General features: G+C 40.7%; 3 protein-coding genes across 3 annotated transcripts; 2 read left to right on the forward strand and 1 right to left on the reverse strand.

The window, feature by feature from the left end:
* Positions 1-7924: 7924 nt before the first annotated feature.
* sar1b (secretion associated, Ras related GTPase 1B) lies at positions 7925-37030 on the reverse strand. Its single transcript, XM_048543972.2, has 7 exons — positions 36854-37030; positions 26481-26568; positions 18472-18591; positions 16943-17008; positions 16739-16842; positions 14190-14321; positions 7925-8500 (listed from the first exon to the last, which is right to left on the reverse strand). The coding sequence occupies exons 2-7, from the start codon at positions 26548-26550 to the stop codon at positions 8384-8386; spliced, it is 609 nt and encodes a 202-aa protein (XP_048399929.1). The 5' UTR covers positions 26551-26568; positions 36854-37030; the 3' UTR covers positions 7925-8383.
* Positions 37031-42717: 5687 nt separating this feature from the next.
* On the forward strand, positions 42718-102030 carry sec24a (SEC24 homolog A, COPII coat complex component). The gene is made up of 23 exons (XM_048543213.1): positions 42718-42825; positions 48115-48657; positions 56303-56476; positions 65508-65582; positions 66057-66202; positions 67771-67952; positions 68727-68829; positions 69176-69302; positions 71008-71117; positions 76311-76423; positions 78929-79047; positions 80345-80400; positions 81890-82096; positions 83273-83396; positions 84147-84305; positions 84476-84649; positions 88683-88793; positions 89643-89827; positions 92353-92490; positions 92580-92684; positions 96438-96530; positions 97170-97273; positions 100516-102030. Exons 1-23 carry the CDS (start codon positions 42759-42761, stop codon positions 100628-100630), a joined length of 3330 nt encoding a protein of 1109 aa, XP_048399170.1. The 5' UTR covers positions 42718-42758; the 3' UTR covers positions 100631-102030.
* Positions 102031-126535: 24505 nt separating this feature from the next.
* Positions 126536-139823, forward strand: camlg (calcium modulating ligand). Its single transcript, XM_048543906.2, has 4 exons — positions 126536-126741; positions 132519-132991; positions 137531-137596; positions 138674-139823. Exons 1-4 carry the CDS (start codon positions 126570-126572, stop codon positions 138863-138865), a joined length of 903 nt encoding a protein of 300 aa, XP_048399863.2. The 5' UTR covers positions 126536-126569; the 3' UTR covers positions 138866-139823.
* Positions 139824-144179: the final 4356 nt, after the last annotated feature.

Here is a 144179-nt window from a genome sequence, read left to right on the forward strand (position 1 = left end):
CTTGTTTCTACAAACTGAAACTAAACAGGAACATTATCAGCTGCTGAGTGAACTGTTGCATGAATGGGTTTGAAAGCAAATCCTAAGAAAGTGCAGATAATGTAACATGAAGTGACTTAATGGGAATGACTTCACTGGGGAAAAGAAAAATTGACAAATGAAGGGTAGAGGTGTTCTGCATACTCAAAGGATGTCAAAGTCCTCCCTGGGTTTGGTGGGGTATTGCCGGGTCAACATTGATGGATTTGCTATAAAGGCATCTCTGTTGATGGAGTTATTGAAAAAGAATGTGGCCTGGGAGTAGAAATTGGAACACAGGCTTGCCACTGCAGCTCTGAAGCAAACACTAGCTACCGTGCCTGCTCTGAAAATCCCAAATCCAAATGAACCATTTTCATTAGAGGTAGCCACCACAGACACCACCCTCTTGGCAGTTTTGTTACAGGAGACGCAAAGGAAATTAAGACCAGACCAGTAGCATACGCCTCATGCAGGCTCTTACTGGTACAGCCAGGGTACACGGTATGTGAAAAACATCTGCCAGATGTCTTCTGGGCAGTGCAGTATTTTACCCACATAGTGGGGCTGAACCCACTTAACAATGCTAACAGAACACACCCCTGTACATCTACTTTTAAAGATAATAAAATGTGAGGCTGGATGAACACAGCAGGCCAAGCAGCATCTCAGGAGCTTTTGTGCTCCTGAGATGCTGCTTGGCCTGCTGTGTTCATCCAGCCTCACATTTTATTATCTTGGAATCTCCAGCATCTGCAGTTCCCATTATCTCTGATACTTTTAAAGATAGTTCAGTTAGCCAAAATCAAATTGCTAGATGGGCATTGTTGTTACAGGGAAGGGATATCACTGTAAAAGGGGTAAAAGCCACCACCATGTTAGAAGACAAGTGTATCTAGGGGAGAGACATGAATGTCAATTGATGATAGCAAATGGTCCTAAGGGCCCAGTTGTATCAAAACAAATAGGATGGGGGGCCTGAAAGCAAGGAGGCAAAATTTCAAAATTCTCGTAGATGGTTTTTCATCAGTACAGGAAGGAGGAAGGAAAACTGGGCATGGGATATACATGGAGGATAAGAATAGACAGGGAAGATATAGCGTGGCTCTGAAGTTACCCAGAACCATGAGTGCACAGGCAGCAGAGTTGGCAGCTATTGTATATGTGGGTGGCCACCCAGAACTCTTTCTGCCTGGATCAGTTATATACTTGGACAGCATGTATATCTGTAATAGCCTCATCAAATCTTTGCCCAAATGGAAGGCGAGAAGATTTGTCTCAATGGACGGAAAGCCCCTTCTATCAGCTCCACTGTTGCGGTACATCTTTGAAAAAGCACAAGGGGAAGGATATTGGGTCACAAAGATAAAAGGTCACTTAAAACTATCTCCTGTGGCGAACTGGAAGATTGATGGCAAGATGCTTTAAAAGGGCAGGAATGACAGCCACCAATTGAAGACGTCAGAGGCCAGAAGGAGAAACAAGTCGAGGTAATGGATTTAGAACAGGAGTAAAAGAAAGACAGGGAATTGAAAGAATTAATAGGAGGAGCAGAATCAGATGCATATAAAGACACAAAGGGGTTCTATGCCCAGGACAGTGGATTTTACATGAAGGAAAATTTGTGGTGTCAAGGGAGGTGGGAGGGACGATATCAAATAATTCACTGGCACTATGATGAATGAGGTCATAAAGGGGCAGAGAATACATTGGATAAGATTAAGGAATTGTGCTTGTGGCCCCGAATGAAAGGCGATGTGGAACACTATGTTGTGAATTTTTTGATCTGCACACAGCATTACCCTGATAAGACCATTAAGAAAGAGGTCCCCTGACGTACTAGACCAGGAGAAGGGCCATGGACTAATTTACAAATAGACAATATAGGACCCCTACCTCTCAATCCAGGAGGATACAAAGACATTCTGGTATAAGAGAACACCTTTACTAAATGATTGGTAGCTTTACCGACCACGACAAACACAGCCAGGGATACTGCAAAAATTCTGTTGGAATGGGTATTCACTTGTTGGGGTAAACCCTGAAGCACAGAATCAGACCAGGCAACACATTTTACAGGGCAAGTAATGCAAAATGTAATGACCCGTCTGGGGATCAGACAGAGATTCCATACCCTATGTGCCACAGTCTAGTGGAATTGTGGAAAGGATGAATTGGACATTGAAAAACATGACAGCTAAAATGGTGCAGCAGCATCAGACAGCCTGGTAGTTTGGTCTGCCCTATGTGTTACTGATATAGAGGAACACTGTAGCACTTCATCAACAGGCTGTTCTCCTTATAAGCTCGTGATAGGAAGGGACATGAGAGGATTGGAGGGGTTGGTAGGTTTGGACTTGTCTGAACCCAAGGTAGACAGAAAAATAGGCACAACAGTCGGTAGAAATAGTAAAAGAAGTAAATTACACAGCAGCTCACCAACAAGGGAAGAAGCAGCAGCAAAGGCCTATTTCAGCACAAAAATCAGCCTAATTGAATTCAGTCCCCAGACAAAGAATACATCAGCCCACCTCCTTCTTGAGTCCAAAGTTTGCCAGTCCTTACGAGATAGTAAATAGGGCTAGCCTATTCTTATTCAAGGTATTAATGGCACCAGGCAAGAGTGGCTGGTCAGTTAAAGATAGTAGAAGACAAACAAGCTAGCCATGTTTGGCATGTGATGCTCGATGGTAGCAACGTTCCGAGCTCCCAAGATCAGAGAGACCGAGAATGGGACCAATTACAGATATCCCAAGAGATAACTGGAATGTGGCCCGATATTGGCCATCCATGTATAACGGATAGCCAAGGAAAATGATGATAGAGAAAGGGTAAAGAAAGTAATCGGGTCAGAAAAAATGAATGGTTAGAATCCAAACAGATTGGGAACAGGGGACAGACGATCTGGCTTAGAGTATGGAGAACTTGGGCTTATAATAGTGATAAGAAAGAAACTGTAAATAAGAGCAGAAATTACACTTGTATGTTACAGGTCTAACCTAGGATGAGGGGAGTAATACATATTGTCACTATTGGGCTGATCATGCTAGAAAACTACAGTTGAGCTGGCATCAGAGCCATCACAATAAATAAATGCACCTCAAGCAGCATCCATGCTGAAATAATATCCCAAGATCAAGAGTGACTCTGCTCCACAGTGCAAGATAATACAAACTAATAAAGGAAGCAGGGGGGAACTTAAATCTGTATTATAGGGGAGCAGGTGGGTTGGCATGCATGGGAAAGACATTTGGGTATACCAGAAGGAACAGGGGTACAATTCTCATGCAACAGAGTTCTGGAGACGACACTGGTGGTAATCCCAGAAGGACAAATTACTGGTCAATTTAGAGCTCCATTTATTGAGCAACCACTGGGGAATGACGGTCGAGATAAAAATTATGGTTCACTGGGATCACACCTATGTGAATGAAGACAGGCGTAGTGATGCATACAAAAGATATATTGTCTGGGGCGGCTACTCAATGCAATTGAAGAAAATGGGTTGGATCATCATCAATTGTACAGAGGATGATATGATACAGGAGGGGGATAGAGAATAAAAGGGCATTGAGAGATTCTTAAAATCCCTACAGTGTGGAAACAGGCCCTTCAGCCCAACAAGTCCACACTGACCCTCAGAACATCTATACTCATTCCCCTATAACCCACCTAATCTACACATCCCTGAACACTATGGGCATTTTTGCATGGCCAATCCAACTAGCCTGCACATCTTTGGGCTGCAGGTAGGGGTTTTTGTCTGGGGCCGGGGTCTTTCAGTTTTCAGAACCTGTAAGAAGCTTATCATTTAATGTGTTTCATCCATTGATGAATTATTTCTTTTGCTCATCCTTTTTACATCCCCCATCATTAAAACCACACCAGAACCTAGATGTAGTGAATCTCCGTAGAGGACGAAAGGTGTGGGGTTTGGGGCTAGAGGAGGCAGGAGAATCTGTCACTATCGTACCAGGGTCTTGGCATGTCCAGGTAGTCTTTAATTCAACTTAAATGACCGCTCCAGAGTGGTTCCTGTCTGCCACAAAACAATTAGTTGTCCACCTGCTCAACGAATAATTGAGCAGGACTGAGCTTAAATCCAACAACAATAGAAAGAAAAGAGGACTACTGGAGTTGGCGGGGCAGAAGATGCATCAGGAGTAGCAATCATCAACACCTTGGACATAGCAGAATTAGAAAGTCAGATACAATCCTTCCAACAGAAAATGCAGGTCGTTACTCAAAGGTTACGTAGACCAGATACTAGCCAACCAGATGGGCTGGAATGTGTCACAAGTGACCCTAGACCCTGTTAAATTTCTAAAACCTTTACAGGATACAATAAATTTAACCATTGATCACATGGCCAACACTTCCAGGAGGCCCACAAGGCTGAGGTGCATGCCCTATACACTGGCTGGGTGTTGACTATGATCAGGACTAATTTGTTACAGCTGCATGCTCACCAAGTTCCAGTCTGCATGTCGGGTGAACAATTAATAAAGTGGGTTGGAGAAAAGGAACCCCTATGTCAACTCAGAAGTTTGACTTTAACTAATAGGGTGTTGAGTACTTGTGACAATGATAAAGGGAAATAATATGTTGGGGCAGCGTTTCATACTCCCCAACAATAATCTGACCTCAAAAGGAGCTTGTAATGTGGGAAAATATCATGAAGGAACTTGGATATCTTTAAGTAACCCACCATCTCATGCTATGATAATGGATAGTGCTGAGAAAGAGGTAGATTTGTCAAAATGTCTTCAAGGAGGGGATCACTGGGCCTCAGACAAAGAGACTTACAGACTGCAGTTTCAGTACCTATGAAAACTGTTTATTATCCATTCTGCCTGTTAATAACCAGTCTTTTCTATAATATGCCCTGTGTGGGAAATGTATTACATAGCCACAGCAGCCATGAACTACACGCCCAAGGGATATAAACAATGGCCTTTGAAAGGACACAATGTAGCTTTAAATAATGTGACCTCTGATTTGGTGAACACTACACCTACCAATCACCAGGGTGGTGATAAAAAAAATCCTCACAATCCTAATGTACAGACACAGACCACAACGTAAGGTTTGTTCCCATCGAACTACTACCCATCCTGCACCTGACAGCAGATTGGATGCACATAGTCGGAGAAGCAAAGGAAATAATTCATCAATGGATGAAACACGTTAAAATAATTAGAATTCATGCTGAAAAAAGCAAAGGAGCTATTGCGGGGCCAAACTGCAATGTTCAAATACATCCATGGGTCAGAATCCTGTTGCATGCTGATTTGAATTAACTAAGCCCTGCAAAAAGTGAGGAAGACAAGATAATGCAAAGCCTCATGTGGCAAAGAAATAATGAGGTAATACTATTCAAGTCTCTGAACCTGGGCCAATAAAGTAAAGGCACGCAACAAGTGAATTAGCCTGAGCCAACAGGAAGATGACAGCACAACTTGAGAGAGATAACAGAAAAAATAAAATGATGATACTCGGGGCATACAGCCAATGAAAACTCCGGAGGCCAACCATTGCAGAAACAGACCCTACGTCAAGAACATAGTGACGACATCCACTGCAGCGCCTGGCCAGTGTCAGCAGCAGTAGTTGCTTCTGTGGTTGGGTACTAAATTTTATATTCTATGACCATTTGGGGAATGCCAGAGGACTCTAGTGGGTGTGTTGGTAGGTCCTAGTTCAGTTTGTGGAAAATATAAGGTCTGGTTTTGTGATTGAAAACACTTAAGCAACATGTGTCTTGTTTAATACACTCAATTTGTGAGATTATGAGAATTGACTCTTCTCTCGTATAAGCCGATAACGGGAGCCAGTGTTCTGGACTCCCAATAACATTACAACAACCTATTTGCAACCAAAGTATCGTCAGAGAAGTTGCATGATAAAGTACAAAAGGCCAAGCTATTAAGAAACTAAAAATCTCAGCTGTAGTGGTAATAACAAGTCTGCAAATGTCCCAATTTCCTGGATTAGACAGGTGAATGAGAGTCCAGTCTTGGTTGTTATTCAATCACCACTACCAATAAAGTACACGACTATAGATGGCAGGCAAGGATAGAATCAACTTTGGCTGTGGCAGCTTTCAGAACATGTTTGTAGCAGTTAACAGTCCAAGCTTGAACATTATAAATGGCCACTTGAGAGACATGAATGAACCCATTATTAGGGTTGTGTCTCTGTGTGTTGTCACCGCACTGTTTAAATTCAAAGTAATACCATGGCACTTTCTTCATTACTATGCATTTGATTAAGGCTGCACAGAAATCACCAATTAGCAACAGATTAGTTTCTTCAATGTTGTTTGAGTTTGCCTTGAATACTCCTCAGAACAGGGCTGGAGTTAAAATCTGTAACTTGCGTGCTAGTTATAGATGTTGGTGTGTTTGCAGAGCTGGGAAGTTTGACAGCAGCCATTTTGTCCCCTAACTCGGTGACATCCTCAGTGCTGTTGTCTTGTGCTAGTTCAAATTTATATGGTCTGGGTTTTGCTGCTTCCGGTATGTGCCAGTTTTGGTTGTGTTGTAATGGTCGATATGTCCGGTTTAATTCAATGTGCTTGTTGATGGAGTCCGCGGATGAATGCCAAGCCTCCAAGAATTCCCTGGCTGTCCTGTTTGGCTTGTCCTATGATTGTGGTGTTGTCCCAGTTGAAAGTGTGTTTTTTTCTCGTCTGTGTTGAAACCAAGGACATCTGTTCAAACATCAACTACCAAGTAAATGACTCAATCAGATGTCCTTTGTTTCAATACGACAGATGAGAAACCCCACGCTTTCAACTGGGACAATGCTACTATCATAGGACAAGCCAAACAGACCAAGCCAGGGAATTCTTGGAGGCTTTGCATTCATCCACAGACTGTCGACAAACACACTGAATGAGACCTGATATGCCGACCATGACATCTCACAACTGGAACCGGCACCTCATTGAGCTCTGCCTTTCTACTGCGTGCCACCTTCTAGTTGAAGCTCCCTTAGAAAAAGATTGCAATCTATCATTTGATATTGTTGAAGTACATGAATCCACCTGCATGCTGTGTGTCTGTATTTTACTTCCACAAATCCACCATCTCACGTCCTTCTTTTGCAGGTGATCACCAAATAAAACATGTATAGTGATCATTATTCAAATGCATTTTGGTAAGTGTTGTCAGGCTACTGAAACAAAAAGGGACTTTAGAAAGTCAATTTTAAACAAGATTTAATTACACCAGGCAGAGACAAATGTTATTTATTTCTCTGTGTCACTATCAAGCTGTTTTGTATCAGCTGGCTGAGGGCTAGTTGGTGTTGTCATGCTCAATGACTCCTATTGCAAAAATAGAATTACACTGCCTTTATAGGTTATTCCCCCAACTATTAATTAGGCAAGAGGTGTTGATTATATTTCACATTTCTAGTACTGTCTTGGCAAGTGAATGTAGGCACAGCAGCAGATTTAAGAATTTTTTTTAAGCAAATTTCTTTTTAAAAGTCACAATCTTACTCCACAGGAAAAAAAAACACAGGAAATAACCACAGCTAGAAATCAACTCCTTATTTAGACAAATTCTGGTAAGCTTAAGGAAAAATGCTTATAGGATTACTTCATGCATGTATAATTTATTGGTGTTCTCCATATTATTTTGCGACGAGGCACAATTTAAATGTCTGAATAAAAACTAGACGTGCGTACATTTCGCATAATACTCTTTAGAAGAGCAACACAGAAATGGATAAGGAATGAATATTTGTTTCTTCTATTTTCAAGCAAGGAACTAATTGGTTACAGTCTAATTTAAAGGGTGCTCTGGGATACTCCTGAAAATGTTAAGAGTGTCATGCAGCAAGTACCAACAAATTGAGATCTCAAAAATATTTGTAATCTTCAGATACTAGAAGAATAGATGGTTACATGTTCTAAATTTATTGAACCGAACAATTTAAAAATAGTACATAAAAATTTTTACATGATCATTAAATACCACTCACATGTACGTTGCTTTCCTGTTAAAAAGTGCATTCAGATGCTAAGTTCGTCTAAGTACACTCTGTCCAAAACTGTACAGATTGATGGTTTGGTTAATGTTGTAAATCAAAGTAAGGAAACAAATATCCACCGAAATTAGAGTGTGTTACCATATTGTAACTTTAAACATACAAATTTTTAAAGATATCTTTTGAGGCCTCATACATACAGATGATTTTTTTCTTTTTAGCGCAGCCAATGCTATTGTTATTCTTCTAGAAAAACATCAAACTTTTATAACCAAACATATACCCAGAAAATGTCTATTAGGTTCAAGTTGTTTTATGTTGGTAGCTGATTTTCAGCCTTTGACAGATAACCTTCCCAAAGTCAGCTTCAGTCTATGTACTGAGCTAGCCAGCGGAAACCTTCTCCATAACCTTGTCTCTTCAGCACACTGCACATGAAGACTTCTAGTGGTCGTGCGTTAAGCTCCTTCATGGAAATATTTCCCTGTTTTGAGTGGTATAGAAAGAGAAGAAAAAATGGCAAGGTTAATTAATTGTGACATCGTTTCACAGATTGCCATTATTGCAGATCAAAATACTGTGATAACAAGTCATGAGATACAAACATTTGCATACAAAAAACTTCCAAAGTAAGTTACTTTGCTTCTAAACTACCCAAAAGTTCATAGACATCCGAACATGAAATGACCTGACAAATAACTGCATTTAAAATCCACGTTCAATCATAATATCCCATTACAGTCCTGTGAAGTGCAATCAGACAAAAATTTTACCTTGACCTACAGTTGGCCAGCTGACTGAAAACATGGTCAATAAATAAGTTTTGAGGCAACTTAAGGGAGGGAGGAGCCATTTGTGGAATACAGCACTAAGGGTCTAGACAACTGAAGGCATGGTCAAAAATGAGATTAACAAAGTCAGCTGCACAAGAGGCTGGAATTAAACAAACAAGGTTGTCAAAGGACTGTAGAACTGGAAGAGGTTATAGAGTGTGGAAAGGGCGCGTTCATATAAGGATCTGAATATCAACGAAAATTTCAAATTTATGGTATTGCTGAAATGGGAATCAACAGAAGTCAGCCAGTCAGCAGCACAGTAATAATGGAAGTGATTGCTGATCTTAATTCAGAGGATGAATCACTTTTCAGAGTGTTTTTAAACTGGATGTGAGCACTGAAGAACATAAAGACAATACACGAAACGCCAGAAAGTAGGAGGGGAACTCAGTTGACATTAAATGCTCAAAATACAAAAAACACTTACAGCGATCTAACAAATGGCCAACTGAAATGGACAAAAGCAAACATACACCAGATCACTAAAAAATGTAGATCATCAAGATATTGTGCTGTAGAAGATTTTCCTCTTCCTCTGATACCAGAGTTGACGGACAGAATAGAAATGGTTATGTTGTTTGAATCTGTTCAGCCTTGGCAGAATGCATAGAAGTCAAACCATGACAGAGATGGTAAATTAGATGGTAAATATTTTGAAATAAAGCAAAAGTTCCTCCTATCCTATTTGCTTTACAGGTGCTAATATAATGGCAAAGTACAAGAAAGACTCTTTCTTTTCCTTGGAGTTCTTAAAAACAATGCATTACAGATACTGGAGTACCTGTGACATAAGTGCTTTCAGTAATTGTTAGATTTGTCATTTCAGCTTGATTGAAGGCAAACTCATATCCTGGTCATAAAAACTGGAAAAAAAAACTGGATGCTGAAAATCAGGAACAAAAACAGAAGTTGCAGGAAAAGCGCGGCAGGTGTGGCAGCATCTTTAGAAAAAAAAGTCAGAGTTAACGTTTTGGGTCTGATGGCCCTTCATCAGGAACCCTCAAGATCCCTCTTGATGAAGGGTCACCCAACCCGAAACGCTAACTCTGACTTTTCCTCCACAGATGGTGTCAGACCTGCTGAGATTTTCCAGCAACTTCTGTATTTGTTCATACCTTGGTCATGTTTGACTTGAAGGACCAGCATTTTCATCAGCTGTGGTATTTGGTAGAATTCTGATAAGAATTTTGTTACTGTTAAGCCCTATCTGTAGTTGCAAATAGGACAGGATAAGACAGATGATTGGTTTTGGACAAGCTGTCAGCTCAGGATTTCTACTGCTCGCACTTACACTGCGCTTTTGTTTAGCTCTCGCTTACACTAGGCACACACTGTTTCCTTTAGATTTGTTTGAACATTCAGCAACAATTCTTAGCAAATCTTTCCCAGGAATCTTGTTAGTAACTTCAGTCTTTAGTGAAATTTTCAGTGCCCCCGTGGCTCACGTACACTGGCAATGAAAGTTTGGAATGTGACTGTCTTTGAAGTGAGCTGATCTACAATATTTTTTATTCTTGGTGACCACTGTGCTCTTTCTCTCGCTCTCTCTCTCTCTCTCTCTCCCCCCCCAACCTTTCCTTCACGAAGGTTTTGGTTAGGTTACCACCTCCTAAATGAATGTCCTTCTCTCCCACAACTTGTTTAAATTCCTCAAGACAGGTCTTACGCTTCCCAAAGCACCAAACAGACTTATGAAATGACACAACTTTGGCCAAAATTCTAAATGTGGTGTGTCATCCCTTTGCTTACTTTTTGGAAATACAGAAAACAAATCACTGAAAACTTGTACCACAGAAAGATGCCATTCAGCCCATCATGTCTGTGCAGCTGTTTATTTACAAACAGCATCATGCTAACTCCAAAGTCGCTCACCCTCAAGTATCAATTGAAGTTCTTTATAAAATAATTTATGAAATCAGCTTCTACCACCTTTTCACACAGAATGATCCAAATCCTAAAGTTTGAGTGGAACTTTTGTCATCTCACCAGTCTTTTCTTCAATAATATTGAATCTATGATCGAAATGTTGTGCTGAGGCTGTGGCCCAGTTGAAAAACAATGGGTTAGTCACTCCATACACGTACAAACTAACACAGACACAAATCATGGTAATAAAATGTGAGGCTGGATGAACACAGCAGGCCAAGCAGCATCTCAGGAGCACAAAAGCTGACGTTTCGGGCCTAGACCCTTCATCAGAGAGGGGGATGGGGAGAGGGAACTGGAATAAATAGGGAGAGAGGGGGAGGCGGACCGAAGATGGAGAGTAAAGAAGATAGGTGGAGAGAGTATAGGTGGGGAGGTAGGGAGGGGTAAGGTCAGTCCAGGGAAGACGGACAAGTCAAGGAGGTGGGATGAGGTTAGTAGGTAGATGGGGGTGCGGCTTGGGGTGGGAGGAAGGGATGGGTGAGAGGAAGAACCGGTTAGGGAGGCAGAGACAGGTTGGACTGGTTTTGGGATGCAGTGGGTGAGGGGAAGAGCTGGGCTGGTTGTGTGGTGCAGTGGGGGGAGGGGACGAACTGGGCTGGTTTAGGGATGAAGTAGGGGAAGGGGAGATTTTGAAACTGGTGAAGTCCACATTGATACCATATGGCTGCGGGGTTCCCAGGCGGAATATGAGTTGCTGTTCCTGCAACCTTCGGGTGGCATCATTGCGGCAGTGCAGGAGGCCCATGATGGACATGTCATCTAGAGAATGGGAGGGGGAGTGGAAATGGTTTGCGACTGGGAGGTGCAGTTGTTTGTTGCGAACTGAGCGGAGGTGTTCTGCAAAGCGGTCCCCAAGCCTCCGCTTGGTTTCCCCAATGTAGAGGAAGCCGCACTGGGTACAGTGGATGCAGTATACCACATTAAGCAGAGGTTCACCTGCACATCTGCCAATGTGGAATGTCATCTTGGGGCCTGGGATAGGGGTGAGGGAAGAGGTGTGGGGACAAGTGTAGCATTTCCTGCGGTTGCAGGGGAAGGTGCCGGGTGTGGTGGGGTTGGAGGGCAGTGTGGAGCGAACAAGGGAGTCACGGAGAGAGTGGTCTCTCCGGAAAGCAGACATGGGTGGGGATAGAAAAATGTCTTGGGTGGTGGGGTCGGATTGTAAATGGCGGAAGTGTCGGAGGATGATGCGTTGTATCCGGAGGTTGGTAGGGTGGTGTGTGAGAACGAGGGGGATCCTCTTAGGGCGGTTGTGGCGGGGGCGGGGTGTGAGGGATGTGTTGCGGGAAATACGGGAGACGCGGTCAAGGGCGTTCTCGATCACCTCTCAGTCTCCTTCTCAGACAACCAGCTTGTAACTGATGTCCATTTCAAGCCCACCGACTCCCACAGCTACCTAGAATACACCTCCTCCCACCCACCCTCCTGCAAAAATTCCATCCCCTATTCCCAATTCCTCCGCCTCCGCCGCATCTGCTCCCACGATAAGACATTCCACTCCCGCACATCCCAGATGTCCAAGTTCTTTAAGACTCCTCCCTCACAGACACAAATCATGGTTCATTACACAAATCCTTCTAATGAACATTATTTTCCAGATTGGCAAGACTGCATTCATAGGGTTTCATTCTTGCATAATCGGATTGCAACGCCTGCCCACCTCTGCCTACCTAGTCACCTCGATGATCCCTAAGTATTATTGTTCACTTCCACTTCTTTCTCATCTACATAATGCATCTCCTTGATAATACCTGAAAATTAAGATTAAGGTTATTTGAAAAGCACTGAATTATCTTACAACTAACAGGCTGTAAAATGCTCCGTCTTCCATGAAGGATTGTTTCTCCAGTTAAGCATAATGACTTACTTCCTTATCCTCATCATTGAATCCACCCATGCCACAGGGCTATTTTATGGTAAATCAATGCTTGCAATCTTTAGCCATATTCAAGCCTAAAGGAAGCTTGTAACACCATATCCCCTTCAACACAATAACTACCTTTGCCTATTTCAGCTAATGAGACTAAAAGCCTTTCTTATAAACTTCAACTAAACCAATATGGTCCTAAATGGTCTTCTCTCCTCCACACTTTGATTAACTGCAATTTATTGAAAACACTGCCAACACTGTTGCACCCAACCAGCAACTTTGTACTTCTTGCTGAACTACACTGGATTCTGGTCCAGAAGGATATCAATTTTAAAATTCTCACCCTAATACTCAGCTTGCTTTGCTGTACGTACATCATGAGGATTCAGCTGGTTTAAAAGGTACGCTACAAATTTCCAAGGCCTCTGGAAGTTGGGCCCAGAAATATGGGTGAGCGGCACAGGATTAAAACAGTAGTTAAGAGCAACATTCCGACATGATTACTACTTTGAGGAGTTTCAGGCCTTCCCTCCGAACTCTCCATTCTTGTCAATCTAGTTTCTCATGCATTACCTCTCATTTCAGCCCACGTAAACATTTGTCCAACCATCAAGACTACATGCCTAGCTAAGTGCCTCCTGTTCCTTCTTGGAATCTGCAACCAATTTTGCATTATTTAGCTTGATATCCAATTTCATCTTTGCCTCTGTGATGTTTTTCTTATTTAAAAGTTCAATGTAAATGCAAGGTGTTAGCAAAATAAAAACAGAAAATGCTGCAAATACTTACAACGAACAAACAAACGAATGATTTAAATGATTTTATTGTCACATTTATTTTACAGGCAGCATCTGCAGACAGGTTTTCCCAATCTTGATGAACAGTCACAGACCTGAAAGTCAACATTTGCTTCTCTGTTTCCCTTTCTGCAGATGCTACCTGGCCTGAGCGTTTCCAGCATTTTTGAGTTTTAACTTCAGATTACCTATGGTAGTCAGAGATAATGGGAACTGGAGATGCTGGAGAATCCAAGATAACAAAGTGTGAAGCTGGATGAACACAGCAGGCCACACAGCATCTCAAGAGCACAAAAGCTGACGTTTCGGCCCTAGACCCTTCATCGGAGAGGGGGATAGGGAGAGGGTTCTGAAATAAATAGGGAGAGAGGGGGAGGCGGACCGAAGATGGAGAGAAAAGAAGATAGGTGGAGAGGAGAGTATAGATGGGGAGGTAGGGAGGGGGATAGGTCAGTCTGGGGAGGACCCTTTCCCCATCCCCCTCTCTGATGAAGGGTCTAGGCCTGAAACGTCAGCTTTTGTGGTCCCAAGATGCTGCTTGGCTTGCTGTGTTCATCCAGCTTCACACTAGATTACCTATGGTATTTTGTTTTCAAATTGTTGTTACTGAATTTGCCCTGAAGTACAAATAGATAGGGAACTATTTCCAGATTAATAAATAATTGCTTGAATAGACTTCAATCAGAAATTAGATGATTGTCACTCAGGGTTGAATAAAGCAGTTATAGAATTGAGCCTTACCTTTCCTGTTGTTTGTCCATATAACCCAAACAGCTCTCGAAACTTCTCTTCGCTGATTGCCTCAGGTCGGTCAATTTTGTTACCAAGGATAAGAATAGGCACATTTCCAACGGTTTCATCAGTCATTAGTGCCTACAGGAAATAGTTAACCAAGTCAATGGTTACATTCATCTATGTGCAGTATGTATATACACATGCAACATTTTTCTTGAGGCTTACCCTACTCTTTTTAATTATTCTAATTAAGGAGTAAAATCTGGTTTCAAGGTAATCAAACGTAAGTCATTAGTCTGACACATCGAAGTGCCAGCTCTAAGAATTTTATCTTGCATCTTCAAGACAGATTCTAAATCATTAGTGTTTGGTGTGCAGATTCAATTGTACATATTCTGTCAGAGTTATACATTGGTGTTTACATTATAAGAGAAAGATTTTCAAGGAGCTTATTTAAACATGAGATTTATAACAATTTCCTGATGAATAGTTTTGAACTTCAAACATTTCAGGATCCGTGATACACCGAAATCAATGCCACAGTGACGTTATAGCCATAAATCAAATATAGAGTGCAGTACTATTCCTATTCACAAATTTTGCTAATCACTTGCATGCCTTGATTTTAAGACTTTTATTCTCATTTCTAAATCCCTCACTTGCCTTACCCATCTCCATCTCTTACCTCAAAGAACTTCACAACTGTCCAAGAAATGCATACTCTTATGCATTCCCAATCATTAACTGGTCTCCACTGATGGCAGGCCTTTAGTTTCCAAGGCCCCTAGTTCTGGAATTCCCTTGCAACACCTCTGCCCCGCTACCACTATTTTGCCTTTTAACAGTTCATAAAACTAACTTCTTCGATCAAGCCACTGGTCACCTGACCTCATCTTTCTTGTGGCATTGTCTCAAGTCATACTTTAGACCATACGACATAGAAGCAGCGATAAGCCCACAGACTGCTCCACTAACCGCTGAAGTCACGGCTGATCTGATAAATCTTCAACTGTACTTTCCTGTCTTTGCTCCATAATCTTAGATTTTAAATCAGGAAGGGAATCCATTTCTGCCCTGAACTTACTTACTGATAGTCTCTACAGCCTTCTGTGATCAAGAATTCCACAGATTCATCACCATAAGAAATGAAATTTCTCATCTCTTTCTTAAATGTATGCTAATTTCCTCTGAGACTGCAGTCCCTGGTCCTAGACGCTCGCACAAATGGAAACATGCTGCCAAGTCCCCTCAAGAACCTTGCACGCTTAGGTGAACATTTATAATTGTATGCACATATGAACATTTTACACGTTACGTGCCGATATGAACAGAAAGAGTTTCTCATTCAATCACTCTTTACAGAACTCAAATTCCATTTCAATTTACTTGGAATTCCTCTTTGTCCTCAAAGTCTTTGGATGTGTCGGTTAGATCCTGGTGTTTTGTCTTTCTTTAGCTTAGCCAGTTATTCAAAGTCTTCATTTTTATTCAGTTCTCTCTAATCCTTAAAACAGTTCAGACATCTATCCCCTTCGCTAGCAATATAAAGTACTTGCAATATTTCCCTGTCAAGTTCCATTTATTCAAAAAATAACTACCCCACCTCCCAATTCCCACTTTGGCTAAAGAAATCTTAAATACAATGTATTTACGGAATCCTTCTAAAGAATAACACAAAATCTCACTCTGCTTTCCTCAACTCTCAGTATCCATGCTTATTATTTTCAGCATTATATACACAAAGTGAATAATCGGATTGAATTTTAGTTTCTTCTTCATGCTTTACCTACAGCATTTTTACTAGTCTCATTTTAAAATGGGATTTCTTTTACGGGTGGCACTTTTTAAAAACAAAACCTTCTTGATCATTGGACGATAGTCAGAAATAAGACAAATCATACTTTGGCTGGCATACTAATTTCAACCTAAAAATGCTCCATTCCAAACCTGAACTTTATTTTGGAAATAATTTCTTCCGTTTGGACTTACAATTGTTGCTCTAAAGATCATCACCTACATTTAACTCACATAAATGAATGATTCAGGAGTAGACATTTGTCAATTGTCTGTTCGTGGAACTGTCCAAACTATAAGGAAACTTGTTCCTGAATAAATATTTCACCAACTTAATATACTTTACTGGATTTTATTTGAACAATTCTGTTCCACATTCTCATCCTACTCAATATTCGCACTTGAGCAAAATTCCCATTTTGGAATTACTGCCTTGACTGTTACCAGTTCATGTGGTTGTATGGAGTCTTATTGTTTCTTGGTTTGGATTAAGGTATTCACAACAAGAGAGAGGCAAGGAAAACCAAAATCTGATTGCAACATTCATAATCCAAATGGAAATTACCCCAAGTTTCCCCCTGTTACTTCTGCTGAAAAAGGTACAAGATGTGGATGAGGACGAGTTCAGGCTTGCTTATATCTCAGTAGTCAAAATTCCCCACTGAAACTCATTGCTCAATATCACTAGAAATTACGTGCAGACAGCTAAAATGCACGAGTTCTAGGTGACATGGAAATATTCGCATGAAATGTTTACTTACATCAAGCTCTGCTTTAGATTCTGCCAGACGCTCACAGTCTGCGCAGTCAACCAGGAAGACAATAGCATTGATAGCCGGGAGGTAGTTTTTCCAGACTCTGCGGGCTTTAAGAAAAAGGGACAGAAAATAATTGAAGTTGACCAAAAAAAAAAAGGCATATTTTTACAAAATCTTCTAAAGATCCCATCAACAATGGAGCTATACCTTGTGTATGGCCACCTAGATCAAAAGTAGTAAAAGTCATCCCGGCGATTGTCAGCTCTTCTGAGGCTTTAGTAGAAAAAGAAAACTGGTTATTTATATGGAAAATTTCTAGCACTCATTGACATATGAATATTTAATCACCTTTAAAATCATTGCACAATACTTTTAAAATTTCACTAATTATCCTTCTGCAGTGGCAGGTTCAGCATTTATTTTCTATAATAAGCCAGCAATTTAAGAGCAGTCTACTTACTATGTTGATTTGAATTTATAATTACCAATACAGAAACAGGTTAACTACAGAAACATACAAAATAGGACTAGTAGGCGATGTGGCTCTCTGAGCCTGCTTTACCATTCAATAGGATCATGGCTGATCATCTAACTCAGTACCCTGTTCCTGCTTTCTCTGCTTTTGATTCTTTAGCCTCAAGAACCACATCCACCTCCTCAGATATTCAATGTTTGGGCCTCAGCTGCTTTCTGTGGCAGAGAACTTCACACACTCACCAGACTCTGCATGAAGAGTGCGTTTATCTCAGTCCTAAATGTCCTACCCTGGAACTTTAAACTGAGATCCCCTGTTCTAAACTCCCCCTATTGTTGGGAACATCCTGACCGTATTTAGCCTGTCTCGTCCTGCTGGAGTTTTTTAGGCTATGAGAACTGCCCTCATTCTTCTAAACTCCACTGAATATAGTCCTAATCGACCAAGTCTCTTCACATGGCAGTCCTACCTTCCCAGGAATTAATCTACTAAACTTTTGTCGCACACCCTCCATAGCCAGAATGTCTCCCCTCAAATAAGGAGGCCAAAACTCCACACAACACTCCAGGTTTGATTTCACCAAGGGCACGTACGATTGCTCCAGTACTAGAGGCCTCTTGCTATGAAGGTCAACATACCATCTGCTTTCTTAATAGCTTGCACTTGTACGCTTACTTATTAGAATTAGTATTTAACTTTTAATATCCCACATGGTGTGATTGGTTCTATCAAGCCATTCTTTCACTCCACAATCCACACAGATGCCAGACTAGAACGAAGGATTCTTCTTTCAAAGTCCATATGAGTACTAAGGGAAACAAGGCTAAGTATACGAAGAAATAAGGATCAATAGCTGAAAACCCTCCAATCGATTACAATTTTGTTTGCACTTCCACAATCAATTGACATGAGAACAGAAAAACAAGATTATTTCACTTGATAGCCATTTGAAGGCAAGAAGAAAAGTTGTTGGAACAAAGCAAAGGGAATTTTAATCGGCACCTAACAATTATATACGCTTGGGAGCACACAATGTTGACCTGGGTTACCCATTTCCATAACACACGCATAAAAAATTTAAGAAACAAATGTTCCATACATGAAGTCCTATCGGGCTCAAAATGTTACAAGTTCTGCTTTTCATAGATGCTGTCAGATTTGCTGAGATTTTCCAGCACTTCCTATTTTTATTATATATGCGCATTGATGTTTCCTTGACATCATAATCCAAAGGATGAATCCTTGATGACACACAACTTACTTGGATGTAGCGTTGGCACATGTTGTGCCAGTCTATCGTCTTTGAGCATGTGCAACAGAGTAGTCTTTCCAGCATTGTCCAGTCCTAGAAATACTAATTTTCCTGATTTCTTGTACAATCCTAGAATAAATAAATATTTCAACTGTTAAAGAAAATATGTTGCAATTAAGTAAAAACTAGAAGGTAACACATTTCCAATTCATCAATTCCAAAAATTTTTTGAAAATAAATATTGTACTTTATATTTTCCAAAACACATGTTCAAGATGACACAAGGCATGGGCTAAGTGGGGAGGGGGGGGCGCGGTGGAGTGGATTGGAGTGAGAACTTGAGGGGGACATGGTGGGGCGGGGGGGGGGGGGGGGGGGGGGGGGGGGCACAATAGACCCTCTCTCCCAAACTGCACTTCTCCCACACACAACAAACGGGTTGTGCCCCGGGGAAGGGCGAGAGGGGCATGGTGGATGGGGTGGAGTCCTCTCTTCCTGGTCTTCATCAAACCCTCCTGAAAAACCACATAAATGCACACAAACCATTTAAAGCACACGTAGTTCGCATGCACTGACATCAGCAAAACGTTTTTGTGTTAAATATACAGGAGTTCTGAATCAAGAGTGCTGCAACCTTTTCTAATGTTACAAGTTTCCTTTACACTTCACTTACACATGGATACTCCTCGAATGATGTAAATTTTCTATAGAGCAGAATGTTTAATTCTCATTGGATGGTGCGTGGCAAGGTAAATTTGGCTTTCGTCATATGCAGCTACAACTTTAATCCTACCATATTTATAAACCGTTTACTAGATAACAGTAGCATGAGATTAAAGGACCAAAAAAGCCTTTGCTCAAACTGCTTCAGTATCACATACAAATAATGACCACATCTACTGCTCAAACAGAACAATTCATACGGTTTAACACAAAGTGAATTTCAAACCAGACGTTTTGTTATATACCTTAGGCAGATCAGCATTCTTAATAAATTCTGAACTGAGTTTGAAATGTGCAACAGAACAGTCTATATATGCAATGGCTTTTCCGTAGACCCTGCCAGCGAGCTATAGCATAGAACAACAGGTCAAAAGCAAATGTTGTGCAGTGCAATTATGGAAAATAATTAAGCCCTAGAAATGCACTTGTAATTTTCTCACATAATAATCACATATCAAGGAAAACAAACAAATCATTTTCTGTTCAGCTGACAAAGTGTGGAGCTGGATGAACACAGCAGGCCAAGCAGCATCTCAGGAGCACAAAAGCTGACGTTTCGGGCCTAGACCCTTCATCAGAGAGGGGGATGGGGAGAGGGAACTGGAATAAACAGGGAGAGAGGGGGAGGTGGACCGAAGATGGAGAGAAAAGAAGATAGGTGGAGAGGAGAGTATAGGTGAGGTGGTAGGGAGGGGATAGGTCAGTCCAGGGAAGATGGACAGGTCAAGGAGGCGGGGTGAGGTGGTAGGTAGGAAATGGAGGTGCGGCTTGAGGTGGGAGGACGGGATGGGTGAGAGGAAGAACAGGTTAGGGAAGCAGAGACAGGCTGGGCTGGTTTTGGGATGCAGTGGGGGGAGGGGACGAACTGGGCTGGTTTTGGGATGCAGTGGGGGAAGGGGAGATTTTGAAGCTGGTGAAGTCCACATTGATACCATTGGGCTGCAGGGTTCCCAAGCGGAATATGAGTTGCTGTTCCTGCAACCTTCGGGTGGCATCATTGTGGCACTGCAGGAGGCCCATGATGGACATGTCGTCTGAGGAATGGGAGGGGGAGTTGAAATGGTTAGCGACTGAGAGGTGCAGTTGTTTGTTGCAAACCGAGCTGAGGTGTTCTGCAAAGCAGTCCCCAAGCCTCCGCTTGGTTTCCCCAATGTCGAGGACGCCTACCTACCACCTCTCCCACCTCCTTGACCTGTCCATCTTCCCTGGACTGACCTATCCTCCCTACCTCCTCACCTATACTCTCCTCTCTACCTATCTTGTTTTCTCTCCATCTTCGGTCCACCTCCCCCTCTCTCCCTATTTATTCCAGTTCCCTCTCCGATGAAGGGTCTAGGCCCAAAACGTCACCTTTTGTGCTCCTAAGATGCTGCTTGGCCTACTGTGTTCATCCAGCTCCACACTTTGTTATCTTGGATTCTCCAGCCTCTGCAGTTCCCATTATCACATTTTCTGTTCAGCTATCTGCTTTCAGGATCATAAGTATTTGGCAGTAATCACCAATATATTGAGTTTCTATCTGACACACCCAATCCTTGTATATAAAGTCATTTGAGTTTGGATATGACATGCTAAGAAAACACGTCTACTTGCCCTCATACTCCAATGACGTACGTAATGAATCAGGTTTCAGTGTACTTAACATATTAGAAATAGTTAGGATCAAATTTCAAGCAAAAAGCCAGAAAACAGCAAACATGGCCACTGTATCAAAGAAATCAGAGAACATCAATTTGTTTGGTCAAAAAAAAATTCAGTTACAGTTCTACTAGGGCAGCAAACACATGCAAGTACAAATCACATTTTATTTTATGCACTGTATAGTTACAGAGTATAACATAATCTCCTTTGCTAATCTCTCAGGGTTGACACCTTAGCAGTGTGTATGGTGGTGGGGGTGGGGCTCTGTAGTGGATGGATAATTCAATCCTGGAGTCTCAGGCTCTACCACAGAAAGGGCAGGTGGTGTTTGAAGAGGTGAGTAGGTGACACTTTTATTATAATTTTGCATAACATTCTAAAAGAATTTGATGTTACTCTAGTCTGTGCCAGCTGTGGCTCAGTGTTCTTAATTGTAAGATTCCAAGTTCAAAGCGTAGTTCAAAGCGTACCTTACGGCTGAAACACAACATTCCGGGCTGACACTCCAATAAGTGCTGAGACAGTAAGGTTGCAACTCTGGTAGGTGGCATATAGATACTTAGCTTTAAACTACCGCACCACTATTCTTTCGAATTGCTCACCCGACACATTCAACCTATCTCAACAGCTCTCCCACCTCAAAAAGTGAACCAACTCTTCAATATTCAATAAGATCATTAATAATTGTTGGGCAGTACAGATCTTGTGAAGGATTGTTTCAATGAGTATCCTGGGCCATACAGCATGTGAAACCTTTCTGCCTCATACAAAATACAGCTGTATTTTTATCAAAAACAGAAATGGCTAGAAAACTTCTCAATTTTGAAGGAGGGTTAATGGACTTGAAACAAACTCTGCTTTCTTTGCACAGATGCCGTCAGACCTGCTGAGTTTCTCCAGAAATTTCTGTTTTTGTTTCAGATATCCAGCATCCACAGTTCTTTAGTATTCAATTTTAATATTGCACTCCATCTAAAATAAATTATCACACCTCTTCCCTTCCTTCAATGCAACAGTATAAATTTATAGCATCTCCGAAGTCCCAATACTGGCACTATATGCTCACAATTCTCTACTTTGGGCAAACCAGTGCAGATTAGTTGGTTGTTTTGCTCAGAACCTTAATTTAGTTCAGATGTGTGATTCTGACCTTCCACACACTTGCCATGTTTTTATCCCAGGGACACTCTTTACCTTCCATACTATATTAATAAAGTTCACTACAAGTTCAAGGAACAGTTTTTTAGCTTTGGAAGAGATATTTCACAGGCTTTCAATTTCTGTATTCAACTACTTTAGGTAACAGCCACCACTCAATTTCAAGAGAGCTTCTAGAACTATTTTGTTATAATCATCTAGACCCTTTTTTTCCTTCGCTTACACAAATATTTTACCTTTTCCCCTCAATGAAGTATTGCAACTAATTTCTTTAAAAAAAACTTCCAATGGACAGATTCGTTTAAAATGGTCTCTAACTGTTTCTCTCATGATCTGTCAAATTCCAGTCTTTCCCATTTCATATTTTCAGCGTCTAATTTGCTTTTGTTTCAGTTGATTATGCACTGCTTTGATCATATTTCACTTGAATATACCTTGTAAACTCTGGTTTGATTTGACACAATTAAGGATAGATACTGGGTAACTGCTTATGGGAAGCTCTAACAATGTTTAAAAACAGAAGATAGGCACCGCAGGTATAAATAGAAAATACAGATGCTAGAAATCTGAAACAAGCACAGAGAATGCTGGGGAAATCAGTAGGACTGGCAGCATCTGTGAAGAGGGAAACAGAATTAAATTTTTGAGTCCAGTATTCTCCTTCTTCAGAACAGGATCGCGATTTCGGTCTTCAGATGCTGCCGAACCTGACAGATTTCTTCAGCATTCTGTGTTTGTTATAAACAACACAAGTACCTTACTTTTGGAGGAATCAAACTTCTCATCTATAATTCAGAAACATTTTTCCTATTACTACGTCTTTTCTGGACCCCATGTGTGTTTACGTGCAGAAGTCATTAAAAGTGGCATGATAGGCAGAGATAGTTGTTAATAAAACATTCAACAAACGGCACGGTGGCTCGGCGGTTAGCACTGCAGCCTCACAGCGCCAGGGACCCGGATTTGATTCCGGACTCGGGTAACTGTCTGTGTGGAGTTTGCACATTCTCCCCGTGTCTGCGTGGGTTTCTTCCGGGTGCTCCGGTTTCCTCCCACAGTCCAAAGATATGCAGGCTAGGTGGATTGGCCATGCTAAATTGCCCGTAGTGTTCAGGGGTATGAGTTATTGGGGGATGGGTCTGGATGGGATGCTCCAAGAGGCGGTGTGGACTTGTTGGGCTGAAGGGCCTGTTTCCACACTGTAGGAAATCTAATCTAAAAGAGTGATTTCATTAAGAGTGGCAAACCGTATAAGAGGCAGGAAGTTACACTGGACTATGTGTACAACACTGGGTAAACCTGACTTAGAGTGTCACATGTAGCTCTTGATGCCACACTTTGAGAAGGACATGGATACATTGGAGAGAATACAGAAGGGCTTTATAAAAATAAGATATGAAACTTCAGTTATGAAGATATGTCAAAGAAGCGGGGTCTTTTTCCCTTGGAAAAAAGATCAGTGAGGATTTGACAAATATTTTCAAATCCATGAGAGGTCTGAATAGAGTACATTAGAAAAACTGTTCTTGTGCATAAAAGGATTGAGAATCAGAGGTACACTGTTTTACAGCATGTTGCAAAAGAAGTGAGGAAGAAAAAATATTCACACTGCATATGGTCTGGATTTAGAATGCCCTGCTTGGAAGTGAGGGGGAGGCAGTTTCAATTAAGGCATCCAAGTGGGCATCGGAAGATTATTTCTCTCTGAACAGTGTGTAGAGTTTTGAAGAAAACACATACATTTGACACTAATTCAAAATATTCAAGCAGTCAGTGCACACAATGGGCCTGATGAAGAGTCACTGGCCTTGAAACAATAACTCTGCTCTCTTCCAACAGATGCTGCTAGACCGGAGTTTCTCCAGCAATTTCTCTTTTTTTGTTTCAAATCTCCAGTATTCATAATTCTTGGTTCTATTTTAGTGTTTAAAACAAAATAGGCCAAATGGCCTCCTTCTGTACTATGACTATTCTGCAATCTTTTGTTGTTTTACTCACCCCATCATCACAACCTGTCATTGATTCACTTCTGCACTTCACTCCACCATAACAATTGAACAGTTGACTAGAATCCATGGAATATGGAAAGAGCACATTGTACGTCAACTTTTAAATACATATCCTATAATAAAAGGGATCAATAGTTCCCAGTCACAACATGAATTGGATGATTTGTTACGGTGCTCTTTAGCACAACCATTCAGATGTTTGAATATTGTGCTGTTAAAGGAAACATTAAAAAAAAATCAGATGGCACAAGAAGTGTACAAGAAAACACAAGGTAATCCAGATATTCACCCTAGAATTTACTCTGAAACGTGGCATGAAGTGCAGGTCAACGATACTCAGTTGACAGAAGAAATAAAAATAAACTCAAGAAGTGTTAGCAATAGCAAGGAAGGATTCTGCGCTCAGGTTACTTTCAATCACAGTACAGCCAACTATTTCTACTGAGAATCCATGAAGGTACTGTGTGTCTGCAACCTCTCAGCAAAAAGGGATGATGTGTCAAACGTTAAAAAGTTAGATATGTACAAAAAGCACTGAAAAAGGCAAATGGAATGCCTGCCTTAACCTGAGCTGCTTATTGTTAGAAGTGCATGTAAATCACTTTCTTTGGAAATATTTCTCTGCAAGGATTAGGAAAGAGGAAGGAGGAAAATAAATTTGTGTGGGGATGCCTGGTACAAAAATTACATCTTTACTTGTAATTATACATAGTATTATGTTTTAGTGAACCATCTGAAGTTTAGGCTTTGAGGGAAATTAGGGAAGAAATGGCAGAGTTAGCAGAAATATTTATAAGACCTATTACTACAGATGATACGCCGGAGAACTGGAGTGTTACTGATGTTGTATCTTTATTTAAGAAAGGCTGCAAGGAGAAGCCTAGGAACTATAGATCTGTGAGCCTGGCATCGATGGTGGGTAAGTTGTTGGTAATGATTCTGAAAGTTAGCATTTACATGCATTTGAAAAGGCAAGGACAAATTATGGATTGTCAGCATGGCTTTGTGTGTGGGAAAGTCGTGTCTCACAAACTTGATTGAGTTTTTTGAGGAAGTAACTGAAAAGATTGATGAGGGCAGAGCAATAGACATTGTTAACAGACTTTGGTGAAGTCTTTGGCAAAGTTCTACATAGTAAAATAAGTGGCAAAGTTAGACCACGTGGGATAAAGGGTGAGCTTGCCAACTGGATACAAAATTGGCTTGATCGTAGGAGATGAAAGGCGATAGCGGAGGGCTGTCAGTCGGACTGGAGGCCTGACACCAATGGTGTTCCACAGGGATCGTACTAGGTTCACTTTTGTTTGTCATTTTTATAAACAATTTGTACGAAACTAACGTGGTTAGTAAGTTCAGAGAATTTGGGAACTGCAGATGCTGGAGAATTCCAAGATAATAAAATGTGAGGCTGGATGAACACAGCAGGTCAAGCAGCATCTCAGGAGCACAAAAGCTGACGTTTCGGGCCTAGACCCTTGATCAGAGAAGGCTCTAGGCCCGAAACGTCAGCTTTTGTGCTCCTGAGATGCTGCTTGACCTGCTGTGTTCATCCAGCCTCACATTTTATTATCATGGTTAGTAAGTTTGTGGATGACACCAAAATTAGTGGTACATTGGACACTGAAGAGTTTTATCGAAGACTACAAAAAGAGATCATGTTCAATTGGCTTTGTTTGGATAAATGCAGGCTATTGTATTTTCGCAAAACAAACAATGTCAGGGCTTGAACAATTAATGTAATGGTCCTGAACATGTTACAGAACTAAGAGGCCTAGCGGTTTAGGTGCATAATTCTTTGAAACCTGTATTACAGGTAGACAGGGTGGTTAAGATGGCATTTGAGTACAGGAACTGGGAAATGAAGTTGAGATTGTACAGGACATTGGTGAGGCCTCTTCTGGAATACTATGTCCTGTTCTGATCACCTTACTGTAGGAAGGATATTATTAAACTGGAATGGATTCAGAAAAGATTTACCAGGACGTTGCCAGGAATAGAGGGGTCTGAGCTAAAAAAAAAAATAGGTTGGTTAGACTGTGACTTTTTAAACTCAAGTTTAGGAGGTTGAAAGGTGACCTTGAGGTTTATAAAATCATGAGGGGCTTAGATAGGGTGAATAGCAAGGGTCTCTTCCCTATGGTGGGAGAGTTCAAACTAGGCTGCAAAGTTTTTACGGGGGGAAAAAGTTTTAAAAAGGATATGAGGGGCAACTTTTTTTTCTCCAAAAAAACAGGATGGTTCATACGTGGAGTGAACTGACAGGGGAAGTGGCGGATACAGGTACAGTTACAAAGTTTAAAGACATTTTGATAAGTACATGAAAAGGAAAGCTTTGGAGGGATGTGGGCCAAAGACAGATAAATGGGATGGGATGGGATTAATTTAGTTTGGGAACATTTGGGAACATGGTGGGCATGGACTAGTTGGACTGAAGGGTCTGCTTCTGAGCTGTGTGGCACTATAACTCTAAGATAAACAAATACTTACCTAGAAATTGAAGTGCACTACAGAAGCTATTAGTGAAACCATTATAAATCCATTCAAAAAAGGAGGTCATATCCGAGTCTTACGGAATCTGAAAAAGCAGAAATTGACATGTATTTTACACAAGAGAATATGTACAGCACATCAATATTTCAATAACAAACTGCCTCAGTTACAGCTGGGCAATACTCAAATTTCTAAACAACATTGTGAAAAAAATGGAGAATTTATAATGTTTCTGAACCAGTTTCCGAAGTCAAAGGTAAAACTTTTCCCGAACAATAGACTGAGAAGCAAACCATCATTTTCAAAATTTCAGCATATACCCCCAAACCCTCCTTATTCCTGCTGCTAGAAACTTACAGCATAAACATTGTCAATACACAACAGATGCAAGCAACACTGTGAAGTGGGGCTCAGTTTTGAATATTTACATCACTTTTCTAGATCACTATTTTTTAAAAACATAACTTCAACTCTTTCCCAATGACACAGACATTAGCTTCCAAACAGAAACACATATGCTGTTGCTAGCAAAATGTCAAGCCCAGTGCCATAATGAATGCTGTAGTATGAAGCAGTAATATTTACTTCATTAAAAACAACTAGGGGAGATATTTGGCCCAACTCTCTTCTTCCAACAGAGCCATGTATTCTTAACTTCACTAAATCTCTTGAAGAATGTACTTACTTACTGACACACACAGAAACACACACACGCGCGATCAGGGACCAGGCACCGGCTGGGAGTTCAGAAGCTTGACTGGAATGGTTTAAGTCCACGAAAATTGTCACAATGGTTATATCATCTGAAGCAAAATATGAATGTGTCCTTAAGCGGGCCAACTCAAACTCAGGACACCAGCAAATACTTCACAGCAATAGTTAGCCACTGTAGCAGCTTTATAAAATGAAAGTCTCTCATGCTGAGACAAAAGACCAAGATCACTCAATCTACCAAGTGACCTCAACGGCAAAATTACCACTCAGCAGCAAGCAGACAGTGGCAAAGTATGAATATCTACTATGTCATATCATGAACTTGAATGAAACTATTCTTAAAAGTGTTCCGAGTTTGTTTAATGTATGCCTGTAAAATCAAATCATACCATAAAATGTGTTACATTGAGCTAACTTAAATCACTGTGACATCACATGTTGTTCTAGGCCATCTACAGCAACATTGGTGATAGACCTCTTATAGCGTGTGTGTGTCCAACCACTTTTTGGGAGGAAATGGAGGCTTCAAAGATCAACATACACGTCACGATGTCTGGTAATATGTGCTTCAATAATAGCGCAACAGTACATTACAAAGTTGCAGGCGAAATAATTTACAACTCTGCAACAAAAATAGTGATGTTGACTGCAAATATTTTTGACAATTTTCAGAGACATTGAGGTAGAATTACCAACAATACAGGGCTGTGTCAATCTCAAATAATATACAAATTGACAAAAAGAAAATAAAAACTCAATGCTGTAATTTTCCAGCATAAACATTGTCAATACACAACAGATGCAAGCAACATCATTTTCCAGACTTATTTGAGACACGCTCAAGTGTTTAAAGACGCTTGATACAATTATGCAAACCAGGAGCCAAGAACATATTAAGGGTTTTTTAAAAATATATTAATCAAACTAAGATAAGGTATTTGATGATTGAAGATTCAGGATTCTGACAAAAAGTGGGACTTCATAAAAAGTCTACTCAGCTATTTAAAAAAAAAAATTATCACCAGCATGGATTTAATATGGGGGAAACTGATCTGAGTATGTCCCTCTGACTGAATTTGGTCAATGATTGCACTTCTAATCACAATTCTATAATGCCAATGGGGAGTATACATATGGAGATATTACAGCAGATTGGATTCAGTTCTGGTAACTACCATTTCCTTAGCCAAAGAGGTGGTGTACAGCCAGTCTATACCTGCAGCAAGTCCCCCAGTTTGCTAGAGGGAAAAGTGAAGTATGTTACTTGTCCTGCTGAATCATCACCACTTTGGAGGGGCCCTTGGTGGAAATATTACTGTACAAAAGAATGATGATGCTAGGTTCACCGATTGCAAGGGTCACAACTATAAAAAAAAGTCAAGAACTCCCTCAGCCACATTAAGCTACTTAATAAGAAGCACACTGGGTTGGAATTGGCATATTAGCGTGGATAGAGGATTGGCTAACTAATAGAAGAGAGAGAGCTGGGACACATTATTTTTATTACATTTTAATGATTGGTATGGAGGATGGTCTGTGCTGACAAAAACAGTTGGGAAGGTAAGTGATGAGGATGACCCAAAGAGTCTATAGAGGCATAGAGACAAGTTAAGTGAGTGGACAAAAACTTGGCAAATGGAACATAATGTGGGGGAAATGTGACGTTATACATTTTGGCACTAACCTGGTGTCACGTGACTTCTGGTATTTTGGCAGGAAGAGTACAAACCAATTATTGCTTAAATGGAGAAAGACTGCACAAAGTGACAGAACAAATGGCTTTGGGAGCTCTCATCCACAATTCACAAAGTTAGCACAGAAGTTCAGCAGACAACAGGAAAGGCAAATGGATTATGGACCTTTGCTTAAAAGTGAATGGAGTGTTGAAGTAGGGAAGTTTCACTAAAACTATACAAGATATACAGTTTACAGGGCTGATACCAGGTGTGGAGGGGCTGTCTCATGAGGAGCGTTGAGTAGGTTGAGTCTTGGAATATAAAGTGATGAGAAGCAACCTTACTGAAACATACAGTAGTCTTAAGGGACTTGTTAGGATGGATGTGGAAAGGTTGTTTTCCCACATGGGAGAGAATAATGGATCATGTATTTAACACACAGATGAGGAGGAGTTTCTTGTCTCAAAGGGTGGTGAAACTATGAAATTCTTTACCACAGAAAGCTGTCAACGTTGGGTTGTTAAGTATTTTGGAGGCTGAGATACACAGATTTTTAATTAGTAAGGGAATCAAGGTCTATAGGGAAAAGACGGAAAAGTGGAGTTGAGGATTATCAGATCAGCCATGATCTCATTGAATGGCAGTGCAGACAAGATGGCTGAATGGCCTACTTCTCAGCATAGTTGTTATGGTTGAGCCCGCACAAAGTTAAATCCTGACATATGCATTAGCGGGTCAACTAACTTTCTATTTAGATCTGTATTCTTATTTTAATTAATCAGATAGTGCTGTGTAGAGACCCTCAGAGCTGAACGTTAACAATGACGCCCAACCTGCTATGAAACATTAGCAATTAAAACACCCTCCCCAATAAATGTGTCAATAGTGTAATTGCACATGCGACAAATTAGGAACACTTTAATCCTTGGCCTGAACTGGATGTATCTCAGCTAGATAGATGGGGAACGGCTGGAGCTTTTCCTCCCAGTTGTTAGAAGACAATTCCAGATGAAGAAGTGATAATGGGAACTGCAAATGCTGGAAAATCCAAGACAACAAAGTGTGGAGCTGGATGAACACAGCAGGCCAAGCAGCATTTCAGGAGCACAAAAGATGATGTTTCGGGTCTAGGCCCGAAACATCAGCTTTTGTGCTCCTGAGATGCTGCTTGGCCTGCTGTGTTCATCCAGCTCCACACTTTGTTGTCCAGATGAAGAAGAGCAAGTTTGTGGATGCCACAAGGTTAAGATTAGTCTCAATCATAATAACCCATGCTCTAAGAGAATGTGCATGCTCCCCTTGTTGAGTCACATGGAGTCATATTACAGCAGTCACTGCTGAACAGAGAAAGTGGCAAGTAGAAAATAATCTACTTGTTTGTAAGTAGCATGGTTTTACAAATCAAGTTGTAGATACTAGAAGTAAATTTTCACTTTAACATTGTAGGCTTGGAGAACCTGGGCAGCAGATTTGATTTTCAATTTAAGCAATTCTTGTAACCAAAGGTGTCAAACCTTTTAGTGCCCCAAATGGTCCAAGCACCACAACATTTCCTAGTACAGAATGAGCACGTGCCTGGAGCTTTTATTTGCACATACCTTCACCTAATCATAGGCCAGACTGAGAGTTTGACTAGGTGGAAGAACATCACATTAAAAATGCCTTCTACTACTTTTGTAGTCCTACACCATGCATAGTACTTCATGCGCGATTGATAGCTCTGGTATTCAATTCTGAACAAATTGGTTGCTTCATATGATCCCTGATAAGAGATGCATATCTTTGAATCAGAAGCAAGGACAGGTTTGGGCTTCCAGGGCTTCTACCAATAAATTGCCTGCCATCATGCCAGACTCTTGTGAAAAACTGCTTTGGGAACATTTTATGAGGCTGTTGGCAACTATGAAAGTTTGGCATTAGTTCATGGCTTCACAAAATGAAACAAAAACTTGGAAGTAAACGAAAAGAATATGAATTCCCATTCAAATGATCAAACAGAACATTATACAACAGATTAACATCTCAATAAGCAGCTAAATACTCTTCCAGTGTGAAGGAAGGGAAAATGCCAATAAGCACAGGAACATGCTATTAATCTAGGCAATGTTCTTGCAGAGCTACAAAGTGCATGGCTACACAGCACTAGCTACACCAGCTATTAGGCATCATGGAGTGTGCACTCAGGGAAATAACATTTATGCAAAAAAAACCTTAAAGGTACCGTATAATTGGAAAAATTAGAAGCACAATGCCAAACATTACAGACAACACTGCACCTAAAAACATGAATTTTTGAATACATCAAGATTCAAATGTTACGTTTGCATAGGTCAGTGTTAAATTTAGTAGCAGTCATTCCATTTGGATAGGCAGAGGAAGCCCTTGTCTGAACAACAGCAAATGCTCAATGCACAAAGTGCTTGAAGTTCAGAAGCTGAAACCCATTTCCTTAACCTGGGGATGCTAAGACCAATTACACCATTGCCACCATTGCCCTGGTTGAGGTAATCTAATCTTAATCAGAGCAACATTTTATTTCTCACCAATTTTCTCATTTGCAGGTAGTGAATAAATGTAGAGTTACCATAGCTTCAGAGGGCCACAGGGCTACCTTCTCATTAGAGAGAGATGACTGTGATGGTTTAACACAACAGTCACCCCCAACTCAGGTGAGGCTGAAAATGTGGGACCTTCATGGCAACCTCAGTGTGGAAATTTAACCCATGATGTGAGCATCATTCTGCACTGCAAACCAGCCATCCAGACAACTTCCTAGGCATAGGCATCTGACCACGTTGTCATACCACATTGTGTGGGCCTTGACTGGGAATGCAAGGGAGTCACTATTGAGTCCAATATTTCGCTATGCCTCTGAATCCTTCCCACTGGGATTGCTGGTTAGTGATCAGAACGTGGTTTATACTTTCTGCACTCCAAGCTAGAATTACACAGAGTAACTGTAACTCAAGGATGACTGGTTAAATTCTATCAGCCGCCAATGGGACTAATCCAAAAACAGCACAGCAAACAAGGTGATCATTTCGGTAACTGAATGTTTTTGACATTAATGCCTCATATTTTTAAAGACTTCTGGATAAAGAAATATCACAAATAAAGTGTGTGAGAAATGAGCAACAAAATCAAAAGCACAACCAGTCCACCCAGAGAAATGCATTAGCATTTTAGAAATGAGAAAAATGGCTACAAATCATAGAATTCCTACAGTGTGGAAGCAGGCCATTCAGCCCACTGATTCCACACCAACCCTGCAAACAGCATTCCACCTAGACCCACCCCCTACCCTGACCCTGTAACTCTGCATTTCCCATGGTGAATCCAAATAGCCTGCACACGTCTTGGACATTATAGGCAATTTAGTATGGCCGATGCACCTAAACTGCACACCTCTGAACTGTGGGAGGAGACCGGAACACCATGAGGAAACCCATGCAGACACAGGGAGAACTTGCAAACTCCACGCAGACAGTTGCCCAAGGGTGGAACTGAATCCGGCGCCGTGAGGCAACGGTAATAACCAGTGAACCACCGTGTCGCCAACATCAAGCTGCAAGTGTTCACCTAAAGTCAAATGCTCTAGGTTAAGAAACATACAAAATGTAACTTAGATGCGCAAATTTAGATTCGCAAATCCAGTTAACTAAAATCCTGATTTAATACCGTGATGTGGATACAAATTGGGATTTTTGTGTCAACAGTCCATGCTTTGGAAAGTCATATGAAAAGATGACGGGTGAAATATTGAGCGTTAAGGTTATGTTCAAACCTGATAAGTAGCTTTCAACATTCACCACCAGGAAACAAATTCCAAGATTTGAGTTCACTCAATTAAAGTCTGGAACAATCAGCAATACCTCACAACAATTTTACAGTAATACACACATTGTTTCCTGTTTAGGGTCGAAAAGGTACTTATTCTGTTCAAACATAACGTATCTATGTCACATACATTCACATATAGAAACATTAGCATGTTGCAAAGACAGGAAGCGCTATGATTTCAAGCAATGAGACATTAACTCCTCTCAGAAATGTACCTGAAATATTTCTGTACTATTGCATGTGACAGATCCTTGATCAGTAGGGGAATTAAGAGTTAGAAAGAATGTAAAGGAAAAGACAGCTAAGTGGGCACAGGGAACGTCAGATCAGCAATGATGCTACTGAATGGCAGAACCAGCTTGAGTGGCCAAATGGCCTGCCCCTGCTCCTATTTCTATTGCTTTTGGTCTCATCTGGATCCTGTATTCTAAAAATTTCTAACCTAAAATCCTTTATAATCCAAAACCCTGTCCTTAAAACCCATTTTTTATTCACTGCTGGCAACATCCCTCCTCATATCATCTCTTTTAATTCAATTTTGATGATGGTTTTATCAAACACCTACAGCATCTTTTAAAAAAAATGTTAAATGCACATTAATTGAAAGCATTTCCTACTTTATTTGTTTTTTCTCTGGGGTAATTTGTTTCACTGATTAAATTGAAATTTTCCTACTGAAACAAGCTTTTTTGGCCTTTGTGAACTAGCAAAGATATATCTAGGCTTGTAATATTTAGACTCAAACTCGGGGGTAAATAAATGTTGTCATTCAGAAGGTCTATACCTACCAGCTGCTTTGAAATGACCTTCAAAATAATCATCCAGCACTGAAAGCGTTAATTGGAAAGTTTGGATAACGGACTGCTTTTTATTACACAACAGAACACTAACAGCTGCCTATTGCATGCAGGCAACCAAAGGTCAACAACACGTACACATGGCAGATTTCACCACATGCCAGCTGGGTCACTGGCACTATTGGTATACTAGGAAAAAAAATCCTTGGATTGTCCACGTCAAACCCTGTATATCTGATACACTTCAACAGCCAAAAAGGAAAATCACTGCCCCACAGTAGTGTGCGCTGTTTACACTTTTATATAAGAGCTGAGTCCTTGTGACGAATCTGATATCCTGAACTGCAAAACATTCACCTTTCACAGCAACACAAGAACTGGTTCCTGGCATTAGCATGGAACAAGTAACAAAACAAGATGCCTGATCAACACAAATTAGCATCACAATTATTTCTGCTGATGTCCCCACCACAGGCTATGGTTTAACAAGAGACATTAAACATGCAAAAAGTACAAGATGGGTCATTTTGACTAAATGAGGAAGAAAGATGATCTCAAGGTCCAGGCATTAAAAAATCACCCAAATTTACTGTTCAAACTACTAGCCAGCAAATGGCTGTTTCAACAAGTACTGAGGAACTGCTGCAGCAAAACTTTAAAACGGAAATCACAAATTCCAAACAACAAAATATTCTCTCCCTATTTATTTCAGAGCCCTCTCCCCGTCCCCCTTTTCTGATGAAGGGTCTAGGCCCGAAACATCAGCTTTTCTGCCCCTAAGATGCTGCTTGGCCTGCTGTGTTCATCCAGCTCCACACTTTGTTATCTCGGATTCGCCAGCATCTGCAGTTCCCATTATCTCTGAACAAAATAAGTAGTTTACTTTATGGATTTTAAGAAGGAGAGTTGGCAGGTGAAGTGGCTTAAGGGGGGAATTTCACAGTGCAGGTGCCAGATGTGAAATGACACACAAATACTTCAAATGGTTTTCCAGAAGAAAACTGACTGACTGAGACATAAATAGTCCCTCTGGAATACAACGCGGTCTGTTTTGGACGGAAGATCACTCATCCCTTGCAAATCTCCCATGACGTATCCAAGAACTGAAAGCCTTGAATTCTCGTAGGTTATGGAAATTTATTTAATGTTAAAAAAGAGATCAATAGATTGGCTGCAAGAGTTTGTATTGTTGTTGATATGACAATCAGGCTTTAGCAAAGCATACAGCAATATAGTGACAAAGTCAGTACGATGGCTGCCACTGTCAATAGTTGCCACTTATAAAAGTGACATCACACATTAAGCTAAGTACTGCTCACATAAAGAATGATCAGTCACAAGCTGCTTCTTTCCCCAGTGATACTGATAAAAGGTGTGTACATTAAAAAGATAATGGCAGAGGCTAGAAATGTAATAATAGAAGCATAAAAATACAAGTGGACATTCTGCAGACTTAAATACATTCAACGTCAAAAGGCATCAACTCAACAACAGAGGTTTAACAATGGCACCCTCCTAAAACAAGCAGAGTCACACAGGCACATAAATCAAATACAACACTGTTTTGGGGCTTATTTGTTTCTTTTGTGAAGAGAGAGATAATCACCATTTTCCTTAATAATGTGGTACCAGATTGCGGGTATTCATTAATTGCCCATGAACTAAAAAAAGTTTAAAAAATAAACTTGTTTTATGAAAATACTATTTTCATTCTTTCTTTTATATAACTCAGTGTTACACAAATAGTTGCTTTAATCTGCTAAACCATCGAGAAAAGATTCACAGTTAAATTGGGTTTCAAAAATGCGGTCAAAATGAAGAAGCATTAACTAAGTACGGAGCTGAGGAACACAGCAGGCCAGGCAGATCAGAGGAACAGGAAAGCTGGCATTTTGGGTTGGGACCCTTCTTCTGTCTGGCCTGCCGTGTTCCTCCAGCATCTGCAATTCTTGCTATCTCAGTCAAAACTAAATGACTTGTTTCCATTTCTCCTTGGTGCCGTTCTCTTTCAACTCTCAATTCACAACTGTCTAATCATCCAATTAGAAGCACTTGTGCATTGAAGACGAATATGAACTTCACTTATTGTATTTAAGACCAGTTGTTGTATCTCTCCTTAGCTACAGGAAGGTTAGAAGTTGTTCCAAGATAGAATAGTGGTTTGGGCAATGCCTATTTCATCACTGCCATTCCGAAGTTGTAGCTACTGCTACCATGCATTAGTCATTGCATATTCTGATATCCTCACCCCAAAGTCAAAAAGTAAGAAACCTGTCATATATGGAACCTAGTTTAAATAATCAAAATCTAGAGGCCTCAGTCCTCAATTGGTTCCAATTATCTGTTTGAAATCTAAATATGGCCTTCCCAAGAATTTTACTGCGTTAGCATCATTACCATCAGGATTGACAGTGCATTAGTTAACAGGCAATTATCATTTTTTGAATAGCTATTTTAAACTTTGGATTATCATCTACACTAAAAAAAATTAGTAAACCAGGTAGCAAACAGCGAAGTGGCACAAGACTTACTCAAAACAAATAAACTATCTCTTTACCCTTGAGGTGTTAAGCTCAACAGGGGAAAGAAACGAGAATGGGCACTACTCTCTGATGAAGGGTCTAGGCCGAAACGTCAGCTTTTGCGCTCCTGAGATGCTGCTTGGCCTGCTGTGTTCATCCAGCTCCACACTTTGTTATCTACTACCCTTTGACAACTGGTTTTTAAGAGAAAAAGAACTGAAAGGAGGGCGATGCGACTTCACCTGTAGAAAGAGATAATTGGAGCTGCAGATGCTAGAGAATCCAAGATAATAAAATGTGAGGCTGTGTTCATCCAGCCTCACATTTTATTCACCTGTAGAAAGATGCGTCAGTGATAACCTGGGACTCAGTTAAAGTGTACTGTAACGTCGGGAAGTGTACTGTAACGTCGGGGTTACGTTTCAACACTGAAATCCAAATGGGAGTGGGCCACAGCCAGGCAAAGCGGCGGCTCACTGGCATCGAATCGGAGTCCCAGCACCCGCAGCTGCAGCAGCACAGCCGTGTGTCCCCAGCTCCTGGGAGGGCGGCAAGAGAGGGGCAAAGGGAGATGGCCGACCCGCAGGGTGGTGGTAAGCGGGGGGGTGGGGGAAGCGAGAAGAGGGAAGGAGTCTCGGCTTCCAAAAAAAAGGGGGAGGTGGGTGATGCGGTTTGCTGGTGAGATCGTCAGGGAACCGCCAGAGAGAAACGGGTCATGGGCGCCCGCTGGGGGCGGGGAGGTAGCGAGTCGCCGGGAGATAGACGAACAGAGCAATCCTTGGCTACCCGCCCTCTCCCCTCGGTATCGATGTGTAACTCACCGGGAAGTGTAAGCGGGACGAGAGCGGGGCTCAACGCCGGGACTTTATCTGCAGATCGGACCGAGTCGGTTATCTCCTTTTTTTGCTGCTTACAATCACCTCAGCGCCGTCAAAGCCACGACACAACAATGGCGACCGCTTCACTTCCGCTCGTTGCAACCTGCTCACTCTTCCCCCCCCGTCCCCAACCCGTCCGCTGTTTGCCACGAAACCAGTCCCTAGCTCCTCCTCCCCGCGGCACCGGCTCGGAGATTAGACCGCCGACCAACCCACCCAAAGAGAGTTCGTCCGGAAAAGGCAAAGGGCAGCCAACTGCAAGATTTAGTACTTTAATATTTTACCTGGAAGAACAAACAACTCAAAATAAGTATTTAATTAGGATCCTGTGACTTGACAGACAGCTGTTAATTTCACTGAAATTCATTTGATGTAAACATAAATCTCTGTTAATGACAATAACTTTGGGCGTTCAATATACGTTTTGCAATAAAACAAGTGTCTCACGTTTCCACTGCAATGATCTTGACAATTGTGCAGTTTGCAATGTTATATTTCATGTTTCTGGTAGTAATATATTTTGTCGGTTGCATGTGTCTGTTGAAATCATGACCCGAACATTATTTTTTTTCAAAAACTCGTAGGCGTTTCAGAAATCAGACAATTAACAAGCAACACCACTTCTTGAAAGCACTCGCAATTTATTCAGCATTTTTCACGAACACCAGTAACCTTAAAACACGTAACCAGCACCTTTTTTTGAAGTGCACTGGTCACTTAAAATGAAACTCCAGCAAACAGCAACATAATACAAGACGGAAAATGTATTTTTGTCTTCATTCAGGGATAAATATTAGAAACAGCATTGAGGAAAACTCCCTCTTTTCGTAAATTCCTGGGATATCTACATCGCCGGCTGCGTTGCTAATTTTTGCCCAACCCTACATGCCCTAAAGGATGTGACGCTTCTTAATCGCTCTCGTGCATTGTGCTTACGTACACCCACTTGTACGTCAGGGAAAGAGTTCCAAGATTTTGATCTAATGACACTGGAAAAATGGCAATATATTTTCCAAGTCAGGATGGTGCACACCTTGGAAGGGAACCTGCAGGGGGTGGTGTTCCCATGTATCCGCTGACCTTGTCTGTCTAGATGGTTGTGGTCATGGGTTTGGAAGATGCTATCTAAGGAGCTTGAAAAGCTTCTGCAGTGCATCTTGTCAATAGTACACACTGCTGTTACTGAATATCAGTAGTGGAGGGAGTGAATGTGGTGCCAATCAGGTGAAAGGGTCACTCAACCTGAAATGTTAACTCTTATTTCTCTTCACAAATGTTGCCCGACCTGCTGAGCTTTACCAGCAATTTCTATTTTTGTTTTTCATTTACAGCATCAGTGTTATTTTGGCTTTTAATAATAAGTGGATTGCTTTGTTGTGGATGGTGTCAAGCTTCTCTAGTGTTGGTGCAGCCTTGTCCCTTTTAGATGCCCGACAGCCACAGGGGAATTATGTAGTCAGTTACTCGCTGCAAGATTCCTAGCCTCTTGATCTGCTCTCATAGTCGCGACACCTATTTGGCTAGTGCAGTTTCTTGTCAATGGTAACCGTCAGGATGTTGATATTGAAGATTCCGTGATGGTAATTCCATTGATTGTCAATGGGTTAGATTCTCTCTTGCTGGAGATAGTCATTGCGTGCCACTTACATATACAGAACAGTACAATGTGACATAAATGTTACACGCCACTTGCCAGCCAAAACCTGGATATTTTATGATACTCTTTTTTAAACCACTACCATAAGATCTTGTGCATCCACACCCACCAGATCTTGATTTAATATTTCAGTAAAAAGACAGCACCTATGATACTGTGGTATTGCCTCAGTACTGCTCTGATTTTTTTGTGTTTCAGTCCTGGAGTGGGAGTTGAACCTGGAAGAGGAAGTGCCTACCAACTGAGCTACAGCTGAAGCACACACAGCTGCTATAGCTGATAATAAGAACAACTGCCCATCTCACTGTTCATAAATGTTGTCAAATTTAGTTTGATAGTCCTGTAAAGAACCTTTAATACAAGATGCAATTTTGCTGAAATAACATTGTGCTAAATCAATTTCAGGTAGTTTTCATTCACCTCCTGGTAGATAATAGCCCACAGCACAAACAACCCTTAAATATTTAGTTCTAAGTTTGTCTGTTTTCCTGTTTGAGTTGACCCAAAAGATCATCTATAACCATTTTGAATGTGTAGCATGTTTGAAAGGTTATGGTCTTCTCGTGTTCTTCTTAGATTATAATAACAATTTTTATGGGAAGCTTAACAGAATTACAAAATATGTTTCATCATAATGAATAAGGCATTGCTCGAGTAACATGATGGGAATTTTATTGCATTGTAGTTGATGTAGAAATCCTTCAATCTGGGTTTCAGTGTCTGAAATAAAGGTAGTATGTATTCCAATACTCCCCAGTGTTAAATTATCTTGTAATGAAAATATAATACTTCAGATACTGGAGATCTGAAAATAAAAACAGAAAGGACTGGATAAACCTCACAAGCCCAGCAGCATCTATGCAGAAAGAAATTAAGCTAATGGTCCATGTCCAATATGATTTTCCTTTGGAACTTCTCTCTTGTCTTCATTAATATATTGACATCAACAAAATGCCAATCTTGGACTTGTGGTTGATCCCTTGATGTAGAGTTGCAGTTCTAAGTTCAAGCTTCACTCCAGACTTTTTTTAAGCACATAACTGAGGTTGATAGATGACTGCAGTGTCACAGTCATGCTGCAGGGTCCAAAGTGCCATCTATTCCCTGTCATCATAGGTGGATATGAGATATCCAATAGCTCTATTCAAACTACAGCAGAACCATCCTTTTGATCACCATTTATTCTTCTATCAATAGCAATACAAAACAAGTTGATGATTTAAAAGAAATCTATACTTTGAATCACAAGCTATGCTATCACGGTGATACTGTGCCACATTAACTCCTGTGCAAAGTCAGAGTTCATGGAATAAAAGGCAAAATCCTGAGTGATGGGAAGCAGAGAATAATGGTTATAATGTATATTTTTTGGGGTGGGGGCATGAGTTCTCTCAGGACGAGTGTCAGCTCCTTTGCTTTTCCTGATATATGCATCATGAGAAATGCCCAACCTCACTGGGGGTTGTGATCAAATTACAGTAAGACAAGACTTGGCAAAACTGAATTTACACAGTAACAATTCCAAAATGATAAACTGATAGTTTAAATGGGGAATTAACAGAAAAAGCATCAAATCAAGCAACAGAGCTAACTATAAAACCTTTACTTGCTGTATTGGTTAAGAATCAGAGCTCAGGAGAGATTAGTCCCATAATTCTGATCATGAGAGAAAAGGAATGGGGCTTGGGCCTGATCCAGGTTGGGTTTAAAAAGCACTGAACGTGTGTTCACCTCTGCTAGTGCACACTCTGACGTGGTCTTGGTTTAATTCATAAGTATGGTTTCCTTTAAACTTGGGTTTTCTCCTCTTGTCCCCAGTCTGCCTTGTGGATGGGGTTTTGGAGAGTAGGTGGAAGGAAAGGTGTGCATTTGTGTGTGTGTGTGTGTGTGTGCGCGTGTGTGTGTCTGGCTCAAGCAGTCTCAGGGGTCACACCAAACTGTGTCTCGCTGTGCCTCCGATACAGACTCACCTCTTCCTTTTCATCCACCTCTACTCTGTCGTACACACACACTCTTTTGTCTCCTCTTTTTCACATACATACACACACTTTCTTCTCTTCCCCTCACACACTTTCACCCTTTCTTCACACTTTTACCTCCCCCGATCCATCCCAACCTTCCATCACTCGCTCCCTCGCTCATTCTCACATTATATGTCTGACCTACTCCACCATCTTGACAGGTGTCCTTCAGGATGCTGTGTTCTAGGCTGAAATACAGTGTTTCCTGACACATTTGGAGATTCATCTTTTGATGTGGCCAGAGGTGGAGCATATCTCCCCATTCTTCTTGACCTGTCGATGTGTGTCTTGATTGACCACACCATTCTCCTCCAAAGCCTCTCAATTATTATCCAGCAAAATGAGACTATTCTCAACCTCCCCTCCCCTTACCGCATCCTAATACCAGCCCAGCTTGTCTCCACCTCCCTATCCTGTCCTTTCTCCCACCTCAGCCCCACCCCATCTCCTACCTACTAGCCTCATCCCGCCCCCTTGACCTGTCCATCCTCCCTGGACTGACCTACGCACTCCCTAACTCCTCACCTACACTCACCTTTACTGGCTCCATCCCCGCCTCTTTGACCTGTCTGTCTCTTCTCCACGTATCTTCTCCTCTAACCATCTTCTTATCCCCCTTTCTCCCTATTTATTTCAGAACCCCCTTCCCCTCCCCCAATTCTGAAGAAGGGTCCAGGCCCGAAATGTCAGCCTTCCTGCTCCTCTGATGCTGCTTGGCCTGCTGCGTTCATCCAGCTCTGCACCTTGTTATCTCTGTTCTCACCTAATCCCTTCCTTAGCTATCTAATCACAGCCAAGGAATCGCTTGTAAAGGTTTTGCATCCTGTCCCACAACGTTGGCTATGGTGTCTCTGCTTCCTATGCTAAATTATTAAACTGCCTCTACTGAATGAACAGTAATTTTCCACTTTAAATATTGGAAAGACTGAAGCCAGTGTTTTTGGTCCCTACTCTGAGCTCTGTTCCTTAGTTACCAATTCATTCCTCTCCCTGACATAAAGCCTGCCTAGTGTCAATCTCATATAACACTTGCTCCTAAAAATGGTTCCAAACTCATTTTTACACAAAGGAAGAGCTATTTACACCTCCAAGACATCACTTAATTTAGCCCGTTTCAGTTCAAAATTCGTTGAAACATTCATTCAGGTCCTAGTAACATTCAGATGCAATTATTCCAATACAGTTGTGGAATTCAGCTCTCTTAAACGTGAAGGTTTCTAAAACTCTGTAACTCATATCTTAACTTTTAGTGAGTTCTTGTTGTCTGTTACCGCTTTGTTCACTGACCTACAGTGGCTGCAAGGCAAATATATCAAATTGATAATAAATTGACAATAAAATCAATTGATATTAAAGTTCTCATCCCTGCTTTGAACTCTCTGCATAGCCTTGCCTCTCCCTAATTCTATTCTCTGTAAATGCCATAATTCTGAGATATTTGCACTCATCTACTTATGGTACATTAGCATTCCTAGTCATAACCAGGCTGAGACGACTGGCTTTAGGCTTCATCCCTCTGATGAAGGGTCTAGGCCCGAAACGTCAGCTTTTGTGCTCCTGAGATGCTGCTTGGCCTGCTGTGTTCATCCAGCCTCACATTTTATTATCTTGGAATCTCCAGCATCTGCAGTTCCCATTATCTCTGGCTTTAGGCTTGCCGTCTTCGGTACTCGACAGTTCTCAGCTAGATATTTTCTGATCAACCCATTCCGAGTGCTTTTACACAAATAAGATTTGAACATGGGCCTCCTGGCTCAGAGGTTGGGGCACTACCGTTGGGCCACAAGAACCCTTAGCTCATAGCTCTCACAATACAGCGCCCTCACCCGTTAGGAAGCCAGGTGAGACCGAGTTACGTTTTAACCAGTCTTTGGAGCCTGAGAATGACCCTCTTATTAAGGAGCAGATTTTAAATCAATGCAGCTCAAACAGGCAGTTGCCTTCAATCGGTTTCCTTCCCTTCACTTTAGGGTGTCACACCGGAAGTGCCACGTGTACCGAGTGCGCATGTGCATGCGCCTGGTTTCCGCTAGTGACTTCTCCTCAGGCCGGCAGTCGGCGGCGCGTGCGTGCGGAGGAGGTGGCGTCACAGTCGGAGGCGGGGGCTGGGAGGTTGTTTGGTGGTTGGGGGGAGGGGTGTCACAGAGCCGGTCCCGCTCCGGTGGCGGCCATGTCAGGGGGCAGCGGCGGTTGGCCCCCTAACGCCGGGCCTGGCGCCCCACCGGCCTGCCTCAACGGTATGTAAAGAAAGGCTGGAGTGTTGGGCGGGCGGGGGAGTGGTGAAGAAATGGAACGGGTGCGTCGGCGCGCGACCCTCCTGGCTTTGCCGGGAGACGCCGTGTGTCTGGCCTGGATTGTTCGGACCGTTAGGTGGGGTTGGTGGGTAGCGCGTCGTCGTCCTCTTTCCCCCGGGTCGAAGTGGTGTGCTGGCGGTGGCTCGATTTCACCCCGCACCCCCATGGCCTCCCCGGTTCTTGTAAACGTGTCAGTGAGAGTCGGTGACGCCCCGGGCGGCTCTCCCTCCACCCCCCACCCCTCCAAACTACCAACCACCATCAGCTGTCGCTCTTTCGAAACCATGGAGCTCAAGTCACCCGATTCACCCTCCCCCCATGCTACAACTCAGTTCGGTTAAGGAGTTGAGTTCATTTCTTGTCGCTCACTTGTCGTCTTCGGTGTGCCAAGCTCGTGCCTCCTGGTGTCCCGTTTTCCGCCTTTTTGGTTTAAATGTATTTATTTTCTTTTGCAAATCAGGGTCCATTTAGTTTTTCTGCGCCCCCGCCCCCACTTTCTTTTTGTTTGCCTTTGAATAGCTGTACCTTCTTGCTTGTGACTGTCACGGTTTTCTCCACTGAATGTAACGCCTCGGTGGACTGGCCCGAGGTGTTTACCTCCCGATCTGGACCTGCGGCCTCAATGGTGTAGTTGTGATATTGTGGCCTGGGGGGGGGGGGCGGGGGCTGAGAGAGAGAGAGGGCAAATGCAGCGTGAAGCTTCTCTCAACGCTGCCACAGGGGAGATTTTAAAGGCAGATGTGTCTGTATCTGTTGGACGTCAGTTTCAGTTGTCGTGCCACGTCTCCTGACGACTAGTCACAGAGCACCGATTGAAGGTGACTCGCAGAAGGATCCCCATCTCGGTGCGAATGTGGGGGTATAAGGATCAAGCAGTGAGCAGTTACGACCTGGAACAGACCGCGTCGTTGTTTGGCGGAGATAAATTAGTTGTGGCTTTGAGAGAAAATGAGCACCTTTCTGCAGAAGAAAGATTTCTAGGGGCCCATGGGGAAAGGCAGGGGAGTGTCCCGAGATGATTTTCTTACTCGAGCTGAGAGCTGTGATGGACGGGCTGGGCTGATTGGCTGCCCCCTCCTCTTGTAACGATTCTATCATTCTGTTTGTGAGGCAGAAAGTGCAGGGGACGCTTTTGATTTGTGTCTCATCAAAGGCTGCACGGTTTGAGTTGCTCCAGTTTGGAGGTTCATCTGTAGGAGCCTGTTTGATCGGGCCCATCTCTGCTGATCAAAGGATCGCATCTTCCCGCCCCCCCCCCCCACTCCCATAAAGCCGAACGTCTAACTTTTATAAAATTGGTTTTCTTTACAATATCCATATACAACAGCAACGATCAAACTCCTCCCTGATTCACCTTGCCCTGTTTTTCAGATCAAGAACAGTGGTGAATCAACTTTTTGTCTTTTATTACAATTTACGGTTGTAATTGCTTACTGAGTTGCAAAACAGTATGGATGCTTTGTTTTGAGAAAAGGCCAACGAGACAAAATTGCTGCAGAACTAAAACTGAACTATATTCATTAGATGCAATATCAGGTGTAAGGATGATTTCAATTTTGTATAAGTAATGGCAGTGATGTTAGAACTTTTCATTGATTTGGAGCATTTGTTTGCTATCCTTTTTACCATAAACCCATTAATGACCAGAATTTTTGATTTCTCAATTTGCTATGGGCTTGGAGTCTAGATCTCTGATTTTCTAATCCAGCAATAGAACCAATAAGACCCAAAACCCAATTGTCAAATGAAGGCATGGGTGAATAAGCAGACAGGAGCTAAAACTGCTACAGTTTAATTTGTAACAGTTAACCAAATACTCTGCATGAAAGTAAGTCTGCTGTCAATGGTTAAGTAAAATTTTCTCAACAATTTTTCCAATTTTCTCATCTCACTTTGAGGGTGATGACCGCTGACAAGAAAATGTAACTTTGTAAGGGTTTCAAAGATGATGGTCATGTTCAGAACACTAATTGGAAGCATTAAGGATCAAAGCTTGAAATAGGGTCGAGGGGGGATAAGAGTTATAATGATAATATAAATCATCAGTGCTGTCTTGACAGCTTATTACAGGGCAAGATGCAATGTTATTTGTTTCCATTTTCAATTGATGCAATAGGAATGATTAAGATGCCCCACCACCTTTGAATCCTGTAGGATGTGATCTGGGAATGTTGGCTTCCATGTAGTTCGTGCTTACATTTGTAAAGTCTAAACTTAAAGTTTTCAAAATAAAACTTAGCAAATGTGAAGAAATCGAAGAACAACATGTTCACACTAGCACAAAGTTGCAGTCATGTGCTGACTACATAAAATTTTTTGGGGGGGTTGTGATGGCCCAGTGGTATTTTTTTGCTGGACTGTTAATCTGCAGATCTAGGGAATGCTTTGGGGACTTAGGTTTGAATCCTGCTATGGCAGATGGTCGAATTTTAATTCAGTAAACATTTGGAATAGAGTCTGATGATGACCAGAATCCATTGTCAATTTTTGGGAAAACCTATCTGGCTCACTGAGGTCCTTCAATGAAGAAAACTGCCATCTTTGCCTTTTTGGTCTACTTGTGACTCCAGTCCCACGGCAATAAGGCTGACTCTTAACTGCCCTCTGAAATGGGCAATTAATGCTAGCCTACTATAAAACTAAAATAGTCTTCTGGAACAAACATCATCCATATTCCTGGACACTTCATTTCTTTTAAATGCCTGACAGAAAAATTTCCAACCTAGAGGCATTCATAGACGAGAAACGTTAAACCTTTTTTGTTTAGACTGCAGCATTTTGTTTGGGTGGTGGCAGAGAAACTCTGGTTAAAACAGCCATGGCAGCAAGAGTGAGGCTAAATCACAGGCAGTTACCCTGCAAGTTTCATGTATGGAAATAGCTGCTTACTGCATTTACTAATCAGATTTGCATTATTTTCATATTGATGTAGATTTTGCTTGCTGTGTAGAGAATAAGAAATTGAAAATTTTAAATCTACTTTTGGACTCAGTTGGTCTACACTAATCAGTTGCTAAGCCCATCTGACCAGGAGTGTAGCAGGTTTGATTCTTAATGAGAGTTTGTAACTGCTTTCAGTCATGACATAGTTGAAGAGAAAGCTGGCCAAAGTTCAGCATTAATCTTTGTAAAGCAGGGAGTTCATGCTGGGCTTCCTCTAAGCTGCTAGTTTGAGTTAACACTGGCTCAGTACTCCATCACCCAGTGCCATTCAAGGAATTGTGGCAAATCGAGAGAAGATAAGAAAGAAGAAGAAGATGGGGGGGGGGGGGAGGCGATGAGGAAAAAGAAAAGAATGGAGTCAACAAGCTCTGTCGTAAGAGCCTACTGTGCCACCATCTTGGAATTCAGGGGACAGGAAATATTTAAAAGAGATGAGAAATTACTTCACCCAAAGGGTTATGATCCTGCAGAATTCATTATCTATGTGGTGGATGCAGGGACAATAAGCAAGTTTGAGGTGATAGACAGATTTTTAATTATTAATGGTTTGAAAGGTTGTGAAGAATGGGCAGGAAAGTGGAGTGGAATCAGAGATGAGATGAACCATGATGGTATTAAATGGGGAGCCAGGCTCAAGTGGCTCTCAGATCTTGCGTTCTAAATACATAAGACCATAAGACTTGAAGAAACGGAGGCCATTCAGCCTATTGGAGTTGCTCAGCTATTCAGTCATATCTGAGAATGTTCGACTTGATTTTAGTACTTGGCCTCCACAATCCTTGATTCACTTGTTGGTCATAAACCTCTGTAAACATCGAACCTTGACAACTGTTTGCAGTGAAGAATTTAAGATTCTTTACCCTAAGAAAATGCGAATATTATCTTTCAGTGATTTCTAAATGAGGACTTACAAGTCCCTGTGCTATAACTTGTAGTAGTTTTCACTATTTAAATAATATTCATCTTGTCTGTTCTTCCTGTCAAATTGAGCATAATGAGAATGTAAGGTATTGCACTTTGACAAGTTTTTGCCATCCACTGAAGCTGTCTGTAGCTCTCTGCATTTTGTGCCATCTTGCTTCCTGCCTATATTTATCATCTGCAAACTTAGCTACAATACATTTGCTTCTCTTAACCATATTCCCTGAATATGTCTCCCTTGTTTTACTTTCCACTTTCATAGATTGAATCCACACCAATCAAGTTTTGTGCCATTGTCTTGTAAAAGTTACCTATATTATTTATCAGTTGTGATCAGTGTTCTGCAGGGCTGTTAACAGATTTTAAAACCTATCTGAAACACCTTTCTTCTCAATTTCATTAAAAATCAAAAATTAACATTTTATAATTTCCGCAAAGATTTTGTTTTGCATCTTGGCAGTTATGTGACAATGGTATACAGGTATCACAGTGTGGAGCTGGAGGAACACAGCAGGCCAGGCAGCAGCACAGGAGCAGGAAAGCTGATGTTTCGGGTTGGGACACTTCATTTTCTGAAGAAGGATCCTGACCCGAAACGTCAGTTTTCCTCCTCCTCTGATGCTGCCTGGCGTGCTGTGTTCCTCTACCTCTATACTTTGTTACCTCAGACTCCAGCATCGGCAGTTCTTACTATCTATGGTATACAGGTAGTTCTCCTACAACGTGACAGTTACGTTCTTGCACGAACTCGTGCTGTAGAAAATCGCTCTATTGAAAATAGTGTTATAGGGAAATTGCTATGCCTGTACAGCAGAAAGTTTGCGTTATCCAAGCAGCATCCATTATTTATCAATCCGTTACAGCAAATTCGCGTTAACGAAACTTGCATTGTTGTAGAACTAGCTGTAGTGGTAATGTCGCTGGACTGTAATCCAGAGCCAAAACAAATGGAGACGTGGGCACAAATCCTACTACAACAGCTGAATACTTTCTGAAACAGAAAGCTAATAATGGTGATTGTGACCATGACAATAACGTCAAATATCACTTAAAAACCCATCGGGTTCCCTGAAGTCGTCTTGCAGAAAATCTACCACTCTTGCTTGATCTGGCCTACATGTGACTGATCAACAGAAGAGATTGACTGCTTCCTTAAATGGCCCAGCAAACTGCTTGCATTCAAGGACACTTGGTGATGGGAAGCTAATGCTGGCCTTGCCATCGATGTCTTCGTCCCATGAAAGAATTTTTTCAAAACTATAGTTTTAATAAAAGCATTAGATACCACAAAGAAATTTGCTTATTTTCTATAAATTTGATACGTTATGGCAGTAATGTTTTGACACTTTGCATAATATGTCTTCCTAGGCCCTTTGATGAATCAACACCCTTCAGTCCCCAGTGAACAAGGATATAGAGTGATTCCACCAGCACCATATTCACAGCAACAGCCAGCAAAGAACTTTCCACATCTTGGCACTGAACAGCATCTTAGTAATTTCCAGACCTTTGGGCAGACTGCCAGCAGACCTCTACTAAATGCTACCCATTTACAGAAGGGTTCTTCTGATGGACAAAACGTACCTATAGCTGCATATCCAGGTTCTTACTCAAGAATGCCCATACCTTCTCAAGGTTCATTTACACCAGTGTCGAGCAGTGTTCTCCCTGGAGCCTCAGTCCTTCCACGGCCTAGTTGGCAATATAGCCCTCAGCGACAGCCCCATCCTATCAGTCAGCTTCCAGGAGTGCAAGCAAACCATGTAATTCCAGCTGCAGGGACTGGTCAGAGGCAATCAACTTCTGAGCCCTTGACCAACACCTATGGAAGTGTTGGTCCAAAGCCAGCAATGGGTAATCAATATGAAAATACACTTGGAGGATCTTTTGGACAGAACTACACAAACCAAGGTAAGTCAGAATTTATGCTTCTGTTCCCCAATACTGAAATTCTGATATGATTGCTTATAAATAAATGCTTGTACCGAACCCATTTCAGATATTCCTGTAGAGGCCAGTATCATTGAATAAAATATGCATCTGAATTCCTTAAACTATTGCATAATTTTGTCTTGGAATTTGTGCCTGTATGTCCTGATCCTGTCAAGACCATGTTACTGTCTTCCAAACTTGAGAAGAATGAGATGTTTGGAGGGTAAAACACAATAGCAACAGATCATACAATCAGTGTGTCTGGATAACATATAATATGTAAAATATAAAATACTTTTTTAAAAAAAAGTAGTGCTGAATAACACTCAAGCCGTTATTGATTGCTGCCAAAAATGGATCTGTCTGAGAAATTTGTATGTGACGGGCTTCTGCAAGGTGCATAAATAAAGCTCATTTGATGAGAATGTAACATTTTTGCTCTTCTTGCAACAAAGTAGATTTTTAAAGCAATTGCTGAACTGACTAAAACAGATTTCGTCTTCTGCATTTCTTAATATAATCTTGTCCAGTGTTGTATTGAGCTTTAGATTGCACAAACTTGCTTGACCATTGAAATGCGAGAGATTGGAGCAGGATTAGGCTTGGGCCTGTTCTGCCAGTCAACTGGAACTTCCTGCTCTTTGTATATCCCTTGTTGCCATTGGTATCTGGAAGTCTCTGTTTCTGTCTAGAAAATGCTCAATGATTGATTTTCCACTTTTTGGATTGGAGTGTTTCAGATATTGAGTAAAGAACTAGTTTGTGTCTCAGTGCTAGATGGCTTATCCTGTGTTTTCAAACTGTCCTTTGATTCTGCATTCCCTCCGGATGCAGCTGGAGCAGGGATAAGACACATCCACCAACATCAATCCTGTAAGAATTTTGTCCGCTTGAGATTATTGGTTCGTCTTCTAAAGTTCGGAGAATGCAGGCCCAATCTTAGAACAGTCCCATCAGTCTCGTGAACCTTTTATGCACTCCCTCTACGCCAAGTATACCATTCCATGGGTAAGGAGATGAAAACTAAAAGAAGTACTAATTGCATGTAGCCTCACCAAAGCTCTCGACATTTGGAGGTGAATTATTGTATTTGGTTCTTTGATCAGGAGTGCTGATGTTGGAACTGTACATTGACCTTTGTTCTGCTGAACATTAGATAGCTCTCTCAGACTGGATTGGTCACTATACTGAGTCTTTTCACAAACAATAAAAAAAATTGAATTGCAAGTGCTCTTTGGCTTAATGATTCAGGTAATTTGAATTGTTGATGACTGGAAGAAATGTACTGAAGTGGACACCTGTGAGTTCACGTGCTTATCCATGTTTGAAATATAGCCAACACCTTTCTTTGAGACAAAACACCATTTTTGACTTGAATTCAGTTACCATTGCCTATTTGTTTTTGTATCCTCCATCCAATCTTTGTGGAAAGTAGTGCCACTTCATTGTGTGATAATGTTGGACAAATGTGATCTTGAGTATGAAGTGGTATAGTGAGAAGGTTAATTGATTATTTTGATTTTTAGATCTATCTTTTGGACCTTTGCTAAATATTAAAACATTAGAGAAATGAGCATTGGAGGCTTTTTGTCTTCTCTAACTTCCCCATCGTGCAGTAAAATCATGGCTGATCATATTGTACTCTTATTACCTGTTCCCCATAAGCCCATAACTGTTTTATATGTTCAATGGGAAGTGATTGAGTGCCACAGGTGAAAACTCGGGAGAAGGGAAATATTGCAATTTGAGATAAAAAGTGCGGAGCTGGATGAACATACCAGACAAAGCATCTTACGAGCACAAAGGCTGACGTTTCAGGCTTAGACGCTTATGATGAAGGGTCTAGGCTCGAAACATCAGCTTTTGTGCTCCTGAGATGCTGCTTGGCCTACTGTGTTCATCCAGCTCCGTACTTTGTTATCTCGCATTCTCCAGCATCTACAGGTTCCCATTTACCTCTCTCAAATATTGCAGTTTACTGTGTTTTTGGCAGCTGACAACGCAAACCTGAATAAAATTAGTAAGTGTAGCTCTAAATCTGAGGTACAATTTTCTGGACATCTGATTTAATTTAGAGTCCAGAAGCTAATGGAATGCCTTGTAGGGTCAGGGCTAAAACTAGTTCCCTTTCCTTTACAAAAAAGGGCATGTTTACTTTGGATCATGGCAGGGCAACATGTTTGTACCAAACCCAGTTTTGAAATGATGAGATTCTTTAGTGTGAGATTAAAGCACAGTTCCTTGTGCATTACATTGGCTACATAGAAACATTTATTCATGAATACTCATGCCACTTGTATCAGAACAGAATACAATAGAGTCTATATGTTCTGTGACTTCTTTCATAAAATTGAAACTTGTTTGCATGCAGCAAAAGAGATTTTAAAAATGTTCGCCTCTTCCATGTTGTTGAACTCTCTCTGATTTAATCTTGGCTTGGTGTGGTATTTGACACTTCCTGCTTTCAGAACAGGTGAATAGTGCTTAAATGTTTACATTGACTGACTGCATTCACACACAGGAAGCAATTGTCTCTTCTATTATACTCGGTAACTTAAAGTTTAGTGTTGCTTTTCCTGTCCAGAAAATGTTCAGAAAAATTTGGTGCAAATCCTCTGATCAGTGTTGGACCAGTGTATCCAATTCTGACCAGTAAGAAAACTGCATGTTTACCTGCTGACTTTTAAGAGTCTAATTTTTATGCTGTACCGTGAACAATGCCCTCAGCCTAGAAATACACAGAGACCTGCAAAAGAATTCCATACCATAAGATGTAGGAACAGAATTAGGCCACTCAGCCCATCACATCTGCTCTGCTGTTTGATTGTGGCTGCTGTGTATCTAAACTCCATTCTCCTGCCTTCTCCCTTTAACCTTTGATTCCCTTATTAATCAACAACCTACCTGTCTACATCTTAAATATATGCAATAACTACACCAACCGCAGTAAGAACTGGTTGAATGATTCATGAGTGAGTCTGTCTGATGTAAACTGAGGGGCAATTGGGTCCAACTTTTGTGTTTCAAAATTATTTTGTATTTTGATCATTTTGGATTCTAGTTGGGTTAGGTGGGGTAGTAAATCTTCACAGGAACCAACTTAACAGTTTTCATGAGATAATGGGAATTGCAGATACTGGAGAATCCGAGGTAACAAAGTGTGTAGCTGGATGAACACAGCAGGCCAAGCAGCCTTTGTGCTCCTAAAATGCTGCTTGGCCTGCTGTGTTCATCCAGCTACACACTTTGTTAACTGTTTTCGTGCTTTTTTTCCATTACTACGTCTTTAAATCATCTCCCTGTCCGCTCCATGCCTTCACCATTAGGAACAAGGGAGTCACCGATTTCTTTGTCACCAAGTTTCAGACTAGCTGCCTCTTCCACATCACTCTGTTCCAGAAGACTGCCTAGCCAAACTTCCTATAATCCTCTTCCTACTGTCCTGGCATTGAATTCCTTTTTTACTGTTTTGTCCTGTCTCTTCCATGTCCTCATCTTATCCAGAAGACCTATCACCACCTGTCTTAGCTCTGTACTCATTGAGCGTCTGATCTCCCAGCTTTGTGTCCTTAATTAATTACTTAATTTACAATAATTAAGTATTTTAAAAAGAGGTGGATTTTTAAACTGAGCTTGCATGAAACAGAAGTTGAAACCTACCGCAGATCAGCCATGATCTTATAAAATGGCAAGGCAAGCTTGAGACATCAAATAGTTTACTACTTCTCCTGTTTCTTTATGTTCTTAACCTATCCATAGCTCTTTGGCCTCTTTACATCATCTTCTCAACTTCATTTTCTATTTTGTGCCATCAGCAAACTTAGTAACCATACCTTTCATCTTCTAAGTCATTTATATAAATTGTCAGAAGTTGAGACCCCAGCTCTGATCCTTATGGCATGCTGCTCGTTCCATTTTACCTCTTAACAATCTAGTAATGAGCCATTTATTTGTGCCGCCTCCAGTTGGTCAGCCAGTCATCTGTTCATGATGAAATCGTACCCTGTACGCTGCAAACTTTTACTTTCTACAGTAACCGTTGTAGCACCTTATCAAATACTTTCTGAAAATGGAAGCACAGTACTTCCAGTTGTTGCCCTTGATTCATCGTGCATGTTGCTACTTTAATTTACTACAGTAAACTAATTATACATGATTTACCTTTAACAAAACCATGTTGATGCAACCTGATTGCAATGAGCATGCCTAGGTGCCCTACTATAATGTCTTTCCTAATGGCTTCTTAATATCCCCTGTTTGACATGTACTAACTAGCCTGTTGTTTTCAGCTTTATCCATTTTTTTAAATAAGTGTTTAACTTGCTATGTCCAATTCTAGGGGAACTTGCCGAAATTTTGGAAAATTAAAACCAATTCATTCGTGCTCCAACTAGCCATTTTAAGACTGGGATTAAGTCAGTTAGGGCCTGAGAACTTGTTAGCCTGCAGCTCCAACAATGTGGCCACTTCTGTCGTGATTTGTAATTTTCTTTAGTCCATCCTGGTTCGGGGATATGCAGGCTAGGTTGTTTAGCCATGGTAAATTCAGGGTTTGTGTGCAGGTTGTCTCTTGGTGGGATGCTGTTTGGAGGGCCTGTGCAGACTTGATGGACTGACTGGCCTCTTTCCACTCTAGTCATTCTGATTCTTTCCATCCCATCTATTTTTGGGATTTTATTTGTGTCCTCTAGTGAAAACAAATTCAGAATACATTTTGAGTTCAGCTGCCATCTCCTTACTTTGCATAATTCCCCAAACTCACTTTATATAGGATGATTGCTCACTATGTGAAATCTTTAATTTTTCATCAGTACAAACTCTTAGTACGGTCCTACCTGTTTGACCCTGCCTTCACCATAAAATAAAGTCCTCCTTTAGTTTTCTATTTGTCTATTCTGTTATACCTTTATCTTGATGTCGTCATAAAAGGTTGCCCTGAGCTGAAAGTTGACAATTGGTTCTGTTACCCTTATGTCATCACTGAATCCTCATAACGCTGGAGCCATGCTTGTCAGACTATTTCCAATGTAGTCACATCCTGAATGAGATATGGAACCCAGATGACACTCCAGATGAGACCTAACTAGTGTCATACACAGTCTTAGCCTTACCCTAACTGTGAACTTTGTCCTTTATATTAGAGTAGAGAATACTGCATGCTTAATTAACTGCTCTCTCCACTTGTCCTGTCACCTTCTGTGAATCATGGACATATTCACTGTGTTCCTGCACATCTGTTAGCATAGTACCCTTCAGTTTATGCACTGTCCATGTTCTTTCTACCAATATGTAACACCTCCCTCTTCTTTGCATTGAACTTCATCTGCCAGCTATTTGCCCACTTCACAAGCTTGTCGAAGTTCCTTTGATTTTTCTATACTACATCTATATGTCTTATTAAGATGCTTTTAAGTTTTTTGCATCACCAGCAAGTTTTGACATTGTCCCTGCACACCAAGATCTAGATTATTAATACGTCAGGAAAAACATGAGTCACAAAACCGATCCTTGGGGAGCTCCATGACCAGCCTTGCTCCAGCTCCCCATCCCCTGGCACCAATTCCTGAAACTAATTAAGATAGTTAAAACTACAGCCAGTGCCCCTGCAGTCTCCATATTAAATTCCTTTAATATCCTTGGATGCATCTCATCTGCTTCCGATGCTTTGTCAACTTTTCCAGTGCCACCATTGTATCAATTTTGAGCCATTTTAGTGACAGAAATTCCTTTACTGTTATCGTGGTCTGGGTAGATTCTGGTTCATAGGCAAAGGCATATGCAAGTTTTTCATTTTAATACCTTGGCAATGCCCCTTGCTTCCATGAATAAAGTCCCCTTTTGGTCCCTAATAGGCCCTACTCTACTACCCTTCTGAGTGTATAGAAGATTGGGATTTCCTTTTGTTCACTACTGGTCTTGTTTCATATTCTTTCTTTCATTCTCTTATCTGCATTTTTACCTTCCCTCAACTTTCCTATTTGGCTTGATGCTCAGTTGTACTTCTCTTAAAACCTGACACATGTCATGAGTTACACTCTTCTTGTTTGTAATTTCCGTTTTCATCCAGGGAGCTCTGGTTTGTTTGCTTTACCTTTTCCTTTTGAGAGGGCTACATCTTGACTGTGCTCAAGCTATTTATCACCTTACCCTGACTTATTGCACTGTTGCAATTTAGTAAGAGAATCAGTTTTTGCCAATTAAATTCTAACTTTCAAACTAATTCTAATTGTTAGCTATTCACACAGTATGCCTAGCCGCTATCACCTCATGTCATTGTCTCTTTCAAAATGCCTGTCTCAAATTTTTCTATGTCCTGCTGGCTGGCTGGCTGCCCGCCCTTTTGCTCACCTGCATTTCTCCATTAACCATTCTTGCTGTACAGATGTTATCCCTTTCTCTTTTACACCTATCATCATCAGCTCCACGAAAAAAAACTAACCCTTGAACCCTTCATCTTTGCAAACTGCCTCCCTTTACCACTCAAGTCTTTGAATGTGTTTACCCTGCCCAGTTTTTACTTTTTCATGGGATAAGGGTGACGGCAGGTAAGCCAACATTTGTTATCCATTCCTAAATGCTCTTGAGGATGGTGGTTAGCCACCTACTTGAAGGGCTGCAGTCCATCTGTTCGAGGTAAACCAGCAAAGGTTGCATTCCCCTCCCCTTCTTTGTGTGTCAGGGGTCAGGTAAGTTCAAACCTGAATGTTGTCTGTATCTTACTGCACATGGGCCTGAATTGATTCAGTATCATGAATGGTTGAAAATGGTACTGAAATTCGTGTAATCATCAGTGACTCTCCTGTTTCTGATCTTCTGATGAAAGAAAAGTCATTGTTGAAGAGACTGAAGTTGAGCTTGAACTAAACTGAAGCTGAATCTAGAACATTGCCCTGAGGACTTCCTGCTGTGATATTAAGAGATTGGAACAATTGATCTCCGATAACCATGGCTTTTTTTTTGCAGTTGATGAGTCTAGCTGGTCTACCTTGGATGATCTGTTATTGGTACATGGACTTTTTAACAGGCATCAACAGGCAGTATTTTCAGTCAAACATCAACTCAAATGCATAATGCCAGCTCATGAAAATATTGATATCAGTATCACATGTCTTGCTATTCGGAGTTATCCTGGTAATAGAGCTAAGAGGAATGAAATATATCACCTCAAAATAAGCTGATTATCCTGTAGATATTCCTTTTGTAACTGGGGTCTAACCTTTAATTCTTTTGGAAAGCCCAGTGGCCTGAAGAAGCAACTAATTTTGATGCCTGACCATTATGTATTTCATTATCACGTTACATTTTTCAAAATAATTTTCAGTGTACAATACAACCTCTGTTATCAAAACTTATTGAATTGGGCAATGTATTTCACGTAATGGTGCAGTTTTGCATAACCTGTCCTGTAATGTTAGTGATGTGGTTCTATTTACTATATTTAAATGTTTCATAGAAATGTTTTCCGTTTTTAAGAGTATTGCATTTGAAGCTTGTTTAAAGGTATTCTTTTGAGAATTTTTCTTGTTCTTTAACATCTGACTGTTAATTGCATTTCAAGTTGTGCAGAATAGATTATAACTTTGTATGGGCAGTCAAAATTCTAAGTGCTTTCATTTAATTTCAGTTGCTTCAAGTCATCCACCAGTCAACCAGACAATAAATCAGATGTACCAGCCTAGCAGGACACCTTTGGGTCCCCCACTATCAACTGCAGGTCCTCCTTTGAGACCAGCTCAACCTCTAGTTACTACTAATCATGATGTACCACTAGCTCAAAATCTTTTGAGAGACCCCACAGGTAATGAATGCTTATATTGGCCAAAATCTTTAATTTCCATTTTGAAATGTCGTATGCTGATACATTGGAGCATTAAGAGCCTGCTCCACAATACCAACCTACATTGCTGTTAAAGGCACACCAAGTATAAATAGATGGCAGTGCTATTCACATTACTGTGTATCTCAGGCCAGTGTCAAAACATTGTGTTATATTTGTATCATGTTGGAAAGTATGACATATTTCTGGCTTGAAAAGAATGTAGTGGATAAACATATCTGGATTTTAAGTGGTAGGAGAAAATTCTGTCAAAAAGTAATACACTGTTCTATTTTAGCCAGTGTTGTGAATTGGAAGATATTTAAACATTTTGGTCCTAGACCACCAACTTCATCCCTATCCTTCGCAACAGTTCTGTGATTAAACCAGTCTGCTGATCCCACAATGAGCTTTTAGCCTTCTATTCATCACATCACTAAGACCACCTATGTTCATCAGTGACGTTGCTTGATTTTTGCTGCTGTCTTGGCTCATCTGTTGAAATGCTGCATGATGCAGACTGCTCTTTGACACCACACCTGTTGCATTTTCAGGATATGTAAAACTCTGCCTGTACTATACCTTTAGGAAAGTCTCATTCCCCATCATACCCTGTGCATTCTGAACCAGAATGACTCCATATTAAAGCACCAAGGTGCTTTTAAAACACTTATTTTTGATTTCACATCCATCCATGGCCTTGCATTTCTCTCCAGTGTAGTGGCACCCTAAGATATCTGTGCTCCTGTAATTCTGGCCTCTTCTGCACCCTTTATTCATTTGGCTGATTGTTTTTGTTTGTTTGCTTATAGGATTTGTTACTACACTTCTGTTAACGAAGGGATCCCAGTATTTTGATCCAGGAATTCAGACAAAGTGTTTGATTTCTGCCTTTTGTAGATGGTAAACAGGTGGTGTGTTGCTAGTTGCTGCATCTAATCTGATTTTATAGCTACAGTATTTACGTGGCTTTCTTAGTTTCTGGCTAATGTTAATCCCCAGGATATTGACAGTGGGAGATTCAATGATGGTATTGTCAAGTGGTGTTGTTAAATCTTGGTTCTTGGAGATTATCAATTCACAACATTTTGTATGACATAAATGCTACTTAAATATTTATCAGCCCAAGCCCTCATGTTGTTGAGGTTGTAAATGGGCATGGATGATATCAGTTTGAGGGCTCACAAGTGATTTGTAATATTATGCAACTATCAGTGAATGTCTCCACTCCTGACCTTACAATGGAGGGAAGGTCATTGATGAAGCCGCTGAAGATTTTTGGGCCTAGGACATGATCTGGAGGAACTCCTGTAGGGATGTCCTTGGGCTGTGGTGATTGATATCCAACAATCACCATGATCTTTCTTTGGGTATGGCTGCAACTAGTGGAGAGCTTTCTCCAGGTTTTCTATTGATTCCAGTTTTGCTAGGTGTCCTTGATCCCATGTTTGACCGAATATTGCTTTGATGTGAAGGGCAGTTGCTCCAACTTGTCTCTGGAGTTCACTTTTATTTGTTTGAGCCAAGGTTGGAATGAAGTCAGGAGTTGAATGGTCCCAGCAGAACTTAAAGTTCAGTAAGCAGGTTATTCCTTTGTCAGTGCTGTTTGATTAGCATTATCAATGAGCCTTGCATCACTTTGATTAAGCATAGGCTGGTCAGGTGATAATTGACAATAGTTGAATCTGCCCTGCTTTTGCAATCAGAACCTACCTGGACAATTTTCCACATTGCCAAGGGTGTGCCTGTGTTGTAGCTGTTCCAGAATTTTGTCTAGGGACGTGGCTTGTTCTCGAACACGGGTCTTCAGTGGTGTTGCCAGAATATAGAGTACACATAGTCATTGCACTATCCAGATTGGCATATTTGATGCTGAGGACCTCCAAAAGTAGATTGGATTGTCCACTTAGCATTTCTGGCTGATGATTGCAGTCATTTCAGTCTTGTCTTTGGAGACCATTGTTTCAGTTGTCTGGGCTGTAAGGTTTGGAATTTCCTCCCCGTACCTACTTTCCAATCTCTCTACTTCTGTCTTTCACGAAGCTTCTTAAAACCAAATTCTAAACCCAATATTTTGATTGTTTGACCAACACCTCCCTGTAATGTTGACTGTCATGCTAATTTTCTAATGCTTCTGTGAAATGTTTTAGCACAATTATTACATAAATCATTCTGTATAAATATAGGTTGCTTAAACTGTAAGGAATAATCTACAATGTAAGGCAAATTGTCAATTCATAGGTTACTGCAGAGTAGGGATAGAAGACAATTTCAATGAAGCAGGTGATAAAATCTCAAAATGGCTGAACAGACTGGAGCTGGTTATTGATGCAGTATAAGGAATGGTTTGGTTCCGGGAACTGAAGATGGGAAGGTATTGCCAATGTGATTTTGTGTAGCAAAATCAAAAATCTGTTGTTTCATGTGGCTTCACTAAGGCAAGGAAAATTTAATTAGAGCAGTCTATCCTGTTGTGTGCAGTTCCAATATCTAGTCATCGACAATCCAACCGTGTTACTTGGGTACTTTGGTAAACAGTGCACCATTACATCTTGAGGCAGGAATGAGGTAACTGAAAAGTTTTTCTGTGGTATAAATGTTAACATAACACGCCAATTGATTATGTAATATCACTATGTAATGTTGCCTTGAAATAAATATAAATTTTAGGGTCTAGTCTAACTCCTTAAAACTCTTCTTTTTGGCGGGGAGAGAGAGAAGGTTGTGGAGGAGGTGGTGATGGTGTCTGGCCTGACCTGATTCATAACATGAAGAATTGCAGAGCTTTGAGATGCCAATGGATCTGGGTGTCCTAATGCATTAATTGGAAAAGGTTAGTATGTAGGTGTGGCTAGCGACTAGGAAAGTTCATGGAGCGTTACTGTTTATTGGAAGAAATATTAAATACAAAAGCAGAGGTAATGTAACACTTTAATGACCTGTGGATTTATAGTGGGGTAGAACTGAACAAGTTGAAATAAACTAATATAAAGTTAAAGACAGGAAGATATGAGGTGGATGGAATTTGCAATCTTGACTGACTAAAATAGTCACTGTTTAAGCAGTGTTGTTAGTCAGAGTTGTGATCTTTTCATTAGAATCTGTTAAATGGCAACATTTCTGTTCAGAGGATAACTAGTCTTGGTGATATAATTTCATACGGAAATAACTGATGACCTAAAATCAAAAGTGAAATCTCTTGAGATAACAAGGTGTAGAGCTGGGTGAACACAGCAGGCCAAGCAGCATCAGAAGAGCAGGAAAGCTGATGTTTCGGGTCTAGACCCTTCAGAAATTCTGAAGAAGGGTCTAGACCCTGCTCCTCTGCTGCTGCGTGGCCTCTTGTGTTCATCTAGCTCTGCACCTTGTTATCTCAGATTCTCCAGCATCAGCAGTTCCGACTATCTCGCTGAAATCCCTTGACTGCTTGTGATTTTGGAATGAGTCCTTGTCATTTGTTATTCATTATTTGTCCACTGTAATGCCAAAGTAGTTGTAAAGCATGCTGCTGTGAATTAAAAGTTACAACTACAAACATTTATTCAACAGGTAGATAATTTTACCTGAAAGATTTGTAATACACCACCAAGAGTGACTTGATGGTAGTAGTGCTACTGATAGTGCTTATGGAGTCTTAAAGGACATAGCTGCAAGACTGGGTCTACAGCGGGTGATGAGGGACAAAACAAGAGGGGGAAATATACTTGACCTCATCCTTACCAATCTGTCAGTTGCAGATGCATCTATCCATTATGATATCTATAAGAGCAACCACTGCACAGTCCTAGTGGAGACTAAAGTCCTGCTTTCATGTTGAGAATAACCTCCATTGTGTTGTGTGACACTATCAGCTGTCAAATAGGACAGACTTGGAACAGATCTAGCAACTCAAGACTGGGCACGAATAAGGAGCTGTGGGCCATCAACAGCGGCATAATTGTACTCCAGCACAGCCTGTAACCTTGTGGCCCAGCATATTGCTCACTTAACCATTACCATCAAGCCAGGGGGTCGAGCAGGAACATTTGATGTTTCGGGTCGAGACCCTTCTTCACAAATAGGGGAAGGGAAGAAGATTCTGAAATAAATAGGGAGACGGGGGAGGCGGATAAAGGTTGGATAACGGAGAAGATGGGGTGAGAGGAGACAGATGGGCCAAGAGGCAGGGTGAGAGCCAGTGAAGATGATTGTAGGTGGGGAGTTAGGGAGGATGGGCAGGTCAAGGAGGCGGGATGAGGTTATTGGGTAGGAGATGGGGGTGGGACTTGAGGTGGGAGGAATGGTTAAGGAGGCGGGGACTAGCTGGGCTGGTTTTGGGATGTGGTCGGGGGAGGAGAGATTTTGAAGCTTGTGAAGTCCAATTGATACTCTTGGGCTGCAGCGTGGGGGGCATGTTGAAACCTGCCTATTTGCAGGATACATGGAACAATCCCTCTTCCAAAGCTACACTGGCCCTTTCCCCTATCTCTTCCTCTGTTACATTGGCATTGTTTCATCGCCACCTCGTGCTCCCACGATGAGCTTCAACAGTTCATCCACTTCGCTAATACCTTTTGCCCAACCTTAAGTCTACCTGGACCATCTGATGCCTCTCTCTCCTTCCTGGACCCCTCTGTCTCCATCTTTGGCATCCACCTGGAAATGGATATCTATTTTAAGCCTACCGAGTCCCAAAACTACCTAGAATATTCCTCCTGTAACCCACCTTCCTGTAAAAAGGCCATCCCCTATTCGCAATCCCTTGACCTCTGCTGCATCTGCTCCTGAGATGAGGCATTCTACTCCCGAACATCCCAGATCTCCTCTTTTTTTCAAGAACCATAACTTACCCTCCACAGTGATCGAAAATGCCCTCGACTGTGTCACCCGCATTTCCCACAACTCATCCCTCACACCCTCTATTGGCAATAATAACCAAAACAGAATCCCCCTCGTCCTCACGTACCACACGACCAACCTCCAAATCCAACGCATCATCTCCGACATTTCCGCCATCTGCAATCTGACCCGCTACCAAAGACATTTTTCCCTCCCCACCTTTGTGCTTTCTGGACAGACCACTCTCTCACCCTGACTCCCTTGTCCGCTCCCCACACTCCTCCAGCCGCACCACCCCTGGCACTTTTCCCTGCAACTGAAGCAAGTGTTACACCTGCCCCTATGCCTCCCCTGACACCCCCATCCCAGGTCCTAATAAGACTTTCCACGTCAAACAGATGTTCGCCTGCACATCTGTTAATGTGATATACTGTGTCCGCCGTTCCTGTTGTGGCCTCCTCCGCATCAGGGAATCCAAGCGGAGACTTGGGGACCGCTTTGCGGAACACCTGCACTGAGTTCGCAACAAACAATGACTCCTCGCAGTCACAAACCATTTCAACTCCTCTCCCCACTCCCCGGACGACATGTCCATCCTGGGCTTCCTGCATTGCCACAGTGATGACACCCGAAGGTTGCACAGGATCAGCATCTCATATTTCGCTTTGATACCCTTGGGCTGCAGGGTACCCATGTGGACTTCACAAGCTTCAAAATCTCTCCTCCCCTGACCACATGCCAGAACCAGCCCAGCTATTCTCTGCCTCCCTAACCATTCCTCCCACCTCAAGTCCCAGCCCCATCTCCTACCCACTAACCTCATCCCGCCTCCTTGACTTGTCCGTCCTCCCTGGACCGACCTATCCCCTTCCTGATGCCCCATCTACATTCACCTTCACTGGCTCTAACCCCACCCCTTTGACCTGTCTGTCTTCTCCTTTATCCATCTTCTGTCTGCCTTCGCCTGTCTCCCTATTTATTTGAGAATCCCCTCCTCCCCCCCCCCCCCCCCATTTCTGAAGAAGGGTCTTGACCTGAAATATCAAATTTTCATGCTCCTCTGATGCAGCTCAACCTGCTGTGTTCATCCAGCTTCACGACGTGTTCTGTCAGATTCTCCAGCATCAGTTCGTAGTATCTCTCTCCAGCCAGGGGATCAGCCCTGGTTCAATGAGGAGTGCAAGAGCACATGTCAAGAATAACCTCAGCCATACCTGAAGATGAGGTGTAAACCTGGTGAAGCCACCAAACAGGACTGCTAGCAAGTCAACCAGCATAAGCAGCAAGTGGTTAGATGGACTTAAGTGATCCCACAACCAATGGATCAGATCTGAGCTCTGCAGTCGTGAATGCTGGTCAGCTCACTGGAGGACATAGCACCACAAATGTCCCCATCCTCAATGATGGAAGAGCCCAGCACATCATTGCAAAAGATGAGGCAGAAGCTTTTGCAGCAATCTGCAACCAGATCTGGCAAGTGGATGATCCATGGTGGCCTCCTCCAGTAGCTCCTAGCATTACAGATTCCAGCCTCCCACCAGTTCGTTTCACTCCATGTGATATCAAGAAACATTTGCAAATGCCTTAGTACTACAAAGTCAGTCGTGCCTGACAACGTCCTGGCAATAGTACTGAAGACTTGTGCTCCAGATCTTTTCTGCACCATAAACCAAACTGCTCCAGTGTAACTGGAATACTAACATCTTGGCAGCAATGTGGAAAATTGCCCAAGTATGTCCTGTACATAAAAAGCAAGGCAAATCCAACCTGGCCAGTTACTACCCCATTAGTCCACTCTCATCAGAAAAGTAATGGAAACTGTCGACACTACCATCAAGCAGCATCTGCTCAGTGACACCCAGTCTGGTCTCTGACTAGGCCATTCAGCTCCTGACCTTGTTACAGCTTTGGTTCAAACGGGACAAAAGACCTAAATTCCAGACGTGAGGTGGGAGTGACAGCCCTTGACATCAAGGCTGCATTTGACTGAGTGTGGCATCAAGGAGCCCTAGCAAAACTGAAATCAGTACGTATCAGGGGACAAACTCTCTCCAGTGGTTGGAGTCAAACCTGACATATAGGAAGATGGTCATGATTGTTGGAAGTTAGCCGTCTCAGCTCCAGGACATCTCCACAGGAGCTCCTCAGGGTAGTGTACCAGTCCCAGAACCTTCAGCTGCTTCATCAATGTCCTTCCCTCCATCATAAGGTCAGAAGTGGAGATGTTTGCGAAAGATTTTTCAATGTTAGTCACCATTCATGATGCCTCAGATACTGAAGCAGTCTGTGCCCAAATGCAGCAAGATCTGGACCATATTGAGACTTGAGTTGACAAGTGGCAAGTATCGTTTGTACTACACAAATACCACACTCTGATCATCACCAGTAACAGGCAATCTAACCACAGCCCCTTGACATTCAGTGGTGTTCCCATTACTGAATCCCCCACTGTCAACATCCTGGGGTTTATCATTGATCAGAACTCAAATGGACTCACCACATAAACACAGTGGCTGTAAGCACAGATCAGAGATCAGGAATACTCATCTCACTTCCCAAAGCCTGTTCACCATATACAAGGTACAAGTCAGGAGTGTTATGGAATACTCTCCACTTGCCTGGATGAATGCAGCTTCAACAACACTCAGCACTCAACAATACTCAAGAAGCTTGACACAATCCAGGACAAAGCAGCCTGCTTGATTGGCAGTACAACCACAGGCATCCACTCCCTCCCCCACCAAGGTTCAGTAGCAACAGTGTGCACCATCTGTAGGACGTAGTGCAAAAATTCACCAAAGTTCCTCGGAGCCTTCCAAACCCACACAGGAACAACACCTGGAAGTTTCCCTCTAAGCCATTCACCATACTGACCAAAACATACTGCCATTCCTTCACTGTTGCTGGGTCGAAATCCTGGAATTCCTCCCCTGATGGCATTGTGGGTCAGATGAACGTCAGCATTTCAAAAAGACAGCCCACCATCACCTACTCAAGTGCAGCAAGGCACATGCAGTAAATGCTGGCCAGCAGTGATGCCCATATCCCACAAATGAATGAATTTTAAAAAACTGTTTGCTGATATGTTTCAGTGGATTTTATTTGCCTTTTTGAAATTCATTTGTCTTTTGAAGTACTTGCAGTCATGCAGTAATTTAACATGCCAAACTATCCTGAGTTATTTCATAGGAGCATAGGCAAGCCAATTTTGAGTCATGAGGTAGTGATAGGGCAGAATCGGTGCAGTTTAGGAAGGTTTTAAAGAAGGAAAGAAACACCTTGGAAAGGGAACCCCAGAACTTAAAGACTCTAACTGCAGGTTTGAAATTGCAGATACATTGTGCACATTTTCAACAAAATATAATGTGGCATTTTATAATTTCTTACTTTGGAAATAAAACCAGTCTGACTCCAAGTTGAAACACAGCCAGATCCTAAACAAGGTCCCACACCCAAAATGCATTGTCTGATCTGGGATGGCACCTCAGGTATACTGAGGGAACTTTAGTTATTTCAGGGCAGTGATTTGAATTTAAGAAATTTGTAGTAATATTTTATAACTGATTAAAGATTTAACTGTCATCTTAAGTTTGTTCAAACTGCATCAGTTCTATGATACTTTGATTTTTTTTGCTTATAAATTCTGTCTGATACAGCCTGTCTTGCTGATGCCTGAAGAAGGAGTGAGACTCCAAAAGCTAGTGTCTTCAAATAAACCTGTTTGACTATAGCCTGATGTATATGAGTTTTGACCTCAATAACTGAAAGCACAGTTGCAACACCAATGCATTTTAAAATTAGGGTCAATAAATGTGGAGCTGGCAAAGCACAGCTCATCAGACAACATCCAAGGAGCGGGAAAGTTAATGTTTTGGGCTGAAATCCCCAACTTTCCTGCTCCTCGGATGCTGTCTGACTGGTTGTGCTTTTCCAGTTCCACATTTATTGACTCTAACTTCCAGCATGTGCAGTCTTTGCTCCCTCCAATTTAAAATTAGGCTTGTGCAAGAGGCCAAAACTGGAGCAATATCGATATTTTAGATGACTGGACAAAGATGGAGTAATTGAAGGAATGGTAAATTACAGAGATATGTTTTGTTTTTAAAGTGACACTGCTATAGTTTTAAATGTCGAACAATTGCAATTTGTTTCCGACTAAATAAACTTGTACCAATTTTTAAAAAAATCTTTTAAGGAGTAAGCACTGGGTCATCTGGTGATCAATCGACAATTGACCATTATGATTGTTTGGAAGGAGGCGGTGAAATTAGTAAGTACTATACTTATTAAATTGTTAATTTTTGTTGCTAGATGTTGGGTGAAAATAAATTATATTGCAACTGGGTTACGAGTTAGGAATGCCAAATTTTGGGGTCAGCTTAACTATTTTATCGTGACATTTGGGAGGGGAAATGATCATTTTTAGTAAAGCTCCTTGTATTATTTAAATGCAAGGCTATAATCTGAATTGCTACTTGCAAGTCTATAGAAATAGGTCTGTAATTATGCACAAGGCCGTGGTGTGATGCCAATAGGGCTATCTTCTTTTTTAAAACAAAACTGATATTGGCCTGCGATTAAGAATTTTTCTTTATGCTATTGGGCATCCACACTCGTGCTTGTAGCTTTCCCTGAAATGTGCTTGTGATGCTGAATGGAATGTTACTGTGTTCTAACCAACAATTAAGTAACCTTTCACTACATCACCACCCCCCCCCCCCCCCCCTTGCCATTTGCATTACAGTGCAGCCAATTCAACAAGGTCTCAAAGCTAGAAGGACACTTGGCTACTCTTATCCCACCTTACCACCTGGCTACCAAAGCATGGCCAGCTCTGGAATCCCAGGGGGTCAGCTGGTAAATACAGAAGGACCACAGCAACACACTCAGGTATGAGGTGCTAATGTTTTCTGTGCTGATACTAGGAAACTTAGAATTTTATCTCTAAAGGTGATGCAAACCCCTAGCAATCATGGATTTGTATGACCCGAGCTGCTCCTGGTGATGCCTTAAAGCCAATAGAAACTCAAATTAAGACAAAGCAGCCACTCAAAGAGGAGCATCATAAGTTATTTCAATTTTGCTCCATTTATTTTGCTGTGGATTGTGGCGTCATGTTGCTGAAGATCTAGGTGCAAGTTGCTTGTGATCTTGTGGAGCGAAACCAGAGAAGAAAATGTCTTCCCTTTATCCTAAAGAAAGTCAGTTTTAAAAATGCACATTCTCATCAGTAAAAATGGTGATTTTTCTACCATATGCAAACCATAAAATGTATAAAATATGTTGGAAAGTCTTTTACTTATGATCCCGCTTTTATTGAATAACGCATCAACCTGTTTATTAGTCAGGCCCTCTGAGTTGTTTTTGCTGAAGTCTGGTACTCCGCTTGTGTAGCACACTTCCATGAAACATATGGTGAAGACTGCCTGTTTTTATTTGCTACACTGTATTTTTTTGTGTTCTTCATAAGGCCAAACCTTCCAAACATTGGTATTAGCCTGTCCTTGTATTACTTCAGAAATCTTGCAGCACCTGTTTCCAGTGATTTAAAAACAACATCCTATCACTACCCCATGAAAAGTCACTCCTTATTCAGTGAGGGATTATCTGTCGATGTTAAATTGAAACCCATTTCATTGCATGATGCAAAGGTAATACCAAAATTTTCCTTCTGCGTCTTTTGTAACAGTATGATAAGCTGTAGAACTAGTAACAATTCCATAGTGCTACTGCTGCTTTGAGACTGAGCTTTCATAATCCCATTACTGTGGCACTCTTGAGATTTATTTTCACAACCGGTTTGAGAACAGATGATACACACCTGAGAATTTTAAAAGAATTGAGTCAATATGTTTGACATTTCTTTTCAGTGACCATCATAGATAAACTCCATTAGATGACCATTTGTCTGTTTTCAGCAAAAAGGTTTGATATGGTGCCATCTTACAGCACCAAGGACCCAAGTTTGATTCCACCCTCAGGCAACTGTCTGTTTGTAGTTTGCATATTCTCCCATGTCTGTGTGGGTTTAGTCTGGCTGCTCCTGTTTTTCCCACTGTCCAAAAATGTGCAGGTTAGGTGGATTGGCCATGCTAAATTGCCCGTAGTGTACAGGGATATGTAGATTAGGTGAGTTATAGGGGGGTTGATTTGGGTGGGATAATCCGAGGGTTGGTGTGGACTTGTTGGGCTGAAGGGCCTATTTCCGCACTGTAGGAATTCTGTATATTTTTAAAACACGTATTATGGGAATTAAGCAAAAACTTTAGAAAACGTGGGTTAGCACAAATTTCTTATAGCATAATACATGAAAAAAACAGTTGCAGCACTCTACTGCATGCCGTTTTCAAAAAAAAACAGTAGTCCCTGCTTCAAATAGCTTTTAGAGAAGGTGATTAATCTAGGTCTTCTCTATGTTTGCAATGTATTCTCCTCACAGTAAAACCTGTTTTCTTCAGGCTCCACATTTTAATCAAATAATGGCTGGCATGGGTGGACTTAGCTTGCAGCAGGGTCAACAATCAGAGGCAGCACGAGCTCTGAATCTCCTGCAGGAGAGAAACATCCTGCCTTCAACTCCAGTCAAAGCCCCTCATGCAAACCTGCACAAGGATCTGCAGAAACTAAACTGCAATCCAGAGTAAGTAGTAATAGTTTCTAATATCCATTTCTTGACCAAACAAATGTTGTGATTTTGTAGTAAAGGATTTTGTAAGCCAAATCTAACCCTAATAATAAATTTATTTGTTTTCTGCTCTTTTATCTAACCACCATGGGACCCAATTGCAGTACTGTTATTTGAAACGTGTCCTTAATTGAATGAAGCAGTATCGGTGATAACTTGCTTATGAAAGAACTCCTTAAGGTTCTGTTTTCAAATCTTACTTCACCATTTTCCCTTTGCTGAATCAGGAATTTTAGTTCCCTCTTCAGCGATTCAGCAAGTCATGTAGCAATGAATAAAAAATGTTCCAAAGTTGAGACTTTAACTAGTGTACTGTCTCCTGTGGAGCTTTCTTGAATTTTTGCTTTCTCCTCATTTGTTCACTCCAGAAGGGGCTGCTGTTCAGTATGTACTGATAATTCAATGTTGATCTGCCTAAATAGGCTTGGGCCGAAAATGGGAAAAGTGACCAGTTTATTGAATGTAATGATAATCTCAGAACACTTTAGTAGCCTTTGCCAAATGTCTGGTCATCCTTAAATCTTCTCTACTTTTTTTTCCCAAATACCTTAGGATGCGATCTGGTAAGATCCATGTCTCACCTTCAAGGATTACTTGCTACTGAACCTTCTTTGTAACATTGAGTTAGATTATAGCATTCTGACTGATTTTCTCTTCTCAGCTAAAATGGAAAAAAAGAATTGATTTGTTCACTTTTAATTTTGCTGAAGTGAAATATTTTTGTTTCAGTGTGTTCCGGTGTACATTAACCAACATCCCTCAAACTCAGTCCTTATTGAGCAAAGCTAAGCTTCCTTTAGGATTACAGCTGCATCCATTCAGAGATCTGTCAGTAAGTGATAACTAATATTCCTATGATGTGACGCAATTCATCTTTTAGAGTAAAATGAGCTTTGGTTCAACGTTCCAAGCCTCGTCAGGTGTGGAACAGCCTGTCCTCAACATGGCTTCCCCACTCAGCAGTCTTGTTGTGATTACAAGTGCAGTGATTATGGAAACTGAAGCTATGTGCAAATATTGGATTGTTGATCATTGCTGTGCTAACCTAATTTAATATATGCATGTCGATTTTGGTTTCAAAGGAGCACTCACTTTAAAGTATATCCTTTCATGCAATTTTCTTTAAACAAAACTATGACCATATCTCTAGTAGTTAATGTGTATGCATCATGTTGCAGCAATTGCCTGTAGTTACATCCAGTACCATTGTGAGATGTCGTTCTTGCAGAACTTACATAAATCCTTTTGTCAACTTTCTGGACCAAAGAAGATGGAAATGTAACTTGTGCTATCGAGTTAATGATGGTAAGTTCACCAAAAAATACAAAAATGTTTGGAAACATAAAATTATTTTAAATATAAGCTCAAGATACAGAAAAATAGATAAAAGATGAGTGGATGCAGAACTGCGTTGGGAGACTTGAGTGTTAAAATTGTTTTAAAAAAGCATTTGGTAAAGTAGGACTGAGTTGACTGAACATTCTGTCACCATCCATGGAACAGAATAAGGTAAATGCACAGGAACGGCAAAAGAATAAACAGTGTTGGTTGTGCAAGGTTGTGAAAGAGGTGTTACACTATATGAAAGTCACATTGTATCACTTCTAAAAATTTAATCCCTGTTCTGAAGGCATGCATGGTTTCAATTTTTATGCAACAGGGTCTCTTGAATAGCAAATCATTTACCAAGTCAACTACTTGTGGCACTAATTGAAGAATGAATACTGGAAAAATTCTCTGCTCTTCAAGTAGACTTATGAAATAGTGCCCACTTTAGTAAGCAGATTTAACAAATCCAAAAGACAGCATTTCTTGTAGGAAAGAAATCTTTCGGTTATGAAAACTAGTTCAGTGGCACTTTAGTCAGCAACCTAGAGGCACAAATGTACAATTGCATTGGCTGAAACTTAGCTTAGTTGGTGGTGATGTCTTGGAACAGTTTGCAGATGAGAGTAGTCAATTCTTAAATTTTTGATTGCTCAGTTGCTGGTGAGTATAGGAAATTGGTAGTGTGGGGAGCTTAAGGGAATAATAGCTTAAAATTAACACTCACATGACTATTTCCTCCAGGCAAAAGAGTGCAAATAGATAAGTAGCCCTTGAGTACAACTTGCACAAACCACCGAATGGACGTCTTTGCTGTTAATGTGCTGTCATGTTTTGTGGCATGCAAGTGTCTCCTCCTAGAAGGTGGAGCTTTGTTTACACATGGACTTCACTGGAATAGAGAAATTCAAGATGCAATTTAGGGACACTTTTAAACAAGCACCAGTGCAAACCAATTTCACTTAGCTCTCTTACTGAATTTAGAGAAGTTGACTGGGAGGCAGGAGTTTTGATCTTTCTCGCATGCAGGTTATTTTGCCTTTTTATATTCAGTTGCAGTGTTGCATGAAGATGGAATTATTTTGCACCTTCATGAAGCCTGCAGTGCTATTTTAGTCTAATTGTTAAAAATTACAAAATAATGGTTACAATGAGCATAAGTTTTGGATTTATGGTGATGTTGTGAAATGAATTCTGGAAAAAATATTTCACTAGAGCTCAGCATTAACACTCGATTAGTGGAGTCACACAGTTTTATTGAGAGACTAAACTGCAAGAGAAATGACTAGTCTCAAAACAGGGAAATGAAATTCAAGAGTAGCTTTTTGGTCACATCCCTAAGCATTTAAATGGGCAGCTCTTGTGCTGTCTTCTAATTCAGGACTGAACTGCCTACTAATAGCAGTTTAATAATGATGTGGGATAGCAAATGCAAACATGGCACACAAGGTACTCTTTAAGCTAATATGACCCATTCACTACGGCAGGGCATAAGTGTGTAAGAGCTGATTGAGAATACATTCGTCAGGCACCTAAAGTGAGAGATTTTTCACTATCTAGTACCAACATGTTCATCCAGATGAGTGCAAGCATACAAAAATGCAAATTCAAACAACAGTCTTGCACTACTTTGTAGTTGTGCGTTACCTGTGTGAACTTCTAAAACTGTTGTGTTGATACTTAGTTCCTGAAGAATTCATGTACAATCCTGTGACTCGATCTTATGGAGAGCCACATAAGCGACCTGAAGTTCAAAGTGCTACTATAGAATTTATTGCTCCTTCAGAGTACATGGTGAGTCTAGCTGTTTTTTTAATTTTTAAACTATTGTTCATCTCTATCCTGTGCGAAATGTTTTCAGTGATGCTGAATTGTGTCCTTTTGGTTTACAAAGCAAGTTTAACATGAAAAACGATTGTATTGTGAGATTCTAAATAAGCTTTAACATTGCAATTGAGTAATGTTTAGCACAGAATACTTTGCCAAATATTTAGTATTCTTTATCTGTTTCAAGCTCATGTGCCGGTCAGGAAGCTTTTAACAACTTGTAAATGGTAAAGTATCAGTTTCCATGAGGTACTGGAGCTAAATGAAATCAAGTTATTTTAAACCAATCTACACAATCTCCAGATGTCCCAAAACGCTTTGAAATTCTAATAGTTAATATAAGCTATACAATAGTGTAATCGCTGTTACAACAAGGGAACATGTGGATTCATACTTCAAGGGCTGACTGCCAAATGTCAGAATCTTGATGACTTTTAATGGTTGTATATTTTACTGATGTTCATTGAAGGAAAAGTATTGACCAGGCCACTGGCATAAACTTCCTGCTGTTCAAAATTGATATCCGCGTTCCAGTAAAAACTGGCACGTTTGACAGCATTCAATTAGCACTCCGATGGAGTATCCACTTAGGTTCTGTTCTCCCGTCTACGGAATGGAAGAAATCTAAACTCATTTGACTGTTGAGGTATGCATCACTGAACCAATAGTGACACCCATAAATGCTTGGAAAAAGTTAAATATTCATTCTAGATCATTTGCACCTTAACTAAACTATAAGTGACCTGGTGTTATGCTATCCTGAAATGAAGAGTTAGCTGTCATTAAACCCATATACAATGCACCAGTTGTCACAGCACCATAAATTGAAGTAGGAACAGGCTTAAGATGTCAGTATTCTGTCTTTCTACACCAATATAGTTGCAGTTAGGCAGAAGGGAGAAGTAAAAGATTGGTACCTTGCACACTTTTCTGATAGCTAATAGTCACAACATTGGAAATTGCTGGAGAAACACAACAGGGCTGCCAGCATCTTTGGAGAGAAAGCAGAGTCAACATTTTGGGTCCAGTGACTCCTCTTCACAACTAGGAGCAGCTGGAAAAAGATGGTATAAAAGAGTGACTGGATGGGTGAAGACAGAACCCAGAGGGAGAAGAAAGGCAGTTAGGCAAGCAAAGGAATGGAGGAAAAACTGATAATGGGGACCATAATTGGGTGAAAACAGTTTGGCAGTGCTGAAAGCAGCCCATGTGATGACCACACGTGGAATTGGGGCAGGGGGCAGGGGGTTGCGGAGTGTGCAGCTGGTGCAGGTAAGGGGGTACGGTTTGCGGGGTGTGCAGCTGGGGTATTGGGTAGGTAAAGGACATGGAAGAATGTGTTCAGGCCCTAAAACTATTGAACTCTATATTGTGGCTTGAAGGCCACATGGTCCCCAAGTGGAAAATGAGATCCTCTCTAATGAAGGGTCTAGGCCCGAAACGTCAGCTTTTGTGCTCCTGAGATGCTGCTTGGCCTGCTGTGTTCATCCAGCCTCTCATTTTATTATCTTGGAATTCTCCAGCATCTGCAGTTCCCATTATCTCTGGAAGTATGAACTCGTTCATTTTTCCAGACATGATGTAGATTCTCCACAATGCTGTCACCCAGCCTGCATTTTATCTCTCCACTGTAGAGGAGACTGCATTGTGAGCAACAAATAAAGTAGATGAGATTGAGTGAGTGAAATACAGGTAAACCACTGCTTCAGAAGGTGTGTTTATAGCCTTGATAGGGAGGAGGTAAACAAGCAGATATTACATCCTCTACAATTGTGTATATATAATGTGCCATGGGGAGATGGAAGAGGAAAGAGTCAATATGTCTTGGGGGGAACACTCCCTGCAGAATACTGACAAAGGAGGAGAAGAGAATGTGTGTCTAGTGGTGACATCCCACAGGAAGTGAGAGAAACAGTGCTTATGATCCTTTGGATGTAGATGCTGGTGGGATGGTGAATGAGCACCAGGAAATCCCTTTTTGGTATGTTGTGACAAGGAAGAGAAGGGGTGAGGGTAGAAGTGTAGGAAATGGTACAAGCATGGCTGATAGCCTTGTTAAGTTCAGTGGAGGGGACTCCTTGCTTGAGGAAAAAAGTAGCCATTTCTCAGGCCATCCTGCGGAAGGTAGCATCATCGGAATAGACGTGACAGGGATGGTGTAACTGGGAGAATGTGATGGAGTCCTTGCAGGAAACAGGGTGTGAGGACGTATAGTCAGTTAACTGTGGGAGTTGGTGGTTTGGAGTGGATATCAGTCACCAGCCTATGTCCAGAAACGGAATCTGGGGTGTTGAAGAAGGGAGGGGAGGAGTCAGATGGACCAAGTGAAGGTGAAAGCAAGGTGGAAATTGCAAGTAAAATAGGTATCCAATTCCAGGTGGGAGAGGGAGGCAGCACCAATGATGTCGTCGATGTACCAGAGAGAGACTTGTGTGGAATGACTGGAGAGTTCAGGATTGGAACAGGGAAGGTTCCATGTATCCCAGGGGGCAGTTCAGACAGTTTTCCTCCCAGAACCCTATGACAATCCTGATGGGCGATGGGCATGAAACAAAATTACACATCCATGGTTGAGTAGGCAGCTGGTTCCCATGGAACTGGTAATTCTCGAACTGATGTAAAGTGTCAGAAGAATCGCATGTGTAATTAGCAAGGGACTGGACAAGGGGAGAAAAATTGAGTCCAGGTTCGAAAAAGTTCTGTGGGGCAAGAACAAGTAGAAGTGGGTTTATCTGGATACTCCTATTTGAGAAGAACGTAGAAGCAGATTGTACAAGACTGGGGGACTTTGAGCTTGGAGGCTGAGAGGGCAAGGGGAATGGTGTTCAATCCCCTGAAATGATGAAATTAGTGACTGCTGTGTACGTATTGACCCCATTAGCTCATGGTCCAAGGGGAGATAGGACGAGGTGACTGCAGTGTAGAGGTTATACTCTAGACAGCGACGACAACAACAACAACACCCTTACTGGCAGGTTTAATTACCAAGTCAAGGTTGGATCTGAGAGCACAGTGTAGTCAGTTCAGAGGGAAAGAGGTCTGAGTGAGGAGGGATTTGGGTCCATGCAAAGTAAGGCTATCAATGTCATGCCAGTCGTTCTTGATGAATAGCAGAACTGCAGGTAAAAGGCCAGAGGGAGGGATCTGGGCGAAGAGGTCTGTATGATGAGGAGTGGACTCTTGCTCAAAGAAATGGCCATGGAGATGGGGGTGATGGAAGAAGCATTCAACAGCATAACCAAAATTCATTAACGTGGGGACCCAGAAAGACTGAGACCCTTGAGCACAGAATATTCAGCACTGGAGAGTGAACTATCAAAAGAGATACTAAATACCAGCAAGCGGTTATGAGATGGTGTGGAGATGAGAAGGGGAGGAAGGTTACAGAGAGGCGTGGGTACCTCTGAGTTGATGCAGCTTTTCTTCCTTCATGCATGGAAGGAAGAGAAAAGGTTTCTTGTTAGAACCTCGAACAAGCCAAAGATTGAACTGGGGGGCAGGGCAGCTTTGAGGTAGCGTGAAGCAGTGCTAATGAGAGAGACTGATTGATCAAGACTGCAAATGGCTGTACGTGGCACTCAGTGCAGAATCTTGGCTTGCGGCAAGAACAGCTGTCTAAGGAGGATTGTACATCATGAAGATACCGATGTGATCCCACATAGATTGGAAACATGAGACACAAAACTTCAATTGGAATCCACGTGGAGTGAGTCTGAGTCAGACAGTCACAGGTTTGCCATGTGGGTCTGGAGGTGAGTTTTGGCAAATAACTTGTCAAACACTAAGAAGGACAATGAAACTAATGGTGGGCAAGAAGCAAAAATAGAATGAATATTCTGTTGGAGAGAGGAGCAGAACTTCTTCAAGGCGGGCATTCCTGGAAGAGGTGGATGAGTTAAACACAGATAAAGAATTATGGATGCTGAAAATCTGAAATGATATTGCTGGAGAAAAGCAGAAGGTCTGGCAGCATCTTAATATCATAGAATCCCTACAGTGTGGGAAAAGGCCCTTTTGGCCCAACAAGTCCATGCCAACACAAAGAACATTCCATCCAGACCTGTCCCCCAATCCACACATCCCTGAACGCTATGGACAATTTAGTATAGCCAATCCACCTAACCAGCGCATCTTTAGACTGTGGGAGGAAATCAGAGCACCTGAAGGAAACCCATGCAGATACAGGGCGAACGTGCAAACTCCACACACAGTCGCCCAAGGGTGGAATCGAACCCGGGTCCCTGGCGCTGTGAGGCAGCAGTGCTAACCACTGAGCCATAATATCTCCCCGGACCTTAATATGGTCCCCATACCTGCAGGGTATGGAGTTATGAGCGCACAGCTGTTTCTCAGTCATTCGTGACTTCTGAAATGTAAGCTGCTCCTTCCACAGAGGACTGGTGAACCATGAATTAGAATGTTGGTCGTACATCTCTCTATAACCTAATTTTATACCACAGCAGCTATCTGCTAATGTGGAATGTTCTTCTTAATTAATGGTAGAAATTATTTCTTTATTGGGGAAGGAAGAGTACAGTATAGAAGTATTTCATTCAGTATGTTAAGATTTAAACCTCTTGAAAAGCAAAAGTAATGCTCATAAGATGTTGAAACTTTTAACCTTGTTTTCAACAATCTTCAGAGCCTGGAGATATTTCCAGAAATAAATCTATGCTGTTTTCAATTGTATTAACATATTTTATCAATTTGGTTTAAGCAGACCATAATTTGCATTTTTTTCCTAAATCACTAAAGTGGGCCATGTTAGCATTTCTTGCTCAGAAGGCAGTTAAAGGTCAATCACATCATTGTGGGTCTGGAGTCACATGTAGGCCAGACCAGGTAAGGATGGTGGTTTCCATCCCTAAAGATGTTACTGAACCAGATGGGTATTTCTTGACAATTGGCAATGGATTCATGTTAATCAACTCTTAGATTTTTATTGAATTCAAATTCCACCATCTACCATGGCAGGATTTGAATCCCATTCCCAAGATCATTATCTGGTCCTCTTGATTAACAGGTCTTCAATAATAACAGTATGCTGTCACCTCCCCTTAAAGTGCTTTACAAGTGTCTCTGCTTGTTTTATTGCATGATTACATTTTGTAAGTCTCCATTAAAGATATTGTGCATACTTCATCCGTATTTGCTTTTTAGCTGCGACCACCACAACCTGCAGTTTATCTTTATGTCTTGGATGTGTCCCATAATGCAGTAGAGTCTGGATACTTAAATGCTGTCTGCCAGTCGCTATTGGATAATTTGGATGGGTAAGCTTTTTTTTTTTCCCACACGATGTGATGAGTTTTTGAAGTAGAGTTTTTATTTTTACTTGGCTGCTGTGAATCCTTAATATTCAAAATTACAGTCTCTTAAATATCTAATCATGTAGTTTATGTTCAGATGCAAAAGTTGCCAGGTTTTGGGCCAGGGAAGCGTAGCAAATGGAACTTAGCTATCGTGTCTGAATGTCGATAATTCTATGCCTTGGACTGTAAAACAGAAATCGGATCTGTAAGGTTCACTAATATATTACAAAAAAAGTTTTGCAGTAGACCTGCGTGGACTTGTTAGGATATGGCTTTGTGGCAGATGATACCTCCACCTTGACTTTTTTTTTGTTCAATGGTAGGGACGCTACTACTGCACTATTCACAGGTCCATTGTTCTGAATTTATTTGGCTCACCTGTTTTCTCTTGAAGTGTGGATTCATTGTGGCAAGTTTTAACAGATCTGGTATAGGCACAGTTGTCTAAAAGGTGACCAATTGTGTGATATTGCTGTGAAAGAGCAATGATATATAGAAAGCTGGATGTTAGCCTTGAGGCTTTCCACCTTCATATCTGCAGTTAATTAGGCAGATGATCATTTCTAGTGATTTATTTTTTCCAATTATTAGGATGAAGTTTGGACCTGATAGATGTTGAAGTTTTTCATTATTTAAACTTGGATATGCTCATATAATAGTCAGGCTCCTACCCGTTTCTGTTGACGGGATGTTAAAGAAAGTGGGAAAACTGGTTATGCTTTCTTTATTGAAGTTTTACTGGGAATTCGTAACATCATATCATGACTTGAATAATTGTTATTCCATGGTTGTTCCTCTAGCAAATTGCATGCAGTGTGTGCAATCATGAATGCTATTTAGTCAATTAACCCTATGTCTTATGGTCTTATTACAGCCACCACATTAACTGTTGGTCAGTCACCTATAAGAATGGCCAAGTCCCCCCTCGTAAAATACATTCGTGAACCAGATGGATTTTTATGACAATTGTCATCACTGAGACTAACTTTCAATTCCAGATTTACAAACTGAATTTAAATTCCATGGTTTGCTGCAGTGTAGTTTTAACTCATCTGCCCAGACCATTCAGTTGGACTTGTGGATAACTTGGTCCAGTGATCATAATCATTAGGCCATCATCTCCCCTTAACTGAGGACTGGTCCTATAGAACCTTGTATCCATGTTCTGCAGAGTTAAGCTGTTAGCATTTTCACAGTGCCATGTGTTTGATATTTGCTGATTGAGATGTGAAAATAATCAAGTTTTCACTGCACACATCAAGCTGCCCAGTCCAAATATATCAAGTTCCCGCAAAATATTCGTATTCGAGGTTGGCTAAAACAACAGTTGTTCCTTGAAATGATTGCTTGCAATGTTTTGCATTAAAATTCCTAACTGTGCAAACTTTGGCTTTTTCCAATCAACCAATATCAAAACAATCCCTTGAGACGATGTTGGATCTCTTCTTGCATTCCCTGTTGAATGGAACCTTATGCCAGCTTGTTTGTTTTTTGGTGTCCCTTCTGAATTCATTTGCTCCTGAGTGATCATGTAACATGTATTGAATGAAGTCAAGTGCTCATAAATATGTCACGGTTACTTGGTGAATTAAGTATGTGCATTAATGATTTGTACATGGTGATGGTTCAATGGTAATCACTTAGGAAAAGGAAAATGTAGGAAATGTCCTATGCCAAGGAGTTGGCATCCTGTTAAATAATTGAAAGGAGCGAACAAAAATAAATTGCCTCTCTTTCAAATTGATTGGAACAGCAAAGTAAAAATACTTAAACTCTGGCAGAGAAAAAAAGTCAGTTGACTTTGTTATTGAGTACCGTTTTCTGTTATCTGGATCTCTAATATGAAGAAACGTTTTCATACAGCAACATGCTGGCACACCAAATAAATAGCATCTTTTAGATTTGACTTGTGTCAATGGATCTCAAGAATATATATATTTTTAGGTATATATTCTTTTAGGTGCCAGACCATTTTTCAAAATTATTTGACACTGGAATGCTTAGGATGGAAGGCAAGTAGCTAAGATTTCTTGAAGGAAATGAATTCCAGCTAGGCTCTTTTCAGGATCCTTCCTTTGTACTCAGTTGTAGCTTTAATCCTGCTTCTGCTTAATACACTAGGATCATTTTAGCCTGCAATTCCTTGACCAATTGAACCTAAATATTGGATGTTTAGTTAATTACTGAGTTTGGGGTGTAAGATCCTTAAGGCAGTTTTGCAAGCATTACTTCAATCAATGACCTGACACAGTGTAGCATCTTGAAATAAAGGCTGCAAGTTGGTTTGTTGTTTGAGTTTGCATTTGCACATACAATGCACTTAAAGTTATCATATTTGATATCTCTGTCAAGGTGGTCATATTTGGCAAAGACCACAATGTAGTTTGCCTTAAACTGACTAAAGCTTCGAGCAGTGTGTTTAGTATTCAGATCCAGAATGATTCTGCTTTGTTTTAAAATTTTAAGGTTACCTGGTGATTCTCGTACAAGGATAGGTTTTATTACCTTTGATAGCACCATTCATTTCTACTGTCTACAAGAAGGCCTTTCTCAGCCTCAGATGATGGTGGTCTCTGATATTGAAGGTATGTGTAAAAAGGCAAGTTTTCATTAGTGTCGTTTTGGAAAGATTTTTGTAACAAAGTATGAGAAATAATTGTAAAGAGCTAACCTATGATGAGTAACTTTTACTATTTAAACCTCAGGTGATATAATTATGTTTACAACTGCAAAGCCCCGCAAAACTTTGCAAAAGCAATTTGAACAAGATTTGATTTATCAAGCCACCTCAAATCAAATCTAGAGTAAACTGCCATTCACATTCTGTAATTTTTGGAAAGTTAAAGACATTGTCTTCGACTTTATGCTGCATAATATGCTTTCTACCTTTTGTCACTTGGTCCTTGGCTTTTGTCGGCCACAGTTTCTGGCTAAATCAGATGGTTTGCAACCTCTGTATCTGTGACTCCATTCCTATCCCTACCAACTGACTGAATCTAAACCAGGTCATATGTTCCCTTGATCTGTTTGACCTCACAGTTGAACTGTTTGTTTTGTTTTAGTTCTGTCTTGACAGCTTTTCCTAACTCCCAGTTCTGGCTCATTTCATTTGTGCTGAAGCCTTCATTTTTATCATAGTTAGTTCTTGAGTTGACTATTTCACTGTGTTTCTATCCAGCCTCCTGTCTTCTATCTACCCTCTAAATCAGCCTTTACAAAATTCTGCCAGCATCCTTATTTTGCACCAGGTCCTGTTTTTGAAAACTGTTTCTCTGACTTGTGTCCACTGATGTGGTTTGTGTTTTGTTAAACCATACCTGTTCTGTTTTTTGAAGACAGTCATCTTTATTTTCAAATCTGGCCATGGTGACTCACCCTGGCTCTTTTACCACTCTAATTTCCTGCAGAATACCCCAGCTCAATTTTTTTCAGTTATCTGCACTTTTCTAATTCCGATTTCTTGACATTCTGCCGTTTTGATTGCTCCACCATAGTGGCCATACCTTGAGCTGTCAAGCTTTGAAGTTCCTTCCCTCAGCTTCTCCACTCATTTACCTCTCTTTCCTTCCTAAAATGTGGTTTAAAACCCACCTCTTTGGCCAAGCTTTTGGACATGTGCTAAATCTGCTTATGTGGTTCAATGTCACATTTTGCTGTATAGCATTCCTATGAATCATCTTGTAATATTTTATTGTTTTCAAGGCTCTGCCAGAATACTCAGTTTTAGTTTTGTCTCTGTAATCCTCACTCATCATTTGTCATCTTCAGACACCATCTGTTGTAAGAATTACTGTAGGTATGAGGACATATTCACGTGCAGTAGGAAAATTGCTTCAAACTGAAGATCCCAGCTCGAGCTGAAATAATATTCATCTTTTGCAGATATCTTTGTACCAACGCCAGACAATTTGTTGGTTAACTTGAATGAAAGCAAAGAGGTAAGTATTTAAATGTGAAGTATTTATATTTTTATGAATACGAATTTGGGATCTTGAAAGCTCTAACTGCCACACTTGGCAAGCACTTGTATTAAAGTGATTGTCTTTAAATCAAGAATTATTGATCATTTCTTTAAGCAGCATATCCAAAATCTCACTCCAAAGGATCTAATAACTAAGATTTATGAATAAGTACAGTTATCAATGCAGGACTTGATCAGAAGCTAAACTGCTGTTTAGGTCTTAATATCACAGTCAAAAGTGATTTTGTGAAAATCCAAGACTTAGCAAATCAGGTGCTATGCACACTTTTTGGAGACTGCTGTAGACCTCGGAGCTGGGGTTTCTAAAGTTCTAGGTATCAGTTGATGTAAAAACTAGGTGGTTTGTTAGCTGCTTGTTGTATGTTGTCTAAAGACAATCTCCATAAATTTTACGGGGAGTCATTCTCTTGCATTTTTGGTTGACTAGTGAGAGCTCATGTCCATGTTTAACCAGGTGACTGAGAATCATTCTTATTGGATAAGAGGGATTCATTGGTGAGCAGGAATCCTTTTGCAGTTGAAGGGCCTTAAGATGGCTTCATTTAATGGCATGACATTGAAATGAAGCAAATTAGCAGATTTATTAGGTCAATGAGGCAAATTTCTAGACCACTTTTTTTTAACCATATAAAAACCAAAAGAATTGCAGATGCTATAAATCAGGATCAAACAAATTGCTGGAAAAGCTCAGCAGGTCTTGTTGCGACTGTAGAGGGAAGTTGGAGTTAACGTTTTGAGTCAAGGGACCCTTCCTTAGAATGTCTTTCTGAGAAAGTGTCACTTGACCCGAAACATTAACTCTGATTTCTCTCCACAGATATTGCTGGACCTGAGCTTTTCCAGCAATTTCTGTTTTTGTTGATTTACCAACCAGTTTTTCGTTTGGCTTTCGAATCTGTCATTCAGTTCTAGGTAATAAACCAGCACCCTAGTGGTCAAGCATCAGGAATGCACTGTGCTGACCAAGCTGTTTTTTTGGCTGGCTGAAGTCCCCTGTTGTAGAGCTCCTGCCAGCCTAAACAGAATGCTCTGGCCTTGGGTCAATGAAGTGTGTCCTAATAGCAAGAAGGTGTGTAGTTTGCACTGAGCAAATAGGAACACTAACATTGTGAATTACTTGGTTGACTAATTTGGATTACATTAATTACTTTGGCACCCAACTAATCAAAATAAAAATGCTGCTCAAACTCATGACATAAATATAAAACTTTACAACTTTCCCTTGTTGAAAATGTGTAGTAATTTGTGACAAACTTCTTACATCATGTTTTTGAATGTGATACATGTCAGATTCAGACCATAAATTGGTTTCCACATATATTAATACATTCTTATTTGAAAAGAAGCAATTGTTTTATTACAGGAAATTAAAGACATATCAATCCAGTTCATGTTTAGTGTGTAATCTTGAACCAAAGCAATGGTTTGTTTTTCCATGATTTCAGTTAATTCAAGATTTGCTGAGGACTTTACCACAAATGTTTAGCAATACATTGGAGACTCAGAGTGCCCTAGGTCCTGCATTACAAGCTGCGTTCAAGTTGATGTCCCCTACTGGTGGTCGTGCCTCTGTCTTCCAAACACAGTTACCTTCATTAGGCGCAGGTGCTTTAAAGTCGAGGGAGGATCCCAACCAGAGATCCAGCTTAAAGGTAGGATCTACTTTTCAATGTTTGAGCAATACGGTGTGTATGTTTTTCCAAAGAAAATCAGTTTTGTTTTCTATGGCAAGTTACTTTCCATTATTCAGTTTTTAAGACATTTCAATTTGTGACCAGCTTTCAGGTTTCCTAATTGATCAGATCTTACTGGTTTGTCTTATTGTTTGACTAGTGAGAGCTCATGTCCATGTTTAACCTGGTGACTGAGAATCATTCTTATTGGATAGGAGGGAATCATTGGTGAGCAGGAATCCTTTTGCAGTTGAAGGGCCTTAAGATGGCTTCATTTAATGGCAGGACATTGAAATGAAGCAAATTAGCAGACTTATTAGGTCAATGAGGAAATTTCTAGACCACTTTTTTTAACCATATAATACCTGGATACCTGTGTGATAAGTACTTACAATATGTTATTTTGCTTTGTGAACATGTTTAATTCTCTTTGATATTAGCTTGTTGGCTAAATTAGCTAGTTCAAAGTAATCGAAGTATCACTTAAGTACTTCAGTTTAAAGAGGAAAAATATCCTTGTAACATGTTGCTTTCCTAGTCTGTAACTTTCAAATGTTAAAATACCAGTGTATTATTAATAGGGTGTATGGAAATTGTCTCCTGCGTTTGCTTGAAGTAGCATAGGTCTTAACTTCTCAGACAAAACCTGAAGTATCATTATTCAAAACAAATGGTTTCAAGTAGTTTAATTTTATTAATACATAATGATATTCCCTCTCCCTGACTAAATTTAAGGCTCTCGCCCAAATAGGAAATTCGTCTTCATGAGAAGTTTCTACATAGCCTTTATACATGAGCATATTTTTGATGTAAAATAGCCCATACATTGACCATGAATTTCTAGAAATGCAAATTTGTCTATCGTTTCCTTAACCCACTTACTCTGTGAACCTGAATGAAAGCTTTGGAATCCTCACATTAACTACATTATATTTCTTCCAATATAAGTGAGCTGTGGTTGTCTTGAATATGATATGAAGTAACTTAAATTTTTGGGAAGACTACAGGTGAAAAGTATCGATGACTTATTTTGCAGAGTGCAGGTTTAGATTGTTTCTGGAGCTGGGTAGCTCTTATTAAATTAATTTGATAATACAAGCATTAAGTGCATTTCCTTTTTAACATACTTTTTTTTGGTTAAAAAAAACAAATTAGGATGTTCAGCACCTTTCTCCAGCGATTGATTTCTATAAGAAGCTTGCCCTGGACTGTTCAGGACAGCAGATAGCAGTGGACCTCTTCATGCTGAATGGTCAATACTCTGATTTAGCATCACTAAGTAAGTAAGACTAGAGTTTACGGTGTGGGAATTAGCCACTATACTAAGTTGTGCTGTAATGGCATTAACAAGGAAGTTTTGTAAAACTTATTTTTATTTCCCAAAATGCATTCTACCACTTCTGCCAGTCTATAACTGCAGTGGCCTGTTTGACCTTGAGTTGAGGTTCTGAATCCATCTTCACTGTCACAAATAACAACAAAGTCTGACTAAAGAACAGTATGCACTGCCACCCCTGCTTCCGCTTTTCTGCTGCTGATACCCTCATCGGTGATTGTTATCTCCAGATTTAACAAGCTGTCATGGCCAGCTATTCGTTTTACACTTCTGACCTTAAGCTTGTCCAAATCTCATGACTGTTCTATCCCTGAGTTCACAGATCACTGCAGTGTTTGCTGAACAGTTTTGACATCAAGCAGTGTCTCAGTTGTAAAGTTTTCATCTTATTCAAATCGGTCCATGGTTCTTTTTCTTCTTCACAGCTCTGTAACCTCCTTAAGTCCTGCTTTCCTCCAATTCTAGGTACTTGTGCACTTGTATTGACTTTAGCCTAGCAATATCAACCATGCTGTCATCTGTTAAGGCCTTCACTGTAGAATTCTCTGCAAAAGATTTTATTTATCTCCCTTCACTTGTTAATGACCTTCTTATTGGTCAAGTTTTTTAGTCACCCACCTCTTGTACTTAATTCTTGTTTTCAAGAGCCCTTCTAACTAAATTTGAAAAATGGAAATTGTTCATGTTTTTCAGCTTGTATTTCAAAGTATTCGGCTGGTTGCATTTACTCTTATCCATCTTATCATCACAAACACAATCCTGTCCTGGTGGAGAAGTTTGAGAAAGACCTGAAGCGTTACTTGACTAGAAAGATTGGTTTTGAAGCAGTGATGAGGATACGATGCACTAAAGGTCAGTCACATTTGTCAATATTGTCATTTTAAAACTGCAATGGGATAATTATAGAGCGATTATAGAAACCCCTAATGAATGTAGCCTGACAGTTTGTAAATTTGAGCAACTGCTATATGATGCCATATTTTTCATGATGAAATTGAAATATGTACAACTTTTCTCATCAGGTCTTGCCATCCATACTTTCCATGGAAACTTCTTTGTGCGTTCTACAGACTTGCTGTCCTTGCCGAATATAAATCCTGATGCAGGGTTTGCAGTGCAAATGTCAATAGAGGAGAATCTGGTAGATGTGCAGCTTGTCTCATTTCAAGCTGCTCTATTATATACTTCAAGTAAAGGTACAGTTACAAGAATACTGACTATAAATATCTGTTTGAATTAAGCGTCATTGCTCTCTGGAAAGTCAATCAAGTTACAGCACAGAACTGTTATTTTGTTTGTTTAATCTAGCAGATTAAATGTACCTATGCTTTCACCTCAATTACTTTGTGGTATTGAGTTCCACATTGTTAACCATTCTTCAGGTAGAGGTTTTTCTTGAATTACCTGTTGGATTTATTGGTGACTATTTTGTATTTATGGCTTCTGGTTTTTGTTTGGAACCCCTCCCCAAAAATCGGCTGGTGCATTCGGCTTGGGCAAAGCAACTGACTGCTTTAGGCATTTGGTCTTTCATCTGAATTCCATTCAAAGTTTACTGTACAGCGTAATGAATCTGAAATGCTAACTTTTTTCCCTCTCCATAGATAATGCATGAATTTGAGTATTTCTGGCATTTTTTTTCTCTCGCTCTTTGTCTACATATCAAACTCCTTAAACTTTAAATACTTCTTACTCACCCTTGTTCTCTTTTTATCTAGAGGAACAATCTTTGCTTGTTCAGTTTTTCCAATTACATTTAATCTCAGTTTTGGTATCAAAATAGTTAATTTTCTTTGTGCCCTCACAGCTGCCATTATAACTGCAAGATTATGTAGTAAAACCAAGGTTCAATTTAAGTTTACCTGAATTTATAATTTCGATTCTATCCATCTGGAAATGAACCCGTTGCTTATTTGTTCTAATTTTGCATGTTATCATTAAACTCCATCACTGTTTTGTGATTTTTTTTGTATTTGTATCCCTATAACATTTTGCTCCTTTCCTGTTGAGATGCTGCTGTGTGATTGCTTCAATTTTCAGGCAGTTAATCATAACCATCTTCAGTGGAGGCTGTAAGTGCAAGTCTAGTGGTGGCTTAAAGTTTTATATCTAGTTTGAGTGCATACATTCACCACAAACTTCTTTTCGTTGACTACTGTGGACTCCTATCCCTGAGTCAGTCTGACTTAACTGCACGTGCAAAGCAACACTGGGGGATGCGGTTCCAACTTTACAAAAGTTGGCTTAGGATGTTGATCATTTTGATAAGCAAGTGATTACATCATCACCTAGTAGCACTCTGCGTGCCTATGCAGCCTATTTGAGGGGTGACACTGCTTGCTTCAGAGTTGGAAAGGGCCTTAATCCAGTCCTTATCTCCTCACCACCCAATTGACTTGCCGTGGTGAACAGGCATTTCTTAATGTAGCCCAACTACAACAGCAGAAAACGCAAATTCCCAAATACTTGAAATGGTGGGAAGAGAAATGAGATTCTGAAACTAGCCTGCTGGAGTGCAAAAATAATGCTTGACTCTGGTAACAATCAGCGCTTGTAGCCTGTGCATTAGCCAGACTAAACATTGATCAACTAAAACTGAGTGAGTTTCATTTTGCTGAGAAAGGAAGCCTTACAAAACACACTACTAGCTGCATTCAGAGATAGAAGGAACTGCAGATGCTGAAGAATCTGAGATAACCAGGTATAGAGCTGGATGAGCACAGCAGACCGAGCAGGAAGGCTGACGTTTTGGATCTTGACCCTCCAGAAGGAAAAAAAGCTAGCTGCATTGTCTATTTGTCGACTAAACCTCAAGGTGAAGAACACCTCTTGGTGTGGGTTTCATGGCAAAGAAAACCCACTGGCCATTCTCAACACATGTCTATGGCCTTTCTCCTCCAAAACAAGCAGCGTGGAATATTTAACACTGCTTCACTATGAAGGCTAACCCAGTTGAAAAAGACAAGTTCTACATCACCTTGAAAACTTTGAGGACAAATTTTTTATCCTTCGTGATTTCAATGCCATAGTTAATCATAAAAACCTGGCACAGAAGGGACTGCATTGAAACCATGGGTTTGGAAAGTGCAGTGCAATGGGGTGGTCGACTCTTGGAACACACTGCATCTAAGCAGCTTCAAGAACCAATGCCTGCCTTCTCAGATCTGGCTGATGTGGATATATAGAAACATTGTTATCAACTACATGTTGGTGCGCCAGTGTTGCCTGCAGGACATCTTGCATATTATAATCAATGTCCAGTGCTAACTGGCATATTACCTGCTGTTCACTCAAAGCTGAAGATCCATTCCAAGTTTAAATGAAAGGACTTTTCAGCCAGCAACCATTGCAGAGATAAATATAAGCAAATGTACTAACCAGACTGGCACATCGTGAGCTTACTGCAGATTTTACTCCAGAAAAGTCTGGGAACACAGCAATAGTGGATACTTCCAGAGAGAACTTTGGATTTTGGGACTGGTTTGAGGGAAATGGCACAGAAATCCAGCACTAAAAAGGCCCACTTATCAGGCTTATCTGGGTTGGTGAGCCAAGAGAACAAGGCAGCCTCCCAGCACGCGGATCTCTTCATGCCAACTGAGAAACGTCCATAATGACTGGTGGATTGTACTGGTGGAACAGACTCCACTGTGTTTTGATAATGGCGACAAACTGCTATGAAGTGCTAAAGTCTGTCTTTGAATCAACATATTGAAAACCTTCTGGAGGAAGTCCACCAGTGAGATGCTGCATGCTCAGAGGAGTTAGTTCTTGGTTGCTGGTCAGAGCGCTTGATCCTGTTGCAGCATCAAATGTGCAGTGTGTTAATTCAATCCAACAACAGTCTGTTAAGGAAGAACTGGATAAAAGCCCTATTCTGGAGGAAACTGTTCTTGATTAGATGATGCATAGCAAAGCTTCTAGAGTCAATGGAACTCAACTTGAAGCATAATACCCAACAAGCTCCATAAGTCTTTCATGGCATGCTAGAAATCATCAGAAGTGCTTCAATCAGTGCTAACTCACTGGCATCCTGAAGGTCTGCTGACAGAACTGTATTGCAAACTTAGGCAGTTTTCAAGGGCTTCTATGTCACAAGCTTCCCTTCCATCCTCCTGCGGGTCACAAGGGGACTGCCTGTCCAAGATCATTTATGCAGAGAGCTAGCTTCTTGTAAATGGAGTGCAGGTGCCTTATGCACCTGCTTTCTGCGAGAAGTCGTCTACCGGACACCAGTAGAAAGCACAGATTGTGATGCCCAGTGATGCTACTTTTGGAATTGTGCAAACTTTTTGAGGGTGAGCCACGAATCGGCGTGAACGAGAAAGGAGGTAAAAATAGATCTAACTATCCCCAGCAGTGACTACACTTCCACTTCCACTTGCTGTGGGCGAATATGCTAGTTATCGCAGACCTAACTAGCTATTAGTGGGCCTGCGGTTAATAAGTACAACCTTAGCAAGTTTTGAGAAGACTTGTAGCTCAGGTTGAGTTTCTGGATGTGAGCTTGCTCCCTGAGCTGGAAGATTAGTTTTCAGACGTTTCGTCACCATTCTAGGTAACATCAGTGAAGCGCTGGTGTTATGTCCTAAACAGATAAACAGAAAGCGGGACATAACACCAGCTCTTCATCGGAGGCTCACTGATGATGTTACCTAGAATGGTGACGAAACGTCTGAAAACTAATCTTCCAGCTCAGCGAGCAAACTCACATCCAGAAGTACAACCTTCCTATTATGAAGATATGCTAAGTGTGTGTGTGACACATTCAAATTGGTGTACAGAAGCTGTATGAACAAAATCTGCTGGAATTTTATTACTCAATTCTGCCTTGAGAAACTGTAGCTAAGATTGAAACACACGCTGTCTTCCTTTTTCATACTGGTTTTCAGTTCTGCTTTGTGTTTCCCATAATTTATACCTCTTAACTCCATCAGGCTCCACAGTGCGGCCTTGTTTGGACCTTTGCAGGCTTTCAGTATTGCTCTAAAGTCTACTTATAATATGTTGGACTTCACATTTTTCTCACTGTCTTACCCCTACCTCTGTGCCCCACCCTCCAGACTGCATATGTCAAATGGTCATTCTTCATGTGAATGCTCATAGCTAAGTGGGTACAAGAGGTACAGAGTGAAGTGTAATTGCTTTCTCTTTTGGCCTAGTGAGTGCAGCATGGAAGTAAGTCAAACTGGTATTTGTTTAAAAGCAAAACTTAACTGTGTTTTGCAGGTGAACGTCGTATTCGTGTTCATACCATGTGTCTACCTGTTGTGAACTCCCTGTCAGACATCTATGCTGGAGCTGATGTTCAGGCTGTAACGTGCCTGCTGGCCAGCATGGGTATGTGTTTCCATTCTGACCAGTTTTTTACTATTTGCATGCAAATAAAGATGGTGCCAAATGTTCTGATTTGGGTAAATTGCAATAGATTATTTGCAATAGCATCATTTTAGAGATAGTTAAAATAGAGTTAAGTTTCCACATTCTCAATATTCAAGTTTTTAAAATGTTACACTAGTTTTCAGTACCATGGTTCAACTGTACAGATTATTTACCTCTCTGACAAGTAACATCATAACATTTAAAGCTAAGGGCCTAGCACTGGAAAATAGGGCTAGTGTAGTTTTGATAGTCAAGACGCAATGGGCCGAAGATCCACTTGTATACTGTCTGATTTTAAGTACCATAGGTCGATTGGCTTGTTCTAGTTTTTTTTTGATAGCATGTAGATATTAGTGAGACTGTGCATGGAGACTACTTATGTTACATTTTAAGGCTGTTTCCATTAAAAAGGTAATGCTTTATGCTGGCTGTCACGTGAAATTAATACAGTTTCTCCCCCCACCCCCCAGCAGAAGTTCAATATCTTTTCATAGATCCTAATGTTAACACTTACCAGGTTTTTTGTAAGCTTCATCTTATTGAGACTGTTTTTAAATATCTGCTTAAATAAGTAATAAACTTAGAAAAATCAGAGTAATTCTGACAGCGCACTGGCTGTTATCCAGTCCTGCTAATTAAGCTAATAGTTGAAAGGTCTGTATGTGAAATCGCTGGGCGAAGTTTGTATTTTTTTTAAACTGCATTGACCATTTACAGTTTGCTAATGAACTAGAGTATTGTTTCTACTGTTTGTAAAAAAAAAGCTGTCTGCTTTTATTGCAACACTGTCTTGCCTCCTTCATTTAGCTGTTGATCGATCAATTTCATCAAGTTTGAGTGATGCAAGAGACGCTCTGGTTAATGCTGTGATTGATTCGCTTTCTACTTACCGTGCTTCAGTTTTAAGCCAACAACAGCAGCAACAGCCAGGTGTAATGGCTCCCTCTTCATTGCGGTTGTTTCCCCTCTATGTGCTAGCCCTGCTGAAACAGGTATGAAATACCTCTCTCTTCCAATAGCTTTTTCCTGGAACAGGGTGCCTAAATTTTTTTTCCTTAAACCCATTGCAGAGCATTCGTTGTCATGGACTTCAAATAGGGCTGAAGTGCTCCATCAATTTGGGTAAAGCCCAATATTTTCCATTATACTTTTTTTGTTTTCCCTTTCACCCCAGCATCATCATCTTACCCAGAAGACACATGCTGCCCATCTTGATTCAAATCTGTTGCCTCTTGATCATCATCTGCACTAACATGAATCTTAAATTGAAAAGAATCCCATGACTCTTGAATGTGAGGAAAAAATAAAACAATAAATAGATTGAAAATGTACATTGCATTGGTGGAAGCATTATGGGAATGATTAAAAACTTGAAAATGGGTTTTCAGAAAACTTTTCAAAAGTAGTGAGGCTGAAGAGCAATTAGTTTTAGAGAGAATTGTCAGTTGTACAATTAGTTGAATGTTTAATTGTAAGCGCATGATTACTATCAACAAGGGTTTCATTTGTACTCCTATACTAGGAACAAACAAACTCCAATGGTCAGGGTTCAGTGGAGCACGTTCATAGTGTACATCTATAAGTAAAAGTGTAAAAATGTCTGTTAAAGATGCTGCTTCAATTCTATAACAAATTCAGAGTAAACTTGAAGGGTGTAAATCTTTGGTTTAAAGCAAGAGATGGTGCTGAAATTCCGGTGGCTGAAGACAGAATGGACGGGAGCAATGGTAATCGGGGTTGGGGATGTTGCCAGAGCTAGGTTGGTTGAGACTTTGGAGGAACTTGAAGGTGTGAATCAGGATTTAGTGTTCTGTGCATTGGGGCCAACACAGGTTGGTGAAGGTGGTGAGGAACTCTTGGCATGAGAACTTAGGGCAACTTTATATATTTCCGCATGGAATGTAGGGAGTAGGAGACTTTCAAGGTAAATAGCAGAGAAATTGAAACTTGAAACAACAAGGCTTTTTAGCAGGGCTTAAGTGATTGCGATTTTGAGTGATTTTAAAGTGTGAAAGCAAATAATCTTAGTGAAGGATAGAATGCAAGTGTTAAAGCTGTCTTAGGTTGATTAATGGGGGATTCAATATGATCAGTAACAAAGGATGAGGAACCATGGCAGAAATGGATAAGTGAGTTTCAGTATTCCTGATATACAGTTGGAAATAATTTAAACTCTGCAGCTGAGACTTCATTATCTAGTGAAAAGGGCTTGCATTTCTAAGGCATTCTTTGTGCTCCCAAGTGCTTTGTAACATGTACAGTGGAAGTCCAAGTCAGCACAGATCAATGCATTGTAGCATGGGGATTTCATGGCTGTCTGAAACCTCTTTGGCACACTTACGCTACATGGTGCATCTAACCATTATTGTTTATTATCTCAACTTTTGAGCCATGGTGACATGTTACAATAGATTTTCATTTTACTAACATAGGTAATTAATTTGTGTAAGGAAAGTTCCTATAAAAAGTAATGTGATAAAGATTAGATGCTCTACTTTACAATGAAAAGCAGCCATGCTGCATTAGGAAACAGACCTCACTTGTTGAGGCTCAGGGGAAGCCTTTTACTGTCATGCTACATCGAGAAATGATCATCTGGAATTTCAGTGGGTAGGAGCTCTTTGCAGGCTACAGTAGTCTCGACAGAGCAGTCCGTGACGTGAGGCATGTCTGCAATTATGAACATTTTCCACTTTGTTACACTGCTGAAGAGAACTTCTAACAAGTTGATGCTTACGATCAGAAGATCCGTACCTAAAAAATATTTAGAAGCTCAATCATCCCTTTTAATTTGACATCTCAACATTTACAGCTTTGGGAATTCTATTTACTAATGTCAGATGTTGCAGAAAGAAATGAAGGAAACTTTTTCCTTCACCAGGATATAAACAAATCATGAAGATGACAATTCAGGATAAAGACCTTTCTCCGTGTTGATTTTTGTGTGTTCGTCTTGCAGCTGTATCTTTAAATGTTGAATATGAAAATATGAATGTCGGAAATAGTACACCGGAGTGTACTATTGTACTTAAACTACTGCAAGGCTTGTCTGCTGAAATGAAGTACAATTGGTTAATCTAATTAGATCCGATTCATGCATCAACAAATATCACTGTGCGTAACTAAGTGATATCTATGATTATCCTCTGAAGAAAAACTTGTTTGCAAAAACACATGCGTAAGATATGTTAAAGAATGAACTTTCCAAAGCTGAACATGCATATATGTTTGAGAAAGTGCTAAATTACAGTCAACTTGGAGCGTTGTTCTAAGCTATTCTTTTAACTGCAGTGTCAAACATTAATTATGCAACTGTTCTTCCTGCTTGTGTTCCAAATCACTTCGCATCAGGGTGCCAACTTTGACCAAATTTATTGCACAAGTATCTAAGTTTTGTGTTTCTTAGTGATTAGAACGTGATTTAACATGATATCAAGTTATAATTTTACACAATGGCAAGTTGAAGTGTTGTTTACCTATGCTTAGAATAGTTAACAACTATCGGCCTTTATTACAGAAAGCTTTCAGAACTGGAACTAGTACAAGACTAGATGACCGAGTGTTTTCCATGTGTGAAGTTAAATACCAGCCTGTGTCTTGCCTCATGCTTATGATTCATCCAAATCTGTACAGGATTGACAATCTGTCAGATGAGGTAATGCTTTTGTACTAACCCATTTGTTAAATTCTTAAAATATTGAGCAACTTTGTGCTGCAGTTTAATGTATTGTGCTTTTGTTGCAGGGATCCATTAATGTTAATGATAAAACCATACCTCAGCCACCAATTCTCCAACTGTCTGTGGAGAAACTAAGCAGGGATGGTGCCTTCTTAATGGATGCTGGCACTGTAAGTGATAGTTATATTGTTATTTTGGTCCACTTTCGCCAGTCTTCTATTGAATAAACATGGTTGGTTTTAAGAATTTGCTGTTACTTATGATTTGCCAAAAATAATGCAGAACTGAAATAGAATCATTGCATCCGTACAGTATGGAAGCAGACCATTTGGCCCATTGAGTCCACACACACCCTCTGAAGAGCATCCCACCCAGACCCCATTCCCTTACCCTGTGACCCTGCATTTCCCATGGCTAATCCACCTGGCCTGCACATCTCTGGACGCTGTTGGAAATTTAGCATGGCTAATCTATCTAACAGCATATCTTTGGGAGAAAGCCGGAGCACCCAGAGAAAACACCTGATCATATTTCTACTTGTTCCTCCTTGAGTATATGACACTTTTCTGGGATCCTCCTGACACTGCTCTCTGAAGTCCCAAAACTGAGTGAATGCCAGTTGGTTGCAATATAGGCTTCATCCTTTGCGAAGTAATTGCACTGTCATTCTAACAACGTTGCGTCCATTCCAGAAACTTCAAGACCGAGGGAGAGCCACGTTGTCAGCTGTCATTTAGCTGAGATTTTAACCCAAGCACTGACAGTCTCCTGTAATAGATGAGAGCTCCTGATGCTATCTGAATTGGACAGAAACATGTCCTGCCATCTTGGCCAAGCTAATATAATTTATCCTTCAACCTATACCTAAGCCAAATATTCCAATTAGTTGTTTGATTGCTTTGTGGGACTGTCATGCACAAATTGGCTGCTATGCTTTCAGTCTTTCAACAATGATGACAAATGAAATGCACCTGCTAACTTAGTTAGAGGCCAGGCACCAAGTCGCAAGTTATTAATAGGTATCTTGATAATTGCTTTCTTCCTGACTTCCTGCATGTAGCTGACCCAGTACATGGTTTTGATACTGATGTGTTAAATCAACCATAGATTATTGTTGTGTTATGACCATAGTGTTTGGCATGCAACCGATTTGGGTATGAGGGTTTTGCAGTTAGTAATAATTAATTTTAGTGACATGCTGGCCATTTTTTGCATGCCTGCTTGTGCTGGTGAGCAGTTTCTTTGATTTGTGCCATTCAGCTAAACAAGTGTTGATGAAAGATTAACCAAATATTATGACTAAAAGCATTGAAGGGATCAAAGTTAAAGGATTTTTGTCTTCCTTTTTATTCTGTTGAATATGAATCCTAAATATTGCCTGACCATTCATGTAATCCAAGTGACTTGGCCTGTTTGAAAGAGTTGTAAGCTATTTAGCTTCCCAAACTTGTATAGCCAATTAATTAAATCTGTACTCAAATTCTGTTCAGTCTCACCAAGCAAAATTCTACTGATTTAGAAGCATTGATATTTCAAATAGACCACTGTTTGTAGCTTTTTGAGCAAAGTTCTAGATTTCCAGATGTGTGAAAATATGCTACCTGAATTCATGTCTCAGTAGCCTATTTCTAACCACAAATTAAGCTGTCTTGTTCTGGCTTATCCTAGCAGATAAAATCGTTTGTCTGAAATATTTAAACATTGTATCATAAATTCTGCAATTGAATCATGCCAATCATCATCAATTTACAGCTTACAAACCAATTTTGTGCAACCTGATCTAATATTTTAACCCTTTATAATCCTGATGAAATTTGGGTGAATTTGTACTTGGCTAATACTTCCGGTGATGCTGTGCTCAAAATGAAGAGCGTACTCTGCCAGGAGCTAAGAGGTCCTATCTGAAGTGTACTCTTGAGATAATCAACACTACAGTACTGGACCTTTTGATTAATCTATACTTCAACATTTAATTATTTGGTGCCTCAAATGCTTTTGCTCCCTCACAACTCCTAGTCAGTTGTCACTTGGTCTTAAATCAAAAGTGGAAAACCTCTTTCCAGCATTGAAATCTGTCTAACTTTGTTATTCCTACTAATTTGAGTTCCTTTGCAATTTCTTGCTCATTTTCGACATAACCTGGCCACTTATTGTAGTATCACCCCATTTGCAAATGGGTCTCTGTACATGCAAGTCACTGAGATACATGGTGAAAAGCTGGGCCTAGGTTTGAATCCTGCTGTGAATGCTTCAAAGAGAATAAAGCATGTGGTTCCATCTGCATTAAATTGAGCAACAGACGGAATAATGAAGGGTTTACTCAGGTTTAGCAACCATGCCAAAATTAGGGAGCTGTGTCTCAGATTAGTCATGCAACAACTTGACCATAATTGTGTCCAGAAGGTATTATATACTGCAAAGGTTATGGTTCCTCACCATATTCCCGCAATAGTACTGAAGACTGTGCCTCAAGTCTTGCCATTCCCTTAGCCAAGCTGTTCCAATACAGCTACGTCAGTGATATCTGCCTGACAATGTGGAAAATTACCCAGTTATGTCTTGTTTACATGCAGCAGGGAAAATCCAACCTGGCCAATAACTGCCCCATCAGCCTATTTTCAATCAGCAGGCAAGTGATGAAAGAGGTTATCAATAATGCTATCAAGCAGCAGCTGCTCAGCAATAACCTGTTTATTGATATTCTATTTGGGTTTGGCCAGGGTCATTACAGCCTTGATTAAAACATGGACAAAAAAAGTTGAATTCTCAGCGGTGAAATGAGTGTGATTGTATGGAGGCTTCGCAAAACTGGAGTCTATGGGAATCTGTTAAGGGAGTCTCTTATTTGCTTTGTGTCATATCCTACATGAAGAAAGATGATTGTGCTTGTTGGAAATCTGTCATCTCGGCTCCAGGACACCTCTGCAGGAGTTCCTTTGGATAGTGTCCTAAGCCTGACTCTTCAGATGCTTCAGCAATAACTTTCCCATGGTCAGAATGTTAGTGATGATTGCACAATATTGAGCACCATTTGTGACCCATCAGCAACCCATGTTCAAATGCTGCAAGAGCTGGACAATGTCCTGGCTTGGGCTGACAAGCAGACAAGTCACATTTATGCCATAAGTGCCAGGCAATGACCATCTCCAGCAAGCCATCTCGATTCCATCTCAAGAGTTTGTCAGAATTGAGCCATTTTTATGTGCATGTGATTTTAAAAGAATTCTCAACATTGTCTTTAGTTAGCGTTGGATTGAAGGGTTACTTGTTGATCCTGAGCACACTGGACTGTTACTACAAATTCAGTCCCGTATTGAAATCTAGCTCTGACCAAATTGCAAGTTTGTTTTGAATAATTTTGATCAGGGAAGTTGTTACATTTGGATAATAGTAAATACTGTTTTAGCAAAAATGTAATATACTTTTGGTAGATCTGATTTTAAGCATTTTAAGTTTTTGTTTGCACGGTTTGACAGTACAGAGCACAATAGAAGGTTCAGTGTGCATTGCTTTTTATAAAAAGTGCTTTTTGTGCTGATTAAGGTGAGGAATGCAACAAGGGAAAACAGTTTTCACCTGGTCAGTATGAAGGGTTCTCTGATTAAGTAACCTATGGAAGATTAAGCATTTTAACAAGCAACATGTCTTGAATGGAATCTCATGCAGTCTGTTTCTTAGGTGGGAATTTTTCCATTTTCCCATTTTCCATTTGGCCTCTGAGCAAGTTGCTTATTAAGGCTCATGACGCTTGGAAGTCTTCATCTAAAATTGGTCCAAACAGGTTTTATCAAGAATTGTTTATCTGATGTAACTAGTTTTAGCCACTGTTAGGCTGATACTTGGGTTTGGGTCAAGAACGATGAGGTTGTTCACACTTAAAGTTACAGCTTAAAGTTAATTTTCGGTCAACTTGTGTCTTTCAGGCTCTGTATCTTTGGATTGGAAAGAAATGCTGTCCAAACTTTGTGAGTGAAGTTCTTGGTGCTTCCAGTTACCTTTCCATACCACAAAACATGGTAGGTCCGGTACATACTAAATTTTAAAAGTAATATGTATTTTCCTTGTCTCTATGGTGTTTAATGATGCTCAAGTTGAAGATCTGGTATAATTGCAAGCTGCAAATATCTTGTATTATGAAACAGATGCTGTCAGTTTATGTGCAGCTCTTCATTCCCTAGCTTTGACCTATTGTCAGAATGTCAACGTATCTTTCCAATTACTTTTTGTACATGTGTGGGGTTCAGTACCACAGGCAGTGTCAGCATTTAGTGCCCATCCAATGTTCCACAGTCGTCTTGGACTGTGGCAACTTGGCGTTTACCCACCTGTAATTGCCCTTGAACTGATTAGCTTGCATACGTTATTTTGGAGGACCGTTTGGAGTGAGCCACGTTTTTGTGAGTCTACAGTTGCACGTAGACCAGACTAGGTAAGGGTGCAGTTGTCTTTCCCTCAAACATATTGATGAACTAGATAGATATTTATGGGAATCAGCAATGGTCACATGGTCTGCATCAGGCTTGCTTTTAATTCCAGATTTTTATTGAATTCAGATTTCACCATCTGCCACAATGGGTTTCATTTTCATTGGTTCTTTCCAGCTTTAATATGGTATGGTTTTTTAAAATTTATCTCCATTTTGTTCTCCATTACAGATACAGCTTCCAGAGCTGGACACTGCTGAATCTAAGCGAACTAGAACTTTCATCTCCTGGTTACGAGAGCAAAGACCATTTTTTCCTGTACTCTATGTAATTAAGTAAGTTATGCATTTTATTACACGAGTTGCCAAGTCTTTACAGACTAAAAACATTTGGTGGATATGTTGATGCTGGTCCACACTGTGTTGCTCCAACCCTTCTAAATGCATCATATCTTTATTCATTTTTTCTTTCTCTATCTCTCTCTCTCTCTCTCTCTCTCTCTCTCTCTCTCTCTCTCTCTCTCTCTCTCTCTGTATTGATCAAGCTTCCCTTTTCAGGTTATTAGCAAAATGTATGTAGTGCTAAGTTTTTTGAATGTCACATGTAAACCGCAATCTAAATTATGAATTTTCTACTGAATTTCCTACTGGGTTTATTAATGACTTGTGAACTTATGGCCTCCTGGTTTTATTCTCATCCAGTGGAAATGCCTTCCATACAGCTAGCTTATCAAACTCTTCCATGTTTTTAAAGATCACTGTAAGGTCACACTTCCATCTTTTTCAGAACAAAATCCGTTCAGTTTTTTTAATGGATTTTATCTTTCCTCTCAAGTGTAACCCCTCAATTCTGATAACTTTCCAGCTTATTGTTGATCAGTTTTTCATGGGAAGAGATGCATGACCCAAAATGTTAAGACCAATTTCTCTCCGTAGATGCTGCCAGACCTGCTGAGCTTTTCCAGCAATTTCTATTTTTGTTTCTGATTTACAGTATCTGCAGTTTTTTGGGTTTTAGTTTGGTTTTTGGAAAAAAAAACACTAGCTTCAAATGTAAAATATTCAACTTGGGCAATGGTCAAGTTAAAGCAGCTGACTTGACTGACATCTGTAACTCCTCCATCATTGGCACTGTGGCTGCATGTGTATTAACTGTTGCAGCATGCCACCCATGCTTTGATATGACCTACCAAACTGATTACCTCCTAATGCATAAAATAACAAAGGCAGCAGATGTGTGGGAAGGTTTCCCTCCGAGTGAGGCACCGTTCAGGCTTGGAAACCACTTTTATTGTTGAGCCAATATTGTGGAAGTTTCCCTGTAACAATGCTGTAGATGTGACTGCCACAACCTGCAGTAGTTCAAGTTAGTAACTTAGTACTGCCTTCTCAAAGGCAATTTAGGATGAGCAATAAAGTGCTGGACTTGTCAGTGACCTCCACTGCTCAGAAGTAATTTTTTTTCTAATACATGATGGACAGGTTTATTTGGTAATAATTGACCTGGCCAAGTTACTTTAATGTTTATACTCCAAAGTATGTTGCTTTCCTTACAGTCTCCCTCAACCTTGCCTGCAGACTGCTGTTGTAAGTATTGCTTGGCAGTGTTGAGATGATGGCACAGAACAGATCATAGTTTGCATGTGTCTAACGCGACCGAGGAACAGGGGAAGGCCAAGGCTGGAACTTAAATTACCCTTGGTGACCCTAGATGCTGGAAAGGAAACTGTTGCAGCATATGCTATGCTGTGTTCATATTGATTTTTGTAACATTGATGCGGTGGAAGATGGTGACAGTTAGTTAATTAGTTTTGAAAACCCACAGAAAGATGAAGGAAACTTGGCAAGAGTAGTAACTGCCAACACAGGCGTTGTTGGTGAGTTTTGTCATGCAACCTTTGTACCATGGGTGGGACAGAATCACACTGGTTTCATGGAGTGTTGACAATACTTTAGGAAATGGATATTCACAGGACTGGGCATTCAATTCATTAGTCATTCTCTAAAGTTTTGCCATTTACAAGGCACAAGTGAAAAGGATGAGGAATTACTCTGCATGATTGAAAGCAGTTGTCTCCAGCAGTAGCAACCAAGACTGGACGCCATCCAAGACACAGCAGTTTGTTTAGTTGGCACCAGCCATGTCTAACCATCTCCCTCTGTCTATCAACTGTGGCTACATTGCAAACCATTTGCAGAATGTGTTGTTGCAGGTTCTTCAGCCCACTACCCTTCTCGACCTATGACCTGGGTCACCTTGAACAACAAGAACAGTGGGTGCATGGGAGCCTCCAAAATTGCTTGCATCCTTATTTGATCATTGTGATAGTAGGAACTGCCGATGCTGGAGAATCTGAGATAACATGGTGTGAAGCTGGACGAACACAGCAGGCCAAGCAGCATCAGAGGAGCGGGAAAGCTTCACGTTTCGTGTCAGGACCTGTCTTTGAAGAAGGGTCCCGACCCAAAACGTCAAACTTTCCTGCTCCTCTGCTGCTTGCCCTGCTGTGTTCATCCAGCTTCACACTGTGTTATCTCTTATTTGATCATTCATTATTTTTAATTCTTCGTAACGTCTTCCTCCTGCTCTCCCAACAGAAATGTGGGAGTATCTTAACATAGGAACTGCAGCAATTTAAGGTGAGGCCATTGTGGTCTCATCAAGAGAAACTAGGGATGGGAAATTATTTAATTTTTTTTCCAGGATGGGGAGCAAGAAGCAGAATTCCTATTAAAATTATGTCAATGAAATTCAAATTTATTTAAAATCTGTGCAGGCAATCTTTTGGAATAAATGCAAAAGTTACCTCCTACCTGCAAAAGAAATTGACACCTGATGTGTTGAATAGAAGGGACTTTCCAGGATTGCAAAATTTTAAACGTTGGTGATGTGTTCTCTTGAGAATGAAATGCTTTCTACATTTTCTGTATGTTTTATATGAACAACTCCAATGTGAGAAATTGATCATGTTTAGAATGAAGTTCCTGTTTCTGTTTTAGCATATCTTGCACTGAATCTTGAATATAACAAGCGCTGTCCTATTCAGAGAAAGTGGCAACTGGATAAAGCTTTTGAATAGCTTGAGTGAGACAAAGAGGTGTCTTGTCTTTTACAAGATTTGCGAGGTTTGAATTTCTAAAGGAAGCAATGTTATGTTCTCTGAATGCATCTTTGAAGTCTAAAGTGCATACACTAAGTTTAGATGATTAAGGATACTTGCAAATCTCTTATTGCAGCAAAAAAGTTTTGAAACAATCAAATGTTGCAAAATTGCATCTTATGCCAATTTAGAGTTCAAGCTTTAATTTTGCCAATGGCTTCTAGCCCTGAACAAGAAATAATGTGTTTTGTTGCTACTGACGAAATGATAAGCAATCAGAGAGATCTTTTTATTTTAATTTTCTTTTCCTATCTAAATATTAAGATGGCTACGTTTTTAAAGCCGATGTTTGAAACATTAGAATACACTTGATTATGTATCTTAGCACTTCGAAATTCTCTTTTAAATGTGTTACATGTACAAATAATTCAAATTAGTATTTGTAACTGAGACATTTCACTTACTTCCTTGGCACAGGGATGAAAGTCCTCTTAAGGCTGGCTTCCTACAGAACATGGTTGAAGATCGGACAGAGTCAGCATTGTCTTATTATGAATTCCTACTTCACATACAACAGCAAGTGAACAAATGATTCACAAAAGTGCAAGCTTCTGCTGGGTGGAGACAGCTCATATTGGTACAAGGGTACCAGTATTTATATATGCGTAATAAGAAAAAAAAGTAAATATTGGTATCCTTGTAAATCAAGCATATTTTAGCTTTCATTGAGCCAATCTACAATTTCCACAAGTATGGAAACTTTAAATAGGTTGGACGAAAAAAAATTATAAATAGAATGAAGCCATTTTATGTTAAATCTAGCTGCGTACAGTTGCGAAAACCTAGGTGTACCAGTTCTGTTCATAAGATTTTGGATTTCTACCTTTTGGGAGTATGGGCTGTTTTAAATGTCTCACACGGGTGTAAGCATGGTTCAAATATTCTGTAGTAAAAGCTGTGGAAACTAGAGGAAATCATCACTGTCAAGTTTGATGTAAACTTTTGATTTCAAATCAAGCAGTGGTTCAAGAGGTGTCCTCCTCTTTCTCCTGCCCTCCAAAGAAGAGAGTACTACAAGAAATGCTTTTAAGGGATACACGATGTAACAGTGACGTTTTGTCACTATTTCAGTACATGTGGTCTTTACAACTGGCAATTTAGAAAGATAGGACAAACTTGAAGTCATTGTTTGTAATCTTATATGCTGATAGAGCCGTTTTTAGATTCTGGTCTTGTCACCTGTAATTGCTTCTCCTGTATCATTGTACCTGGTCTTGAATCAGCTAAATATGACCATGTTCAATGTAACATTATCTTAAATTTGCTATATTTTTCTAGTTTCTCCTTTTTTACTAGGAAAATACAGATTTATGCAAAAGTGACTTATTTATGTAATTCACAACATAGGGTAAAGTGTGATTTATATTGTTGCTGTATTGCTAATATTACCACATCTTTGTGCTTGGAGTATCATGTGCATCACCTTTTTTTAAATTTGTCTTGATATTTAAGTTTGAATGATTCTAATATGCTAATAGGCAGAGTCTGTAACATTGCCTGCCATGTCTGATATTTCTACTTGAAGAGAACAAAAACTTTTGAAATCATTGGGACATATGTATTTTACAGACATGCTTTTAATACAGAATTGTTTAAATTAGTGAACAAGTTGATGCTGCAAAACCTGCTATAACAGTATCTGGGACCACAAATATTAATTTGAAAGTCCATACACTATGAAATGTAATCTGTAAATAGTAAATTGCATTTTGTAAAGTAGTGTATAAAATTGTAACAAATTAAATCCTAATCCTCTTAAAAGTTTCTAATACTGAGGCCTTGAATATTAATGTGCTGTGCAATTCCTTAGTTTGTTTTTGGGGTATGGGACTGAGACTATATTTCTAGCATGTGATTATAATATATAACATTGCACTCAGCAGTATTGTAGCTACTGTGTTGAAATGAATGAAAAGATGACTGTTTGTGATAGTCACTGTACCTCCAATTTTTTTTGCGGGAATAATTTGCAATTGGAAACTTCCTATAAACTAAATGTCTTAATGTATGACTGAATTTGGTAGTACAGAAGATGACAGAAATTGAATAAGAAAACACTGTTTCGAGTTCAGCTGTTTCTGCATTTGAAATGCTTTAAGGCAAAAGGTTCAACTGCATTTCATATATGCCTATTTAATACTGTTTTCTGACTCTGCTTTCGAAATAAATACTTCAGGTTGGAGTTAAATATCCCAGCTGATGGACCTTTATCTTAGCAAGCACATTGGTATTTTGGGTTAGTTTTAATGGAATGTTGCTGGCAGATGTTTTATCGAGGTTAATAATTTCATGAAATCAACGAGAGTTATTGGCAGTAACAGTATTGAAGAAATTGTATAGGACTGATAATGGAAAAGTTAGATTTAAGAACAAGTGGTCAAATAGATTACAAATGATTAATAAAGTGTGGAGCTGGATGAACACAGCAGGCCAAGCAGCATCTTAGCCCCATTATCTATGATTACAAATAATAATTATTGGTTAAATTAAGACCAATACAATGTTGGGTGTATAGATGCTTATTCAGAGTGGCAGAAGGTAGGAAGTGAAGTTGCACAAAGATCAGTGCATTAACAATTTTGCCTTTGGACTTGAGTGCCGTTTTGAGACTTGGAACCAACCTCAGTTGGGGGAAGGATTGGGGTCTTAAGGGCATAGCTAATACTAAGAATAACTGCAGATAATTACATAATTATGTTAAATGTTAAGAATGAGTAGAAATGTGCAAATGAATTGAGGTACAAAATTTTGGTAGAAATATGGACCCCATTTATTACTTGAAAGGCGTGAGGCTAAAGGAAAAAGTCTCTAGTACAAATGCATCAATGACTCAACGTTGCACTTCAAGTCACCTGGTCCATCTTTAAAGAAAGCAACTGTTTTTGTTTCCTTCGAGAAGGATAAAATTGAAAAATGTGAAATTATACTTAACTACTTAGACCATAGCCTCCAGGATCGAGAAGCATCGGAGAGAATGCTGGGGATGTTTACACAAACAATGTCGGAAATACATTGGTAGAAATCGCAGAAAAAGGATCGGTCTCTTGAAAAAAGAAGTCTGAGTGGTGATTTAAAAGATACATTGGAAATAATTGAAGGTTTTGATAAAATGAACGCACAAAATTTTTCTATCTACTTAAACTACCAAATCCTACACTCAAATTTCCTGTCCAAACCTATTGACCAAGCTTTATTTGAAGGTGAATTCTTGTTTTAAAATCTGGCTTTTGACCACTACAAATCTTTTTTTACTGCAGTCTTCCATTTTTCCTTGTCTTTGTGACATGTCTTGTGTTTTGTTTATACTTTTAAGGCAATTGATAATTGGAAACAGCGTTTGCACTTCTTTTTGAGTGTGTGAGGCTTGCCTCCAACTGTTCTTTTGTTCTACCTCGTATGGCCAACCTACCCTGCAACTTTTAGTCTGGTACTGTGCCAAAATTGTACAAAATTTGTAAAACAAAGCTGCAAGTGTGTACCACAATTTTAACAAGAAAAGACAAGCACAGAGAGGCATTTTTTTTTTTTTTGTTTTGAACTTGTTCATTCTTGGTTTGAAGCTTCCTTTTAGATTTATTTTCAAAAGGCTACCTTTCACTTGTCTTGCTATATTTTTCTGTGTAAAGAGTGTCAGTTGCTCTCAACTGAAAGTTTCCTGCATGCCTTTGAGCAGGATGCCAAATCTCTCCCTCCCCCACTGGGTACATGGACAGATCGGTTAAAACTAGGTTTGAAGTACGTGAGACCGTGCAGTCCAATAAAAAGGCCAACTATCTGCTGAGGGGTGCCTATTTAAGTAAAAGTCATCAAGTCGACTGGCTGATTTCATGTACTGTAATCTGAATCAGTTGTAATGTTAAAATGCTCTTTCAGGGTATTTACCTTGCAACATGGAAGCTTTATTCACTGACCTCTTACCCATGTGCACAAGAATATGCAAGTAGAAGTTAGAATTCTAGGAATTGTACTAGTTTCAGCTGAATTCGTCAATTTTCAACCATGGTAGAATTGAAAGTTGTAGTGATGTGGCCTCTATAGAAATTCTGTCCAAACATATTTTCCTGTGTAACAAAAGCCTAATTCTGGGCCAATGCGCAAATAGATCCACCTTAGGATCTAACTGGCCATTTTAATGGACTGCATCATCTCATAAATACTGCAAACCTAGTTTTAACCTATCTGCTCACATATCTATTGGGGGAGGGCAAGAGATTTCAAATGCTACTTAAAGGCATTCAAAAAGCTTTCAGTCTAGAGTGACTGACACTTTTTATGTAGAAAAACATAGCAATGCAGTGAAAGATAGCATTTTAAAAGAAAACTTCAACCCAACAATCAGTAACTAGTTCAAATGAAAAATGCCTATCAGTTTATGCTTGTCTTTCCTTGTTCAGGTTGTTACACACTTGCAGCTTTGCTTTACAAATTTTGTACAAGCACACTACAAGTTTAGCACAATACCAGACTGAAACATGCAGGGTAGGTTAACCATGGGGCATAGAACCAAGTCAGTGTTGCAGGCAAGCTTTATAAACTTGATTGGAAACTGCTTCTGCATTTTGATTTTTAAAATCAATCACTTCTAATGTATAAGCAAAACACAAGACGCATCATAATGATGATGAAAAAGGAAGACTTCAGTAAAACAATTGGTACAATGGTCAAAAGCCAGATTTTAAAACCAGAATTCACTTTCAAGTAAAGATTGGTCAACAGGTTTGGACAGGCAATTTGAGAATAGGATTTGGCAGATTATGTATTTGTTGTTTATACTGTAGCAGGGGAAAGGATATGGTGATCCTTAGGCTAATAGCCTTTTAAGGAAAAAAAATTCTCCATGTCCACTTTGCCTCTGGCAGTTCATAGGTTTTGATAGTTACAATGCTTACAAAACATTTGGATAAGTTTTTATGAATGGAAAAGATTTGGAGGGATATGAGGCAAACACAGGTAGGTGGGACTAGTTTGGTTTGGAACTAGTTGGATCTAAAGGTCTGTTTCTCTGCTGTATGGCTCTAGCAGTTATAGGATAGGCTATAATTATCATTGGGATTGAGCAAGTTCAATAGCAGAATTACTTAAAATTAACATTTAGTAGGAAACTTCATAGAGACAACACTCCGTATAAAGTCTGTGACTGAGCAATTTCAGGGCACCAAAACGTCATTGATTTTATTTCTATTTCACATTATTGAAATGCAGCAACAGTTGTGTGTGGGCACCTGTCTTGGGTTAGTAATTTTTGCTTATGCAGCATTAATTTTTGATTTGACAACATTGGTGATCATGTATTATACATAAATGTTTGAACAAGCCTGTGAAAATCTGAAGTAGTATTTTGTATTATTTCAGTTATTTTTTAAAAGCCGTAGCAAGTGATAGCCCTTGACATCAAAGACACATTTGACTGAGTGTGGCATTATGAGAATTCTCACAAAAACTAAAATCAGTGGGTAAAAACCAAAAGAACTGTGGATGCTGTAAATCCAAAACAAACTGCTGAAAAAGTTTAGAAGGTCTGGTACTATCTGTGAAAAGAAATTAGTTAATGCCTGGTGACTGTTCCTCAGAACTGACTTAACTCTGATTCTTCGTCACAGATGCTGCCAGACCTGCTGACCTTTATCAGCAATTTCTGTTTTAAACTCAGTGGGTGTTGGGGGTAAATTCTGGGTAAAAATATTTCTGTAATGTAGGAAAATGGTTGTGTCTGTTGGAGGTCAGTCTTCTTGATATCTCTGCAGCTGTTTCATCAATGACCTTCTCTTCATCATATGGTCAGAAGTGGGATGTTTGCCAATGATTGCACAATCAATCGCACCATTCATGACTCTTCAGATAGTGAAGCAGAATTGTATTTTTAAGTGGAACAACACCTGGACAATATCTAAACTTGATCTAACAAGTGGTAAGTAACATTCATGTTACCCAAATGCCAGGCAATGACCATCTCCAATAAGGGACAATTGAGCTATTCTCCCTTGACTCTCAATGCTGTTAACATCCCTGAATCTCTCATCTCTCACTTCCAACATCCTGGTAGTTAGCATTTACCAGAAGCTCAAATGGACTCACCATGTAAGCACTGGCTACAAGAGCAGGTTAGATGCTAGTAACACTACAGTGTAACTCATCTCTGGAAGTGGTGGTGTGCAATCAACAAGGCAAAAGTCAGGAGTTCAAGCGAATAACCCCCCATTTGCCTGCATGAGTGCAGCTCTAACAATGCTCAAGAAGCTTGACCTCATCCAGCTGAGAGCAACTCACGTTCACCAATACTCAGTTGCCATAGTGTGGACTATCTCAAAAGATTCTGTGCAAAAGTTCATCAAAGATCCTTAGACAGCACCTTCCTAACCCACAACCATTTATGTCTAGAAGGACAAAGGTGGCAGATATATGGAAACACCACCTGTAGTAAGTTCTCCTGCAAGCCACTCACCATCCTCATTTGGAAACATGTTGCCATTCCTTCGCTGTTGCTGGATCCAAATCCTGGAATGCACTCTGTAAGGGCATTGTGGCCAATCTACAACTTGTGGACTAGCTCAAGAAGGTAGTTCACTACCACTTCCTGAAGGGCAACTAGGAATGGGTAACAAGTACTGATCAGCCAGAGATGCTCATGTCCCATGAGTGCGGGGGGAAAAAAAGCTTTGCCCTGGCAGTAGCCATAACAGAACTTTGTTTTCAACTTTACCATTCACAGTCATTAAAACATTGTTTAAGGATGATATTAACCCTCTTCTGAAATTTTTACTTCCTTTCCCATTATTCACACCTCATGGTTATATGATAAATAAAATTTTCTTTGCAGTTTTAAAATCACTTCAGCCATCACTTGGGCAGTACATCATTTTCCTTCCAGGTTAATTTGAGAAGAACAAAATGGAAGAGCAGACTTCTATAGAACATCAGTTAGATCACAGATGGATAACTATTACAGAAGGTATATTGAAGCACTGGAGGATAGATAAATAAAATTTACACAGATATCGCCAGCCTTGACAGGTTTTACCTATCAGGAAATGTGAACAGGCTGGAGCACATTTCTCAAGGAAAGAGATTACGAAGATGACCTCATTGGGATCTTCAATGTCATGGGAAGTGTTGGATAAGGTAGATGTAAGGATGAATTTACATTTACAGTCTAATAGGCCCCATAATATAAGATAGTCTCCAATTATTCCAACAGAAAACATGGGAAAAACTTGCCTTATTCAGTTGCCAGAATGTGGAACTTGCTATCACAGAATGTGGGAGTAACAAATGTGGATACATGAAAGAGGAAGTTAGATGTGCGAAAAACTGGGGAGTAGAAGTAATGATATGCTGATGGTGTAAGCTGAAAAGGTCTGAGAGTAACAATATGTAAAGCATAAACACCAACATGGACCTGTAGGGGCAATTGGTTTTTTTCTGTGCTATAAATAGTTTATAATAGACTATCAATTTGCGTCTATTTAAAGAAGGCAACTGTCCTATGAACATATTTTTATGTATGAACTAAACTACATAGTACCTGTTAATGTTCCAGTGCAAATGTTTCATGATGTCGAATTTACTAAGTGAAGTTAACGAAATGTAATCAATTTTGTACTTTGTGTTTAACTACTGAAAATAGGTCCGATTTCTTCAAACTTTAAATTCTTGAGGAAACTTACAGCTAACGAAGAAAAAAATGTTATCCCTTTAGGTTTTGGTTGAACTTGCAGCAAAAAGGCACCTGCAGATCTCCACAATATTCTCAATCCCATTCCAATGTTGCAATACTGGTAACTATCACCCTATCAACCTCCAGATTCAATGCATTATTCTCCGCCACTTCCACCACCTGCAATCTGACCCCACAAACAAGGATATAGTTCCCTCCCCACCCTTATCAGCCTTCCGAGGGACCGCTTTCTTCACGACTCCCTCGTCCACTCCACCCTCCCCACTAGACCCACCTCCCCTGGCACGTTTCCCTGCAACTGCAGGAGGTGCTACACCTCCCCCCTTACCTCCATCCCTGGCCCCAAGAAAACCTTCCACATTAAACAGATGTTCACTTGCATATTCACTAATGTGGTCTATTGTACCCGCTTGTTCCTGATGTGGCCGCCCCTACGCCGGAGAAACCAAGCAGGGGCTCGGAGACCGCTTTGTGGAGCATCTACGCTCGGTTTGTGGCAAATGACTGCACCTCCCAGTCGCGAACCACTTCAACTCCCCCTCCCACTCCTTGGATGACATGTCCATCCTGGACCTCCTCCAGTGCCACAATGATGCCACCCAAAGGCTAGAGGAACAGCACCTCTTATTCCGCCTGGGAACCCAGCAGCCCAATGGTCTCAATGTGGACTTTACAAGCTTCAAAATCAGAGCCCCCTTCCCCTCCCTCATTTCTGAAGAAGGGTCCAGACCCGAAATGTCAGCTTTTCTGCTCCTCTGATGCTGCCTGGCCTGCTGTGTTCATCCAGCTCCACACCTTGTTAACTACCTGGGAATATGGAAAGCTGCTCAGTTATGACCAATAATCTGAATAAACAAATTAGGAACAGGATAGGCCAATTTTCTCCCTTAGTCCGCTCCAGTATTCAATAACATCACGGCTGATGATCGTGGCCTCTACTGCATATTCCTGTTCTGATAAGCTTTGATCACTTGTTAGTCAAGAATCTATTCACCTCTGTCTCAAGAATACTCAACGAAAAGTAAGAATGTACAGGGCTATGGGGAATGACATGGCAGTGGCATTAGGTGAATTAAATGCTGGCCTGGTCCACTGCCCACACACACCATGAGTAAGCTGTAAAAAGTGACTTGCAAGAATGGCGAAGTAACTATTGTGCAATTTAATGATAATAAAATGTGAGGCTGGATGAACACAGCAGGCCAAGCAGCATCTCAGGAGCACAAAAGCTGACGTTTCGGGCCTAGACCCTTCATCAGAGAGAGTTCTCTCTGATGAAGGGTCTAGGCCCGAAACGTCAGCTTTTGTGCTCCTGAGATGCTGCTTGGCCTGCTGTGTTCATCCAGCCTCACATTTTATTATCTTGGAATCTCCAGCATCTGCAGTTCCCATTATCTCTGAAACTATTGTGCAATTGTCGTTTTAATCGCTACTATAAACAAGAGAGGCCCTCAACTTCAATCTAACCTGCACATTGCCTGAATGAGAAGTCCTTTTTAGGAAATACTTGAACTCAAATATTTCACGTTGAGCAAATGAATAAGAACTGATAAACTACATTTGGAAGTGTTGTTTTGCTCGTCGGTAACCCAGTGTAATAAATTACCTAGCCACAAGGTGGTGTATTTTCCTGCATAGTGGGGAACTTCCCAATCATAAGCTGATCAAGAACGAGAGGGCACAGATTTAATGTGATTTGTGAAACATGATTTTGAGAAAAAAAATTGTTTATGGGAGTGGTTCACACCTAAAATGCACTGAGCGGAAGTAGTGGATGCAGGCTCAAATGAGGCGTTCATGGAGGTAGCAGATGTTTGTTTCTATTCAAAAATTATGCAAAGATATTAAACTTTTGAAAAACTCGTTGAGGAAGTTCCTTTTGCTGATGATTCTACCACAGTAGCTCACTAAACAAGAGATTTTCAGATCATGAAAAATTTTTAGAGGTCTCACAGATTCATAGATTCATACAGCATAGAAAAGGCCCTTCAGCCCATCAAGTCCGCACCAACATAACTACAACTGAAGGTGCGCTAATCCTAATTTCCTGCATTTGTCCCATATCCTTGAATGTTATATCTGAAGTGCTCATCCAAATATTTTTTAAGGGTTGTAAGGTTTCCAGCCTCCACTACACTCCCAGCGGTGCATTCCAGCTTCTCAACACCCACTGAATGAAAAGGGTTTTTTTTCCCAAATCTCTGAAACTCCTTCCCCATACCCTAAAACTATGTCCTCTCCTGATTGACCCCTTAGCCAAGATGAACACCTGCTCTCCATACACCCTGTCCATACCCCTCATAGGTTTGTACACCTCAAACATGTCCCCCCTCAGTCTTTGCTGTTCTGAACAAAACAATCCAAACTTATCTAGTGTCTCTTTACAGCTCAATTTCTCCACCCAAGCAACATCCTGGTGAACCTCCTATGTATCCCCTGTAGTGCTATCACATCCCTCCTGTAGTGTGGTGAGCGGAATTGCACACAGTACTCCAGCTGTGGTCTACCCAACACTCTGTACAACTCCAACGTTATCTCCTTGCCCTAATCTCTATGCCACAACTGATGATAGCATGTGTCCCACATACCTTCTTAACTGTCCTATTCATATAATCTGCCAACCTCAGGGATCTGTTCTTCTAAGTTACCCAATGCACTGCCATTCGTTCAATTCTCACTCATTTTGTTTCTTGTTCCAAAGTGCATCACCTCACAGTTATCAGGATTATATACCTTCTGCCACTGGTCTGCCTGTCTGACCAACCTATCTATAGCCATGTTCTTCACTACTAACTACTCTATCAATCTTGTTGTCATCTGTAATTTCCTTCTTGAAAAGTGGAACGACATTAGCCATCCTCCAGTCCTCTAGCATTTCTCCCACAGCCGGAAGAAAATTAAAAATTTGTGTCAGGGCCCTTGCAATTTCCTGCTTCACTTTCACAGCAGCCTGGGATGCAGTTCATCTGGGCCAGGGGATGAGTCTGTTTTTAAGCCTAATGGAGTGTCCACTACCACCCCCATTTCCTATGTCAAACTGTGCAAGTTCCTCGCAGTCCCTTTGCACGAATTCTCCCTAACCCTGTTCACAAGTCCTTTCTCATGCCCCCCTTTTGCTCTTCCAATTGCTTTCTCTACTTCTATCCTGTACTTCCTATATTCCTCTCGGGCTGCAATTGAATTGCTCCTTTTGGACTTACCAAAAGCCCTTTTCTTCTTTATCCAGTCCTGAATTGTCCTAGATATCCAGGGCTCTCTGAATTTATTGCTCCTGCATTTCCCTCTAAAGGGGACATGTTGGACCCGACTTCTCTCCAGCTCCTTTTTGAATATCTCTCATTGCTCTGCTGTAGACCTACCTGCACGGAGCTGTTTCCAATCAACTGTGGCCAGGTCCTGCTTTATTTAAATAATGTCTGCCTTTCTCCAATCCAAAGCTATCTTTTGCAGGCCATCTTTCTCCTTGTCCAGAACAAATTTGAACCGTACCATATTGTGGTCACCACTGCCTAAATGTTTCCCCACTGCCACATTGAACCCTTGGCTTCCTTCCCCAGAACCAGATCTAGCACTGTGTCATCCCTTGTTGGGCCTTCTAGGTATTGAAACAAAAAGCTGCCCTGGATATATTTGCAAGAAATCCCCTGAACCAAGACTCTATGACAATCCCAATGTATGTTGGGAAAGTTGAAATACACTAATATAATTATCTGATTATTGCTCTTACAGACCCCTGTGAACTGTCTACATATTTGCCCCTCTATTTCTTACTGACTCTTCAGGTGTCTATAATACACTGTCAGTAAACACTAAACCAGCTACACTACTACTGTGCCACAAAAGCCCTTGATACTATGTATTCACCCAACACACTCCTATTCAGGTGGAATTTGAACCGAGGCCTCCAGGCTGAAATGTAGGAACAATACCACAGTACCACAAGAGCCTTAAATACTTTCTAATCATTCTGTTCAGATATATTAGTTATTACACGTCTCTAGATCAGATGGGTCTTGAACCCAGGCTTTCTGGCTCAGAGATAGGGTCACCACCTCAATGCCACAGGAGCCCTGGATATATTCTGATCAGCATGTTCTGAGGTGTTAGTTATTATACACTGCTGGAGCTATGAAGTGGAGGTGGGGGAACGGGGTAAGTGTGGAATCAGAGAAGTATTGTACAGGGTCCTGGTGAATGAACACTTGTATAAGTTTGGTGGTTCATGCTCTTTCACTTTTAGAAACGCAGACTACCTTGATTTCTGTTCTCTAGCAATGGGTTGCTCCCTCTGCTGGCCGTGTAGCCACTCAGCAGCTGACTGACTGCACATTTCCATTATTGTTGTTTGTTGTCAGGGCTTATCCAATTACGCTCTCCCATATCTGTCCGACAAGAAAGGTACTGAACATGCTCATTTCGAGGAATTATCATTTAAAGTACAAATTTGCTGGGCTATGTGGAAGAGCAGTGCAGTGGAACCTATTGACCAGGCCTTTCAAAGAACTCACTTGAACCCAAGTGGCTGAAAGATCTCCATACAGTTTTGACAGACGGAGAGCAACAGTGGTCAAATGGACAGGATGCACATCAATGCACCCAAGTTTTAATAGGTCAGGCATGGATGACAAATTTCCCTCCTTAAAGCCAATTAATGAATCAGGTGGGCTTTCGAAACAATCCGACAGCTTCATTGACCTCTCACGTGACTCGAAACACTAACTCTGCTTTCTCTGCACAGATGCTGCCAGACCTGCTGAGTTTCTCCAGCAGTTTCTGTTTTTGTTGTGATGGTGATCATGGTTTTTGTTGAGCACATATTTCAGAAGCCTACCTCGTTTTTTTACCAGAAGCTAGTTGTTTACTTGGCCTTCTTAAAAGTCTTTCATCATTAGATTGACGCAAAGTCTGCGTATCAAAGATAATTCCTGGAAAGCATGCCTTAAGTTAAAAAATCACATACTATCTACATATTCAAGTAGCAAAAATAATTTGATTCATGGATGCCACCGGGAATAGAACAAATAATTTCTGAAGTCTACAAACTTTCTAGAAGCCTTGGATCTTTTATGATTTCTGTATTGATCTTCTCGTGCCATAGCTGTGCAGTGAAGCAGTCACCCATTCTCTGGATTCACTGCATAACTTTATAGGATCACTCTCATCTTTGTTGAGCAAATACAGCATGATACGTCAGAACTAATTTTAAAACTATTAAGTGAATATATTAATAAGACAACTTCTATTTGTATAGCACCTTTTGCATAGTAAAGTATCCAAAGTAATTCACAGATATATTATCAAACAAAATTTGGCATCAAGTCACATGAGGAGATATAAGACCAAATAGTCACAAGGCTTGGTTTTAATGAGTGTCTTAAAGGAGAAAGCCACTTTGAGAGGTTGAGGGAATGCATTCCAGAGCACAGGGCGGACACCTGTACTGACACAGTTTAATTTGATGGCTCTTATGTTTCAGTACGATCCATAAAGCACTGTGAAAAGTCACAAGAAATTTATTTCCTACTGCACAATTCAAAATATACTGTCTGGGTGCATTACGGCCTGGTATACCAACAGTTCTGCCCAGGACCATAAGAAACTACAGAAGGTGGTGTGCACAGCCCTGACCATCGCGGAAGCCAACGTTCCATCCACATGGGATCTATTTATGCGGCTCACTGCCATGGAAAGGCTGCCAACATCATCAAAGACCCATTGCACCCCGGTATTCACCTCCCACAACCTCTTCTGTCAGGAAGAAGATACAGAAGCCTGAACACACACACGAGCAGATTCAGAAACAGCATCTTCCTGGCTGTTATTAGACCGATGAATGGACTCTCTAGCCGCAAATAATGCTGATCTTGCTAATGTTGATCTCGCCTAGAACATCCCCTGTGCAATGTAACCTGTGTGACTCTGTCTAAGTCTTTTTGATCTGTGCATCCTTTGCTTACTATGATCTGCCTGTACCACACATAAACAAGCTTTTCACCATATTTTGGTACACCTCGCAATAAATAAATCAAATGCTCTACAGCTTCCTGTGAATGCATTCTTCCTCCTTCATTGCTGACTTTTAAAGTCTTCATCTGGATGTTGACTGAGCTTTGTTATCAGTGTTGCAGATTCTTTTAAACATTTTTGAGGAAAATTATACCCAAACACAAAGCATGGGTAAAGCAGCTTATTTATGACACATAAAATGTGAGGCTGGATGAACACAGCAGGCCCAGCAGCATCTCAGGAGCACAAAAGCTGACGTTTCGGGCCTGGACCCTTAATTCAGAGATGAGGGTCTAGGCCCAAAACGTCAGCTTTTGTGCTCCTGAGATGCTGCTGGGCCTGCTGTGTTCATCCAGCCTCACATTTTATTGTCTTGGATTCTCCAGCATCTGCAGTTCCCATTATCACTATTTATGACACATGTTTGTTATTATTCATTTGAAGGATTAGTATCAATAACTTGCAACTACAAAACATTAAGGCCATGTGATCCTCTTTCACTTCTCAGATATGAAGTGGAAATTGAAATAACTCCACAGAGGCCAGAACTCTTCATTTGCACTTGGAAAGTCCTTGACACTGATCCAGCTCCCTCAGAGCCAGCTCTCACAGTGAACAGGTTCTCTGACACTCCTGTTCTTATCTGTCAGCCAGGGATCCCCGATTGATCAAGATTAACAGCACCAATCAGGGGAACTCATATTCTATGAGATCCACATGGCTGACCTCATTACAAATACTACAGAAATACTGTTTCATATTTCTTTGTAAGTTTCTGAACTGTCAGGGCCAGTTTCCCACACTTCATATGATGTTTAAATGCACACCTGGTCTATCCCTTATAGGGTACCAGTCTGAAAAATTAAGCAAGTTGCCAAGTTTTGTTAAGTTGACTTTTTACAAAGCAAATTTCTAACCGAATTATGAACAGTGTGCCTTCAGTTCTGGAATCTCAAATTTTGTGTTTTATTTTAAAGAAATTTTATGGCTTTTATTTTGGCACATATTTGAAAAAACTCAAAGAGACAAATATAATTCTTGATGCAATCAATCTGCAAGTGAAGTCACTTTTAAAAAGATGATTCCTACCAGAAACATTCTCTTGGATTGTTCATCACAGCCAGTGTTTAATTTTCAAAAAAATGGAAAAGAAACATGACTAAGAGAGGTCTGAGCCATTTTAATTTTTATAAAGGTTTGGATTTCATTAAGCTTCTTGGAAGTAATTACAGATGTGCTGTTGGCAAATTAAATTCAGCGATTATAAATATGGTTTAGTACTCAGCAAGACTGATTTTTGCTGAAATGTTTAATCATTAAATAGATCAATGATGAAGTGGAAATGTTTCATTTTTAAGGACCATGTCTTTTTTTAATTTTGTGTCGATAAAACAACAAGGAGGAACCTGATTTTAAAAACACTGAAGTTTTCAGACGTTTGTATGATTTCACAGCAAAGAATTCAATATTCATTGTGAAATCTGTTCGGGTGGCTTTTGTTTCTGCAATGTGCAGTTGATCAGGAGTCGAGGAGTTGTTTACAAGTGAAACTCTGGTTCTGAGCAAACTGAGCAGGTTGGAACTGGAAACAAGTTACAGAGACTCAGACAGGGAGACAGAGAGAAGGACATGGAATTAGACAATTGTTTTCCCCAGCAGAAATTACATTTTTTCTACAGTAAAGTAACTTGAAGAAAACCTGTTGCATTTTCTTTATCAATATCTGTTGAGTTGTGACCTTTGATTTGATAAATCAAAGCATTTTCCAATGCATCAGTTAGTTTGTACTTCTTACAAAGCGAAGAAAACTTCTAGAGGAAGCCAGCTATACACCAAAGGACTGGCTAGCCAAAATAGGGTAAACTCAACATTATATACAAGAAACAAAGATCTCTGAAGTAACTTGATGAACACAGCAGGCCAAGCAGCATCTTAGGACCACAAAAGCTGACGTTTTGGGCCGAGACCCTTCATCAGAAAAGGGGGATGGGGAGAGGGTTCTTAAATAAATAGGGAGAGAGGGGGAGGCAGATTGAAGATAGATAGAGGAGAAGATAGGTGGAGAGGAGACAGACAAGTTGAAGGGGCGGGGATGGAGCCTGTAGAGGTGAGTGTAGGTGGGGAGGTAGGGAGGGGATAGGTCAGTCTGGGGAGGACGGACAGGCCAAGGGGGGTGGGGGCGGGATGAGGTTAGTACGTAGGAAATGGGGATGGGGCTTGAGGTGGGAGGAGGGGATAGGTGAGAGGAAGGGCAGATTAGGGAGACAAGGACAAGCTGGGCTTGTTTTGGAATGCAGTGGGGAAGGGATTTTGAAGCTTGTGAAATCCACATTGATAACATTGGGCTGCAGGGTTCCCAAGCGGAATATGAGTTGCTGTTCCTGCAACCTTCGGGTGGCATCATTGTGGCACTGCAGGAGGCCCATGATGGACATGTCATCTAAAGAATGGGAGGGGGAGTGGAAATGGTTCGCGACTGGGAGGTGCAGTGGTTTATTGCAAACCGAGCAGAGGTGTTCTGCAAAGCGGCCCCCAAGCCGCTTCTTGGTTTCCCCAATGTAGAGGAAGCCACACCGGGTACAGTGGATGCAGTATACCACATTGGCAGATGTGCAGGTGAACATCTGCTTAATATGGAAAGTCATCTTGGGGCCTGGGATGGGGGTGAGGGAGGAGGTGTGGGGGCAAGTGTAGCATTTCCTGCGGTTGCATGGGGAAAGTGTCGGGTGTGGTGGGGTTGGAGGGGAGTGTGGAACGGACAAGGGAGTCACGGAGAGAGTGGTCTCTCCGGAAGGCAGACAAGGGTTGGGATGGAAAAATGTCTTTGGTGGTGGGGTCGGATTGTAGATGATGGAAGTATCGGAGGATGATGTGTTGTATTCGGAGGTTGGTGGGGCTGTATGTGAAGATGAGGGGGATTCTCTTTTGGTGGTTATTGCGGGGATGGGGTGTGAGGGATGTGTTGCGGGAAATGCAGGAGATACGGTCGAGGGCTTTATCGAACACTGCGGGGGGGACGTTGCAGTCCTTGAAGAATGAGGACATTTGAGATGTATGGGAGTGGAATGCCTCATCCTGGGAGCAGATGCGGTGGAGGCAAAGGAATTGTGAATAGTGGATGGAATTTTTGCAGGAGGTGTATTCTAGGTAACTGTGGGAGCCAGTGGGCTTGAAATGGATGTCGGTTTCTAGGTGGTTGCCTGAGACGGAGACAGAGAGGTCCAGAAGGTTGAGGCATGTGTTGGAGATGTTCCAGATGAACTTGAGGTTGGGGTGGAAGGTGTTGGTGAAGTGGATGAACAGTTCAAGCTCCTCTTGGTAGCACGAGGCAGCGCCGATACAGTCATCAATGTAACGGAGGAAGAGGTGGGGTTTGGGGCCTGTGTAGGTCCGGAAGATGGTCTGTTCCATGTACCCTATAAAGAGGCAGGCATAGCTTGGGCCCATGTGGGTACGCATGGCCCCCACTTTGTCTGTAGGAAGTGGGAGGAATCGAAGGAGAAGTTGTTGAGGGTGAGGACAAGTTCGGCGAGGCGGATGAGGGTGTCGGTGGAGGGGGAACTGGTCGGGCCTGCGGGATAGGAAGAAGTGGAGGGGCTTTAGGCCATCTGCATGGGGAATGCAGGTGTATAGGGTCTGGACGTCCATGGTGAAAATGAGGTGTTGGGGACCGGGGAATTGGAAGTTCTGGAGGAGGTGGAGGGCGTGGATGGTGTCACGGATGTAGGTGGGGGGTTCCTGGACCAAGGGGGAGAAAATGGAGTCCAGATAGGGGGAGATGAATTCGGTGCGGCAGGAGCAGGCGGACACAATAGGTCGACCAGGGCAGGCAGGTTTGTGGATTTTGGAAAGGAGATAGAAGTGGGCAGTGTGAGGTTGGGGAATGATGAGGCTGGAAGCTGTGGATGGGAGGTCACCTGAGTTTATGAGGTTGTGGATGGCTTGGGAGATGATGGTTTGGTGCTTGGGTGTGGGGTCATGATCCAGGGGGCGGTAGGAGGAGGTGTCGGAGAGTTGGCATCTGGCCTCAGCAACGTAGAGGTCAGTGTGCCATACGACAACTGCACCTCCCTTGTCCATGTGTTTTATGGTGAGGTTGGGATTGGAGCAGAGGGAGCGGAGGGCTGCATGTTCTGCGGGGGAGAGGTTGGAGTGGGTGAGATGGGTGACGAGGTTGAGGCGATTGATGTCTCGACGGCAATTGGAGATGAAGAGGTCAAGGGAGGGTAGGAGGCCTGGGGGTGGTCTCCAGGAGGCGGACATGTATTTGAGGCAGGTGAAGGTGTCAGTGGAGGGAGTGTTAGGCTCATGGTTAGAGAAGTAAGCGTGGAGGCAAAGGCGGTGGAAAAACTGCTCGATGTCCAGACTTGACTGGTATTCATTGATGTGTGGGTGGAGGGGGACAAAGGTGAGCCCCTTGCTGAGGACTGACTGTTCATCCTCCGTCGGGGGAGGTCTGCGGGGATTGTGAAGACTCGGCAGGGCTCAGTGTGGCTGTATTCTCTGGGGCTGCTGGCTGTGGAGGCTGTGAGCAAAGCAATCATGATCCGGGGGTGGTAGGAGGAGGTGTCGGAGAGTCAGATTGCTGAGGCCAGACACCAACTCTCTGACACCTCCTCCTACTGCCCGCTGGATCATGGAACGTGCAGCTCTTCCCTCCCTCTGCTCCAAACCCAACCTCACCATAAAACCTGCAGACAAGGGAGGCGCGGTTGTAATATGGCACACTGACCTCTACATTGCTGAGGCCAGATGCCAACTCTCCGACACCTCCTCCTACCGCCCCCTGATCGCGCTCAAGCCGCACCTCCATTTCCTACCTACTAATCTCATCCCGCCCCCTTGACTTGTCCGCCCTCCATGGACTGACCTATCCCCTCCCTACCTCCCTACATACACTCACCTCTACAGGCTCCATCCCCACCCCTTTAACTTGTCTGTCTCCTCTCCACCTACCTTCTCCTCTAGCTATCTTCGATCCTCCTCCCCCTCTCTCCCTATTTATTTCAGAACCGTCTCCCCATCCCCCTTTTCTGATGAAGGGTCTAGGTCTGAAACGTCAGCTTTTGTGCTCCTAAGATGCTGCTTGGCCTGCTGTGTTCATCCAGCTTCACACTTTGTTATCTTGGATTCTCCAGCATCAGTTCCCATTATCTCTGAAGTAACTTTCCAGTTGCTTCTACCTCCACCTATCATCAATTGCTGTTGCTTGTGTGTGTGTGTTTTTAGGGAAGTCTTTATAGAGGGATTAAAGTTTAGCAGTGTCATATGTCAATAGTTTATATCTATATACTTGCAATTATCATCTATTTGTTTATAATAAATAATAATTTTCATTAAGTACAAACCTAGATGGTCTTTCCTATCAACCTTGGTTTGAAAGTCAGTTAAATTCGGGTACTGTGTTTACCTTAGAAAAAAATCTTTAACATTTGGTACAGCTCCAGAAATAGCAGAGCTCAATTTATGGTGAGTTGCATCGGTGGAGCCGTAACATATTTACAAGATTGAATTACTATCCCCCATTTTCTATTTACTGTTCAACACTAGGAGGTGAAATTGACCTCTAGTGATTGGTCAAACAAGTCAAAAATGAATCTTTAGATGTATAAAGGGAAAAAGAGAGGCAAAAGTAGACATAGGAAAATGACACTGGGAAAAGCAATATTGGGGAACAAAGAAATAGTTGAGGAACCGAATGAGTACTTTGCATCAGTCTTCACAGTGGAAGACGCCAGTAATACCACAAAAATTCAACAGAGTTGGGGGAAGATGTGCGTATGGAGGCCATCAACAAGGAAAAGATGTTGGAAAAACTGAAAGATCTGAAGGTGGATAAATTCACTGGACCAGATGGACTATACCCCAAAGTTCTGAGGGAGATAGCTGAAGAGATAGTGCACACGTTAGTGGTGATCTTTCAGGAATCACTGAAGTTAGCATGGGTCCCACAGCACTAGAAAATTGCTAATATAAACCCCCCATTTAAGAAGGAAGTGAGGCAAAAGACGGGAAGTTATTGGTCAATTAGCCTTACCTCGGTCATTGGTAAGATTTTGGAGTCTATCGAGAAGGATGCGATTTCTGCATACTTGGAAGTACATGATAGAATGGGCAAAGTCAGCATGATTTCATCAAGAAGAGGTCATGCCTAACAACTTTGTTAGAATTCTTTGAGGAGGTAATGAAGAGGTTAGACCAGGGAGAACCAATAGATGTTATCTACCTGGACTCCCAGATGCCTTTAACAAGGCGCCATACAGGAGGCTGCTGAGTAAGATAAGGGGCCATGCTGTTCGAGGTAAGTACTAGCGTGGATAATAGATTGGCTGTCTGGCAGAAAGCAGAGAGTGGAGATAAAATGGTCCTTCTCAGGGTGGCAGGCCAGCTGGTGTTTAGCTGTGATCCACAATCTTGTGGGACCACAACCTTTCACTTTATATCTAGATGAAGGAACTGAGGGAATTCTGGCTAAGTTTGCAGATGGTGCAAAGATAAGTGAAGGGGCAGGTAGTATGGAGGAGGTGAGGAGGCTACAGAAATATTTAGACAGGTTAGGAGTGTGGGCAAAGACGTGGCAAGTAGAATGCCACGTGGGAAAGTGTAAGATCATGCACTTTGGTAGGACATAAGCTAGTTTCTGAAATTCAGAAATTCTGAAGTGCAAAGAAGTCCAAGCCCAAATTCTCTTAAGGTAAACTTGTAGGTTGAATCCATAGTTAGGAAGGCAAATACAATGAATAAGGAGTGAGGGTCCAAAAGCTTGCATTTTTAAACAAACCTGTTGGACAATAATCTGGTGTTATGTGATTTCTGACATTGTCCACCCAGTCCAACACTGGCATCTCCATATCATGGCATTTACTTCAGGAAGTCCAGAACATAAAGGCAGAGATGTGATTCTGAGGCTTTATAAAGCTCTGTTCAGACCACATTTAGAGTACTGTGGGCAATTTTGGGCCCCAGACATCAGGAAGGATGTAGTAGCCCTGGAGTGGTCCCAGAGGAGGTTCACAGAAATGATCTCAGGAATGAAAAGCTTAACATATGAGGAACGTTTGATGACTATGGGTCTACACTTGATGGAGTTTAGAAGGATGAAATTTACAGGATTCTGAACAGCCTGGAGAGGGTGGAAGTCAGGAAGATGGTTCCATTGGCAGGAGACAATAGGACCTGAGGGCACAGCCTTAGAGTAAAGGGAAGATCCTTTAGAATGGAGATAAGGAGAAACATCTTCAGCCAGAGAGTGGTGAATCTATGAAATTCATTGCCACAAAAGGCTGTGGAGGCCAGGTCATTGAGTCTATTTAAGACAGAGATAGATTAGTTCTTGATTATCAAGGGGAGCAAGGATGATGGGGAGAAAGCGGGAGAATGGGCTTGAGAAACTTATCAGCAATGATTGAATGCCGGAGCAGATTTGATGGGCTGAATGGCCTAACTTCTGCTCCTATGACTTATGGTCTTATGGTCTTATGAATCAACAGCATTTTTTAGGCTACATTTGATCTTTCATTGAAGCCAAAGTAACGGCTAACTGAATGGAGTGTAAAGCTGGCTGCAGAGCCAATAGCTCCCACAATTCACAGTGAAATCCAAATGGGTATCCATTTCTACTCGATCTCAATCAGAACAAATTTATCTCTTCATTAAAACCAGCTCTTTCATCCTTTCATCTGACTTCTGATCCTTTAAAATAATTAGTAAATTATTTGTCAGTGAAGCCCAAGCCCTATGAAATTATGTATTAGTAAATTACGTACCCACTTTAAAATTTGAATAATTGGCGTAACTACATTAAAGCTTTATGTTTTAGAAGAATAATATTAATCCTATTCTATGACAAAATCACAAATGTCAAATTAACTTTAATGTTTCATTGGCTGTGACAACAATTTCTTTTTCAGTGTTTGTTTTCCGGACACAACCCAAAAGATTTACATTGTGCATGTAGAACATAATGAAATATCCACTTAAACCACTGTGCATCTACTGACCTTCCCCTTAATCCATTTTCCCAGCTCACATCAGACAACTCTTTCCTCATTTCTCAGTGACTGTCCTTATTTAAATTAAAGACACTGGTTTGAGGCCTGAGTCTCCCTTGTACAGAATTTGTAATTCTATAATATTGTGATTACTATCTCCAAAGGATCCTTATCCATGAGACTGCCTATTAATCCTACTACAGTACACATTTTTAGATCCAAACATAACCTTTTCTCTGGTAGGTAGCTCAATGCACTGCTCTAAGAAACACTTTTGCATGTTATCCTTCCCCAACTGATTTGTTCAGCAAATATGCAGATTAGAATCACTCATGACACTTGTATTGTTCTTCTTGCTGACCACTTTTATTTCTTGATTTATATATTGTCCTACAGTAAAACAACTCTTTGGCGACCGAAAGACTCCTATTTGTGAATTCTTTCCCTTGCTGTTCGTTATTTCCACCCATATTGATTCCACATCACTGCCTATTGCACTAATATCACTGCTCACCACAGGATTGATACCTTCCTTTAATAATAATGCTTAACTCAGCTCCTCTAGCCTATTTTTATAGAACATCAAATACCTTGAAATATTGTGTTAACAGTATTCGTCACCCTGGAACAACATCTTTATGATAGCTACTATGTTATATTTGTTTAATTCTACTTGGGCATCAGCTCATCAATCTTCATCGTGTTATTTTTGTTTAGAAACCTACGTTCTAAAGTAGAGGAGTGATGTACAGCTGTAAAATTGACTTCTGTTTCTATATTGTGTGTGTTGAGAAGGAAGAATACATAGTTAATGATTGATTTGAGATTTGTTCTGAGAATCATGCCAGAGTATCTGAAAGTTATTTACATGCAGTTCAATGAGGTAGCTAAATCCTTGATGTAAACAGTTCAATGAGGTAGCTAAATCCTTGATGTAAACAGTTCAATGCAGTAGACAAGAGAGTAGGAGGGGAAAACAATACTTTTATCACCAAGCAACAGGGCTCCACTGGTACAGAAAGTCAGAACCATTCAGAAGAGGAACTGGTGAACCTGTTCAGTCAAAGAGAAGAGGCTCTTAACACAGCAGAAGTGCTGTTAATAATAGCCTCCAGGGGTCAGAGCTGGGGAAAATGTCTTTAGAAGAAAACTTCAGAAGCAGAAAGATGTGACAAAGGTGAGTTTAAGGATCCCTTATGTTAAATAATTAGGGAGTTTCATTAGCGATTCTCTTAAGGGTCTTAGAGAGAAATATTAGCTAAAAAAAGGTATAGAGTGAATTCAATAATTTGCCCAAAAGGAACTGATTACACTGTGCCAACTGAACAAGAAGTTTTAAAGTGGAAAAAGGATGACCCTTCACTGAGATTTGAATGTCTGCAAAGTTGTTTTGAGGGTAAGAATAGAATCTTTATTTCTGATATTTGTAGTAAGGTGGTTGGAAATGATTCTTCAATAGTATAATATAATTCCTACTTTTTTATTTTGTAATAAACATTTATGTTTTGTTTGTTGAATGTACATTGGTAGCCTATTGAGACTTTGTTCAGTGATTAATGACCCAATAACTGAATAGAAAAAAATAAAACTTTTGCTGTACCTGGTTGCATTTCTCTCTGGAACTTATTTATTCCATCATGACCTTCCAATAGGTCAGTACAGCTAATTTAAAGACATTTATTTTGCAACTATAGAGATAGTAGGAACTGCCGATGCTGGAGAATCTGAGATAACACGGTGTGAAGCTGGATGAACACAGCAGGCCAAGCAGCATCAGCAGAGCAGGACAGTTTGACATTTCGGGTCAGGACCTGAAGAGGCGTTCCCACCCAAAACATCAAATGTACCTGCTCCTCTGATGCTGCTAGGCCTGCTGTGTTCATCCAGCTTCACACCGTGTTATTTTACAGCTATGTTTAAACATTTTCTTCTAACTTTTTGATTTATTAATCTGTTCTTCTTTTATCAGAAATTTTGGACTCTCTTGAACTTTTTCTTCTATCTTTGATATATTTTTATAGCATTTTCCTAACTATTTCATGACTTGTACATTCTCAGTATATTGAGTTGGTTGTGCATCTGCTTTTATGCATATCAAGATTCATCTAATCAGCTCTGCTTTTAAAGCTTCTTTATAAATAAGCATGATGCCTTTGGTAAGTCAAAAGAATGAGCTGCAATTCCACAAGCATTACACTATGAAATATTAATTTCAATTACAGGAATGCCTTTAAGTATTGGTGATTGGCCTCTCTAAATTGGCTCTGAGTTAACCATTCAGCGCAGAGTGTTAGAGTTCACAAATGTTGCTTAGAATGGACATGATCTGGTATACTGCACACCTCAGTATTGGTTCCCTTGAGTTCTCAATATCTATGTGAAGAGAACTTGTCTGTATTAAGCAAAATGACATTCAATATTGACATAATTGAAGGGAAAGGAACAAAAATGAATATCTGTTTTACAGCAGCAAAATGATTCTGATAAAATTACACAAGGAAGTGGCTGGGCAAAAGATGGAGTATTCAGTGTAGTATGGGATGCCTATTGTAGAGTGGACTGTAAAGTAAGAGAGACGAGACAGTAGATTCATGAGGATATATCGGGAATAAGAAGATATAATTTTGCAATAGATTCGAGAGAATAAGACTATTTTGTCTCAAAGAGTAGCCTTATCTCTACTTTCCTTTCTATTCGTTGTAATCATTGATTCTCTTGTTAGCCAAGACTTTCTAACAGCATTTTAAAATTATTCAAGGACTCTGACTTCACTGCTCTGTGGGGAACAGAATTACACAAACTCACAATTGTCTAAGAGAAATAAGTTATTCTCATCTCCCTTTTAGATGGAACACCACTTATTTTAAACTGTGTCCTCCTAGTTATAGTCTCTTCCCCAAGTGGAAACATCCTTTCAGTATCCACTCAGCCAAGTCTCCGTGGGATCTTACGTGGTCCAATAAGCTTTTTAAAACTTCTCTCTGCCAAAGTGTACAAATTCACATTTTCACACATTGTACTTCATCTGGCAATGTTTTGCAAACTCACTTAATCTATCCATATCCTTTGTAGAATTCTCATGTCTTTCTCACAGCTTATGCATATATTTATCTTTCTGTCATTAGCATATTGAACAGCCATAAATTTAGTCTTTGGAGTGAGACTTGAAGCAATCATTTTTTGACTCAGGGGTGCAGTCAATTGAGCCAAGGAAGTCATTGAGGACTTTGAGTCAATTTGCAACAAAGAGTATTACACAGATTCAGCACATTAAAAAGTATGAATGATTAGGACTCACACAGTTTTCTAAAGAAACCTTTTTTTAATTTGGAGGGGGCAAGGGAATCAAATGAGGAGTTGTTCAAAATGTGAATATATTAATAGATTGAGGAAAGCAGTGGTGAGTGAAGGCTGTTTTGGACACTGTTCAAGCTTAAAGTCGAGAACTTTACACCATCCTTGTGGAGGATAGTAATGTGAGGGAATTGGATAATCCTGCTGAAAAGGTAATGGTCAGGACAGAGAAAGAACAATCCTTTAAATTGACAAATGGTGTTAGAAGAATTACAGAGGTGGTTTGGAAAACACTAGGTAGAGAGGAGAAAGGGAAAAAAGAGTTCCACAAGGCAAGAACACGTTGAAACTGTGGGTGTCCTATGCAGCAGTTTCTATTTGATGTTCTTAGGAAGGAAGTTGTGTGGTATTGAGAGAATCAGTAATGTTGGGAAATCATGAAGGCTAGGTCTCCAGAGAAGATGAGGTCCATGATTGTTCTTGAAACAATTACTTAATGTTCAAAGCGAAGGTTATGCCACAGGGAGAGGGAGGAGGAGGTATCAGAGAATTGTCCCTCAGCCTATATAAGGCAGATGTTCCATTGTTAAATAACAAGTATTACCATGGTCAGCAGGTTCAATACATCGTTTGTTACTTGTCTGATTACTATCCCCTTGGCCCTTACAACATAATGCCATTTGTCATTAATGTTGCTTTTCCAGCAACATGGGCACATATTTGTTTTGGATAATAATGCTAGAATGGGTGGCCTGCCTGCATTAAGCAGCGTCTGATATTTAAATGCATTGACTGCAATGGAACTGAACAGGAACAAAAACAAAGTTGCTGGAAAGGCTCAGCAGGTCTGGCAGCATCTGTGAAGGGAAAAATCAGAGTTAACATTTCAGGTCCGGTGAGCTCTGAGGAAAGGTCACCAGACCTTAACTCTGATTTACAGCATCCACAGTTCTATCGGTTTTTATTTGGAACGGAACAGGAGCCGTGGATAACGGGTGGTCAATTTGATATTGTGATCAGAGATAATGGGAACTGCAGATGCTGGAGAATCCGAGATAACAAAGTGTGAAGCTGGATGAACACAGCAGGCCAAGCAGCATCTTAGGAGCACAAAAGCTGATGTTTCGGGCTCTGATGAAGGGTCTAGGCCCGAAACGTCAGCTTTTGTGCTCCTGAGATGCTGCTTGGCCTGCTGTGTTCATCCAGCTCCACACTTTGTCAATTTGATATTGCCCATTCCTGGCCCCAGCATCCACAATACATTTCCAAGCCCTTCTGTATTATACGAGATTTCAGCCAGCGTTTTGCCTTACTTAAGTGCATTATGCATTTGCTAAAATAATTTGGAAAAAGTTGAGGTCGGTGATTTGTTGTGTGAACATGTGTGATTGCGATTCCCACAGCCAGCAGCAAATGACAGCATGTGCTGGTGCTGAGCCCCTGGTGACACATCATCAGAGTGCGTCCGCCGGCTCCACCCGCGCCTATCGCTGTCAGCGGGAGGGATGGAGGGCGGCGCCGATCCGGAGGAGCAGCAGCAGCAGCAGCAGCAACAGCAGAAGAAGAAAATGAGCTCGGAGCGGAGGAGAGCCGAGCTCCGCCGGAGAAAGCTGCTGCTGAACTCGGAGGAGCGGCTGAACCGTATCATGGGTTTCAGTAGGAGCGGGCCGGGCCCGGGTGAGTGGGAGTAGGGATTGCGGCCTGGTCCTACCCTCCCCGTGCTTCAGCCCCTTAGCAACCGACCCACCCCGGGCAGGGTTAGAGAGGGCGGCTGTAAACACAGGGGGCACCATCACTCCTCACCCCAGCCTCGTTTTATTTCCACCAGCTCCATGAATCAAAATCAATAGCCGGGCCGGCTGTTCTCCGCCAAAGCAACAAAGCCCACTCTTATTGAAAGCAAATGCAGCACATTTCCAGGGCGCGGTGGGAGCGAGCCTGATGAGGAGTGTGGTTCTGAAAATGTGATAAATTCTTGTACTAACGACTCAAGCTTGAGAGGAGGGGTGCGGCGGTGATGGTTAGTTTAAAAATCACCTTTTTAGCCTTCGTTTTGATTGTTCTCCTGATGCCTGGTTGATTGGCTTAACTATATCTTAAGACAGTGTTTAAAACATTGGCTTTGAGGGTTTGGAAAGTATTGGTATGTCTACATTCAAGATAAAGATGCCTTATTTGTGAGTGGAGTTTAAGGGAAGAAAGAGAGGGTGGGGCAGTATTAATTTTCTGTCTTCACTGAGTGCAGGATAAATAGTCTGAAGGAGGCAGAATTTTCAAATGGCAAAATCAAACTGTGTCTGGATGGTGTTTGTCTATCTGACAGTATTAATTCAGGAGGGGCTTGAACTGTACTACTTACAATAAGTGATATTTACAGCTGTCAATGTTGGAAGAGTACATATTCTGTTTTCACAATAGATAATTATAAACCCATGAGAAGCTGATATTTTTACATCTGAGGAAGGGTCACTGGACCCAAAATGTTGATTCTGATTTTCTCCTTTACAAATGCTGCCAGACCTGCCGAGCTTTTCCAGCAACTTTGATTTTGGTCCTGATTTGCAGCACTCTGCAGTTCTTTTGGTTTTTATTTGACATTTTTACAGATATCATACAGTGCACACTAATGAATTGCAGTAATTTTGTGTTGTGACAATACTTGTGGCTGAAAATTTTTTTTTGGATAAAATAAACATTTCTGATCTGACTTATTTTGGAAGAGTGGGTTGATGTGCAATAATGGAAATTTTTCAGAGCAAAGGACTAGAACCCATTGTTTTGGCCTATCTAATTTAGATAGGATTTTCAGCAATCTGGAATAATGGCTAATTTATCAGATATGTATACATGAACATTTCATAAAAATGTTATTCTATTCATTTCTACCAGTAACAAATTGTTACGGTAACAAACAGACATTGTTCTGTTTCTGGGCATTTCAAATGGAAATTTCAAATCACAAGCTTTTGGAGTGCTGCTCTTTCTCTAGATCTATTAATTTCCTCTCCAGTGGTCTCAAACTCTGTAAACAGCCATGCCAGACCCTGGATCACACGCTTCCTGTGCATCTGGATTCTACAGTGACCTACTGTTGATTAGTCACTGTCCCAAAAATAGCAAGCATCTTTTTTTTGTACAATCCCTTACTCATTGTGACCAATGCAATGAGGCATCAGCTATTCAGTAAGTTGTCTTTGTACCTATTACATGCATCTATTAACAATCATTATCTGTATTTCAAATGCCCAGAAATAATAGAACATAGAACATAATAGCACAGTACAGGCCCTTCGGCCCTCGATGTTCCATGTATTCCATATACGTCCATATGCTTGTCTAATGACGACTTAAATGTACCTAAAGTTGGCCAATCTACTACCATTGCAGGCAAAGTGTTCCATTCCCTTACTACTCTCAGTAAAGAAACTACCTCTGACATCTGTCCTATATCTTTCACCCCTCAATTTAAAGCTATGCCCCCTCGTGCTCGCCATCACCATCCTAGGAAAAAGGCTGTCCCTATCTAACCCTCTGATTATTTTATATGTTTCAATTAAGTTACCTCTCAACCACCTTCTCTCTAATGAAAACAGCCTCAAGTCCCTCAGCCTTTTCTCGTAAATCCTTCCCTCCATACCAGGCAACATCCTAGTAAATCTCCTCTGCACCCTTTCCAAAGCTTCCACATCCTTCTTATAATGCGGTGACCAGAACTGTACACAATACTCCAAGTGCAGCCACACCAAAGTTTTGTACAGCTTCACCATAACCTCTTGGTTCCGGAACTCGATCCCTCTATTAATAAAAGCTAAAACACTGTATGCCTCCTTAACAGCCCTGTCAACCTGGGTGGCAACTTTCAAGGATCTGTGTACATGGACACCGAGATCTCTCTGCTCATCTACACTGCTAAGAATCTTAACATTAGCCCTGTACTTTGCCTTCCGGTTACTCCTACCAAAGTGTATCACCTCACACTTGTCTGCATTAAACTCCATTTGCCACCTCAGCCCAGCTCTGCAGCTTATCTATGTCTCTCTGCAACCTACAGCATCCTTTGTCACTATCCACAACTCCACCGACCTTAGTGTCGCCTGCAAATTTACTTCTATTCCCTCATCCAGGTCATTTATAAAAATGACAAACAGCAGTGGACCCATCATCGACCCTTGCGGTACACCACTAGTAACTGGTCTCCAGGATGAACATTTCCCATCAACTACCACCCTCTGTCGTCTTTCAGCAAGCCAATTTCCGATTCAAACTGCTATATCTCCCACAATTCCATTCCTCCGCATTTTGTACAATAGCCTATTGTGGGGAACCTTATCGAACGCCTTGCTGAAATCCATATACACCACATCAACCGGTTTACTCTCATCTACCTGTTTGGTCACCTTCTCAAAGAACTAAATAAGGTTTGTGAGGCACGACCTTCCCTTCACAAAACTGTGCTGACTATCCCTAATCAATTTATTCTTTTCTAGATGATTATAAATCCTTTCCCTTATAACCTTTTCCAACACTTTACCACCAACTGAGGTAAGGCTCACTGGTCTATAATTACCAGGGTTGTCTCTACTCCGCTTCTTGAACAGGGGAATCACATTTGCTATCCTCCAGTCATCTAGCACTATTCCTGTAGACAATGACGAGTTAAAGAGCAATGCCAAAGGTTCGGCAATCTCCTCCCTGGCTTCCCAGAGGATCCTAGGATAAATCCCATCCGGCCCAGGGGACTTATCTATCTTCACCTTCTGAAGGATTTCTAATACCTCTTCCTTGTGAACCTCAATCCCACCTAGTCTAGTAGCCTGTAACAATAGTTTGTTACTTTAAGCTATGTAAAATATGCTTTGCCTGGTAATAAAAGGCAAAAGATAATTTATTGAAATTTCATTGAGAAAAGGAAATGCTAGGAACACAGCTGGTCAGTCAGCATTTACAAGTTATAGAAATCTATCTGATTTAAATATTGTGTATACTCAAAAAATACATACTTGAAATGTTACAACCTGTTTTTCCTTTGCTAACTGACTTGCATAGTTCCACGTTTTTACACATTTCCTGTTACACTTTGGTAGTCCACTCAACACCAAGTGGTGTTGCGCTTCTGTGGAATCACTTAGCCTGGTACCATGTGGGTTTGGTGCTAGTCAGGAGCAACTGTCTTAAAATTCATTTTGGTCAACCTATTTGAATATTCCTTTATCATCTTTTCTTTAACCACTTGTATAACATTTTTATAAACAAATCTGGCATGATATCTGTTATAATCACGAACGTGGATGTTCATTTCACATTATTCTTTAATTCTTGACCACCTCAGCTTGTGAAGCAGCATTGAAAATTGTCGTAGCCAAGTTCTCCCATTGGAAACATGGTGGTTCAAATGTTTTGTTTAAGCCAACTTATTTACAGGTTTCCAATACAGGTTTAACTATCTGAGAGGAATGTTTTGCATATTTTTCTCTTAGTGAAGCATAACTTCAGAATATTTATTCTTGCATCCCAATTATGACTGATTCCACTACAGTTCCAGAGAAACCATTATAATGCAATCTGAAGATGGTGGTTGATACATTCTTGTGAACTGATTTAGACCTAGCTTGGTATCAGAGATAATGGGAACTGCAGATGATGGAGAATCCAAGATAATAAAGTGTGAAGCTGGATGAACACAGCAGGCCAAGCAGCATCTCAGGAGCACAAAAGCTGACGTTTCAGGCCTAGACCCTTCATCAGAGAGGGGGATGGGGTGAGGGTTCTGGAATAAATAGGGAGAGAAGGGGAGCGGACCGAAGATGGAGAGAAAAGAAGATAAGTGGAGAGGAGAGTATAGGTGGGGAGGTAGGGAGGGGATAGGTCAGTCCAGGGAAGATGGACAGGTCAAGGAGGTGGGATGAGGTTAGTAGGTAGGAGATGGAGGTGTGGCTTGAGGTGGGAGAAAGGGATGGGTGAGAGGAAGAATAGATTAGGGAGGCAGAGACAGGCTGGACTGGTTTTGCGATGCAGTGGGGGGAGGGGATGAGCTGGGCTGGTTTTGGGATGCGGTGGGGGAAGGGGAGCTTTTGAAGCTGGTGCAGTCCAAATTGATACCATTGGGCTGCAGGGTTCCCAAGTGGAATATGAGTTGCTGTTCCTGCAACCTTCGGGTGTCATCATTGTGGCACTGCAGGAGGCCCATGATGGACATGTCATCTAAAGAATGGGAGGGGGAGTTGAAATGGTTTGCGACTGGGAGGTGCAGTTGTTTATTGCGTGGGAACCCTTCAGCCCAATGATATCAATGTGGACTTCACCAGCTTCAAAATCTCCCCTTCCCCCACTGCATCCCAAAACCAGCCCAGCTCATCCCCTCCCCCACTGCATCCCAAAACCAGCCCAGCCTGTCTCTGCCTCCCTAACCTATTCTTCCTCTCACCCATCCCTTTCTCCCACCTCAAGCCACACCTCCACCTGCTACCTACTAACCTCATCCCACCTCCTTGACTTGTCCGTCTTCCCTGGACTGACCTATCCCCTCCCTACTTCCCCACCTATACTCTCCTCTCTACCTATCTTCTTTTCTCTCCATCTTTGGTCCGCCTCCCCTTCTCTCCCTATTTATTCCAGAACCCTCACCCCATCCCCCTCTCTGATGAAGGGTCTAGGCCCGAAACGTCAGCTTTTGTGCTCCTGAGATGCTGCTTGGCCTACTGTGTTCATCCAGCTCCACACTTTACTATCTTAGATCTAGCTTGGTGTTAATGATTTGTACCTTTCAAAACATACAGACAAAGTTAGAGTGACGATGGTAGTACAAAACAGTTGAGAATGCATCAGGAATACTTGAACCACTTGCACTTCTGCTTTATTGTTTTAATTGTGGGATACAGGAGAGCAGACGTAGTGTTAGTCAGTCCCTGATAGATGTGGCAACTATTGTATGTTGTTTTGACTTGAACCCTCACCAGATGAAACAAGTATATGATCAATTATGGATGAATGCCAACACTGTTTTTGCTTAATACCTTCACATCAGAAATAGCCTTCAGAAATAGTGTGCAAGTTAACTTTTTCTAAGAGTGAGCAGTTAATTAAGTTAGTATATTCCTCACTTAACTGGGGATATGTTAGAATCCGTCCTAGGCTGATATGAAAATCTCTTTAGTAACCCACCAAGTCCCTAAATAAAACAAATGCAGTGTGGAGTGTTTTTCTTAGGTTAGCATTAAGGCACATGATATAAGAAATTACACACTTTTTACTTGCACAGTGTCTAATCAGGCATGAAATAGGGCATTGGTGAAGAAGAAAATTACCTGAACTTCCAATAATGGTGAACATCACTGTAAAGAATTCAGGAATGTCCTGCTGACTTGAAAAAGGCTCAGATGAATATTTCTGTAAATTTCGAATGCTGTTAATAGGAAAGACAAATATAATCGTTCTCATTTTTCCTTCTATTTCAGAAGAGGAGAACCGAACAGATTCTCTTCCACCGTTTGAACTGGAGAAGACAGAGTCGCTGCAAAATTCTAGCCTTCCAAAAAGAACCCCAGGAATCTCAAATGAAACTGCTGATGGCTCAGTGGCATCCATTCATTACACTAACGGAAAAGAGCTTCAACAACCATATTCTGTAGACACAAGAGACTCGCTTAGCAAAATTAATGAGGCTGACAATAGTTTAGGGCCAGGAAATCGGCACTTAGGCAAATCTGATGTACCGATAGAGCAGGCCCAGCGTGCTCCACGTCGTGGTATTGAGCAGTATATATCAAGATTTGATGAAGCAATGAAACTTAGAAATCAGCTGATGAATGAGAAGTCCAATCATGAAAATGGAGGCGGAGCTGAAGAGTTTGGTACATTCCGTGTTTTCCGATTAGTAGGGAGTGCGCTGCTAGCCTTAATGGTTCGAGTCTTTATTTGCAAATACTTGGTGAGTATCACAGCTTGTTTCTGGTATAAAATATTTGTGCATTGAGGACAGAAGTTTTTCATGTACGTTAGTATATTTTTGGTAGACGTTTATAGCTCTCCTGCATTGTTGCTTAGTAACTGAAAGGGATTCTGCTCATCTTCACTGGAAAAAATATACCCAATTTTGTACGAAATAGCGAAGTAAATATTTTTTAGTTGGTTCCTGGACAATAAATGGTATTTTTCTTTTTCTTGTTTTTATATGTTGTGACTAGGTGACCTCTCACCACCTATACTTAGTGATGCAGCCTGTCATCACAGTTGAATCCTTTAACCCCACAATCACTTTTGTGTGAATGTATCCTGCTGCTTCCAAAACCAGTATATCCTACAAGAGGAACGGTCCCAGAATGGCATACAGACTTGAATTTGTTGAGCCATGCTCTACAGAAAGCATATTTTCCTCATCTTTGTATTCCGTCTCTCTTGGATTGACGACAGATTTTCCAGTCCATTTTGGATTGTGCCTGTCCATTGGCTTTTAATGAATTGTACATGGAAGTTCATACTGTATGTCTTTATTGCTCCACATTCCTAGAAAATTGTCTGTCTTAGGTCGGATGTAAGACCGAACCTGCTACATGTTGAACTTTATCTGTTAAGAGTTTTGCCTACTTGTTTATTCTATCCGTGCCCCCATGTAATTCTCCCCTACATCTACGCTGTTTACTGTGCCTCCCAACTTGGTGCCGTCTACAGTTGTGGACACAGCCTGCAGACAGGTTGCTGGTAAATATAATTGCAAGCTGCAATGACTAGTGTATTGAGTATCATACAATGTATTTTTTTAGGACATACCTCAGGAGAACTTGGCTTCTGCTGGAAGTTTTGTTTCCCTAAGCTTTCTGGTGCCTTTTTTGAATTTACAAGGCTTAACTATTTAATCTTTGTCTGCATTTTGTATTTTAATGTTTCTTATAGGACAGCAGGCAAAAGAATTGCAAATTGTTTTCAATTCTTTGATACAGGGGATTCTGCTATAACACAATAGTTGCGTTCCAGTGCAACATCGTATTAAAGAACATTGTGCAATACAAATAGCTGGACCTTTGGGAAAAGTGGGGTTAGGAGCATATCACTAAAAAAAGTAACACAAAGGATAGCACTACTGTTAACAGCTATTCAGACAGGCTGGTCGGGCTGTGACAGCAGCATTACATCTCCATCTTGGATTGACCCAACTGTCGTCACTATTCCCAAAAAGTGCAGGGCAGTTACCGAGTTGTTCAGGTCAATACTTATCTCTTAGTCAGCAACACAATGACAGATTGACCGGTCATTATCATGTTGCATGTGGGAGAGTGTTGTGTGAAAGTTAGTTGCTATATTTTCTACAATGACTGCACTTCAAAAATACATCAGTGGCTGTCAAGCTCTTTGCAACATCCTGAGGTTATGAAAGGTATAAGCCTTTGTAAGCAAGAAGGTTTAGGTTCAAGTCCTCCCTCAGAACTTGATGGCTAGGGAAGGTGAATATCAATCGTCAAATTTTTTCAACACTGCCAGTAGCAGACTATAAGATTAGGAGAGATTCCTGGTCAGCCGTGTGACTGAAAGAACATTGGAGACTTTACCACTGTTCGTAGTTCTGGACTGTGACATACACGCGTGTGAATGTTGCAATAGCATCTCAGACTCCTTCAGTGATCTTGTCACCACACCACAAGGATATTGAGGTATATAGAGTAAAGATGGGAAAATCAGGTTAAAATGTAAGTCAACCATGATCTTACTAATTACTTAAATTAGCTGCTGGAGCCTCATCTTGTATCCAAGTCCTGTGCCTCTGTGTTTCCTTTCAAGGTAAGTTAGATATTCTGTTTTTCACTCTCCCCTGCATCCTACTTTTTCTGATGACAGACTTGCTGGCTTTTTTTCTTTTCAGTTTTAGTGAAGGCTGACCGGGACAATTTCTCTGGGACTCTGATTCACAGGTACACTGTAGGTATCATTTGCAAAGGGCTCCTGCCCACTCGTTGGAACTGTTATTACCAACACAAGTTCACATTTTAGAAATAACGTTACCCTATTAGTCAGTTGCATTATAGTCAATTTGTGTTTCCAGAACACGTTATAACAGAACCCCCCCTATTCATTTTGAAAATTGGGTATTGCTGACTACCTAATAGTTATAGTTTTACTTTTATAGTTTTCATTTCTGGTTGTTCTTTGCTGTAAATTTCAAATTAGTTGAATTGTGACTTATTTCTGTCATTTTATAATTTAGAAACTTTTGAAAAATGTTGAAAGCAAGATCAAGCTCAAACTGTATATCTGGCATTAACATTTACAGCTTAAAAACCTACAAGGCTCCACTTTTGCATGCCATTATTCAATATTTAATTCATGGAGTGTAGACTAAATCGCTTTAAAGTATATAGTTTCACCTTAGCAATTAAATAGTATGTTATGCATGAAACAGCACAGGACTAGTTTCCTTACGAAACAAAATGTACAAACCAAATGTTCCCCACCATACATCTTCTGTTACAAATAAATCACAAAGGCAGCATGGGTTATTTAACCTCTCATTTGTGCCAGAGGAGGCTAATGATTCTTATTCACCAACATGTTCTGTGGAAAAAGAAGTGTTGTAGGTGCTCACTGAAAACATTTCGTCAATTTTCTAATTGTTGTCATTTTAATATACTGGGAAAAAGTATTTCAATAAAGTCCTTTCAAGAATATTTTACATGTAAAAGGCAGAAAATGTGTTTTCAAAAAATGATTCTTCAGAAATATTGATTAAAGTGCAAACATCCTCTGTTTGTATAAGACTTATAAATCACAAATAAATATGGGAAGAGGAAGATAAAGTAAGCAATGGATTGATTCTATCATAAAACCAGTGAATGGAAAATTAACTATATGGGAGAGTGATGGCAATGGTGGCAGTTGCAGATTAAAGCTAGTCAGGTGGTTCTATGTATGTTTTAATGCCTGGAGAAGGTGCTTTTATGTACCAACATATTGACATATTTTTAAATTGACTCGGAGTCATGTAACATTTTCGCCCTTGCAGATTGTGGAAATATTGAAATTTTAAAACAATTATAATATTCAATTGTAGAAATGTTTAGGAAATGATTCTTAGATCATCTCTCATAATTTGAGAAGCTGCAATCTGAACTGGAGTACAGTTGTAATGTTTAGCTGCCAATCTCATTTGCCCTTTTAAATCTTGAGGCCCATTAAAGTCCAGCAGTTAATCCGGTTTGAGAAAATTTCTGGATATGTGGTATTCATAAATGATGGATTTACACTCTTCTCTTGTCAACAGAATTTAGCATGTGGCTGACCCCACTGTGAAATGCTTAATTGTGTTTTCTATTTGTTGTTTAGATACTTACTCATATTTGATTAAAGGTGTGAAAATTTTTACATGGATTGATTCTTTGCAAATGTGTCTTTAGAATCTAAAATTGTCACTTTTCACTTTTAGTATGAAAATTGCGTGGCATCAAATATTTATGATCTTCACACTGCTATAGGGAAATTAACATAGTGTAGTTACTCAGTTAGTCAGCTCTAAAGAAGGGTCTGTGGACTCAAAGCATTAACTCTGTTTTCCCTCCACAGATATTGTCAGATCTGCTAAGTTTTTTTGTGTGTTTAGTGTCTGTTTTATGTTTCATATTTCCGCCATTTGCAATTTGTGTTATTATAGTTACTCAATTGTTCCAATCAAGCGGTTAGAATTCTTATGGTCAGAATGGTTGGTAGATATTCTGAGAGATTTAGTGCAAACTTGCTTTGGTTCTTGTATCAGTAAACAATTACTGACACATTGTGAATCTATGGAACATTTCTCTTCACCATTCTGCATTGCACATCATCTGTGATCAAGACCTGACTACCCTTGTATTCCTGTACATGTTTAGATTGCAGACCTTTCAACCGTAAAGGTGCCAACATTAGTAAGGTCTCATAACAGATAATCTGTAGATTGAATCCTTTCTTAAGAAACAAGCAGTGGATGTTCTTACTAATATCAGGTATTGAGCCACAAAGCACACACAGTTAGTTTTCTAGATATAAAATGTGAGGCTGGATGAACACAGCAGGCCCAGCAGCATCTCAGGAGCACAAAAGCTGACGCTTCGGGCCTAAGTTAGTTTTCTGTCTTCCGTCATTGTGGTAGCCCCTTAGGAAGTGTTTGTGGAGGCATTCATAATATACTAAATGTAGTCAGTGCCGGTACAAATCTGGAATAACTGTGCAAGTACGGCAATAATTGTGCAGTTATCATAAGCCATGCTTAAATATTTTCCATTGAACAGCAGGTAAGAAGTATTTCAGATTTTTTTATAGTTATGCTGCCTATTACAGTCCATAGAAATAATGGAATCTTAGTTAACCAAAGATGATCTCCAGCCCATCACGCATACTTGGCCTTTGAAAGAACTGGCCAATATAACCCCACTGTCAGCCTTTTTGTTTTTTAATGTCATTAATGTTGTTTGTTTTAATGGATTTTTTTCCTCTCAATATTTTGCAGGCTATTTTTGCTCCATTTCTTACTCTTCAACTTGCATATATGGGCTTATCAAAGTACTTTCCAAAGGTATGATTAAGTGTTCTGTAATTATATGTGATGCAAATTTCACGGTGTTACATCTTCAGAAACGACTCCTATACATAATGATAATGATTTTTAGATTTCTGAACCAATTTCTTTCAGTTAGCATTCACCAGTTTATGTTCTTTCAGGTGATTTAATTTCTTGAGAGAAGAAAATTTTCAAGCAAACTAAACATCATGGAGAATAAGCTGCAAATTTTCAGTGGATTTCAGATTGGTTTAAAAATTTCAATTTGTTGAAAAATAAATCTTGTGACAGAAAGGGATATGATCCAACCTTTCCATCAAAATCAGCTCCATAGTCAGTTGTCTATTTGTCTATCTTCTTTAAATTAGTTAGAAGTTAATACTCTGCGATTAAAGAATTCTTAGATCTTCTGTGATTCTTGAAAAATTACTTGTGATCTAAGAAGTTTTAGCCAAACTTATCAAAAACATGTCACAAAAAACACTTTCAAAATGTGAACATGGAGATTAATTTCCATATAAGGATATATTTGACACATATGTTTGGTTAAAATTTGTTGGAAAATATAGCTGCACCTTGATTTTTTTTTTTTCTGTTCACAATAGCCAAAAACAGCAGCTGCCTTTCTGTTTGGATGGGAGGGGAAAAAAACTAAAATTACATTAGAAGTGGTGACTCGAGGAATTACCCATAATCCACAACCACAGTCCAGTATGTCAATAAATAATTTTGATCATTCGGTTCTAGGTTTTGCTTTGTTACTTGCTGAGCTCTAAAGTATGAACAGTTTTTCTGCAAAACAGCTGTTTACTATTCCTATGACTACATGACTTCCTCATGAGTGAACTTCTCACTACATTGTTGTTTGGTCTGCAGACAACATGTGATGTTGTAGATTAATGATGACACTGAATGAAGCAATGTACATTAGAGGTTAATGCTATCATTTGCTCTGATACATGTACGTGTGTCAGTGGAAGGGCCAAAAACAACTGCACACATTTATCACTCCAGACTTGAAGGATTGCAGGAATATATGAGATATTTCATTTGAGAGAAAATATTGCTAACGATGCATCTGCTCCATCGTAGAGTGAAAAGAAGGTAAAGACTACAGTACTGACTGCTGCCCTGCTTCTGTCAGGAATCCCTGCTGAAGTCATCAACCGCTCTATGGATACATATGGAAAAATGGGAGATGTGTTTGCAGACCTGTGTGTCTATTTTTTCACCTTTATATTTTCTCATGAAGTAATTATTTTTATTGGTGTTGATTTGCCTTGATGTCATTGGGGCATGAGAAGGAGACAAGAACAGTACAAGTTTTGTTTATCTAACTTTGCCATTTCCACAATGTCATTCATCAGTCTTAATGGGCACTGGATTTTTCAGAAAGTTGCAGGCTATCAAACCTTTTCCTGAATTACTGTATTCAGAAATATCTGAAATAAAAAAATTGAACAGAGAAAACTAAATTGTTATAAGCTAGGAAAAGATTTTGCAGAGATTTTAGCTCCACATATTAGTGTTATTTATGAACCAGGTACAAGAAGAAATATTCTTCCTTTTAATTTAGGCACATTTTGATGTTAAATGTTACGTTGGCACAGTTTTCGAAAGCCGAGTTCAAAATGTATAAAAATTTCATGTTTGGCTGCACATACATCTGCATCTAAATGAGATAACAAGGTGTAGAGCTGGATGAACACAGCAGGCCAAGCAGCATCCGAGGAACAAGAAGGCTGACGTTTCAGGCCTCGTCTAGGCCTGAAATGTCAGCCTTCCTGCTCCTGATATGCTGCCTGGCCTGCTGTCCTTGTCAAGCCCTACACCTTGTTAACAGATTCTCCAGCATCTGCAGTTCCTACTACATCTGCATATATATGTCTGCTTATAAACCATCTGTAGTGCAATAAAAATGCAGCCTTTAGCATAGGCATTCTTTTGTTTGAAAAGTTAACATGACTGTGAATATTACAATTATCTATTTGACATCTATCTGCATTGGTTTGATACCATGCTCTACTGGGAAGATCCCAATGTCCAGTGTGTTTCTTATTTGACTTTAATTGTAACATATTGTGATTAAGTTATTTTACCCATGTTTTGTATTTATATTGTATTAAATCATCTTGGTTGTAGTAACTTGTTGGATACTATACATTTCCTGTAAGTTGTCAAGGAGCAGAACAAACATTTTCATTGTGTGATTTAAGATTCATTAAAAATTAAATGCATAACACTTTAGAAGTTTTTCAAAATGCTTGTGAAAATGTATCCCGAAAATTCCACTGTTGCAAAATATTCTTTGACAACTAATCGAACACTTCCCGTTTTCATCTTTATCTGACTAGGTTGTATTGGAAATTAATGTTTCTTTTATACAATGGCACTTTCCTTTCCAAGCTAAAGAGCAGGATAAATTGGCAAGGTGGCGTGTAAAGGGTGTAGAATGGGAGGGGCAATCTGCTTTTTCTTTTGTTTTAGTGGCTGCAAAGCATGCCATCTGATATTTATTAACTCAAATTCTGGAATATTAAGTAAAACCCCATGGCAGATAAATCAGGTTTCCTCTGAATGTCCATGTTTATTCGAAGAAACATCTCTTATTGAAACACAGTGCCCGAAGAGACTTTACCAAGGTTATTTGTTTCTTCAGTATCATATTAAAACTAGTCCTCTACTCACTTTTTGTCACCTACACATTACCAGTAGAGGTCGTTTGATTAAATGTTTCCATAATGAGGTCATGTATGTGGTGGCTGGGGAACATGTATGTAACTTATTTGAAAGTGGTAATATCTCACATATTTCACATCATAATCCTGCAAAAAAAAAACCTAAATGAGATAGTGTGCAACTTTGGTAGACTTAATTATGCCAAAGTTGAGCGGTGGATGTGGTGGACAATGGTGAATAGTCCTAAGTGTCATCTGACAAGGAAGCTTCTTGTGAAGTGGAGAGAATTTTCATATTGTCTGAAGAATGTTTCAGTACCAAAAGCATCTGAGAAATGACCTGACAAAGTAATCTCTGGCTTCTTGGAAGACCTTGAAACATCCTTTCAGGCTTGAGCAAAGTTCAGCAAATGTGAAAGAACAGCGTTGCCAGGTTGCTTGCAATGTGCCTAGGAATGGGGACAATGAAAATTAGATTTTTTTTAAAACCCATTCTATGCTGTGGCCAATGAAGCCAACTTGTATCTATTACTTTGGTGAAATCAGTGAACTGAACACTACATAAGAATCTTCTTGTTGTGAGCATCATATTATTCCACCATTTGCTACTTCTCATTACTTGGTAAAATTAGTTGTAGCAGGTTTGATATTTTGTTATTATTTTGAATGCATCAGCTCCTATGGTACAGTTCCATTGGTTCATTGTGGAAACAACAGTTGTCTGTAATCCCAAACGGGCTTTTCTTTGCTTTGGTGGGCTGAAGGCATTCTCATATTGGTGTGTCACCATCATCTTCCCAAGTGCCATCAGGGATCATAAATGCTGGCTGTTCGCACACTCCATGAATACATTTTTATAAAATGGATTAAAGGTTTTGATGGTATCAATTAAATTTAATCATTTGAGCCCTTCCCTTGCATTACAGCCTTGTTGATCATGAAAACTAATCAATTTACCAGTATATCCAAATGAATGCAAACAGCACAGTAATTTTACACTAATTACTAATTGCTTCCAGATGATATATTTATTGCCCTTGTGTTGTCATTAGACCAAACAAATTGCCAACAAACACTGAACCTGAGGTAATATTTTACAGTTAAAAGTGTGACTTTAAAATGAGAAGCAAATAGCATACATAGCACATTCCAAGTTATTACAGTCCGATTTTTGTAAACAGACAAGTACAATAAGTTCATGTTGTCAGACCCCAAGTATTTGGACTTCTTGTGTAACCAGCAATGGAGATTCAAAAGGGGAAAGATAATGGGGGACTATGCCAGGAAGGGAATACTGGATCAGATGCTTTATTGAAACTAGTTGAAGACATACTTTGAAGCTCACACGCAGAATTCCCAGATTCAAATGGGAATCATTGGATCGCGCTGCTTGTTTTTAAAATACATGTTTAGCTTGTGACAGCAATGAGTGTTGCTGAAGCAACTGACTGGCGGATTTGGGTAATGGCCTACGCCTGCCATTTAACTGGGAGATTTCAGTATAAAGCATAAAAAAAATTCCTCCCTAGGTCAAATCACATTGCTGCTGCTGTTTTTTGCAGTCCTTAACCTATCTCTTCCCATTTGAATTTTCAGGTTTTTTTATATGCTTGATACATTTTCTGTTTCAATATACAAAATTCACATTTCTTCTGTGTTATTAACAAGTTCATTCGGTAGAACTCTGTTTGGACATCAAATTATGTTCATCCAATAGCAAAATATTCTTTGGGAGTCAGGGCAACTGGTTCAGTTTAAATGTTAGACTGTTGCTATAAGGAAAGAAAAATATAATAGCCAAATAGAAACTTTGATAAGAACACAAGATGTGGGATCTACTTAAACTGTATTTCCTTAGTTTGTACCACGTCCCTTGATCCCAAGTTTTGAAAAGTCTGATTATTGTATCTTGAGAAGAAACTGAGTATCTAAAGTCATGTAAAGTATAAATTACAAAGATCCGTACGCTTTGAAAGGCAAAATTTCTCCTCTTAATTCAAACAGGCCGATCACTTAGCCTGAGACAAGGGCATTCAAAGTAGCTTCTCCTGACTTGATAAAGCACCTACATGCTCAGGCCTTTAAAAATATTAATCACCTGTCATTCTTTGAAATAATATAAATGAAACAAATCAAAATGGTAACAGTTGCTTGAGTTTGTGGAATACATTTGCAACAGTTTATTAAAACATTACGTTGTGGATCTAAACAGAGGTTATTTTAGGCTTTGTTTTGAGTAATGAACAACTTAGCAATTTCATAATAGGAGATCCTCTGAGTGAGACTGATCATATTGAGAGAATTTCACATTAAGTTTGAGTGGCATGGAAGTTCACATGCTTGAGGTGTGAATGGCTTTTATATGTTAATATTCAGAAGGTTTTGGGTGTCTTTTTATGAAACAAATAATTAACATGTGTACAACAAACACCCATCTAGTAAAGCCTGTCTGGTTCACTAATATCTTTCAGGGAAGAAAATCTGTTATCTTTAACTGGTCTGGTCTACATGTGGCTCCAGACCCACAGCAATCTGGTTGACTCTCAGTTACCATCTGAAATTGCCTAGCAAACCATTCAGTTCTACCAATTGCTACAAAGTCTGAAAGAAATAAAACTGGACAGATCACCTGGCATCAGCCTAGGCACTGGAAAAGACAATAGCAGAAACAGCCCTGTCAACCCTGTAAAGTCCTCCTTATTAACATCTGGGGACTAGTGCCAAAATTGGGAGAGCTGTCTCACAGACTAATCAAGGAACAGCCCTTCAAAGTGATACTCACAGAATCATACCTTACAGTAATGTTCCAGATACCACCAACACATCCCTGGATACATCCTATCCCACTGACAGAACAGACCGAACAGAGGATGTGACACAATGATATACAGTCAGGAGGGAGTTGCCCTAGGAGTCCTCAACATTGATTCCAATCCTCATGCAGTCTCATGGCTTCAGGTCAAACCTGGGCAAGGAAACGTCCTGCTGATTATCACCGACTGTGCTCCGTAAGCTGATGAATTGGTACTTCTACATGTTGAACAACACTTGAAGGAGGCACTGAGGATGGCACAGGGCACAGAATCTGGGTGAGGGATTTCAATTTCCACCACAAAGAGTGGCTTGGCAACAGAACTACTGATCGAGCTGGTTGAGTCTTCAAGGATGTAGCTGCTAGACTGGATATGTGCCAGGTGTAAGGGAGTGAATAAGATGGAAAAACATACTTGACCTCACCCTTATCAATCTGCCAGCTGCAGATACATATGTCCATGACAGTATCAGTAAAAGCGACCACTGCATAGTACTGTGGAGATGAAGACCCATCTTCACATTGAGAATAACTTATATTCTGTCATGTGGCACTATTGCTGTGCTAAATGGGACAGCCTTGGAACAGATCTGGCAACTCAAGATTGGACATCCGTGAGGCACTATGGGCTATCGACAGCAGCAGAATTGGACTTCAGGACAATCTGTAACCTCACAGACTGGCATATCCCCCACTTAACCATTACCATCAAGCCAGGGGATCAACCTTGGTTCAATGAAAAGTGGAGGAGGGCATGTCAGAAGCAGCACCTAGCATTCTGAAGATGATGTCACCTGGTGAAGCCACCAAACAAGATTACGTGCATGCCAAACAGCATGAACAGCAAGGGTAGACAGAACAGTGTGATCCCGCAATCAATGGACCAGATTTTAACTTTGCAGCCCTGCTGCATACAATCGCAAATGGTGTTTGACGCTTAAACAACTCAGTGGAAGAGAAGTCTCCACAAATATCCCCGTCCTCAATGATGGAAGAGCCCAGCACATCAGTGCAAAAGATAAGGCTGAAGCTTTTGCGGCAATCTTCAGCCAGAAGTGCCAAGTGGATGATCCACCTTGGCCTCCTCTAGTGGTCCCCAGCATTACAG

Source organism: Stegostoma tigrinum, chromosome 13 (genome assembly GCF_030684315.1).
Source record: "Stegostoma tigrinum isolate sSteTig4 chromosome 13, sSteTig4.hap1, whole genome shotgun sequence".
NCBI lineage: Eukaryota > Metazoa > Chordata > Chondrichthyes > Orectolobiformes > Stegostomatidae > Stegostoma > Stegostoma tigrinum.

What these genes read in the sequence shown, in the direction of transcription:
- sar1b (XM_048543972.2), bottom strand. Translation starts at nt 26,550, where the DNA reads ATGACCTCCTTTTTTGAATGGATTTATAATGGTTTCACTAATAGCTTC. An exon ending in TCTAGGTGGCCATACACAAG is followed by an intron (nt 16,843 to 16,942) that starts GTATAGCTCCAT and finishes TTTTTCTTAAAG; the next exon opens with CCCGCAGAGTCTGGAAAAAC. An exon ending in ATGGACAAACAACAGGAAAG is followed by an intron (nt 8,501 to 14,189) that starts GTAAGGCTCAAT and finishes CACTCAAAACAG; the next exon opens with GGAAATATTTCCATGAAGGA.
- sec24a (XM_048543213.1), top strand. Translation starts at nt 42,759, where the DNA reads ATGTCAGGGGGCAGCGGCGGTTGGCCCCCTAACGCCGGGCCTGGCGCC. An exon ending in GGAAGGAGGCGGTGAAATTA is followed by an intron (nt 65,583 to 66,056) that starts GTAAGTACTATA and finishes TTTGCATTACAG; the next exon opens with TGCAGCCAATTCAACAAGGT. An exon ending in ATCCATTCAGAGATCTGTCA is followed by an intron (nt 68,830 to 69,175) that starts GTAAGTGATAAC and finishes ATCATGTTGCAG; the next exon opens with CAATTGCCTGTAGTTACATC.
- camlg (XM_048543906.2), top strand. Translation starts at nt 126,570, where the DNA reads ATGGAGGGCGGCGCCGATCCGGAGGAGCAGCAGCAGCAGCAGCAGCAA. An exon ending in TAGGAGCGGGCCGGGCCCGG is followed by an intron (nt 126,742 to 132,518) that starts GTGAGTGGGAGT and finishes CTTCTATTTCAG; the next exon opens with AAGAGGAGAACCGAACAGAT. An exon ending in TATCAAAGTACTTTCCAAAG is followed by an intron (nt 137,597 to 138,673) that starts GTATGATTAAGT and finishes GCTCCATCGTAG; the next exon opens with AGTGAAAAGAAGGTAAAGAC.